This window comes from Triturus cristatus, chromosome 4_1, assembly GCF_964204655.1.
Source record: "Triturus cristatus chromosome 4_1, aTriCri1.1, whole genome shotgun sequence".
Classification (NCBI taxonomy): Eukaryota; Metazoa; Chordata; class Amphibia; order Caudata; family Salamandridae; genus Triturus; species Triturus cristatus.
The window spans coordinates 1,210,835,451-1,210,979,629 of record NC_140585.1 but is presented as its reverse complement, the minus strand read 5'-3'; the positions used below and the strand labels follow the sequence as shown (position 1 = coordinate 1,210,979,629).

At 48.3% G+C, this 144,179-nt stretch overlaps 1 protein-coding gene across 1 annotated transcript; it reads left to right on the top strand.

The window, feature by feature from the left end:
* Positions 1 to 51,145: 51,145 nt before the first annotated feature.
* On the top strand, positions 51,146 to 109,179 carry LOC146856415 (thiol S-methyltransferase TMT1A-like). Its single transcript, XM_085654547.1, has 2 exons — positions 51,146 to 52,261; positions 106,707 to 109,179. The coding sequence occupies exons 1-2, from the start codon at positions 51,659 to 51,661 to the stop codon at positions 106,941 to 106,943; spliced, it is 840 nt and encodes a 279-aa protein (XP_085510673.1). The 5' UTR covers positions 51,146 to 51,658; the 3' UTR covers positions 106,944 to 109,179.
* Positions 109,180 to 144,179: the final 35,000 nt, after the last annotated feature.

The window sequence follows — 144,179 nt, the reverse complement described above, 5'->3', positions numbered from 1 at the left end:
CCCTCGCAGGTCTGTGGTGTGTGGGGCAGGCACACGTGGGTGTGGCTTCGGTGCGCGCTGTGAAGCTGCAACCTGGTCGCCGGTGCGGAACCCGGAAGCCCTGAACATCTGCGGGCTTTACTTGGTGGCCTAGCTGTGTGTGTGATCACTGGGGTAAGTCCTTTCTCCAGGCACTAAAACGCAGGGTGATGTGAGGGTATCTGTTTCCTTTTGAGTGAGCTGCTGAATAAATGATGAACCCCCTCTTCATATGCCTGTTTCTTTTTTTTTTTTTTGTTTCACTGTGTTATCCTTGTGCAGGTGCCTCCCTCAGGGTCTTTCTGGGCGGTTGACCGTCTGAACTGTGGCGGGGGCCTCCGTGAGCGAGGGGCGAGCTTCCCAGCAGCGTGGACACGCAGCCTGCAGCGGGACGTGCTGTGATTAGCGCGGAACTTCACCCGCCGACTCGACCACGTGACCGTGGGAGCGCGGCCGGGCTGTGATGCAGCAAAGTGTCGATGCGAGCGTGTAGGCAGCGCGGCAGCGGGCCTGGCTGGCGCACGCACGCGATCAGGGCAGGCCTCACTTCTGGCGCTGCTCCTCGTGCCGATGCGCCTGCCGAGGATGCACACTCCAACACAGCTCCACTCCGGGCAGGCAAACTCACGTGGGGTGGGCACCCGCCATCGGCACAAACAGCGCCGTGTGCGCGGACCTCGCAGACACTGGGACCACAGCGGCAGGAGCCGGTCGGGAATTGCAGGTACTGGGTACTTCTGCGTGGACACGACGAGGCGTGGGAGAGACCTGCCTCGTCGCCAGTGTCGTGTCCGGGAACAAGGGGACACTTGCGGGCATGACCTAGGCCGCAGACTAGGGCCGCTACAATAAGTGGGACACACACTCGATATATGCTCACTGGGCCAAGACCCCGAGGGGTCTTGAGCCCGTTTATTTAAACCCTCGGGCGAGCCCGCCCTCGGGGTGCGTGTCCAGCGTACGTGAACAGGCCGGGTGGCTCCGTCACTACAGTTGGGGTTGGCACTCCCCTCCATCGCAGCCTTTTTCCTGGCTAAACTTCTCTGAGTTGGAAAGTGTGTGTGGTGTCTCCCATCATCACTTTGTTTTTCTAGATTGTTGCCCTCGGTTTTCTTTCACGCAACTCTGCAAGAAATATGGGGCAGAATTACAAGCCCCTTGCGCCACTTTTAACATAGGAAAAGTGACGCAAAGGTGGCGCAAGGGGCTTGTAAATCTGCCCCCATCTGTCGGTTCGGTGCTTCTATCAGGAGCCCCGAAGAAACACCGCCATCTTGGGCCCTAGTCCGCTCGCCGCCTGGTGAAATTTCAGACAAAACAAATAAATGCTCCAAAAGCTTGATTTTCCGTGACAAATAATGCTATTAAAGAGGTTTGCAGCTTCATATACTTGATATATGAGTACCAATTTCTCGAACTAGAATGTAGACCCAAAGGAACCTTGCAACGCCACTAGCCAGATCAAATAAATTAGATCGTAACATCTGTTTTTTAATAACTCTTCGAAGAGTCAAAAAACGACAGCATTAATAGCTATTTATTTAAAAACGTACTAATAACTTTGGTCTTCGCTGTAGAAAGCAGACCGCAGCTACCAGATGTATATACACCAAAAAAACACATAAATAAACGCATTAGAGAAAAAGCAATTCCGACACGTTCAATGACTGTGGACGCACAGGCATATAGCTGATGAAAGCATTTACCCGTTTTAGCTAACGCGTTACCAAATATTATACTCTAGCGCCCTCTGCTGTAAAATATCAGTAGTGACTCTTACCTGCAGTCTGAGGATTATTTCGCATGATTTCGTTGTGGCGCCTAGAAGCGCGGTCACATACGGAGGCAATGAAATATGAAGGTCTCGACTCGAGTCGCTGTTACAAAAGAATTGTAATACAAGAGGACCTTGCCCTAGTTTTAGATGCAAGCACTTATATTGCGTGATCAAAAAGTCTCACTTGGAGGAGGTTTGCCACAATTTTGTGATCTACAATATTTCTACACCCTGTATAGCAAAAAAGGCGTGTTGACTTTTCCGGGGGCATCTAGGGGTTAGTGGGACCCAAATTGTGACAAATGGGGTATTTTACCACTGGGGTTCCCGTACTATCGTGTCCCCAATTAGTAATCCAAGAACACCCTTTTAGCACTTGACTCTCAAGTTAGCAACAGCAGAGCGGCCCAAGGCTCCCACAGGGTGGTGATGGGGTTGGAATCTCAGGGGTTTGTAATGCACATAGGGGCATATCAACAAGGGCTAGCGATATAATTATTGCCGCTTTAGCGCCCGTTCTGGGGCGAAAAGCGGCAATAATTATATTGCATTATTTACAAGGACACGCTAGCGTGTGTTTCCTTGATTCAGCTCCCGTTTTGTTCACGCCTCGCTTTGCATCTCTAATGAGATGCAAAGTAGGTGTTCCCTGCAAAAACGAATGGGAAATGGTTGCTAACTGTCCTTCTCCGTATTTACAATACGGCCCAGTTCACCCATAGCGATATTAAAAACAGCGCTAACCGCTGTTATCGCCGGTATTGTATGTCTGCTTTTTTTATGACTACCCTATCTTTGTCATGGGAGGTGGATTCAGTGGCTGAATCCACTTCTCCCTATCATCAAGATTCTCCCTAACGCCGCCGGAATATCGCTATTCCCGCATAACTCCGCTTTTGATGGATTATTTTTCGCTCTGGAGAAATGCGTTGTTGATAACGCGTTATCCAGGTGATATATTCCAGCGATAGGCGGCGATAAATATTAAAGCGCTAAACGCGCTTTGCGATATTTATCGCCGTCTGATATGCCCCATAATGCTCTATGAATCATTGTCCATTCAGTGCTTTTACTTTTAAAAAGAAAAATTAGGTTCATGCAAACAAAACTAAAGATCATATATACAATTTCAGTAGAAACATTGTTTAATTTTTTTTTCAATAGTCAAACAAATATATTTTTAACCATATGGCTAAGCAAACTCTTAAGACCATAAACATAACAAGCATTTGCAATGCAATAGGTCTCGCATTCACACGAGTTGTGCTATTGGCATTGTAAATGACAATCCTTTTGTTTATGTTTTGGATTTTAAAACATAAATAAAAGGCATTGTCATTTACAATGCCAGCAGCTTAAACTTGCGTAAATGCGAGACCTATTGCATTGCAAATGACAAACATGAAGTCAATAATGACAAATACTAAGTGCTGACAAGGACACACACAAACACAGTTTTAGTCACCTATAGTCACAGACGCACACACAAACACATGAAGTAATGACAAATACTACCTGCTCACAAGGACAAGCACACACAAACGCAAACACACATGAATTAAATAATGACAAATACTCCGCGCCCACAAGGGCACACACACAAACACACATGAGCCCAACAATTACCAATACTACACGCCCACAAGGGCACACAGAAATACACATGAAGTTAATAATGGCAAATGCTACGCGCCCACAAGGACACACAGAAATACAGACACGCATGAAGTCAATAATGACAAATACTACACGCCCACAAGGGCACACAGAAACACACATGAAGTCAATAAAGACAAATCCTACGCACCGACAAGTACACACAGACACACATGAAGTCAATAATGATAAATCCTACTTGACCACAAGGACACACAAACACAGCCACATAGCCATGGCAATCATAGATGCATACACAAATACAAACCCACACGAAGTAAATAATGACAAATACTACACGCTCACACAGGCACGCACAAACACAAACAAAGTCAATAAAGACAAATACTACGTGCTCACATGTGCACACACAAACACAACCACTTAGTCACCGATAGTCACAGACGCACACAGAAGTACACGTGATGTAAATAATGACAAATGCTGCGGGGTCCACAAGGGAACACAAACACACATGAAGTCAATAAAGAAAAAATCGTGTACACAAGGGAACACACAAACGAAGTCAATAACAACAGGTGCTACATGCTCACAAACCCAGACACATAGGAATAGCCATCGATAATCATAGACAAACACACAAACAGAAACACGCATGCAGTCCATAATGACAAATACTATGGGCCCACAAGGGCACACAGCCACTTGCACACAATAATGACAAATTCAATGCGTTCACATGAACATCAAGGGACAGGAACACACAAACAGATGCAAACACAAATGCACACCCGGTAATAGATAAATGCGCGCTCGAAAGTACATAGACACAGGACGCTGCTCTCACAAATGTTATGTTATGTTAAGTGTTTTATAAAGCGCTCAAATCACCCTGGGGCGTCTCGGCGCTGCGTAGTAGTAGTATTCTGAAGATTAGAAAAACCAGCATAGAGAAAGGATAAGTCAGTTAGAACAAGAACGCTTTCAGCTTTTTCCTAAAAATGCTGTAGCTTGTAATTTTGCGCAAAGCTGGGGGGAGCTCATTCCAATATCTAGGAACGAGATATGATAAGGCTCTACCCCCAGTGCGGGGACACAAATTCGAGGAACCTGAAGGAGATCCACACAAACGGGCACAGAACCTGAACAAACGCTCACTATTGCACTCACATAAATACTCTTACCCCATATGTGCATATCATCATACTAATGGACACACTGCAGAATCACGAACCCCATCGGAAAACAAAGACATACAATAGAAACAAAGAAAAACGTACATATAAACGTCCACACGTGCAAACATACCTACGGCAATGCACGCAACCCACACAATTATACAAGTATAAACGGAAAAAAAGCTGAACTCACAAACCGCAACCACACGCACACATAGTGCTAAAGGAGGGGTGAACAAACATTGGCTCACCCAAAACACATGTACACAGGCATAATCGCACACAAACACGGATATAGAGCCATGCTCAAGCGCAAACATGGATACACAGGTATGCTCACACGCAAACATGATACACAGGCAAGCTCACGCACTAACACGGATCTACACGCATGATCACAAAAGCACAGATACGCTGGCATGCTCACTCACAAACAGGGTCACAGGCATGCTCACGCGTAAACACGGATATGCAGGCATGATCACACACAAACACCGGGCACACAGGCATGATCACACAAACACAGGCATGTTCACGCAAAACACGGGTACACAGGCATGCTGAGGCACAAACATAGGGACACAGGCATGCCCACGTGTAAACACGGGTATGCAGGTATGATCACACACAAACACGGGTACACAGGCATGCTCACGCGTAAACACGGGTAAACAGGCGTGCTAAGGCAGACAGCAGCCCATTTAATGAGACACACAGGCATATTGATTATTGACCAATTTCCTAAGATTGGCCTTGCGTTTGCAAACATTCAAAGTCGCGAGAGTTATCACCACTACATGGAAAACGCCGTGAATATAAGACAAGCGCGAGTACCTTATTTTTATTTTTATTTATTTTAAAAGTTTTACATAGCGCTAGCTTGACCCGTAGGAATCAGAGCGCTTTACATACATACTGTAAAGAAAAACAGACGGAAATTGCATTACATAGTAGGCAGGCAGTAAGGAAGCAAAACCAGGGATAAAAAAAATACAGCATGGAAGATAAGGTGGTTAACACAGTCCGGTCGCCAACTATCCTTGAATGTCAAGAGAGAGGAGTAAACTCGGATATTAAAGTCTAGGTTAGTTGACGTTGGTCAGGAAAGTATTTGTTAAGGAGATGGATTTTCAGGTCCCTTTTGAAACAGGAGAAGGAAGGGTTGCATCTGAGGACTCTAGGGAGAGCATTCCACATCCTGGGAGCGTTGCCAGGGAACGATCGGTATTGTGTGGTTTTCTTTTTTAGTTTCGGAGGAATAAGGAGTGATTTGGAGCTTCTCAGCGATCTGGATTGACCTGCTCTTACCAGTTTGTTGTTCAGGTAGTTAGGGGCCGGAGAGTGAAGGGTTTTGTGTGTGATGCCGGCCAGTTTGTAAATACACCTCCCTTCCATGGGAAGCCAGTTGAGGGAGTTGAGAGCTGGAGTGATGTGATCAAATCTTTTTACTCCAGATACGAGTCGAGCGGCCATGTTCAACACTGCCATTAGAGGGGCTAGGTGAGCTTTTGGAGTCCCTGTTAGGATGGCGTTCCCATAGTCGATTTTAGAGAGAACTAGGGATTGGACTACTGTCTTGAGGTCATCATTGGGCAGAAAAGGTTTTTGAGAGAAAAGAGCACTTTTTGCAGAGTTTTTGATGTGGGCCTCCAAAGATAAGTTCTTGTCAAGGGTGATGCCTAGAGACTTAACTGAGGACAGGACGATGGGGCAGTTTAGGGCGACCAGATTCTTGAGCCACTCTTGGATTGGACGATGGTTGCTTTTTGGAGAGAATAGGATTAGTTCTGTTTTATCTGGATTGAGTTTTAAGGGGTTAGCGTTGAACCAAGTTTGGATCTCGGTTAGAGTGGCATTGAGGTGTTGGATGTCGCCGGGAGACTTGATTTTGAAATAGATTTGGGTGTCATCAGCGTAAAGGTGGTAATTCACTCCAGCTTTTTTCAAGATGATTGTGAGGGGCTCCATGAAAAGATTGAAGAGGGCCGGGGAGAGGATCGAGCCTTGCGGGACCCCAAGTGTGACTTTTGTTGGCTTCGAGAGACAAGAGTTGATTTTAATTTGTTGCGAGCGGTGTTGAAGGAAGGAGGTGAACCATTTTAGTACTGTGCCATTGATGCCGGAGCGCTTCGACGTGGTCTCCAGAAGCGCTGGATGATTTACTGTGTCAAATGCCGCAGATAGGTCAATAAGGATGAGTAGGCAGGCATCACCCTTATCTAAAGCCTTGTGAATATCGTCAGAGACGTTGAGCATAGCTGTTTCCATGCTACAGCCTTTCCTGAATCCTGATTGAAAGGTGTCGAGGAGGTTGAACTCATCAATGTGTTTGTTGAGTTGGTGGAGAACGCATTTCCCCAATGTTTTTGCAATGAATGGGAGGTCGGAGATAGGTCTGAGGTTGTTGAGATCATTAGGGTCGGCCCCTGGTTTTTGAGAATGGGTGTGATTTGTCCAAGTTGAAGGGAGTCTGGGACACAGCCTGAGGTGAGAGAGGCGTTGATGATTTTTGTCCAGAAAGGGGAAATAGTGTGGTTAAGTTCTTTTATGATTGTGGATGGGATGGGGTCCATAGTGTGGGAGGAAGGATTTAGGTTAGAAATTATACTGAAAACCTCATTATCCGACATTAGCTCAAAGTCAGACCAATGCGCATTGTTTTTTAGCTGGAGGCAGACCTGATTGTCCTTGTTAAGAACTCTTTCTGAATGATCAGGGGTGGTTAGAGTGGGGCAGGTTAAGAGGGAAGGAGGGTTAGAGGTTTGGATGAAGGATTGATCAATTTTCGAGACTTTATTAGTGAAGAAGGTGGCAATTTCTTCACAACGCTCATAGGTGGCTTTGATTTCTTGAGAGGGAGTGTAGTTAGTTTGGCTTTTGACAATGTTGAAGAGTTCTCTTGGTGTGTTTTTTGCCAGATCTAGTTGGCTGCGGAAGAAAGACGCGTTTTCACTGAAAATGTGTTTTTTGTATGCTTGCCGAGAAGATCTAAGTTGCGCTAGGTGTAAGGTCGAGGGGTTTAGTCTCCAAGACCTTTCCGTTTGTCTGAGTTGACGCCTTTCCATATTCAGAACCACGTTAAACCAGGGTTTAGATTTGGTTCGCTTAAATTGTTTGAGTTTGAGAGGAGCTACTTGGTCTAGAACCTCTGTCATTTTTGAGTTAAAGTGTGTAGTGAGGTCATCGGCCGTCGATGATGAGGGTTGGAGTTGAAGATGGGCATGAATCTTGGATTCGAGTTCGGATAAAGGGATTGCTTTGATATTTCTGGTCCAGTGTTTAGGTTTGTCATCACGAATAGGTTGGTGGAAGACAAGTGCATCAATCTTGAACAGAATGAGGTGGTGGTCGGACCAGTCAATGGGAGAAATCGCTGTTAGAGAGACCAGATCATTGTTGGTAATGATCGCATCCAGTGTTGCACCTTTGATGTGAGTTGGTTTATTGCAGAATTGTTTGAGGTTATATATTTCAAGTAGGTTGGATAGGTTCTGGGCAGTGGAGTCTTCTGGGTCGTTCCAGTGGATATTGAGGTCACCCAGCAACACGTCTTTAGTGTCTGTCATGGAGAACCGTGATATTAGGTCTGTTAGTTCTTCGGGGAAAAGGGTACGCTCTCCAGGAGGATGGTAGATGGTGTGGAATTTGATGGGTGAGGTGCCCTTGGCACTGAGTTCGACACCCAGGTATTCAAGCGATAGGTATTCTGCAGGTTTAAGTTTGGTAATCTGTATTCCTGCCTTGTGGATGATGGCTAGTCCCCCCCCCCCCCCCCCCGTTTTGATCGGTCTGTCTTGTCTGATGATGGTGTACCCTGGAGGGGTGAGAATGTCAAGAATGGGTGTGGAGTGGACATTGAGCCAGGATTCAGTGAGGAAAGCGATGTCAATTTCTTCAGCGAGTAGAGCTTCAGCAATGTCTGTGGCGTGTTGTACTGCTGATCTGCAGTTGAGGAGCATGCAAGAGAGAGGACGGGGAGCCTCGATGATGGGGGGAGTAAGGTGGATAGAGGAGTATTGAGCAGGAGGTCTAGGCGAGTGGACATTTTTAGGGATTCTGTTAGTGCCTATAATAACAGGGATGGGGAAAGGGGCTGGCTTCTGGCTCAAAGTGAGGTAAGAGTCATTGATCTCATCAGGCTTCGGTATCGAAAAGGGTTGGCGATCCCGGTTGGGTCGAAGTGCCTGACTCGCTGACGGACTGGAGGGACGAGGGGTGCACTGAGGGGCCAAGGGAGCGGTATTGAGTGGGAAGAAATCTACCCGGGGAGAGGGAGCACGGCGGCATGGTCCTGTTGAGAAGAACTAGTTGTAAGTATAGGAAATCAGCAGCAAGGGAGTTAATTTTCAGCTCCATTCTGTTCAGTTGCTGTGCTATTGAGCTGAAAAAGTTTAAGGTTTTATGCAGGGGTCGAGAATGACTTGGGTCTTTGGAGGGAGAGTGAACAGGGGTCGGGGATTGGACAGGGTCAGTGGGGTTAGGAGAGGGGAGAGGTTGGACGCGGAGAGACGGATTAGTAATGCTCCCATTCAAGGGGTTCAAAGGAGGAGTAGAGGGTCTACTGTTCAAGTGAGGAGGGAGAGAAATTCTAGGTAAGAAGTCAGATTTCTGGGGAATGTCAATGAGATTAGCGGTGGAGGTAGGTTGTGTATGTGGGTGTGCGACGGCGGAGGGGGAGCGTGTAGTGATAATAGGGGGGAACGAGTTTAAAGGATTAGTGACGACGTTGGCCATGGGGATGTCGCGGGGGTTGTCAGTGAGGTAATCGGTGGAGACCGGTTGTGTCTGTGGATGTGGGACATCGGCGGGGGAGTGTGCAGTGGTAGTAGGGGGAGAGAGACCACTGGATTGGAGATGACGTTGGACATGGGGGACGTAAGGGTCGGGGGAAAGAGTCTGTGTTGGAGGAAGAGGTAGTTTGTGAGGGAGGGTTCAGATTATCACGGGTCGAGCGGAGAGTGCCTGTGGGGATTTCAGTCACGGGAGGGCAGAGCTTAGAGTCCGGGCTGTCAAGACCTAGATCGGTCTTGTGGTGTTTGTTAATTGTGATTTTGTTGTTCCTAGTGTGCTCAGTAGATGTAATAGTTGTGGGTGTTTGGCGTCGGAGAGTAATGATAGGGGTAGTGTGATTATAGTGAGTGATGGTGGATGTCCATGAGTTGGAGAGAGGTTCTTCAGGGCAGGGAGTTGGGATCAGTTCCACGTTATAAGTAAGGGTGATGGTGGGTTGGGGAGATATGGTTTGACGGCTCAGTTAACAAGGAAAGAAGTGTGGGGAAGTGGCGGTCAAAAGTGGTGAGGTGCGGGTTGGTGGCCTGTATGAGAATGGTTCCAGTTCTGTAGATGGAGATGGTGAGTTCCCCTTTGAAGGTCGGGGAGATGGAAGTGGAGATTTATTCACCATAGGAAATGATTACTGACTTGGCGACTTGAAGGTGAAGAGAGAAGGTGTTTAGCCGGGCGATTAGTGTAGAAAATGAAGTTAGTTTTCGTGTTGCCGTTGGTCGCTGTGTGGTAGTTATCTGGTTTCCGGGTGTTGTTTTAGAATACTATGCTTGAAGTTCTTTTTTGCATTACTAGTCATTTTGTCTGGGTAGTTAATGGACCAGGAGTTTGGTCCGTAGTGCACAAGATTCGAGTTCCGGGTGGGGTAAGGTGGGCGCATGGTTGAACGGTAGAAATTCCGAGATACAATCAGGACTCAGGCCGAAGAAGAAATGCCGAGGCACAGTCCGGAATCAAGCATAAGGCAGGGAGGTAGTTATCATACAATTTTATGCAGTATATACACTAAATTTTAAAGTGCCATATTAACTGCAGTGTAAAACATTTCTAGCTGTGTATCTCCTAAATCACAAGAGGTCAGGGCCCCACCAACCATGTTTTTACAGTATCTACTGTGCCTTCAGGGGGGTGAGGGTGCAGTGCAGGCCTCTCAAGCCTGGCGAGAACCTCAAGCGTACTCCAGGTCCGCACCTGGACCAAGTCTTGTCGGCCACTCCAGCCAGCCGAGCCCTCTCCCATCGGCAGTGCCACCTGGGCCACACTCGAAAACAATGGCCCGGCCTCACCTCGAGCCGCAGTCAAAAGGCGGGTGGGGGGGTGGGCGGGGTACTTCAGAGCACTGTGACGCTTTCGTGTGAAACATTCGCTCAACAAATTGCACATAACACCCTCCAGCATCAACGCTCCGTGTTTTGGAACTGCTTCCGTCTGCTCCTCCAAACCGAAGAGATTTCCTGATACAAGTAAAATGATCAAAAATATATTTCTTCCTTACTGAGCGCGGTGTCCCTGAAGTGGGCACCGCGCTCCGTTTCAAAGTTTGAATTTAAAAAATAAAACAGAAAACGAAATGCCAAAATGTACCTGCCTTTATGAACAATGTGTGGAATGCAGGGAGCTGGGTGGAGGGCGGGACGTACACGGAGCAGGATTGCACAATTGTGGGAGAAAAAACAACAAACCCTGATAAAAATGTCGGAGAACTGATTTACCGTTTCAAACTGATTGTCTAATTTACTTTCCGATCATTCAAATCAGTGTCGGCACAACGCAGGAAGGATTTCCTCATATGATGCCCTTTGAAGCAGTCTTTGGGAAAAGGCCTTCCTGGCCACGATTCCTCTTCCGCGCTCCTGTGCGAACAGATGAAAGATATAACACAAAACCACGCTTGTTGTGGTTCCACCTTGCTGCGTTGCAAAACAGGACGAAACAAGCTATCGCCATTCCGCAAATGATAAAAAATAGTGCTTACCCATTAGTTAAAGGAGAATGTATAACGCCGCTAGTAAAAGACCCAGTCCGGATGGGCCGTCGGAGAAGGAGACAGGGTGGTAACAAAGAAGCCTCATTCTGAATCACGAGCCAGCGTTTAACATAAACGATGACGGCAGCCAATCAAAATGATGGGCGGGGCTTCAACTCCACTTCTGAAATATCCCGATTACAAGAAGCCTCGCAGAACGAGCAGCGCATGTGTGCTGCAACGCAGGTCTGCGAGACCTAAAAAGTGCTACACTGACTGAACATACAAACAGGAAGAAATGCCCCTTTATGTTGAAACTTGTCTGATGCACCCACCTCAAGTCTTGAACGGTGGGCCGCGCAGGTGCCACATTTCTCCTGAGCACCCTCACAGAACTAGTGGTGCACTCAGAGCCGGCCTCTGCTAAGATAGTGCCCTGGGAGGAGGGAAATTTGGCGCCCTTGCTGATGCTAGCGAATTAAATGAGGCAGCAGGGGATCCCTTTTGAGTTCTCTGGGCAGTACCTGGATGAGTAGGGACTGGCTCCTGAAAACAAACATCCCCAGAACTTCCCAGCTTATCTAAATCACCAATAGCCTTGCTGCCTTGTGCTGATGATTGTTCTGGCGGTGTGTGTCAGCAGGGGTGAGATGGTGAAAGGAGGGCAAGAAACAGGGCAATGGGGTGTTAAGAACATCCACGGCAGGGCTTTAAGTGGGATGAAAAAGCTGGGGGGTCTCTCAAAGGGGCGTGGCCAATGTAATTAAGGGCGTGACTTAAAAAACACTTAAGCTAAAAATCTGTGCTTAGCATAGTGTGCCGCCCGGCTAGTATTTTGCTGTTTATGTCATTGCATCCAGATATATGATACAACAAGTAACATCATACCTACAACAAGTCAGGACTATTGGCTTAGTCAATGGTTGATAGTTGCATAAGATAAATAAGCAGCAACTATGGCTTGTATATAATATTGAAAAAGCTTCCACTTAAAGCCCTGGTGACACCACAACAAAGTTGCTGCTCCTGAGTTTCAAAAAGAGAAGGGAAATCCAGAGAGAAAATGACTCTCTTTAAATGATTTCCCTTTCCCTGCAACACTTACCAGGCATGACATCATGCCGTCGCTTCTCCACTAGTGAGAAGTGAGCAGCGTGAGCAGGCGCACATCCATGTACCTGCTGTCACTGCGGTCCAGAAAAACGGACTGCCTGTGCCAGGGAACAAAACAGAGCCCGAAAGAGACCCGTTTTGAGGCCCCCTTTAAAAAACTGCCAGTGCTCAGCACCGGTGAGACCCGGCCCACTTAAGGCCCTGACACGCGGTATGATAATGAAGGCTTAAAAAAACACTTTAAACTGGCAAATCAGACAGAAACAAGCTCGCAGGGACTCAGACAAGGCTGGAGCAAGATGACAGGTGTGCTCCTATTGGCATTACTTTAAAGCACACAGCTCAGTACGGTCCCTGAGAATAATGGAGCCCTGGACCTACACCCAGCTCACCCATGCTAAAGGCCAGCCCTGTGTGCATTATTTGGCAGACTCCTGAGCGCATAGCCGCCTGCTTTCATCACAGGCTTAGTATGGAAACTAGGCCCAGATTTACAAAGAATTTGCATCTGGTTTGCAGCTATACATGTATAATGGGTTTATACTGACCTGTAAAATACTTAGATGTGCGTGGTAAAGGTAAGCATGGTTAAAACATGTGCATGGTAAAAAATATTATAGCTAATTATTAACCATATATATATATATATATACATATATATTCACTGAAAACACTACAGGTTACAGGGATGTTATAGTTAGGCTCAGATTTCATTCGTAGAAAACCATCGAAATTCAGCAGTTATAGTTACCTAAGCTAACTATAACTTACGCCCCCCACAATGCACTGCTTATGATCTCACATATTACATCTCTCATGACATGGTCAGTGACATCACTCATGACATCACTCATGACATCATCCACATAACCACTCAGAACCCCATACAACCTCTCATACGTCCACTCCCACACCCCACAACCACTCATATACCCATTCGCAAACCCATTCATCTCAACAAGAAAGAAACCACTCATGGGGCACCTGCAATATTTATATTTGTAAGTGCTTCCCGTTAAAGTTTAATTTCTTTCAAATCAGCACTAAGGCCAGAATCGAACCTCATGACCCCTGTTTTGCAGAAAGCGTCTAACCAACTGCAGTACTTTTTTTTGGTTAATTAGTAAGGGTTACCTCGTTACATTCTACTGAGGAAAATGGGAAATGGTCAAATGGGCGGAGCTTGTAGATGATTTTGTGCTTTTTAATACTCAGGGTAAATAAAAGGGAGAATCTTGGAATCTGCTCTCACCAGGAGATGACGAAAAATAAATCACTCACCACACCAGATCAGATTGCACTCCAATAGATTAAACCTTTCTTTTGCCTGTTGTAGTCTGCTATTGACTGCTCTTATTGGCTCCTTTCTTTTTTTTATCAGCCTCAGCAACTGTGGCATTACTCAGGATGATCACACAGATTTGCCAGAAAAGGAGTGTTATTCGGTGCCAGTTCTGGTGTTCTTGGCCTGCTAGCCCACTACTTTCTTTCATATTTATGGTACAATATTGTGCATGTATGTAAAAAAAATACAAAGCAAAAAATACAAACCAAAGTATGCTTACCAAGGGCCAGGCCATACAGCATTCTATCTATCTATCTATCTATCTATCTATCTATCTATCTATCTATCTATCTATCTATCTATCTATCTACTCTCTCTCTCTCTCTCTCTCTCTCTCTCTCTCTCTCTCTCTCTCTCTCTCTCTCTCTCTCTCTCTCTCTCTCTCTCTATATATATATATATATATATATATATATATATATATCTATACATAGTCTTAGCCATTAACAAAAATGGAGATGAAGTGGCTTCCAATTTTAATCAGGGAATGCTAGCAATAAGTGACTGGATGTCCACAAATTGCTTGAAGCTTAACTCCGACAAAACGGAGGTGATGGTGTTTGGCAATCTTTCCCCAGCCTGGTCACCTACCTGGTGGCCTGCCGCCCTGGGACCACCCCCTTCCCCAGTGACCAAGGCAAGAAATCTGGGAGTTTTACTGGACACTAAACTCACTTTTATGCACCATGTTAATGCGGTAGTATCATCCTCATTTTACACCATGAGAATGATCAAAAAACTCCTACCCTATCTCCCCATGAGCATGGCCAGAACCCTGGTCAGTGCATTAGTTATATCTCGCATAGACTATTGTAACGCGCTTTTAGTCAATGCTCAGGAAGGAGTTTAAAAAAAGCTACAGTTGGTGCAGAATGCTGCGGCCAGACTGATCACGGCCACCCCCAAGTATACTTCCATCTCTGGCACTATTGAACAGCTTCATTGGTTGCCAGTTAAGAAAAGAACCAAATTCAAAGCACTTTGCATTGCGTATAAGGCAATTCACTCTCAAGGCCCTGCCTTTTTAAAGGATGCACTCTGCCCCTACAATCCTGCCAGATCCCTCCGATCTTCTACTGCCGGTCTTATGCAGGTCCCAAGGACTAAGAAGGTCTCCTGGGGCGACAGGTCCTTTATAGTGACCACTACCAAACTATGGAACAGTCTTCCACGCCACATCAAAACCTGTACTTCCCTTCTATCTTTCCGCAAACAGATAAAGACTTGGCTGTTCAAACAATAACTACTCATGGACAAGTATAGTGGACACTCAGCGCCGAGACACCCTCGGGTATTTGTGCGCTTAACAAATTTCCTAAAATAAATAAAAAATAAATAGATATATCGTATGAAGCCGAAGTGCCCCCAAAATCACTACTGATGGATGGAAGGAAAGTGAATTGTGACAGCTCTTGAGAGTCAGATGTTGAGACTCTCTTGAGCAGGAATACTTACCTGCGTTGTCCGCTTTCCTGGGGACAGGAGGTATTTCAGAGATGGGTATAACTTTTGCCTCGATTGCAGACTCTTTTCTTTACATAGTGGAACAGTGGGGAAATATATATCTATGTATCTATCTATATATATATTCACTGAAAAAACCATAGGTTTCACACATGTTATAGTTAGCTGGACATTTTACTGATAAAAAACCAATGAAATTCCCCCGTTATAGTTAGTGCAGGCAACTATAACTCACGCGACCGCAATCCTCTGCTGATGACATATGTGTCTTTATGAAAAAAAAATATTTGCAATATATGTATAGCTAAAATTTAATGGAAGAAGACATGGGCAAATAAGTGTCTAAATACAGTATTAGCATCAGCAGAGGATTGCGGTCGCGTGAGTTATAGTTGCCTGCACTAACTATAACGGGGGAATTTCATTGGTTTTTTATCAGTAAAATGTCCAGCTAACTATAACATGTGTGAAACCTATGGTTTTTTCAGTGAATTTGCAAGGTTTTTTAAATGCTAATTCCTAACTATAACGTGTGTGAAACCTATGGTTTTTTCAGTGAATTTGTACGGTTTTTTAAATGCTAAGTTACTTTACGCCATTCGTGGCGGTCGCCGCCCACTTAACGCAGTTCGTTCCGTGCGCGCACAGTGAGCACGCGGTGCGCTTCGCGCACCACGCGCCCACTTTACGCAGTTAGTGCCGTGCACGCACGGTGGGCACGCGGTGCGCTACGCGCACCGCGTGCCCACGTTACGCTGGATGGGCCATGTACGCACGATGCGCTTCGTGCACCGTGCGCACATGGAGGACATATTATGCGCTTCGTTGTGAAAGATAATGTTTGATTTTTGGGTTTACACATTAAGCCATGCACAAATGATGTCCTTCGGGCACCATTTGCACACGGGGTGTGGAGAGTGTGGATACTTTTTTTTTTTTTTAGGTTTTTTTACCGTACGCGTACGGTAAGCATAATCGGCGATTTTTCTAAAAAAATTAAAATTGTATTTTTTGCCTTGGGGGATCTTAGGGGACACCTAGATCAAGGCTAGGTGGTTGGGAGCAGTCTAAACAGCCCCTTTACATGTTTTTTGCCTTTGTTTTTACACCCCCCCCTCAGAGTGCGAGATAGAAAATGGCGGCCGCCGCTTCCTGGTTTCGACCGATTCGAATGTTTACTAAGATCTAACAGCCAATCAGAATCGCGCTCGCGCACGGCACCGTACGCGTACGGTAAGTTTACCGTAAGCGCACGGTAAGCGCACCGTAAGCTGCCACAGATATATATATTGATTTAAAGGCTATTTTCTCAGGATCTACTGAACAGATTTACACCAAACCTACAAAAGGCACTTCCTTGACCTGTAGACTACCTCTCTGCCAAATTTCAAGTAACTCTGTTCAGCCGTTCGGTCTGTAGCTGTGTCTAAAGGTCCTATGGAAAAATGCATGGGAAAAACGCGTTTTGGGACCCCCCTTTTTTCTCAGCCCCCGCTTGACGAATCCCCCCGAGACTTTCAGGGTAGGAGCGGAGCATAGCGCCCCACCTATTTTGAAAATTTCGCGAGGATTCGTCGACCGGCGCCAAAGTTATTCCAAATAGAATGTTGCGGATTTCCTATGGAAACGTGGTCCTAACTATAACTATCTACTGGCGACCGCCAGTAGATAATATACACACACATATATATGTATGTATGTATTACCTACTAGTGCTTGCCATTAGGTAGTTATAGTTAGGACCTAGTTTCCACAGACCGAGCATTTTTTGTTTTGCTATTAACTTGGTGCAGTTTGATGAATCTTCCCAAATTTTTCAAAATTAGCTTGCCCCACTCACTTCAGTTGCCATCAGGAAAGTGTCGGGATGATTTGTCAAGTGACGGCCAAGAAAACACGTTTTCCCCATGCAATTTCCCATAGGGATTTTACACACAACTATTTACGGTCCACTGAACGAAATTACACCAAGTTTGGCAGAAAGCTAGATCTTGGTTCAGAAACAGTACTTTTTGGAATTTGGTGTAAATCTGTTCAGTAGTTTTGGAGTCATTAAAGAAAAATGATTTATGTATATCTAGAGACGCGGATCCACCATGGTAGATCCGTGGATCCACGCCAACATCAAAGTGTGATTGGTTGGCAGCAACTTGGAGAACATTTACGGCTGCCATTTTGTGAATCGGGACACGGTTCACACAGGGGGATAAAATCTAAAAAGGATATTAGAGGTCAGGATAGAGGTATGGGATGATGGATGGGTTTGTGAGGGACCCCTCATGGGAAAGAAACTGTTCCAAAACGTTTTATTTTTCATGTGTGAGGATCTGCGGATGCACCCGATGCTCAATGTGGTCCCCATGTGAATCTGTGTTGGATCCAGCCACCACTTAAAAAAACACATATACCCACTCACAGACACACCCTCTCTCACACCCACACACCACTCACACACCCACTCACACATCTATACAAATACTCACACACCCATTCACCCACCCATAAAGTCACTCACGCATCCTCTTACACACCCGTACAGTCAAGGATACATCCACTCACAGACCCAGAAAGGATAAGTTACTTACCTGTAATCCTAGTTCTCTTCCAGGGGTATCCTCATCAAAGTCATAAGCACTGAATATTCCCGTCCATGTGCGGGGACCACGGAAATAATAAAAATTATATATGAAAAACATATATATACAGCTCTATATGTATATACATATGTATATTTTTTCTCATATCAATGCAGCTTCCATCTAGGAGGCTAAACAATGTAATTGCACACATAAAGACTGTATTTGCAAATATATATAAAAACACCAGAGGGCAAGTAGCACTTGAACCCTGTTTTTTAATGAACAAAGTACTCATAAATAACAAACTGCAAACAAAGTAGACATTGTTAGCCTACAGGCTGCATTGTAAAGCAATAGCATAGAAAATGAAAGCATTTTCAACAAAAACTGGCACCGTGCCTTAAAGGCAGCCATGACCCCTAGCTTCCCATCATGCCTCAGGGGTGACAGTTAGGTCAGTTAGGTCAGTTGTTCTTTGCATAGCCCTGAAGGTTCGATGCGTGTGACAGAGCGGTTCCGTCATGCTCGTCGGTCGCGCTGTGCGCATGACGGAACCGCTCCGTCACGGCCCCGCCCGCGCACGGAACCCTCAGCACGGCGCGGTAATCCGCGCCACGCTGAAGGGGTTAACACTTCAAAAAAGAAATCTGATTTGCCTGGGGAGGCGGGTGGGTTGCTTATGACTTTGATGGGGATACCCCTGGAAGAGAACTAGGATTACAGGTAAGTAACTTATCCTTCTCTTCCATGGGATCCCCATCAATAGTCATATGCGCTGAATAGAATGGAGAACGACCTAAATATCGATTGCAAAATATAGAATGGACAGAATATCGACTCCAAAATATAGATAGGTCAGAATATCGAAAATCAAAATATAGATAGGTCAGAATATCGAAACTGGGGTACGAAATATCGATTTCCATAATATAGAATGTGAAAATATAGAATTCCATAATATCGACTTTAAAAATATAGAATTCCATAATATCGACTTTAAAAATATAGAATTCCATAATATCGATTTTTTTTTGTGTTTTATGTATGGTAGTATATGTGTTAAAATTATGTATTATTTTTGTAATGTATGTTTAATTTTTTTAAACTAATGAATGTTATGTAATTTAATTTTTGCGTAATTTAATTCCGTAGCGGGTTGTGGGTTTATAGGGGAATAGGGTGGGAAGTAATTTAATCATGGTAAATTAAATATTAATTATATTTATATGTTTTGATAATTAATCGGTCATTAATTTTTATTAATTGATAATTAATTTATATTAATTGATAATTAATTTATATTAATTGATTAATTGATAATTATGTTAATTTTAATTTTGATTATAAGCAGCGGGTTGTGGGTTTATAGGGGAATTGGGTGGGAAGTAATTTATTTGTAATAAAGTAAATATTATTATTTTTATTTCTGTGTATTGATAATTAATTGATAATTAATTATGAATTGGTAATTCATTTGTCTTAACGGGTAATTCATTTGTATGAATTGCTAATTAATTTTTATTAATTGCTAAATAATTTTTATTAATTGATTACTTGATAATAATGTTAACTGTATTTTTTAGTATTGTGAGTGGGTTGTGGGTTTATAGGGGAATTGGGTGGGAAGTAAATTAATTGTAATAAAGTAAATAATAATTTTTTTAATTTATGTGTATTGATAATTAATTGATAATTAATTATTAATTGTAATGAATTTTTATTAATTGGTAATTCATTTTTTACCAATGGTAATTACTTTTTAATAATTGTATTTCATTTTATTTAACTTTTTATTGGTATTGATAATTAATGTAATCTTATTTTAAAATTAAAGCATTACTTTCCCTACTGTTGCACTCTCAGGAGTGTGAATAGTTTTTTTACCCTCCCTCTATCCAACTCTTTCTCTACTGTTGCAGGCACTGGAGTGGGAATAGTAATTTTTACCCTCCTGCTATCCAACACTTTCCCTACTGTTGCACTCACTGGAGTGAGAATAGTAATTTTTTACTTCCAGCTATTCAATGCTTTCCCTACTGTTGCACTGTGTGGAGTGGGAATAGTAATTTTTACCCTCCCGCTATCCAACGCTTTCCCTACTGTTACAGTCTTTGGAGTGGGAATAGTAATTTTTCCACCTACACTATCCAACACTTTCCCTACTGTTGCACTCTCTGGAGTGGGAATAGTAATTTTTACCCTCCTGCTATCCAATGCTTTTCCTACTATTGCACTCTTTGGAGTGGGAATAGTAATTTTTACCCCTACGCTATCCAACTTTTTCCCTACTGTTGCACTCTCAGGAGTGGGAATAGTATTTTTTACTCTCCCGCTATCCAACTCTTTCCCTACTGTTGCAGTCAGTGGAGTGGGAATAGTAATTTTTACCCTCCCGCTATCCAACACTTTCCCTACTGTTGCACTCACTGGCGTGAGAATAGTAATTTTTACCTTCCCGCTATCCAATGCTTTCCCTACTATTGCACTCTCTGCAGTGGGAATAGTAACTTTTACCCTCCCGCTATCCAACGCTTTTCCTACTGTTGCACTCACTGGAGTGGCAATAATAATTTTTACCCTCCCGCTATCCAACGCTTTTCCTACTGTTGCACTCTCTGGAGTGGGAATAGTAATTTTTACCCTCCTGCTATCCAATGCTTTTCCTACTATTGCACTCTTTGGAGTGGGAATAGTAATTTTTACCCCTACGCTATCCAACTTTTTCCCTACTGTTGCACTCTCAGGAGTGGGAATAGTATTTTTTACTCTCCCGCTATCCAACTCTTTCCCTACTGTTGCAGTCAGTGGAGTGGGAATAGTAATTTTTACCCTCCCGCTATCCAACACTTTCCCTACTGTTGCACTCACTGGCGTGAGAATAGTAATTTTTACCTTCCCGCTATCCAATGCTTTCCCTACTATTGCACTCTCTGCAGTGGGAATAGTAACTTTTACCCTCCCGCTATCCAACGCTTTTCCTACTGTTGCACTCACTGGAGTGGCAATAAAATTTTTTACCCTCCCGCTATCCAACGCTTTTCCTACTGTTGCACTCACTGGAGTGGGAATAGTAATTTTTACCCTCCCGCTATCCAACGCTTTCCCTACTGTTATACTCTTTGGAGTGGGAATAGTAATTTTTCCCCCTACACTATCCAACGCTTTCCCTACTGTTGCACTCTCTGGAGTGGGAATAGTAATTTTTACCCTCCACCTATCCAACGCTTTCCCTACTGTTGCACTCTTTGGAGTGGGAATAGTAATTTTTACCCCTACGCTATCCAATGTTTTCCCTGCTGTTGCACTCTGAGGAGTGGGAATAGTATTTTGTATCCTCCCGCTATCCAACTCTTTCCCTACTGTTGCAGTCACTGGAGTGGGAATAGTAATTTTTACCCTCCCGCTATCCATCACTTTCCCTACTGTTGCACTAATTCGAGTGGGAATAGTAATTTTTACCCTCCCACTATACAAAGCTTTCCCTACTGTTACACTCTATGGAGTGGGAATAGTAATTTTTCCACCTACACTATCCAACGTTTTCCCTACTGTTGCACTGTGTGGAGTGGGAATAGTAATGTTTACCCTCCCGCTAACCAATGCTTGCCTACTGTTGCACTCTATGGAGTGGGAATAGTAATTTTTACCCCTACGCTATCCAACGTTTTCCCTACTGTTGCACTCACTGGAGTGGGAATAGTAATTTTTATCCCTACGCTATCCAACGCTTTCGCTACTGTTGCACTCATTGGAGTGGGAATCGTAATCTTTCTCTTCCCGTTATACAATGCTTTCCGTACTGTTGCACTCTCTGGAGTAGGAATAGTAATTTTTACACTCCCGCTATTCAATGCTTTCCCTACTGTTGCACTCTTTGGGCTGGGAATAGTAATGCTTACCCCTACGCTATCCAACGTTTTCCCTACTGTTGCACTCACTGGAGTGGGAATAGTAATTTTTACCCCTACGCTATCCAACGCTTTCCCTACTGTTGCACTCACTCGAGTGGGAATAGTAATTTTTACCTTCCCGCTATCCAACGCTTTCCCTACTGTTGTACTCTTTGGACTGGGAATAGTAATGTTTACCCCTACGCTATCCAACGTTTTCCCTACTGTTGCACTCACTGGAGTGGGAATAGTAATTTTTACCCCTACGCTATCCAACGCTTTCCCTACTGTTGCACTCACTCGAGTGGGAATAGTAATTTTTACCTTCCCGCTATGCAACGCTTTCCCTACTGTTGAACTCTTTGGAGTGGGAATAGTAATTTTGTCCCCTACGCTATCCAACGTTTTCCCTACTGTTGCAATTACTGGAGTGGGAATAGTAATTTTTACGCTCTCACTATCCAACAAAGGTGCCGATTCCGATCAGACGGAGAAAACGAACCGTCGGACGGAGCGTTTTCTCCGTCCGACTCGTACCCGGGAAAACCACCTTACAAACCCGCAAGTACGATTCGTACAGAAACACCATTTCCGTACGAATCATAAAAAACACAGACCGGCTAAAATATACCCACAATTCCGATCCGGGACACCGCGTACGCGACATTCGCACGGAGTCAGGCAGCGTTTTACGGATCAGCAAGTACGATTCGTACCCACACCACTTCGCAAGGCAATATTTTTACGGGACACAAAAAGTGCCGGAAAAGCTAAGTACGCCACGATGCACAACGAAAAGGGGGCCCGGTACGCACCGTACCCCCATCCCTACACGTCCGCACCGTACCCCCAGCCCCCCCATGTACGCACCGTACCCTAGCACCCATACGTGTACGTGCCGTATCCCACCTCCGTACCACAGCCCCGTACCTGTACGCACCGTACCTCCACCCCCGTATGTACGGTGCGTACACCCCGTATATGTACGGTTCATACCCCCCCGTAGGTATGGAGAGTACCCCCACCCCTGTAGGTATGGAGCGTACCCCCACCCCATAGGTACGGAGCGTACCCCCCCATAGGTATGGAGCGTACCCCCCGTAGGTATGGAGCGTACCCCCACCCCCGTAGGTATGGAGCGTACCCCCACCCCCGTAGGTACGGTGCGGACCCCCAGCGCAACACGCTGTGGGTCCGCACCGTACATACGGTGGTGGGGGTACGCTCCGTACCTATGGGGGGGTACGCTCCGTAGCTACGGGGTGGGGTGGGGGTACGTGCGTACATAGGGGGTGGGCTGGGGGGGTGTTCGGCGCGTATGCGGGCACATGTTTGGACGTCTCCATGGTTGCTATGGGAGTTCGCTCCGTACGGTGTTTTTTCCATACGGTTGTGCATTCGGACGGACGGGACGGATCGTACTTGCGCGCTCAGACTTCAGTTTACCGATTCGTACGTAAAACTGTCCGGGGACGTGTCGGACACTTTTTCCGACCAGAGGACGTGTCGGGGAATTTTCCCAATGCGATTCGTATGGGTTTTTTAACATACGAATCGTACTTGCCAGTTTGTACGGGACTTGTACGATTCGTACGTAAAAATATCCGGATACGATTCGTACGGGGAATATTTTTCACGGATCGGAATCGGCACCAAAATCTCTACTTTTTTTACATTTTTTTATTATGTTTACATTTTAAGCTTTTTTATATTATATTATGTATGTTTTATTTAATTGTTTTTAATATTTAATTAATTTTATATTATTTTTAATACATTTAAAAAATTCGATATTTTGGCTAACTATATTTTAACATGCTATATTTTGGAATCGATATTTTAGTACTTACCTGTTTGTAGATAGGGAGTCGATATTCTGTCATTCTATATTTTGGTGTCAATATTTTGTGCATTCTATATTGTGTCCCTCGATATTTAGTCACTGAACCGTATAGAATAGCAAGCCCATCAACCACCTGCAGGGAAATGAGAGTAAAACATGACCCAACAAATAATAACAGCCCAAATCAGCTGTTGAACAGATTCCTCAAGGAGGCCTGGCCTACTTGAGTGTCTGTTCTGGTGTCTGAATCCAGACAGTAGTGCCTCGTAAATGTATGGACGGACCTCCAAGTTGCCGCCTTACAAATTTCAGACATGGGCACGTTATGAAGAAAAGCAGTAGTAGCCGCTTTTCCTCTGGTAGAGTGTGCCTTGGGAGTAAACCCGAGGGGCTTCTGTGCTAATTGATAAGCAAGTTTGATACATGAAACTATCCATCTGGAGATGGACCGCTTTGAGGCTGCAAAACCAGTTCTGATCGACCCATAGTTAACAAATAGTTGATCAGATTTTCTCATAGATCTGGATCTGTCCTGATAGAATTTTAAAACCCTTTTCAGGTCCAGAGAGTGTAAGGCCCTCTCAGCTGGAGTGGAGGGATTGGGAAAAAAGGTGGGTAGAGATATGGTCTGATTCACATGAAAATCTGACACCACCTTAGGAAGGAAAGAGGGGTGCGTTCTCAACACGACCCTATTAAGATGGAAAACTGTATAAGGCTCTTTGGAGCGGAGAGCCTGTATTTCGCTCACTCTGCGAGCTGACGTGATCGCTACCAAAAAAGCTGCCTTCCAAGAAAGATGTTGCAAGGTTGCTTTGTGTATGGGTTCGAAAGGCGGACCCATCAATTTTGACAGCACCAGGTTTATCTCCCAGGGTGGTGAAGGAGGCCGGACCGGAGGGTAGACCTTCTTTAAACCCTGTAAGAAATCCTTATCAGCCTGTAACTGAAATAAAGAAGGATGAGAAGGTGAGCGTCTATATGTAGTTATCGCCGCTAAGTGCACCTTAATGGAAGAAAACTTCAACCCTGCTTTCGCCAGATAAAGTGAGTAAGGAAGGATGACCTCTTCCTGACCCTTGGTAGGATTACAATTGTTTTGCACACACCACATATAAAACCGCTTCCACTTGCATGCATATGAATGTCTAGTGGACGGTCTTCTTGCTTCCTTCAAAATGGACATACAGTCCTGCGGTAGTCCTAGGTGGCCATACTGGAGGACCTCAGGAGCCATGCTGCCAAGTTTAGTGAGGGAAGGTTGGGGTGATGAATCCTCCCGTTCATCTTGGACAGCAGGTCCGGTCTGCACAGCAGCTTCCTGTGAGGGCATTCTGATAGGTGCAGAAGGTCCAGGTACCACCATTGTCTCAGCCAGTCCGGGGCAATCAGTATCATCCTCGTGCACGAATGAGACAGCTTGGTCACCACCTTCGGGATTAGCGGAAGAGGTGGAAAGGCATACACAAATGCCCCTGACCAGTTGATCAAAAGGGCATTCCCCTTCGACCCTGGTCGGTAAAACCTTGAGGCGAAGTTTTGGCATTTCGCATTTTCGTCGTCCACGAAGAGGTCGATGGTGGGACTACCCCATTCTTGGAAAATGCCTTCAACGACTTCGTCGTTGAGAACCCAGTCTTCTCTGTCCTCGAAGTGACGACTGAGAGCGTCTGCTTTCACGTTCTGTTCTCCCGGCAAGTGGACTGCTGTGACCGAGAGATTCCTTGCTAGGAGCCAATGCCAGAGCGTCGGCGCTTCCAATGACTGAGTGCGTGAACGTGTTCCCCCCTGTTTGTTCAGGTAGTTCATGGTGGTGGTATTGTCCGTCTGTACTAAGATCGAATTTGACTGAATCGAGGGGAGGAAAGCCTTGAAGGCTAGGTGAACAGCCCGCAGCTCTAACATGTTGATGTGGTAAGATTGTTCTTTTGTTGACCATAAGCCCTGAGTCTGGAGAGACCCCATGTGGGCTCCCCAACCCTGTAATGAGGCGTCTGTGATTAGAGAGTGAACAGGAGGAGGTTGGTGAAAAGGAATTCCAACTTGCAAATTCCCCTCCTTCATCCACCACCGGATGGAGGTTTTTGCTGCGTGTCAAAGGCTTATCTTTTCGTCCCAGCGAGCTGCTTGTTGGTCCCACTTGTCCTCCAGATCCTGCTGAAGAGGACGCATACGCAGTCTGGCATTGGGGACCAGGAAGATGCAGGATGCCATCGACCCTAACAGGGAGGCAATCCGACGAACCGGTAACCTGCTGTCGCACAGAACTAGCTTGCATTTCTGTAAGAGGTAACACTGTCTCTCCACCGAAGGAAACACTTTTCCTACCTCAGAGTCTATCAGAGCACCTAAGTAATGAATTCTCTGAGTTGGAAGAGACGTTGATTTGTCGAAATTTACGTGCAGGCCCAGCCGGTGACAAGGCCTGAGACAGTCCAGAAAATGATTCCTCACAGTGCTCGGGGAGGGACCTTTCAACAGCCAATCGTCTAAGTAGGGGTACACGAAGATTCCTCTTCATCACAGTGCGGCTGAGAAAAGACGAGCTACAGAAGGTGCTGAGGACCTGGGTAGCAGCCAGAGAGGTAAGTGGACAATCTGGTGATCTGAGTGAGGAGGCGGAGGAGCCTAATACTAGGGGAGATGAGCTGTTGGGAGGGGGGAAACCTCCCGGCCAGGCAGCAGTGGCCTGTCCCCAGAGGACTGGAGGACAGGCGGGAAGCAAGGAAGTTCGAGTTGGAAAAACTCAGGATGGAAAGTGAGAGGGAAAACAAAAGAATAGCCATGGAGGAAAAGAAAATAATGTTAGACCATGAAGTTAAAATGAAGGAGCTGGATCGAGAGAAACGAACCAGCTCAGATGGTGGCAGCAACTCGTCAAGACAGACAGACCGAATCGTACACATCCCTAAGAATGTGGGCAGAGAGTTCAAGAAGGGGGATGACATACAGAGGTGATTTCAGGGTTACGAGGCAGGGATACACATGAATGGGGTCCCTGAGGAGAATTGGGGAGCAGGATTATGGTCTCTGTTCCCAGAGGAAGCCAGGGATACTTTGACAGCTTTGGGTAAGGAGCCTAACCTCACCTATGCTGACATGAAGGAAGCCCTTCTCTCTAGGTATGGTCTCACTCCTGAGAAGTACAGGGATCAGTTTAGGTCCTGGAAGAAATCTGATGCCAACATGTGGCTGGAATGTGTGGATGGGTTTTGTCGATTGTTGGATGGCTGGGTGAAGGGCAGTAATGTGACAGATTTTAAGGGGCTCTACAATTTGATGGCGTGGGAGCACCTGTCCAGTCTATGTTTTTCAGTTCTGCGCCAGCACCTAGTAGATAGTAAGCTGACTGACCCCAGGAAGCTTGCTATGGAGGCAGACAACAGGGTCCATAAGAAAGCATTTGGGGGAGACTCAGCCAAAGGTGGGCAGGGTCCCCAGCCGAAAAGTGGAGGGGACAAGGGTAAAACACAGGAGTTCTTGAAAGGGCCCCAAAATAACACCCAGGGTAAAGGTTGCCATCCCCCCGGAGATAAGAAGCCAGGGGTCTCGACAGGAAAGCCTGCCGAGACCGGCCCCCGCAAGTGTTTTGCATGCGACCAGGTGGGGCACATGAAGGGAGACCCCAGGTGCCCAAAGGGGACACAGCCACCCACCGGTGGACTGTCCAAAGTATTGGCTAGAGTAGCGCTCGGGGAGGAGGAGGAGTCCCAACAGGAGGGTGGGGACCCCCAGAAATGACCTTCGTCTCACTAGGGGACAGTGAGATGGTCCCAGGAACCCAGGTGCCCACTAACACAAACAAATACAGCACCTGGGTGACCATCAATGGGAAAAGGGTAGAGGCTCTCAGGGATACTGGAGCCAGTGTGACCTCAGTTCGGTGTCACCTGGTCCCTGAGACGCAGGTAGTCACCGGGGCATTCCACCAGGTGATTGCAGTCGACAATTCAGAGCGCCAGTGTCTGGTGGCGCAGGTTCCCTTCGAGTGGGGGGGGGGTTTCAGGTCCTTTAAGGGTAGTTGTGAGCCCTTCCATGCCTGTCGATTGTCTGCTCGGTAACGACCTGGAGCAGTCCTTATGGAAGGATGTTGAGCTCAGGTCCAACTTGGAAATGATGGGGTTGCCAGAGTGGGCCTGGGTGTCCACTTGGTTGATGGTGACCAAAGAGGGTGATCAGAGGGACCCGGAGCCTGAAACTGTGGCCCAGGTCCCTGCCAAGAGAAAGGGCAGGGGGCGCGGGAAACCAGCCCCTGAAGTTCTCACGGCCCGGGAGGAGGCGGACCATGAGGGGGATGCCCCGGTGCCTACAGGGGAACAGGTAGCTGAACTGGGGGACATCTCTGAGCTGACCCATTGGCAGCAAGAAGGGGGTCCCACAAGGGAGGAGTTCTGCCGGGAGCAGAAAGAGTGCCCTTCTCTGTAGGGTCTGCGGCAGCAGGCCGCAGCCCAGGTGACTGGCGATCAGTCCGGATCACATTGGATATATTGGGAGAATGATCTTCTGTACAACTAGCCTAAGGTTGCGGAACCTGGGTCAGCCCGTGTGCTAGTGGTACCCCACCGCTTCCAGACCTTCCTACTGGGTCTGGCTCACGACGTGCCTTTGGCAGGACATTTGGGGCAGGACAAGACCTTTGACCGGCTTGTCACCCACTTCTTCTGGCCTCAAATGTGAAGGCAGTTGGATGTGCATTGTCGGTCTTGCCAAACTTGCCAGGCAAGTGGCAAGAGTGGGAGGAAGGTCACAGCTCCTCTCCAACCGTTCCCCGTGGTGGGGACACCCTTTGAAAGGGTAGGAATGGACATCGTGGGGCCACTGGACCCCAAGGCAGCCATGGGCAACAGGTACATCCTGGTCTCGGTGGACCATGCCACCCAGTAACCGGAGGCAATCCTTCTCAGGACAACGACGGCGCCAGTGGTGTGCTGGGCGTTAATGGGGATCTTTTCCTGCGTGGGGTTCCCCAGAGAGGTGGTTTCCGACAGGGAGACTAATTTCTTATTGAAGCATATGACATCCCTGTGGAAGGAGTGTGGTGTTACATACAAGTTCACCACTCCTTACCACCCCCAAGGCAACGGTCGGGTGGAAAGGTTCAACCAGACCTTGAAAAACATGATCAAGGGTCTCACTGAACCCATGATGCGTAAGTGGGACGTCCTCTTACCGTGCCTTCTCTTTGCGTATAGGGAGGTACCCCAGAAGTCTCTTGGGTTCAGTCCCTTCAAGCTTTTGTACGGTCACACCGTGCGGGGACCTCTAAGCTTGGTGAAGGAAGGCTGGGAGGCCGCTCCCAGGAAGACACCCCAGGATGTGTTCAGCTACATGCTGGCCCCCCGCAACCAAACTGCCCGCTTCAGGAAACTCGCTCAGGTGAACCTCGAGGCCAGCCAGGAAGACATGAAGAAGTGTTATGACCAGAATGCCACTCTGGTCGAATTTCAACCTAGACAGAAAGTGTGGGTCCTGGCCCCTGTGGAACCTTGAGCCTTGCAGGACAAGTTGACGGGGCCCTTTGAGGTGGTGGAGTGCAAAAGTGAGGTCACCTACCTGGTGGATTTGCAGGCTCCTCGGAACCCGTTACGGGTCCTCCACGTGAACTGCCTCAAACTCCACTTTGAGAGGTCCAAAGTGAGCATGCTCTTGGCCACGGACGACGGGGAGGAGGCGGAGAGTGAGCCTCTCCCGGACCTCCTGTCTGCCTGAGAGGGGGATGGGTTGGTGGATGGTGTGATCCTCTCCCCGGCCCTGACCGCTGAGCAACAGAGCGAGTGACACCAGTTGTTGAGGCAGTTTGCCCCACTGTTCTCCTTGACCCCAGGTGTTACTCATTGGTGTACCCACAACATGGATACTGGTGACAGCCCCCCGATGAAACACAATATTTACCGGTTGGCTGACTGGGTCAAGGGCAGCATCAAAGCGGAGGTCTCGAAGATGTTGGCGTTGGGGGTGGTTGAGCCATCCAGCAGCCCCTGGGACAGCCCCGTGGTCTTGGTCCCGAAGGCAAAGGCACCTGGTGCCGCCCCAGAACTGCGGTTCTGTGTGGACTAATCGAGGGAGCCAAAGAGAGATCAGCATTCTCAACCCCGAATGGGCATTACCAGTTCCGAGTGATGCCCTTCGGATTGAAGAATGCCCCTGCTACCTTTCAGAGGTTGGTCAACCAGGTGTTGGCTGGGCTGGGGGAATTCAGCGCTGCATACCTGGACGACATTGAAGTGTTCAGCTCCAGTTGGGACGAAAACCTACAACACCTCAGTGAAGTGTTGAGGGCGCTGCAGACGGCAGGCCTCACGATTAAGGCCAGTAAGTGCCAGATCGGGCAAGGTTCGGTGGTGTACTTGGGACACCAGATAGGGAGCGGGCAAGTGGTCTGGGCACTGAAGAGGCTGAGACCATACCTGTTTGGGACTAACTTCCGAGTTCAGACCGATCACAGGCCCCTCAGGTGGTTAATGCAGATGAGGGGGGAGAATCCAAAACTGTTGAGGTGGTCGATCTCCTTACAGGGAATGGACTTTACGGTGGAACACTGCCCTGGCACGCCAACGCAGATGGCCTGTCCAGGTTCTTCCGCCTTAGTGAGGAGAACTCCCAGGCGAGTGGGTAGTTCCCCCTACTTTCAGCTGGATGGGACGTGTGTTAGACTTGGCATCTTTTGGCGTGTTTCCCCTGAGTTTTTGCTTTCTGCCCTCCCGGTTTTGACTCAAGGAGGTCGACTGCTATGAGGGCCGGGATGACACGTAGGTTTGGGTCCATGTCTGTCCGTCGCGTACAGGTGCTCCTTGTGCGCGTCGTCCTGATTTCCCGGCAGTTTTTGGCTGCCGGAAAATATTCTCCGTGCGGGATGACGTCGGTGCGAATCGTACTTCCTGGTTCGTGGAACGCAGGCTGCATGCATCCCGACGTCACCTCGGCGCTTTTCCGGATGTCATTTGTATGTTTTTGCTGGTGCAACGTTTCTGCATGCTTTTTGCACTGCTGATCAGTGGTACAGTGCTGGTGCTCCTGTGATAAATTATGTTATGGTTGGATGTTTGATCTACTTGTCAGTCCTCAGTAAAGGGCACTGTGGGTGCCGGGGCTTGTGAGTCAACCGCTACTCGTGGGCCTGCAGCACGGATTGTGCCACCCACGTACGTAGCCCGAAAAAGGTATAAGTGAATGAAGATTGGTATGCCTGAACTCAGCGTCTAAAGACGTAGCCTTTAGCGAGGGTCCCCTTTTCATTATGAGTTCATAAAGGCCACTTTTAGAAAGTGGGTATTATTTTGCTTGGTCATCCCGTGTGGCTCAATGGAATGTGGATTGCTTGTCTGGGTTTGGACGACAGATGGCTAGGAAGCAGGCTGGCTCCCGATAATCTAGGTAGGTCAGGAAAGTGCTAAATAAACCTGGGATGCGATGGGGGAAGAGGGAGGAGATTTCCTTGCACCTCAAAGAGCCTGGTCTGCCTCTGACAAAGCCGTCTCCATCTCCTGCCAGGAATTCACACCAGAGAAGGCCGAACTGGCTCTGGCCGGGCACAGACACATCTCTTCCTGTAAGATCAAAGGATTTTTGTGTACAAATACTGGAGCCCAGACCCCTGAACTAGAGAACTCACCTGGATCAAGAGGACTGCCAAGAAGGAGAGCCGGAGAAGCTGCTAAAAGGAACGACTGCTTTGCTGCGTGCTTGGCTGGGCCGACCTGCAGTGGCTGCTTCTGTCTTGGGCAGTGAAAGGCCTGGACTGGACTTTCTGCAACTGCATTGGTGAGACTCTCCAAGGGCTTGTGGTTCAGCTTGCCCCCTGTTCACGGAGTCTCAGGACCATCAAAGACTCCCGGTTCTTCGACCCGCAGCACTGGGGACTGTGTGTTTCGTACTACAACCCGAAGAACATCACCTCGACGACGCCTATGACGACCCTGCCGACCCCGTGTCCTGAAGGCACCGCAGAGGGCACCGCCGCAACGCTACACCACAACCTTGGTCTCACCGACGACACCTGGTGATGCCGCCACCGAGCCACTGCTTGCACCGCAACCTGTGGGCACCGCACTCTGCACCGCCTCGCTACACGACGAAGCCGTGGCCTTCCTGAGGCTGCCACTTCCCGCCGAGATTGACGCCGCTGCTTGCACCATGGTTCGGGGGCACCACTCGTAAGTTACACGACGCACTGCCCGCATCCCACACCGCAGCCTTAGCCCCCCGACGCCGGTGCCATCGACTCCCGCTAGTCAGCCGTTGACAGCGCTTCAGCAACGCCGATGCCGCTGCTTGCACCGTGACCTGCTAGCACCGTGACGAGCACCGCCTCCCATCTCGCACCGCGACCCTGGTCCCACCGACGACGCCATCTGACGCCGCCACCGAGCCACTGCTCGCACCGCGACCTGGGGACACCGCACGCCGCATCGCTGCCCTTTGCACCGCAGCACCCAACGCCTGTTGGCGCCAGCGCTCCTGATCCCATCAGAAAGGAGCTCAACCTGCAACGCGAGTGACTTCAAGGGCCTCATCGCCCTGCATCTCTGAAAGGTACTGTTTGCGGGTCTTCCCGACACCGTAGCTGGCCTGCGACCCCACGGTCAGCCAGAACTGTTTTTGGATTTGTGTGATCACGACGCCGTGGTAGCCCGGACGGAGCTATCCACACAAGGAACTCTTTTTAATCAGCGTATTTTTGAACCGTGAACTTTTAAGTATAGTACTATGGCTTTTTATCGTTTTTGGTCTTGTTTAATTATATAAAACTATTGGATATTTTTCTAAACTGGTGTGGTGTCCTTTTGTAGCGCATACACTGTATTACTGTTGGTTATGTGCAAATGCTTTACACACTGCCTCTAAGATAAGCCTGGCTGCTCGTGCCAAGCTACCAAGGGGGTGAGCAGGGGTTATTTTAGACGTGTAACTCCCTTATCCTGATTAGAGTGGTGGTTTTTGCCTGGCTTTGGCCCACGTCCTAGCCTACCAACAATCCCATTTCTAACATTGGTTGTCAGCGGTGAGGATAGGACTTGCGTTTGCACTTGACTTACAGTGACTGGCGTGCCCGACTACCATATCGCAGATGACTACGTACCACATACTAGCTAATTTTCTTTGTGGACGATTTTTGTGACCTTGCCAGGTGAACTTTCTACTTCATCATGGCAGAATCAATAGCATCATCTTTTGCATCCCCAGAAATTACCTTTGAGGAGGAGAGTTTGTAGCTCTACACTGTGAGAGAATTGAAATCCCTTTGCAAAATCCTCAAAGTCCAAGTCAGAGGCCTCACGAGAAAAGACAAGCTACAGAAGGCGCTGAGGGTCTGGGTAGAGGCCAGAGAGGCAAGTGGTTAATCTGGTGATCTGAGTGGGGAGGCGGAGGAGCCTAATACTAGGGGAGATGAGCTGTTGGGAGGGGGGGAAACCTTCCGGCCAGGCAGCAGCAGCCTGTCCCCAGAGGAGCTGGAGGACAGGCGGGAAGCAAAGAAGTTCGAGTTGGAAAAACTCAAGATGGAAAGTGAGAGGGAAAACAAAAGAATAGCCATGGAGGAAAAGAAAATGATGTTAGACCATGAAGTTAAAATGAAGGAACTGGATCGAGAGAAACGAACCAGCTCAGATGGTGGCAACAAATCGTCAAGACAGACAGACCGAATCGTACACATCCCAAAGAATGTGGGCAGAGAGTTCAAGAAGGGGGATGACATACAGAGGTGGTTTCAGGGTTACGAGGCAGCGATACAGATGAATGGGGTCCCTGAGGAGAACTGGGGAGCATGATTGTGGTCTCTGTTCCCAGAGGAAGCCAGGGATACTTAGACAGCCTTGGGTAAGGGGCCTAACCTCACCTATGCTGACATGAAGGAAGCTCTTCTCTCTAGGTATGGTCTCACTCCTGAGAAGTACAGGGATCAGTTTAGGTCTGGAAGAAATCTGATGCCAACACGTGGCTGGAATGTGTGGATGGGTTTTGTCGATTGTTGGATGGCTGGGTGAAGGGCAGTTATGTGACAGATTTTAAGGGGCTCTACAATTTGATGGCGTGGGAGCACCTGTCCAGTCTATGTTTTTCAGTTCTGCGCCAGCACCTAGTAGATAGTAAGCTGACTGACCCCAGGAAGCTTGCTATGGAGGCAGACCACTGGGTGAGTACCAGGGTCCATAAGAAAGCGTTTGGGGGAGACTCAGCCAAAGGTGGGCAGGGTCCCCAGCCGAAAAGTGGAGGGGTCAAGGGTAAAACACAAGAGTTCTTGAAAGGGCCCCAAAATAACACCCAGGGTAAAGGTTGCCATCCCCCCGGAGATAAGAAGCCAGGGGTCTCGACAGGAAAGCCTGCCGAGACCGGCCCCCGCAAGTGTTTTGCATGTGACCAGGCGGGGCACATGAAGGGAGACCCCAGGTGCCCAAAGATGACACAGCCACCCACCTGTGGACCATCCAAAGTATTGGCTAGCTTAGCACTCGGGGAGGAGGAAGAGTCCCAACAGGAGGGTGGGGACCCCGCAGAAATTACCTTTGTCTCACTAGGGACAGTGAGATAGTCCCAGGAGCCCAGGTGCCCCCTAACACAAAAAAATACAGTACCTGGGTGACCATCAACGTGAAAAGGGTAGAGGCTTTCAGGGATACTGGAGCCAGTGTGACCTCAGTTTGGTGTCACCTGGTCCCTGGGACGCAGGTAGTTCCCGGGGCATTCCACCAGGTGATTGCCGTCGACAATTCAGAGCGCCACTGTCTGGTGGCGTAGGTTCCTTTCGAGTGGGGGGGGGGTCTCACGTCCGTTAAGGGTAGTTGTGAGCCCTTCCATGCCTGTCGATTGTTTGCTCAGTAACGACCTGGAGTAATCCTTATGGAAGGATGTTGAGCTCAGGTCCCACTTGGAAATGCTGGGGTTGCCAGATTGGGCCTGCGTGTCCACTCGGTCGATGGTGGCCAAAGAGGGTGATCAGAGGGACCTGGAGCCTGAAACAGTGGCCCAGGTCCCTGCCAAGAGAAAGGGCAGGGGGCGCAAAAACCAGCCCCTGAAGTTCACACGGCCCGAGAGGAGGTGGACCTCGAGGGGGCGCCCCGGTACCTACAGGGGAACCAGTAGCCGAACTGGGGGACATCTCTGAGCTGACCCATTAGCAGTAAGAAGGGGGTCCCACCAGGGAGGAGTTCTGCCAGGAGCAGAAAGAGTGCCCTTCTCTGGAGGGTCTGCGGCAGCAGGCCGCAGCCCAGGCAACTGGTGATCAGTCCGGATCACATTGGATATATTGGGAGAATGATCTCCTGTACAGCGAGCCTAAGGTCGCTGAACCTGGGTCAGCCTTGTGCTAGTGGTACCCCAGCACTTCCGGACCTTCCTACTGGGTCTGGCTCACGACGTGCCTTTGGCAGGACATTTGGGGCAGGACAAGACCTTTGACCGGCTTGTCACCCACTTCTTCTGGCCTCAAATGTGATGGCAGTTGGATGTGCATTGTCGGTCTTGCCAAACTTGCCAGGCAAGTGGCAAGAGTGGGAGGAAGGTCAAAGCTCCTCTCCAACCGTTCCCCCTGGTGGGGACACCCTTTGAAAGGGTAGGGATGGACATCGTGGGGCTACTGGACCCCAAGACAGCCATGGTCAACAGGAACATCCTGGTCTTGCTGGACCATGCCACCCGGTACCCGGAGGCAATCCCTTTCAGGACAACAACGGCGCCAGTGGTGGGCCGGGCGTTAATGTTTTTTTTTCCCGTGTGGGGTTACCCAGAGAGGTGGTTTCCGACAGGGGAACTAATTTCATATCGAAGTATATGACATCCCTGTGGAAGTAATGTGGTGTTACGTACAAGTCCCACTCCTTACCACCCCCAAGGTAACAGTCTGGTGGAAAGGTTCAACCAGACCTTGAAAGGCATGATCAAGGGTCTCACTGAACCCATGAGGCGTAAGTGGGATGTCCTCTTACCGTACCTTCTCTTTGCGTATAGGTAGGTACCCCAGAAGTCTCTTGGGTTCAGTCCATTCGAGCTTTTGTACAGTCACCCCGTGCGGGGACCTCTAAGCTTGGTGAAGGAAGGCTGGGAGGCCGCTCCCAGGAAGACACTCCATGATGTGTTAAGCTACATGCTGGCCTTCTGCACCCAAACTGCCCGATTCAGGAAACTCGCTCAGGCGAACTTCGAGGCCAGCCAGGAAGACATGAAGAAGTGGTATGACCAGAATGCCACTCTAGTCGAATTTCAACTTGGACAGAAAGTGTGGGACATAGCCCCTGTGGAACCTTGTGCCTTGCAGGACAAGTGGACGGGGCCCTTTGAGGTGGTGGAGCGCAAATGTGAGGTCACCTACCTGGTGGATTTGCAGGCTCCTCTGAACCCGTTATGGGTCCTCCATGTAAACCGCCTCAAACCCCACTTCGAGAGGTCCAAAGTGAGCCTGCTCTTGGCGACGGGGAGGAGGTGGAGGGTGAGCCTCTCCCGGATCTCCTGTCTGCCAGAGAGGAGGATGGGTCGTGGATGGTGTGACCCTCTCCCCGGCCCTGACCGCTGAGCAACAGAGCGAGTGACGCCAGTTGTTGGGGCAGTTTGCCCCACTGTTCTCCTTGACCCCAGGTGTTACTCACTGGTGTGAGATTTACCGGCTGGCTGACCGGGTCAAGGCCAGCATCAAAGTGGAGGTCTCGAAGATGTTGGCGTTGGGGGTGGTTGAGCCGTCCAGCAGCCCCTGGGCCAGCCCCGTGGTCTTGGTCCCGAAGGCAACGGCACCCGGTGCCGCCCCAGAACTGCGTTTCTGTGTGGACTATCGGGGGCTCAATGCTGTCACGCGGACGGATGCACACCCTATCCCCTGAGCTGACAAGCTCATCGACCGGTTGGGAGCCCCCAGATTCCTGAGTACGTTCGATTTGAAGTCAGGGTACTGGCAGTTCGCTCTAACCGAGGGAGCCAAAGAGAGATCAGCATTCTCAACCACGGACGGGCATTACCAGTTCCGGGTTTCCCTTCGGATTGAAGAATACCCCTGCCACCTTTCAGAGGTTGGTCAACTAGGTGTTGGCCGGGCTGGAGGAATTCAGGCCGGGCTGGAGGAATTCAGCGCCGCATACCTGGACGACATTGCGGTGTTCAGCTCCAGTTGGGACGAACACCTACAACACCTCAGGGAAGTGTTGAGGGCGCTGCAGACGGCAGGCGTCACGATTAAGGCCAGTAAGTGCCATATCGGGCAGGGTTCGGTGGTGTACTTGGGACACCATGTAGGGAGCGGCCAGGTGGCGCCCCTACAGCCCAAGATTGACACCATTCTGGCTTGGGAGCCCCCCAAGACCCAAACAGAGGCGAGGGCCTTCTTAGGACTCACCGGATACTACAGGAGGTTTGTTAAGGGGTATGGCACCATCGTGGCCCCTTTAACTGAGCTGACTTCCAAGAATCAGTTTTAAGCAAAATGTGTCTCAAGATTTCTTCATTTTCTTCTTTTTAAAGAAGTTTACTAACAATAAGGTTCAGTGTCCTTTTATGTTTTTTTCAACGAACTAGCCTTTCCAGTCAAGAGGTAGGGGAGATCGGAGAAATCTTACGCTGCTCTTTGCGTGGATATTTCTGCAACGATATGGGTATTTTTCAGCAGTTAAAACGCATGCATGATTCCCTTAAAGTCGACCAGCTGGACACCTTCAAGTCGACACCCTGTCAATGGAAGTTCAATAAATTTGTAGGACCCCACATGCTGTGACGCCTCGTTTTATGAGGGTAACTTAATGCCTGAACTGGACCTGAAGTGTTGCTGTAGTTAATGTTCTTAACTGGGGGATTGCGCGCTTTGCAACTTGAAGGCGCTATGCTGTGCAGTTTCAAGTTGTGCAGTTTCAGGTTATTTGCAGCCCTGGTTCGACTGCACCCCCAAGAAGAAGCAGCTGGCCCCTTTCACTACTGTTTGCAGTCTTTCAGCCCTACCTCCCTCCCGGGAAGGAGGGTTTGTTTGTTGTTTTTTTATTTCCTTGCGGGGGGGGTGTGGTAATATTTAGAATTGTATGATGTAACTGTGATGCATTAGAACTGCATCACAGATAAGATTCCAGGAATAACCAGTATTGGATTGTATTGCTAAAGGTTGCTGCATGTAAATCTACTTCCAAATAAACCTACTTTTGAAAGACCTTTTTGGAGCACTCTGGATTACTACAAATTATGGCGACGAGATGTCCTGCGCAGAGGGCAGAAGAGGCTCAAACTTCACCTCTGGAACGCTGCTAATTTAAAATTAGCGCTATTGAAGAAGAAAAGAAAATTAACGAAAAATGTTGACTTAATTCTTTCATCTAACTGTAAGTAACTTCACGCTGCTGGTTGTTTTTGTCAGTAATGCCATTAACATTACTAGAAGCAATTGCACTAGCTCAGTAATTTTAAACTGTTTCCTGGCGTTTTTACATGGATAGTTAAAATTTCACATGGAAAATTATCAACAATCCAATCGTGAACTACAGCTAGAAATACTTTGCTTTGATTAAATAAACCAAGCGCGTATGAACGTGTGTTTAGCATAAAGAAGAGAAGAGCTACGCTGTTAATTTAAGCTGGTTTGTCACGAGTGTGAAGGAAAAGAAATTACTTGCACAAGCTTGATTACTTCAACGTTTAAATAGAAACATGTTAATATGAGAGAGCGGGAAGCAGTAAGGGTGAAGACACGTCTTTTCAGAAGTAAATAAATCAAACAGAGTTGATGCTCTCGAGCCTTGCGTGTGCATGGGAATTCATAGTTGCTTTGGACATGCTTGATTGCTTCAGCGTTTAAACGAATACAAGTTGATTTAAGGAAGCGCGAGGCAGTGAGCGCGTGAGCGCGAAAGCACGTCTTTTCTAATGTAAACAAAGCAAACTAAGCTGGCGAATTCATAACAACTTGGAGCGCGAGTTAGTAAGCGCGAAGGGAGATCTTTTCAAAGGAAAACAAGTTAATCGAAGCTGATGCGCAAGGCGGTTATGCCGTGAAAATAATCTCGAAGAACACACACATCTATTTTGGAAATAAACACACAGTTGAAGTGTGGGAAACTAAACGAAACATTATTAATATTGCCATTGGAAGCCTGATTTAAGAATGATTGCTCTAATCACAGTATTTTAAAACATCTTAAAACATTATTTACCTTGTCAAAGTGTTAGCAAGTCTTCCACTATTTCAACAGATTTCCAACCTCACTGAGCATATTTGAAAGAAAGGACTTAAGAAATAACTTCAAGCTTCCTGCTTATGAAATAAACAACAGACTACTAATATTACATCTACTGGAAGAATTATATTTAATTATTTTAATTAATTATTTTAATTGATTATTTTAGTCAATTATGGTAATTAATTGCATTAATTATTTTAGATTGTTATTTCAGTCTATTGTGTTAAACTATTATATTAAATTATAATTTTAGCTTGTTACTTGAGTTTTAAATTGCAGGTATGTCTGATGAATCTATGTCTGCACCTCCAAAATGTTTACCTGTTCGGGGAGAACCTTCTATTCCTTGGAAACGTTGGAAGAATATATTTTTCACATATTTATTAGCAATTGGTGGAGACAAATATGGTCCTGTAAGGAGACAAGCTATACTTTTACATCATCTTGGAGTTGAAAGAAGGAGAATATATGATGACTTACCTGAATTATCATTGTGTATGGGGGATGGTCAACCAGTGAATATTTACGAAATGTCATTGCAGATGTTGGAAAGACACTTCACTCCAAAAGTAAATATTGTTTTTGAAAGACATACATTCTTTTGCAGGGTACAAAAGGTAGATGAAGGTATTATGTCATATGTGGCATCCTTACGTGGTTTGGCTGTTACTTGCGAATTTCAAGGTTTGTGTGATTCCTTAATAAGGGATCAAATCGTAAGGTGCATGAACAACAAAAGGGTGAAGGAAAAACTATTATCAAAAGACCCTACTTTAGAACAAGTTATTCAAATTGCTAGGAGCATGGAAAATACTGATCATTGGATCAAAGAAATCGATATGGGCAAGAGTGAATTGGAAATTCAATGATAGTTATTGGAAAAGAAGTTTCTGCGGAAGTCAAGGAAGTAAAAAGAGAAGTATTCAAGAAAGCAACAAATAAAAGTAAGGAAAATGTACCAGTTAAAGTTGGGGAAAGGCGACACATTAATTGTTATAGGTGTGGCTGTCCAGGTCATGTAAGTTCAAGTTTTGCATGCGGTGCAAGAAATGCTACATGTAGAGCCTCCGGGAAAAAAGGTCACCTAGCAAAAGCATGCAGATCAAAGGGAAGCGCTGAAATTACTAGTGTCAAGGAAGTGGAAAACAAGGAAGAAAGTGAAGAATTGTTCCTAACTATAGAAGGGGTGGAATTAGATGCATCTCAAGCAGTGGAAACGGTTGAAAAATGTGATTCAGATTTTGTGATGAATATAGACAGCAATTGTATGAATTTAAAAAGAGAGAGAACTGAAAAGTTGGAGAAACCACATTGAGAGATCACATTGGGAAAAGAGACAATAAGATTGTTGGCCGATTCAGGTAGTCTCTTTACTCTTATTTCTAAGGAAACTTTCCATGAAAAAATGGATGAAAAGATGAAAGATCTTCTACAAGCAGATGTAAGAGCTGTTGGGTACGGTGGATCAAAAATGTATATTTTAGGAATGCAATGGATGAATAGCATCTTCAAGAACAATGGGGTTTATGGAAGAGTTTATGTCACACAAGAGGGATCAAATTTGTTAGGATGGCGACATCAGAGAGATTTGAACATTATACTCAACCCTAATGCTGGGGAACCAGTTATGGCTATTGAACCAAATGTAGAAAATATATCCACCAATGTTGATGTGAAGAATGGGTGGGGAAAGATGTTAATGCAAAAGTATTCTCATGTTTTTTCTGATAATTTAGGCATGTTGAAAGGGTTTGCTCATAGTATTATTTTAAAAAGAAATGCTAAGCCCATTGTGCATAAAGTCAGGACAATGCCACATATGATGAAAGAACCACTTCGTAAGGAATTGGATAAATTACTGGAAGCTAAAGTTATAGAACCAATAGAGTCATCAGAATGGTTATCTCCAATTGTCGTTGCTCCAAATGATGGTAATAAAATTTGTCTATGCATTGATTTGAGAGATCTTAACAGAAATATTTGGGTGGATAGACAACCCTTACCAAATATTGGAGAAATGTTAAGCATGATGGGTGGAGGTTGTGTTTTTAGTGTGCTAGACATGTCCTAAGCCTATCATCAGGAGAATATACATCCAGAGTCGCGTCCTTTAACTTCATTTGTAACACCTTTGGGGGCGTTTCGGTATTGTAGAATGCCTTTTGGATTGGCATCAGCCTCTGCTGTATTCCAGCGAATCATGCAAAACATATTTAAAGGGATGGAGAGAATATTATGACATAATGATTGTGAGGAGGTCATTTGATGAGCATGATAAACTTATGGAAGAAGTTCTACAGAGAATTTCTAAATGTGGATTAACAATTAAAAAAGAAAGGTGTGAAATAAGATTGAGTGAAGTCAACTATTTGGGTCATCAAATATCAGCAGGTGGAATAAGACCGAAAGGTAGTATTGTAAGAGCTGTCAAAGATGCTCCTTGTCCTACTAATAAGGAGCAGCTGAAGTCCTTCTTAGGTCTTGCTGAATATTGTTCGAAATTTGTTCCGAAGTTTGCTGATTTAGTAGAACCAATGAGACTTCTATTAAAGAAAGGAGCTGTGTTTGAATGGAATTCTGAGTGTGAAAATGCATTTAATAATGTGAAAATTTGTCTTTCCAGTGCTCCATCATTGGGGCATTTTGACTCTAAGAAGAAATCCATATTGGTTACGGATGCAAGCAATGTTGGAATTGGAGCAGTTTTGTTGCATGTGTCAGATGGAAATGAAACAATTATTGGATTTGCTTCACGTAGATTACAGGGTGCAGAGAAATCATATTCAACCATAGGAAAGGAAGCTCTGGCATGTTGTTGGGGAATGGCACATTTTAGATACTATTTGTGGGGGTTACCTTTTGTTGTCAAGATGGATCACAAACCTTTAGTCCATATTTTCAAAGGTGGACGTGGATTAGATGGTAGCGTGACTCCTCGAATATCGAGGTGGTTACTATCTATTTTAGATTACAATTTTGTGGTTGAGTATGTGCGTGGCAATAAGAATGTTATTGCCAACTGTCTTTCTAGGATGCCGGTGGAAGATGATTCTTGCGTGGACATTTTGGAGGATTTGGTTGTAAATGTGGATAGTGAATTTGCTATCAATCAAGATGAATGGAAGGAAGCAATGGAAAAGGATGATGAATATAAGAAGTTGAGGGAACTCATTATGAATTGTTGGAATGGTTCTGTTGGAGCGGAAATGCACAAACAGTATTTGTCGGTAAAGGATGAGCTTAGCTTACAAGGAGATAAGATTTTGAGAAGGAATAGGATAGTTCCTCCGGTCTTATTGAGAACAAAGTTGTTGAGAATCGTACATGAAGGACACTTAGGTAGAAGTTTAACTAAGCGGAGATTGAGAGAGTCTTTTTGGTGGCCTGAAATGGACAGGAATGTAGAAGATTTGGTGAGAGATTGTCATGCGTGTAGCAATAGTGATAAAGTAAAAGTTACAAGAGAACCTCCTTTGAGATGTGTAGAATTACCAATGAGACCATGGGAGAAATTGGCATTGGATGTGTTGGGTCCAATTGACAAACTAGGAAGCAGTAATCGTTTCTTGGTTGTGTTGGTGGATTATCATAGCAAGTGGTTTACGTGTAAATCTATGGGAAAGTCACCACTGCTAATGTAATAAAATTTCTCAAAGAAGTCTTCCTGGAAGAAGGGGTACCAAAAACACTGGTGACGGATAATGGAGTTCAATTAGTTTCTTCTGAAATGAGTAGTTTTCTTAGTGGTCTTGGGATCTCTCATGATAAAGTAGCTTTGTTCCGTCCACAAGCCAATGGACTTGTGGAAAGAGTGAACCGGATTGTGATGGAGTGCATTCAACTTTCGTTATCTAATGGTTTATCGTGGAAAGATGAGTTACGAAGAATGATGTGGGGTCATAGGATTACGCCTCACTCAGTGACAGGAATTTCTCCTTTTATTGCTTTGAAAGGGAGAGAGCCAGGTACTAAGGAGTCTCCGATGTGGTTGAAAGAGAAGAATCAGGTTTGGGTTGACAGAGAAAAGATGAAGTCAAGAGCTGTAGAGAGTCAGTGGCGCAATAAGGTAGGTTTTGACAGTAGAAAAGGTGTTAAGGAGTTGGTGTTTGAGGAAGGTGATTGGGTTGTGATAAGAAGATTTGGATTTGTGAAGAAAGGAGAGAGCAAGTTTTCTCAGCCACATAAAGTGATATCTGTCAAGGGTTCTGTAGCTCAACTGGATGATGGCAAGAAGTGAAGTTTTGGAAATTTGTGTAAAGTATCTCATTTATGAAATGTTTAGCTTTATGTGGAGTTTTGGAAATATGTGTAAAGTTTCTCATTTATTAAATGTTTTGCTCTAACAATTTGCCTTCTTCTAATATTGTTAAATAGTTTTATTATCAATTCTTATACTTCATATGTTACATGTTTCTCAAATGTTTTTCTTTTTCTTTCCTTACATTCTATAGGGGGAAAGATATGTGGTAATATTTAGAATTGTATGATGTGACTGTGATGCAGTAGAACTGCATCACAGCTAAGATTCCAGGAATAACCAGTATTGGATTGTATTGCTGAAGGTTGCTGCATGTAAATCTACTTCCAAATAAACCTACTTTTGAAAGACCTTTCATGGAGAAGTCTGGATTACTACAAATTGCACACTTTTAGAGCTCGCTCCGTCCCTCTTTCCTCTTTTTGGCGGGATTTAAAGCTTACCAGACACAGAACACTCCCCACCAGACACAGGTCACTGCTCACCAGGTACGGGACTTGCCTCACCTGACACAGGTCACTGCTCACCAGACAAAGGAGCCCACTCACTAGACAAAGAACATCCCTCACCAGACTCGAGACTCTTCTCACCAGGCACAGGACACCACTCTTTAGACACAGAACACCCCTCAGCAGACTAAAGTCATCCCTCACCAGACGCAGGACTGTGCTTACTAGACACAGGACACCACTCACCAGACAGAGGAGCACACTCACAAGACAAAGAACACCCCTCACCACACACAGGACTGTGCTCATCAGACACAGGACACCCCTCATCAGACACAGGACAACCCTCACCAGACACAGGACTGTGCTCATCAGACACAGGACACCTCTCACCAGACAGAGGGCTGTGCTCATCAGACACAGGACACCCCTCACCAGACACAGGACTGTGCTTATCATACACAAGCAACCCTCACCAGACGCAGGACTGCGCTTACTAGACACAGGACATCACTCACCAGACAGAGGAGCACACTCATAAGACAAAGAACACCCCTCACCACACACAAGACTGTGCTCATCAGACACAGGACACCACTCGCCAGACACAGGACTGTGCTCATCAGACACAGGACACCTCTCACCAGACACAGGACTGTGCTAGTCAGACACAGGACACCCCTCACCAGACACAGGACTGTGCTCTCTACTACTCACTCTCTACTACTCTCTACTACACTCTCTACTAATCACTCTCTACTCTCTACTACTCACTCTCTACTACTCTCTACTATTCACTCTCTACTACTCACTCTCTACTACTCTCTCTCTACTACTCTCTCTCTATTACTCACTCTCTACTACTCACTCTCTACTACTCTCTACTACTCACGCTCTACTTCTCTCACTCTCTACTACTCACTCTCTACTACTCTCTACCCACTCTCTACTACTCTCTACTCTCTACTACTCACTCTACCTCACTCTCTACTACTCTCTCTCTCTACTATTCACTCTCTACTACTCTCTACTACTCACTCTCTACTACTCACTCTACCTCTCACTCTCTACTATTCTCTACTACTCTCTCTACTACTCACTCTCTACTACTCTCTACTCTCTACTCACTCTCAACTACTCTCTACTACTCTCCACTCTCTACTCACTCTCTACTACTCTCTACTCTCTCTACTCACTCTCTACTACTCACTCTCTACTACTCTCTACTCACTCTCTACTACTCTCTACTCTCTACTACTCACTCTACCTCACTCTCTACTACTCTCTACTACTCTCTCTACTACTCACCCTCTACTACTCTCTACTACTCACTCTCTACTACTCACTCTACTACTCTCTACTACTCTCTCTACTACTCACTCTCTACTACTCTCTACTACTCTCTACTCTCTACTCACTCTCAACTACTCTCTACTACTCACTCTCTAATCTCTACTACTCACTCTCTACTACTCACTCTCTACTATTCACTATCTACTCTCTACTCTTCTACCTCTCTACCTCTCTCTACCTCTCTCTCTACTACTCTCTACCTCTCTACCTCTACCTCTCTACCTCTACCTCTACCTCTCTCTACCTCTCTACGCGCACACATATGCACATATATATATATGCATATATATGCATATGCATTTATATGTGTATGTGTGTATATATATATACATACATATATAAACATATATATACATCTGCATAGCTATATAAATACAAATATAAATGCATGCATACATATACATATACATATATGCATATATATGCATGTTATTTACATGAAAGTTTGAAAAACACTAATAAAAGCAAAGCTAAAAAGCCACCTAATTACAAACAGAATTGCTTTAACTTAAACGAGGGCGAGACCTATTGCATTTTCAATGCTTGTTATAAAAGTATGACCTGGCCCTTTTAGGTAACACGCATACGGGACACAGTTACAGTGGCATTACTACTGTATTCTTCTTTTTATTCAATCGAGGATTTTTGGCACAGTCTGTTCTGACAGTCGGCACACTATTGGCACAATTAGCCGTTTTTGATAACTTTGATTATTGACGTTGGGCATCCAGCGGGTGTTCACCCTACACATAGTGACTTGTAGGCACTTCAGCGTTCTAGTTGTTGTCCCGCACACGTGTCCTACACGCATTAGCGTCATCACGTTAACGTGAACACCCTGCCGCGCCGGCTGGACACTTCCTATATGATACCTCCACGGTGAAGGACTCGTTATCTTCGGAGTCCTAAGGAGGGTACAGGCAGGTGTCCTGCGGGCGGCAGACTTTGATGAAGTAAGTTACCTTTGTCTTTCTACGAAGGAACACTTTCTGTAGCAAGGGCGACGCCTCTAACTAATACCTAAACTCTCTCATCTATACAGAGTTTGACTACAAGTCCCGCCCCCCACCAGGACTCATGTAGTGAGGTTATTACTTACTTCACGTAAACTTAAACATACTATTATTTTTATTTTCGCAATCTGACCATGTATATAAAGACCCATGTTTTTCCTGCTGCTTATACACTAAGCCTGCCATCGCCACCAATTCTCAGCATTCCTACCCCTTCTGAGCTACATTGGTGGGAATTTTTTTATTGAAAAATAGATCCCAACCACGAGATTGCCGGTATATTTCCCCGTGCCAACGGCAGGATTCGGCGTCCGTTTACCATAATTGTGGGTTTGCTGTCTCTGAGTTATAAGAGTACATCGCGTAAATAATCACTGAATAGATTGCACTAAAACAGAAACACCACCGGTTACTGTTATTTGTGAGCTAAACTTGCCAATGTAATTACAAAGAGCACTGTAGATGGCATGCACGATAGCCATCTAGTACACATTGTCAACGGGGCATTTTCTATGATTTATGTGTACGCTTTGAATTATTTTGTTCGTTTGTCTCTTTTTTGTCTCAACAGAGATAAAAGCTTTCAGAAATCCTGAAGGCTCCATAAGAACTGTGAGTTTAAACAGTCCTTGACTCCACAGGTTAGGGTGCGCCTTAGCGAGCGCATACAGCCGTGGTAGTCCACATAGGTCCTGACGAATGTTTCGCTTAATGTACCAAGAAGCAGAAACATGTTCACCATTTCTATGCACACTAGGATGTAACTGGTCTATTAAAACCAACTTCTACACATCTGACGCACCCCTTTTAATAGTGCCCAGTTTTCCACTATTAAAATTATTTCTGGATTAAACTGTGACACCTTTTTAACTTCACTCCTTGCACTACTCACAACTTGCACTGACTTCACAAAAAAAACAGCTCCGCTGTAAATCAGGCGTTGTAGCACACCGGAGAGGCATTCGGCCTCTCTGGTGGGAACCCAATGATGAAGCATGTCACCAACTAGGTTGGTGAGTGAGGGTTCTTTTAAAACACAGTGAGTGCACTGCAAACCTCTTGTCAATTGCATCCTTGACAACCACACAGGACTTTGCTTTGCAAGCCCTGCAGCTTCTTCGGAGTCAGTCAGTGCGTAATGCATCCTTGACAGCGCAGTACCTCGCATCACAGCTTCTCGGAACCAAAGCTGCAGAACACATCTTTTACCCGGACCTCACATCACCTCAGCTGTGAGGCACATCCTCGACGTGAGACCTTGCTATGCTCAGCAAACAGGATGTAAGGTACTCTTGTTCAGTGGACCTAACTGGGTTGCTGTAGACAGCCAGCACTCCATCGCATTCGGCGTGAACTTGTGACTTTGTCCCAGTCTGGCACGACCAAATAACCACAGTTGGCCTTTTGTGCTATTTGGCAGTATATTCATTGAAATCTTTACCACTGCATATCTCTGGTTCTACTGATTTGATTTTTTTTATTTTGGTCTTGTTTTTATTTATTAGAATTTGCTCTATTATTCTAATTTGTTATAGGATTCTTCTGGTGTTGTGTTTTCACTTCATTACTGTTTGAAGTGCTTCATAAATACTTTACACACTGCCTCTAAATCAAGCCTGCTTGCTCTGTACCATGCTACTAGAGTTCAGCACAGGTTAATTGGGGGCTCGCTTATGACTTCACTCTGACAAAGCTGGTGGTTGCTGCTTGAGTAGGATTTCATTCTTCTCAAAGAGTAACCCAGTTTTTACAGGCACCATATTGGTAGTAATTTGTAGGTTGGGCTAGGAATACAATATCTGTGAGACTAGGAATTCACGCATGTTGTAAGGTCTGTCACAGGGAAGAGTAGGACCTGGAGAAATGAAGATTGCCAGTAAGTGTCCGGGTCAAGTCTTACAAAGTGTGGCTGGCTATGCTGGGCTGGTATTCCACCACTCACAAGGACTTTTCCTGTGGGTGAAGAGACAGGAGCATGTCTTACAAGACTCGTTAAAGAGGCTAAAGTGCACAAGAAATAGCCTGCAGGTATGAGATTTGCAAGTGTAATAATCTAATTGTTGCTCAGTTCATCAGTCTTGGAAGAAGGAAGGGCTGATTGAACCAGGAGGGAGTTGGTATTAGGATAGGGTGACCAGATTTTGAGAAGCAAAAACCAGGACAGGTCACACTTAAAAGTAGTACTAAAGCTTTTAATCTTCCTTGTTATGTCTGGCCTGTCCCGGTTTTGTGCACAGCAAATATATAGATATCCACACACACACACCCAGTAAATGTATCTGTGTTTGCACATGTATATCACAACATCATGTACGTTATTGGGTATTTGAACCAGTTTTTATCCTATTCAATGCTGTTTTTGCACATCATTAGCTTTTTTGCACATATGCGTTTCTTTGCACATAAGCAATGATTGTTACCATATTAGGCTTGTGCATCTTCATTATCATCTATTTTGAACAAAATATGTTTACTTGATGAAATTTACATTGTGTCCTGTAAAATATAGGTCTACTAAAAAATTAGACGAGCATTATGCATTAGACTTATGTGCTTATTAGCAATGGGATTGAGATCATACTTGCATCAACCATCTATTGTAAAAGCATTGTACACAAGCGTTCTTATATTATGGATTAATATGGTTAAATCTTATAAATCAATGAACTGGTGGTTACCATACTGTGGTTTTAAAAAAAACAATACAGATTAAGTATTGTTTCTATGTTTATGAAAATGACGATTCACGTCACGTACCAGCACCATCACTGTGCCTTTAAATATTACTTCAGCCTCCCCGTTAGTTAAGTGAGCAAGGACGGCAGCACCGTTTGTATACACCATGTTAAATTAAATAAATATTCTGGCAACAGCAGATTGAAGCGTCCGTGTTCCTGTTTGGTGCGACGATGCACTAAATTGACCTAGACGCGTTTCGGCAGCGGACCGCCTTGCTCACTACATCTGGTTCCTCAGATGTCATTGTATATATACACATATTTCAGGATTGACAGGTGTATGCTGGTTGGTTGTCACAGCAACCGTGTGAAGGCAACAAACATAGAAGAGTTTTCTGCATGAGCATGATGATGCAAACAAACGGTGAAGGTGCTGAAAATTAAAACAAATGCTGTGTGTTTGTGTGCTTATTTATGAACAAAAAGAGAGATTGAGGGTAGGAGTGCTCCCAGTCCCCCTATATTATATCCAGAAACAAAACGAGGGAGTTATCCTTAAGTCCACAAGGATGTAGAACAAGTATATGTAGAAAAAGTATGGTGAAGATACAGGAGAGAAAAAGGTTTTCTTCTTTTTAAGAAAAAGGTTTTTCTTTTTAAGAAACCCCTCACCTGCTAGCTATGCAAACCGCCACTGGGCGTGTCAAGAACAGCAATAAAGCGCCCATTATGCTCTGCGTGTGTCAAACATCCAGCCTTTGAGAAAGTGAACATTTCACGAAACGCGTCAGGCAATTGTTTCTATGGGAAGTGTCGATTTTCCTTGTTGCAGCTTCCAGATCAAAGACACGCTTAGTATACCTACCTGTGCGTGGCTGGTCCAAACGAGGGTAACTCTCTTTGCTTGATGTTGACTGCGGCTGACCCAGCCGTGGACTGGCCCCGCCGCACATCATTAGCAGCCCGTCAAAGACGCCATTTGGTTGCTTTCAGGACAGGAGGCTCGTGCTGGAAGTTCGTACCTGACAGCAAGGAACAGCGAGACTTTCCGCAGACCCATTGGGGATTTTATTTTGGATTTTGGCAGCGGAGTGCACCTCACTGCAGGAATACTGGGGCACTACAGGTACCAGCAATCTTTGCGAACTGCCACTGGGCGTGTGTACCTGCTAGCTCTGCAAACCGCCACTGGGCGTGTCAAGAACAGCAATAAAGCGCCCATTATGCTCTGCGTGTGTCAAACATCCAGCCTTTGAGAAAGTGAACATTTCAAGAAACGCGTCAGGCAATTGTTTCTGTGGGAAGTGTCGACTTTCCTTGTTGCAGCTTCCAGATCAAAGGCACGCTTAGTATACCTACCTGTGCGTGGCTGGTCCAAACGAGGGTAACTCTCTTTGCTTGATGTTAACTGCGGCTGACCCAGCCGTGGACTGGCCCCGCCGCACATCATTAGCGGCCCGTCAAAGACGCCATTTGGTTGCTTTCAGGACAGGAGGCTCGTGCTGGAAGTTCGTACCTGACAGCAAGGAACAGCGAGACTTTCCCCAGACCCATTGGGGATTTTATTTTGGATTTTGGCAGTGGAGTGCACCTCACTGCAGGAATACTGGGGCACTACAGGTACCAGCAATCTTTGCGAACTGCCACTGGGCGTGTGTTCCTGCTAGCTCTGCAAACCGCCACTGGGCGTGTCAAGAACAGCAATAAAGCGCCCATTATGCTCTGCGTGTGTCAAACATCCAGCCTTTGAGAAAGTGAACATTTCACGAAACGCATCAGGCAATTGTTTCTGTGGGAAGTGTCGACTTTCCTTGTTGCAGCTTCCAGATCAAAGACACGCTTAGTATACCTACCTGTGCGTGGCTGGTCCAAACGAGGGTAACTCTCTTTGCTTGATTATATATATATATATATATATATATATATATATATATATATATATATATATATATATATATATATATATATCAGGCACACAACACCCATTGGACTCACAGGGCTTCAGCCCCCCTCGTTGTGTGTGGCAGCCTGGGATGAGACAGCTTCCCGGCGCACACACAGCCGCACCTGTTGTTTCACCCCTGCTAAGAGCCCCTGCAGCTCCACTCTGCCTATGGCTTAAAAGATTCAGCCCCTCCCGAAATTTTTCTTAGCTCCCCCGAAATTTGGCTCTAGTTGCGCCTCTGATATATATATATATATATACACATCTGGACCTCCTCCACCCTGTGCTACCCCTGCCCTCTTACCCACCCTGCCTCCCCTCTGCTGGGAGTCTGCAGCTGTCCCCTTCTTGTGATCCCTGGCAGAAGCTGATACATTAGTGTCACTCTTCAGTAAATGGAGCTTTCAATCCTGCTTTACAGAATGACCAGACCTTTGCCCCAAAAACCGGGACTTTTACCTAAAATTAAGTGTCCAGACACTGGGTCAGTCTTCTGAAAACTGGGACTGTCTGGGGAAATCTGGTCACCAGAGGCACACAGCCCCCCCCCCCCCAGTGGGGGGCGAGCTGCAGGGGACCCCCTCAGCACAGTACTCAGAACGGATAGCTCCGGATTAATTCCGGAGGGGGGGGGGGGGCTTCAACTTTCGCTACGCCACTGCTGGTCACCCTATATTAGGACAACCTAATAAATTCAGCGCATTGAATGCTGGGAGGTGAACGTAGCCTTTTATTCTTACGGGGTAGCTAGACCAGCGTTTGGGTGAGAGAGCTGCTGATGCATTCTATCCTTTACACGGTGTAACAAAAGACCCCGCAGCCTCCGCGGTATGGGGGGCGGGCCCCAGGGGGCCCCTCACGCACAGTGCACGGGTGGTGGCTGAGAGCTCTTGACTGGATCCGGAGCGTGGGGGGTCGGAGGAGGAGCTCAATGCACTTTGCAGGCGCCCCCCCCCCTCGAATTTCCTTACGCCACAGATTATCATTGTCATTTTATATACGATGACGATATTGCTGACTCATTCTGCCCTCTTTCCCTGTTGAGATGCAAAAACACTGTAATCAGAACAAGGGGAGTAATGTACTGTACTCGGAATGAAGATCGCTTCTCTCAATTTTCTGACCAGGGAATGCAGTTTTTTCCCCCACACCGGCAATAACCTTGGTGAAGGAAACATTGAAACCGAACAGATAAAGTCTCCAATGCGTTCGTGATACAGGCGGCGGCACTGGATGCGAGCTGGTCATTAATGGGCGCGCCGGTCACACGCCAGTGTCACGAGCCCAGCGCAGCTCAGAAAAGCATCAGTTTGAGAGCGCTGCACTCAGAGGCGACGGCGCCCTCGGCTTCGAACATGGGCCTTCTCATAGCCACCCTCCAGGTGTGCCTCATTCTGCTGACCCTGCCAGTGCACCTCTTGGCTCTGTTGGGAGTATGGCAGCCATTAGCCAATAAGATTTTTCCATACGTGTTGGCCAAATTTAGCCACGTTTACAACCGGAAGATGCATTCCTTCAAGAAGGCTCTTTTCAGCAACATGCTAGACTTTGCCGGCCCCGGGGGGAAGCTCATCCTTCTGGAGATCGGAAGCGGAACGGGAACAAATTTCCAGTTTTTCCCGCCAGGATGCCAAGTCACGTGCACGGATCCGAACCCAGACTTCGAGCGGTTCCTGAGCAAGAGCGTCGCAGAGAATGACCACGTCCAGTTCACGCGCTTCCTCGTGGCGTCCGGAGAAGACATGTCGGCGGTGGCCAGTGGGTCCGTGGATGCTGTGGTCTGCACGCTGGTGCTGTGTTCGGTGCGGAATGTGGAGGGGGTCCTCAAAGAGGTGGTGCGAGTCCTCCGACCGGTGAGTATCCTGGCGTGCTACTTTGAGAAGTACAAGTTTAATATGGCAGCTGACTTTCACCTTTTCTCAGTCAGTATTTCAAAGCACAAATTACAAGGGAAAACTCGGCAGAGCATTAGCAACTACCTATATATTGGACAAATGGCACAGGTTTTCTGACCACACTTCACATTAATTATGTCAAAGCTGAGAATATTACTTCCTTAATCTTTTGAACATCATAATTTTCACGAATTATATGTTAGCCAATAGAAGGTGTGCACTTTCTAATCTCGTAGGACTACGCATTTATAAAGATTAAAATGTACAGGGACTTAATCTGCCAGCCTATGGCGCTACTTACCAACGCAATGAGTCGTTTATAGAAATTCAATTCAATTTTTTTTATCTTTTAACCATTACCCCATTTGTAAACCCTTCCATACTCCACCTGCTACGGAGTCTATGCTTTATAGCATTTATGGACAACTTGGAATCACAGGAAAAATCATAAAAATAATAAACGTAGGAGGCGGGAAATGATCCAGGCCTTCTAGGCATCAGCCAGCACTATGTTTGATCCTGGGCAACACCCACTCTCTTGCTGAAGCAGATCATTATGTTTTTTGTTGGGAATGTCACAAAGCACACTTTTGAATATACTGCCCTTCACGTGCACAATTTGGCTGCTGTAATTTGTATCAGGGTAAACCTAAGTTTTTGTGCACTTGACTGTAGCCTTCTCCACATTTTAGTAAGTCAATGCCAAACATACTTTTAGGATGCTAGTAATACACAATCTCTCTCTCTCAATATATATATATATATATATTATCTACTGGCGGTCGCCAGTAGATAGTTATAGTTAGGATCGTGTTTCCATAGGAAATCTCAAAATTCTATTTTGAATAACTTTGGCGCCGGTTGACGAATCCTCGCGAAATTTTCAAAACAAATGGGGCGCTCCGCTCAGCTCCTACCCTGAAAGTCTCGGGGTGATTCGTCAAGCGAGGGCCGAGAAAAAAGGAGGGTCCCAAAACGCGTCTACCCCATGCATTTTTCCATAGGACCTTTAGTCGAAGGTACAGCCCGAACGGCTGAACAGAATTACTTGAAATTTGGTAGAGAGGTAGTCCTCAGGTCAGGGAAGTGCCTTTTGCAGGTCTGGTGTCAATCTGTTCAGTATTTCCTGAGAAAATAGCATTTGAAAGCATATAAATATCTATACGCGTGCACCGTGCGCGCACGTGCGCGCACGGTGCTGTGCGCGAGCGAAATTCTGATTGGTTGTTAGATGTCGGTAAACATTCGAATCGGTCGAAATCAGGAAGTGTCGGCCGCCATTTTGTCTCTCGAACTGAAAAGGAAAGGGGGAAAAAAGGTGGAAAACAGGAAAAGGGGGCAGGGAAGAGAGTTCCTGACCCCCTAGCCTTTGTCAGGGGGTCACAGAAGGACCCCCAAGGGGCAAAAAAACATGATTTTTTTTTTTTAAATCGCAGGGTGCGCGCAGCGCGCCGTGTGCCCAAAGCGCGAGGCGCACGGTGCAAAACCTTGAAAAAAAAACATTTTATAAATACATAACATAGCATTTAAAAAAACGTACAAATTCACTTAAAAAACCATAGGTTTCACACACTTTATAGTTAGGAATTAGCATTTAAAAAACCTTGCAAATTCACTTAAAAAAACCATAGGTTTCACACAGGTTATAGTTAGGTGGATATTTCACTCGTAAAAAACCAATGAAATTCCCCCGTTATAGTTAGTTCAGATAACTATAACTCGCGCGACCGCCACTCTATCACAAGGATGATGTAATCAGTGATGTCATGAGTGATGCCACTGACCATGTCATGAGTGATGTAATATGTGACGTCATGAGCAGTGGATTGCGGGCGTGCGAGTTATAGTTATCTGAACTAACTATAACGGGGGAATTTCATTGGTTTTTTACGAGTGAAATATCCACCTAACTATAACCTGTGTGAAACCTATGGTTTTTTTAAGTGAATATATATATATATATATATATATATATATATATATATATATATATATAGAGAGAGAGAGAGATAGAGAGAGATTGCGTATTACTAGCATCATAAAAGAAGGTTTGGCATTGACTTACTAAAAAGAAAAAAATGAAATATATATATATATATATATATATACACACACTCACATGCCCCCCCCCCCCACAAATGGTTATTAAAACTTATTGAGATATACACTTCGTTGGATTCATATACTAGCAAATATTAAATGCTTGCTCATGGGCTGGTTTCTTGTTACAGTATTTACTCGCGTATGTTTGCACAATTGAGATTGCGCCACAAAATGACCTTTGGAATTGTGAGATTGCAACAAAATGTTTTCTTTCAAATCACAGGTAGGGGAATAAATGTCCTGTCCAAACCCCTCCCCCTACCGCCGATCTCTCTGCTTCCCTCCGAATCTTTAACCCTCTAGCCCTCAGTTTGGGCACCACCATAATTGCTTCCCTCTGTTCTACAAAATGTTATTTTCACTAACTCCTCAGCGCACCCATTTTCCTCCTCTGTACTCCTGTCCAAGAATCTCCATGCGCTCTTGCCCTAGTTTGTCCATAATTACTGCCACTCCTATGTCCACTATGACTACTCTCTCCTTGCCCTTTCCTCTGCAGTCGAATCGTCGCAGCCCGATGGCATGCGTTTTTGAAGTGTCGTTGAAGCATCTCCATTTGGCGGGTGGCCAAAACAGCTTTCCCTAATGGCTTATATTTGGGGAGCTACCTCAGTGCTTGCTTTGGAAGGTGTAGTGTTCAGAAGTTGGTATTTCCTGACAGCTAGCTTGGAGAAGGGCTAGTACTGTCTCAGTGGCATGGCAAGGGTGGTAACCAGGCCCGGCTTTAGTGCCGGTAGTGGCCTGTGCGATAATAAATTTTGGCGCCCTCATTCCCTTGCTACCACTCGGCAGAAGCGCCCCTCTTCTCTCGCGCGCGCACCAAACTTCCCAGAGTTGCGCTCTTCTTTTTTCCGCCCGAGCATCCAGGCAGAAAGAGCGATTTGTCTGCTTGACTTCTGCCGACGGGGTCTAGCAGCCTTGGGACCCGTCTGCCTCTCCTGCCCCCTCCTCACGAGCACGAGAGCCATGCTACAGGCACCGATGCTGCGCCATCCCTCTGTGGCATCCTCCGTGCGCGCTCCTGCGCCATCCTCATGTGCCTAAGCCCTAATCCTTGTCCACCCGACGGTGACCTCCAGTTCAAAAATAATAGAACGGTCGGGCCAGCATCGGCCATGCCAAAAGTATGGCGGTCGAGCCGGCCCCGTCCGCGACGGTGGGGGGCGTGCCTTTCGCGCACCCTGGTGACGCGGCGGCCTCCCCCCTCTACCCTCATAGGTCCCGGGCTTAGGCGCGACCCGGAAGTGATTTGAATCACTTCCGGGTCGCGCAGATGGGCAAACGTCTGCCAGGGCTATAAAGGGCTGGGGAGCCCAGGAAGCCGCCTCTTGGTTCCTGGCTCCCCAGCTTGCCCCCCCCCCACGCCTCGCAAGGAGGCGTTAACATTTGTTTTGTTTTATTTGCAGGTCAGTTTCTGCGGCGAGGACGGGCACCGGACTTCGGAGCGGAACCTCGGATCGTTGAGAGCCGGAATAGGGGGAAGCCGTCGATTGCGGTGTGACTCCGGGCGGCGTCAGAGGCCGGGAGAAGGAGCCGTCGCTTGCTGCCAGGAGTTCGGCCGAATCAGGGAAGCGTCTTTTCGCACGGAGGTCGAGGGCAGGAGCATCCCGATTCAGGTACCCGGTTGGGGTTGTGTAAGGCCGGTAACGGCGCTCACCCCTCCGGTTTCGGAACAGTGAATTGCACCGTGGTTTTTTGATTAAGCGTTCCGCATCGCGCGCTCGGTATACATGTGCACGGAAAGAGTCGCTCTTGCCTAATGGTTAAGACCTTAGACTCTTACTGAGAAATACTGCATTAATTTGTTTGATAAACGCGCAATTGCTGGGTCAGCGGCCCGGGTTTTTTTTAAGATCCCCTTTTTCTTCCTCGCGCCCTCATCTAGGTAGCGCAAAAGCGGTGCATCATAGTAGAGAGCTTGATGCTGGGGTTGTTGCCAATTACTCCCTAATGTACAGTGTACACGTTCAATGACATATTATTCTTTTTGTATGCCAATTTTGTCAGACTTTCTTTGTGGGCCAAAAAACTATAACAATTGTTTTGTGAACAGATACTGCTCAATGCAGACGTTTGGTTTTATAACTGTTGGCTGTGTTTGAGGGTGTGTGAAATTTCTAGCACATTGGTGCGGGGCATAAGTAGTTGGGGAGTGTGGTTGTGGTACAAATAGACCATTTGATCTTAAACAATCTGCGAGGGCTACCCTCTGTACGCATTTGAGCGACTACAGTAAGCTCAATTTAAGTTAATTTTTGGGTGGTTGGTGGTTTATTGTGATATATTTGCCTTATGGCAGGGAAGGCTAAGAGGGGGGAGCAGGGCTCTCGTATGGAGAGGCTGATGGAAGAGATGATGCGGAAGGTGACAGAGATGGGGCAGGATCTTGCTAACCTCAGGGAGAAGGTGGAAGGACAGGAGGGTGAGAGGCCTAGGCGCCCGCATGTTCCCCCCAAGGCTGCTTTTCCAGCAATCCCCAAAAGGGTGAGAACCAAGAAGCGCGCGACCAAGGGAATACCTTCACCCACTCCCCAGACTCCAGGGGGCAACGATCAGGTGCCACCTACCCCTGTCCCAGTACCAGGCCCAGGAAGCCCGTTGGTACCAGTACCGGCGACAGCACCACCGGTACCTGCACCACCAGTGGCGCCGCTGGCCTCACCTCTGCATCCAGGGCCGCCGGCGATTCCTTTCCTCCAGTCCCAGCGACCCCGGGCACCGTCCCATTACCAGTACCTTTGGGGGGGGCACCACCGGGGGGGGGGGGGTGGTCCCTCAAGATGTAGTGTCACATCTGGCGGCAATTCTGCCTTGGTTGGGGAAGGCAGGCATTTTAGCCCCTGCGGTGGGAGTAAAAGAGTTGGGTACCGATGCGTTAGCAGAAGCAACGCGAATTGTATGTGAGTTCAATGCAGGGCGCAAGGAGCAGATCATTGCTGGGCCTGTCGCTTCGCTACCTATCATTTCGGGGGGGGGGGGGGGACTCTGGAGAACAAAGGGGTGTCAGTCGCCAGTGCGACAACTGGGATTCCACCGGAGGCACCAGGGACAACGGTAACAGGTAAACTGCCTACATTGCCAATGTTGGGTGTGGGCGAGATCAGCTCCGAGCGTGAGTTCTTGGGCAGGCATGTGTCGCAGGAGTTGAAAAACAGAATTTGGGCTGGTGAATATATTAACATGTTTCCGCTACTGATCTGTGAGAGGGAAAGGGAGGAGTCAAGGAAGAACAAACATTACATGCTCCCACGGGAATGGGCTAGTGAAATGCCGAAATTTAGGGTGGAAGAGAACTTACTTAATTGGATTATAGCCTTTTCCATATTTATGGCAGTCACAGCTGAGCGTTTCCCAAACTTACAGGCGCAGATGGCGTGTTACCAGAACAGGATAGTGTTGGCCCATGATTAATTCGCGGGCGGGGGGTGGTTAGTGTATGACAAAAATTTCAGGGTGGCTAAGGCATCTGACCCAACCCTGTCATGGGACCGAATTTACACAGTATCTTGGTTAGATCTATTCGGTGGCGAGGGGCACGGTAACACAAAGAGTCAGTCCCTTCAGCCAGCTCAGCCTTTTCAGCCCTTTCGGTCACAGGATAACACAAGCTACACCACGAGTTCAAGCAATAATAGTGGAAGGAAAGGGACGTGCTGGGACTTCAACAGGCGGACTTGCACCAGACCACAGGGTCAGTGCAGGTTCAAACACGCGTGTTCCATTTGCGCCAATCCATCCCACCCTGAATCCAAATGTCTTAAAAGATCAAAAGATAAGGGCAGGAAGAAACAGGAGTGAGGTGGGGTTCCCGCTCAAAGCGCGCTTCCCCATCGATGTGACGGCACTGACTCCATGGCTCAACAAATACCCATGTCACTTGACAGCAAGAATTCTGTTGGAGGGTTTCTGGGATGGTTTTAGGATACCAGCTCCAAATTATGTGGGGGTATCTGAGTGCCAGAACCAACTCTCTGCCCGGACCAATCCGGGCATAGTCTCCACAAAGATTGCCAAGGAGTTTCGCCTGGGTAGGGTGGCCGGCCCTTTCAAGTCTGTGCCAGTTGAGAACTTTGTGTGCTCCCCTTTGGGCGTAGTCCCCAAGAAGGTAGAAGGGGAATTCAGACTCATACACAACTTGTCCGCTCCCAAGGGTAACTCTCTGAATGATGCTATTAACGATGAGTTCTGCAGTGTTAAATACGCATCATTTGACCAAACAGTGGAGATCCGCAGGGGTTTGGGCCCGGGAGCACTGATGGCAAAATCCGACATAGAATCAGCCGTTCGGTTACTCCCTGTACATCCGGACGATTATCATCTGCTTGGTTTTAAATTTCAAGGTAATTTTTATATGGATATGTGTATGCCTATGGGCTGCTCTGTATCATGCGCATATTTTGAAAAATTCAGTTCATTCTTGGAATGGGTTTTCAGACAGAAGACAGGGCACCAGTGGTTCATGCATTACCTGGATGACTTTCTTATCCTGGGGTCACGGGGCTCCCCGGAATGTAGGTGGGCGCTGCAGGAATGTTGCGCGCTCATGCAGGCTCTGGGGGTTCCTTTGGCCCCGGGGAAGACGGTTGGCCCTGCTTCTACAATAGAGTTCCTGGGCATTGAGCTGGATTCTATTCAGAAGTGTTTTAGGTTACCCATGGACAAGGTCAACAAATTCAGGGCATGTTTACAACTATGCTTGGTCAAGCAGAAGGTCACACTACATCGGTTGCAGCAGACAGTAGGGCAACTCATTTTTGCCCTACGGGTCATTCCAATGGCTAGACCCTTCACCAGATCCATCTCCCAAGCCATGACTGGCCTCAAGGAAAAACATCACCACACAAGGCTGTCAGCTGAGGTTCGGCAGGACATGCGGATTTGGATGGCATTCCTGCAGGATGTCAATGGCAGGGTAGTGTGGCCAGGTCCGCCCATTGCGTCCGCGGAGTTGGGTTTAATGACTGACGCCGCGGGCAGTGAGGGATTTGGCGCCATACTCGGTACCGAGTGGGTGGCTCAACGTTGACCAGCGTGGTGGGTGGAGAGCGGCCTAACAGAGAACATTGACTTCCTGGAGCTATTCCCCATCTGGGTGGCATTGATTGTATGGCTGGAACAATTGTGCAATCAGTCAGTGATTTTCTGGTCAGATAACATGACCGTTGTTGAATGCATCAACCAGCAGGCAGCCCGGTGTAAGATGATTCTCCGCCTCTTGAAAGAGATTGTTCTCACATGTATGAAATTGAATGTACAATTTAGAGCGAAACACGTGCCTGGTGTACTTAATCATGCGGCTGACGCACTTTCTTACTTTAAGATGCAGGTGTTCAGGGCTCACCTCCCAGCAGCGGCAGAGTGTGCCACCCCCTTCCCAGAACGACTTTGGCAGATTGGTGCCCCTGCTTAACAGACCTCGTGGCAACGAGTCTAGCACCCAGGACCAGGAAAGCATACGAAGGGGCGTTCTGGCAATATTGTTCTTTCTTGGGTGAGGGGTGGCACGACACGGGGGCACTCATTTCATACTTAGGTAGGTTAAGGGCCAACGGGCGTTCGGCGGCCGCAGCTAGGAGACAGGTGGCGGCGATTTCCTTCTTCGCTCAGATCAGCGACAGGGGGGACCCCACTAACAGTTTCACAGTAAGGAAGGCTCTGAAAGGATGGCAACGCCTCCAGGGGTCAGCCCCAGACACAAGGCAGCCAATTGGGGTGGAGCTTCTGACGTCAATACTAGCAGCCCTCCCCGCAATTTGCAACACATCAGGGGAAGTCCTGTTATTCACTGTGGCCTTTTCATTAGCCTTTTACGGCGCTTTTCGTATTGGGGAGTTGGTGGCCCAAAACCAACTAGACATACACGGCGGCCTGCAGTTTGAATGCCTTAAAGTCAGGGCCGATACCCTATTAATATCGGTCAGGAATTCCAAGACCGATCAGGAGGCCCGGGGTGACGGGGTGGTTCTCCACCGGGCGCAGGGTAACCCATGCTGTCCTGTATCACACGTTGAGAGCTACTTACAGGTTAGACCACTTAACGTAGGGGGGCCTTTCTTGATCCATGAGGATGGGGTCCCGCTGACACGCTTTCAATTTAAAAGGGTGTTGGAAATGGCAATTCTGAAGGCAGGTCAGAATCCAGAGAGTTTTGGTACCCACTCCTTGAGGATAGGGGCTGCCACTGAAGCAACGGCCAGGGGTCTATCAAACGGCGACGTACAGAGGATAGGGCGATGGGTGTCCAACTGTTACAAACGTTATGTGCGCCTACACATGCTGTGAGTGAGAGAGGCACACAACGCTGATGCATGGTTTTTCCGCTTCCATTACAGTTTCTCAAGCCTGTCACGCAGGGGAGAAACTCAAGACACTGCACCAGCAACAATCGGCAGCGCGGATATCATCACCACGAAGGAAAACGTGTCAGACTGTGTGGATCATAGGCCATTCATATGTAAGGCGTCTGTCTAACCTTTTTTCTACAGGTGATTACAGGGAAAGAGCGCGGCAGTCAGGTTTTGAAATAACCTGCCATGGAAAAGGGGGGCTATGTTTTGATGGGTTCAGGGGTATCATACTGGACCTGTTAAGGAAAAGGGGTCCGCCCCCTAATATAATCATTCTGCACTTGGGGGGGGAATGATTTAGCAAGACTGGGAAGAAGAGGGTTGGTGGAAACGATAGTCACTGAAATAGGCTGGTTAGCTAAGACTTGTCAGGGCTGCACTATTGGGTGGTCTCAGATGATACCCTGGTTTCAATGGAGAGGGGGGGAATCTGTAAAGGCTTTGAATAACTCTGCAAGGAGAATAAATAATAAGCTTGAGAGACTTTTCAGGGCTCCCCACTTACAGACCATCGCCCATGGATGCATTCGGGGTGAGCCGTGCTTCTTAAAAGATGGCGTTCACTTATCCCAGGTAAGCAACGAGGTGTTCCTAGAGAATATGTTGGCATGGTTGAGGGGCCTTAGTCGCAGGGGATGACCTTTCTAGTGAGCACGGGGGGGGGCTAGATTATCGGTCAACTATGCTAGCCTGTGGCGGTAAGGTCATGATTGGTAAGCAGTAAATTTAAGGTCCTTAGAGGGCGGCGCCATTCCCGAATGGTGTCGCCCGAGTGGGAGGGACAAGTGGTCTCTCCTAGAACTCCAGGGGCAGTTGGGTGCGGGGGAGGAGAGAGTCATGCTTTCTCTAGGCTGATTGGCCATCCCGCAAGGGCCCCTTTATGGAGATCAGGTATGGAGCATACGGGGGTAACCGGGGGGGGGGGGGGGGTACCCTCACGGTGAACGGGCCCTCTGCGTCTGCGCACTCCGGCTGGAGGGCGTGGTTAGAATTTGATAAGGATCGGACGCCAGTTAGTGACCTTGCCGTAGGCCCCTTTAGGTACGCAGAAAATAAAGTTTGTAAAGATTGATAAAAATATGTTTAGATATGGACAGGAAACCTTTGTATTAGAGTTATGTTAAGGTTAGCCATTTGATATCTGTACTTGTAATCTGTGTAAAGTATATTTTCTGCTGTGTTTTGTAAAAAGTGAAATTTTAATGTTTATTAATTTCATATAATAAATACGGCCGGGGGGTGTCACGCCCCCTGCCTCCAAAAACTTCTCCCCTGTCACGGGTCTTATATGGGGAGGAGGGGGTGTAGGGAGTACCTGGCAATATAGAACGGCGGGGCCGGCAACGGCCACGCCAAAAGTATGGCGGTCGAGCCGGCTCCCTCCACGACAGTGGGGGGGGCGTGCGTTTCGCGCACCCTGGTGACGCGGCGGCCTCCCCCCCTCTACCCTCATAGGTCCCGGGCTTGGGATAATTAGAGAGGCCGCAGGCTTGGGCCTCTCTCTCTCACCCGACTGGCGGTCCCCCTGTGAATCCGTCGCAGAGCCACCCTGGGTCTCCCCATTATCCAACCGCCTCACCCCATATGGCTGCTTCTTCAGTCACGTGCCCTTTCACTACTTCACAGCCTCCCTTTTAATCCCTCCCTCTTCTCCTTTCTCTGCCCCTTTCTCTCACTCACACATACAGTCACTCCCTTTCTCTTTCTTCCTCTTAATTTGTATCTCCTCCCTCTGCTTATCTCTCTCTCACGGTTCCTCTTGCGCTCGATCCGTCTCTCCTCCTCTTTTGCCCCACCTTCTCATTTTCCATAAACATATAGATACAATTCCTATTGCTCTTAGAGTGGTGCCGTAAAACGCAACTATTTTGACCCCGCTTTAACTCCCCCACTCCCACTCATGCCGTCAAATTATGGCCCCTTTATTACCCAACCCAGGCTGCCTTCTGTTGGAAAAGTGAGACCAAAGGGCAATTGCACAATCACTACAGCCGACAATATAATGAGGTGTTGGGGGAGAGGTCGTACTAGCAAGATGTTGTGAGGAAAGGGTGCTTAGGGTCTCACGCAAAGAATTCATCAGAACAGAGGTCCCCTCGTCTATAGTGACACTCCCCCCCCCCCCCCCCCCACCCACAGCCCCAAAGTTGGCTTCACCTGTTCTGCAGCATGATTTACTGTGAACAGATATGGACACTTAAAATGTACCCTCATTTTAATTTGGAGCTTTCTCACAGTATTTCAGGCACCGGGAACCCAAAGTTGCCGGGCAAATTTGTCAGACCAGCTCCCCGGAGGAGCGGGTGTCGTGCAAGTTGAGCTATTGGCATTATAAATGATAATGGCATTTAAATATGTGTTAAACAAGCATTGAAAATGCAATAGGTCTCGCCTACACTTATAAGGTCCCAAATGCGAGACCTTTTGGCTATGCCAATGCTTGTTAATGCTTGTTTTAAGGGCCTCTGTTCCATTCCTGCCCTGCCAAGGCATCGCACTTCAATCGACTTACGGGGGAGGGAGGGCAAGTGTTGCTCCATTTGTTGGGCCATTCTTACCTCGCCCCCCCTTTCACCCCGTGGGGCCAGCTTGGCCCAGAAGCAGTGTCTTGCATCTGTCCCCTCCCATGCCAGCCCATCACATTCAGGAAATGGAGGGTGGGATTATGCAGGGGCCTCGCTGGGGGAGGGGGGCAGGATTTTCTGGATATGAGGCATTCACACCTCAGCCCCCACTGGAGCAGCAGCAGCTCTGTGTTATTCTTGACCCCCTCCCCTGCAAGGCCATCGCCTCGAAGCTATGGAGGGCTGGGGAGCGGGGTGAAGTAAGATAATCGTTCCTGGCTTCCTGGTGTGTATTTGCATAGATCTCCTGTGAGGCAACCTTTATTAAGCTTTTATTAAACCAGAGAGGAGGAGGTATTACAGACAAACCTGCTGACATAGCAAGAGGGAAACCAGGTTCCAGTCCCAGTGTCCAGTCAACATCCTGTGATTATGGGCAAATCCCATACTCTCCCAACGCCTAAAGTAACAAGCAATAGGTTTTCGTCTATGTGATTAATAGGTTTTTTTAAGTATTAGCTTGGTGAGCATAAATCAAATGCACCCGACAATGATGTTTAGCCTTATCGTAACCCTTTAATAACTTTAAGTATGTCTCTACTTTAATAAATGTTAAACTAACGCCAGATGGAAAATAAAGTCTAATCCTTTGAAATGTAGGTGACAAGCGCTTTTAAACAAGCATTTACAATGCAACGGTCTCGGCATTGTTAAAGTTAGAGCTATTGGCATTGCTCATGACATTATTTTTGTTTATGCGTTTAAAACATTTAAAGAAACGGCATTGTTATTTACAATGTCAATAGCTTAATCACTCTCAAAAGCGAGTTTTTTTTATGCGAGCATTATTTGGGAAGTTTGGCAAATCCCTATTTATGAGGAAAACGCTGCAGCATCGCAAAATGCCAGTGGCCCAGACTAATATGCATGATTAGTATTTGGATTCCATGCCCATTCCATCTTTGTCCTCTCTGCTGAAACTGCTGTCTGAAGTGTCAAATTTTATTAATAGTAAACAAAAATCGCACTACCGTGCCAGGGTCAGACTTGGCGTTGATAATGATTGTTTGAAAAGTGAACTTTGAAAGGATACGAACTTGACCAATTCTGGTTTCAAAATATAAGAGAACACTGTAGAGGCATGCGTCTACCGACTGTTATATATAATTTGGGATATATTTCTTAATCTGTCGAGTCCAGCCACTGCATGATTATATTGTTGTCTCTTTTTGAAACTCAGGAGCAGTAACATTGTCGTGGTGTCACTAGGGCTTCAAGTGGATGCTTTTTCAATATTATATACAAGCCACAGTTACTGCTAATTTATCTTATGCAACTAACAACGATTGACAAAGCCAATAGTCCTAACTTGTTGTAGGTATCATGTTACTTGTTGTATTATTATGCCTGGATGCAATGACAAAAGAGACAGCAAAATACAAGTCGTATAGACCCCGCGCAACACCGCCCCCCACCCCCACCCATTTTTTTGTATCCCACTTAAAGCCCTGGGTAGGATACTCAACAACAGGTCCGAACTGGAACCCCAAAGTAGGCCTGGCAATTATGTCGGACCAGCTGGAGGGTCATGGGGGAGGTTAACTGTGAAGCACTTTTGCTACAGGAAACGCCCGATGCCCGGGCAAGCCAGCCCGGCCCTGCTCAACAACCCCGTTCTCTCCCGCATTTACCTGTGATCAGGCGCGCAACACCCATTGAACTCAAAGGGCTTCAGCCCCCCCCCCCCCCCCCCCCTGTCGTGTGTGGCAGCCCGGGATGAGACCGCTTTCCGGGCAGACACAAAGCCGCGCCTGAGCACTTCACAGGTCTTTAAAAAGACCATTTGCATGTTAATGAGGCCTCGCTGTTGCTTCACCCCTTCTAAGAACCCCCGCAGCTCCACTCTGCCTAGATTCAGCCCCCCCACCCCCGAAATCAGCGCCACTCTGCCTACTGTTTAAAGATTCTCCCCCCCCCCCCGAAATTTTTGCTTACCCCCCCCCCCCCGAACATTAACTAGCAAGTGATTTCGCTGGTCGCTTTTTCACAAGCTCTGAACTTTGGCAGTGATGTTTCCCCTTGATAGAGAAGTTTCAGTTTCTGTATTTGGATTCCATGCCCATTCCTTCTTTGTCCTCTCTGCTGAAACTGCTGTCTGAAGTGTCACATTGTATTAATACTAAACAAAAATCGCACTACCGTGCCAGGGCCAGACTTGGCGTTGATAATGATTGTTTGAAAAGGGAACTTTGAAAGGATACGAACTTGACCAATTCTGGTTTCAAAATATAAGAGAACACTGTAGAGGCATGCGTCTACCGACTGTTATATATAATTTGGGATATATTTCTTAATCTGTCGAGTTGGAGTGGTGAATGTTCCATGCCACATTTTGCCATCAAAATTAATTTCTACGCAAAACTAGAACCGGAAATGAGGCAAGACGCCGAGTTGTAGCACCACAACATAAAAGGAAGTTAAGGAGGTCGAAGTACTGTTTGCCAGAGCGGAGACCATAGTCCAAGAACGGTTCATTGTGGCAGAGAAACCAGAGTTCTATAAAATAAATGTTCGTGAGGGAGGGGGTGGTTTTCGTAAAACGTGCCTGGCGCACGGTAAAACAGCTTGAATTGTGTAACGATGACCCGCGATCCGAGAGAGCGTGCACAAATGTTGATGTGAGAGACTGAAGACATTGAGAGTTAAAATCTGCAAGCGACAATTACTTTTATTTTCTTTGCTACATAAATGATCGAATTTAATGGTTGAGTGGCACACACAAATCTGACGTTTAAAATTGCTGATGAAGTAGAAAGCCTCCCAGCGACCCGTCCAGCCCTGTCAGCGGCCGCATATCTTTCTGCCATGTCCTATATCTCCAGAGCTTGGCCTTATCCGGGTTAATTGTGAGGGCGTCTTACTTGAAAGGGATAGCGGCTCCTGGGCATAATTTCATCCAGTCCCCGGATCCGATTTCCAAGGGATCTTAAGGTATTACAGGGAAATCAGGGGGATGATTACCTGGCCTGCTGCTATGCAATCATACCTTTCAGTACTCATTACCCGCACCCTGAGGAAGAGGATGTCAAGAAGCGGCCCTGCCGCTCTGTGCCGTGCGGCTGGGTGGTTTTCATCACGAGGCCGTGATTTAGGGGGACACCAGGCCTCCCCTCGGCGCCTTCCCATGTAGGGAATGGATCACCGCCCGCTCCAGCTGTGTTCTCCCCAGGAGTACCTCCACCCATCCCCACCTGTGTTTCGGCCCCTCCACCCGGACTCATTCTTGATCTTATTCCTCCGAGATGTGCTTCTCACAAGAGAGCACTTACTGGTGCGTTACTAGTGCACGCCCCTATGTGCTTCCCACAAGAGAGTGATGGACGCCCCGCTGTGCGCATTACTAGTGCTCTCCGCGATGTGCTTCACGCCCCTCTGCGTGCATTACTACTGGGCTCCCTTATATGCTTGTGAGAGAAGTCCCGCCTGCCTGCCCCAGATGTGCAGCTCAGTGGCGTGTCCAGCCGCGACACTACTGAACTGGGTGGATGTAGGTCCACCCCTTAGCAGATGTGCTACTTGCGTCATAGTCTCAGCTGTGCCGCGTCCCGGGGAGCCCCTGGCCGAGTTCCCTCTGGCGTGCATCCCTCCCTCCCGTCTGTGCCGCGCGTTGTGTGGTGGGGTCCGCCCACTTCTCGTCGGGGTGCCCCGCTTGCCTCCGGAGGTCTCTCCAATGCCCGCCAGCTGTGCTTTCCTCGAGGGCCTATCCACACACAGACCACTCTTTTTTGTTTTTTGTCAGCCTCTTTCCTTTCGGACTAGGATTTTATGTTCGGTCTCTCTTTCTGGCTCTGACAGCCTTTTTAGAAGCATTACGCAAGGACGTACACCCCGCTTTTTAGGTTTTTTACTTATCGTGAACGTGCAATGAACGGATAACTGCGGCAGGCGTTAACGTCTAAAACGAGGCTCTAAACCAGTACGTAACATGCTTCTAAATATACCACTTTCTTATCTCTGGGGGGGAACGTATTGCTCCTTGAAGTGTTTCTAAGCGCTGCAATCAGTGGGGAATGCCCTCTGTCCCACTTCACGGTACTGTCCCCGGAGTTGCACTTTTGCTCGAGTTTGGGGCCTCATGGCCGGTTGTCTCCCAGCACCCACTGGGGAGCGACTGCCCCGGAAGGGATCGTGTCTGGGACGGCGCTGGTGTCTCCGGCATCCCGTGTCCAATTTCAGTGTTGGGTTTCTCTTCACTGCTCAGTGCACATCTGCACCCCGGGCTCTCCCGCAAGCTCTGTAAAGCGATGAGGGAGTTTCCTGCCGAGCAGGACTGACATAACTGAAAGAACAGTCAGCTCGCGAGGCTGTGGTGTTCAGAAGCTCTGCAAGATGCCACACACGACGTTTACCAGATGCATTATGTGGATAGGGCCATCAGAAGCTATGCTGTGGTAGGGATCTCAATTTAGAATAGGTCTCCACTACCCTCACTACCAACTTTCCTTCTGCTCTCTAGACCACTCTGCCCAGGTCCCACTCCGAAGCGGCCCTAGCAGTGCGCCTTTCTCCGAGGCAGAGCAAAATGCCTCGGCGAAAGGCAGCGTCGTTTTCGGATTCGGGGGCGTGTTTTGCTGTTGTCTCCTCAAAAAACACGCCCCCCGATCCGAAAAGGACGGGGCCTAATCTGAATGACTGACCTCTTCTCCAATGGCTGGCCACCATTCAAGAGGCCAGCCAATGGAGAACAGGGGAGAAGAGGGGCGGGTTCAAGCCCCTCTTCTCCAAGTCATTAAATCTCCGACTTCCGGTTCTGCCTTTCGGCAGACCGGACGTCCTCGACCTAATAAATCTCCGACTTCCGGTTCTGCCTTTCGGCAGACCGGACGTCCTCGACCTAAAAAGAAGCGTTGAAAGCGGCAATCCCTGTCGTGGGGTTAATATGTAAATGTCCTGGGAACATTAGTTACGGGTCAGAGAACATCAGCAGAGGCGTGCAGCCTTATTGGAAGCAAAGTAAAGAAAGTGAAATGCAAGCATTGTTGCTAGTGTTACTTTGTGGAAGGTTGTTTCCTAGGAAGATATCCTAGCATACGTTTTAAAAGTTACCACAGTCTTCACACTGATGGCCTGTAAACGGTGAAAACGACTCTCCATTAACAAATGTTAAACTGACGTCAGTGCGAAAATACTGTCTAATACTTTCAATTGAAGTGTTGAAAGCTGTAATTCAAGTTGTGTGCGGTGTGGGGGTGGGGGGTGTTATATCATTGCTACCTGAAGGCAGGACGCACAAGGAACTCTGCCACAGGTGCTTTTAAATGGTAAGTTATTGTCAAACACAGCGCCCCCCCTCAGAGGTCAGCGCCCAGTGTGGCTGGACCAGTCACACTGCCCTAAAGCCAGCCCCTTGTTGTAACGGCCGAATACAAGGAAAGAAATTGGACCCAGCGCTCCTAGTTTTATTTCGTAAAAACAGCTACTAATTGGGGGTAAAGAGGGCCCCTCCCGCCCCTGGGCTCCGGTGCTACTGCGCCTATTGCACAATTGACAGTAGGCCCAGGCCTAGAAATGGAAAAATAGGAGTGCGGGTACCCTTTGCCAGAGTACCAATTTGCTTCTGAGAAGTGCCAGTATTCTCCAATTAGAAGTATTTCACCTCTGCTAAGAAGAGGAAGTACTCTCAAATGAAAGAAGTGCTGGTACTCAGTACCTACGCCCCTGGACCTTTAGTACCTGGACTAAGTGCTCACTCTGAAGCCCGCATAAAGGTCCCACCACCTACTCTTCTATCTGTTTATTGATAGCGGTTAACACTAGCACTACACGTAAAGCCACTACAATGTTCAATGCATCGTTGACGTCAGAAGGTTACCCGCTGAAAGAAGAAATGCGAGCAATAGCTACAAACGTGTTGACGTCATCACTTTATAGACTTGTTTTGTTTACTAGTGTTTTATTGAGAGCTGTATGCAGGCCAAGCATAGTACAAGCGGTGAGAGGAAAGGACATACAAAGCATAAGGAAATGCGGTACTGACACCACACAGGATTTCCGTTTATTTTCAGTGGCAGTAAGTGCCTTGCGTGTTCTTCTTTCATAGCCTAAAAAGGCTCAGTGGAGGGGTATGCTGATAGGTCCTTGCAGACTCAGGTGTGATCTTGGGACACCTTTCGAGCCATATCCTTGGTATACGTTGCCCCTTACTCCCTCTACTGTTTCAGGTTGAAAGCTGTTGGTGGGATTTTTGAGTTCAGGGCTGAATTTTGCATTGCCAGTGGTCTGCGGTGCCAATTCGGCTTCTGTATGTATTTGGACCTATTGGTCCCTGCATAGCACACCGAAGGCGACTCTGCTGCACTGGGTGCCCTTGTAAGGACTATTAAACGGGTGAAATCCTTTTCGACTATTGTGCTCCTGGGTCTAGCCTCGATGGTTGGTTTGGAAAAGCAGGAGTTGTTTTGTTGGTGTGGGCTCTCTATAAATTCTGTTGAGGTGATCCACGTGAGCCACACCAGGGAGTGTCAAATTCAGGAGAAGAAACATTTCGCTGGACAAGTCGATTTTGTGAGGTCTCCTGCCTACTCACGTTGTGGGATGAGTGGTAGTGAGGATCTGGATTTTGGCAGTGCATACAAGTGTTAGGCCAGGGGCTAAAGGGGGTGAGGGGGAGCGCTACACAATGAGGAAGGCTATTGAAGTGGCAAATGGTCTGGGAAAACTTTAACCAACAGCAGCATTCTGTTTTGGACCCTTTTAGATACCAACATATTTTTCTAATCTTTTTCTGTACAATGGTTCAGGTATCAGGGTTTTGTGTAAGATATTTTTCTAAGTGTAGCATAATCCATGTATCAGCAGTTTACATTTCTTACAGGCACATAACATTGCTCGATAATGTTGACCACTGGTCACATAAACATACTGAATAACCAACAACCCAGCTGCACTGATCTTTGGGATCTACAGTGCCAAGGGGTATGTGTGGTGCTGAGGAACCTCTTCTACACAGAACAGATGTGCACTTCACCTGAGGTGCAACATGACCCTGATAAACCTCAGTAGGCAGACTCAAAAACTCGTTAGTGAAGTGCCCGGATGTAGCTAAGGGGCAGGGTGCTCCTTGGGAGAATCCTCATGCTATCAAGGACTGCCCCCCCCAATGATATATCTGCTCTCTTTTATTGACATTAAGAGCACTTTACTAACGTAATTTTATATCCCTGTTTAGTAAACAAACCCCTTGGCATGCAACCAGGTTGCTTGTCCGGTTGCATACTATGGCGCATCTAATGAGTAAAAGATTATATTTTATAATATGCAACATGAAACGAGAGAAGTAAATACTTCTATTCTTTTTACTTCTATACTGATGACTTGATATTTAGCAAGTACTGTTTTGCATGCCAAGCAGAGGCATCTTTCGTACCATATTTGTCATGTTTTTACCTGACATAATAAAAGCTTTATTCCCTGATAATTTTAAATTAATTTAGAATCTTTTCTTCATGCTCGATTTTGATATTAACTGTCTCCATTTCATTGATTTAACAAACATTTAGCTGGATAGCAATTCTTCTACTAACTAGGGGCACCATCCATAATTTCCGTGTGTGAGAAGTTGGCCTGATGTATGATGTCACTAGTTCTAGTGTACACCTTATATCAGTCTTATGGTGATTGGTTGTAAAGTCAACCTTATAGACCAGCTATCCTAGTGGTAGCATGGACAAGAGCAGTCTTAGGCTAAACTCTGAATGGCATGTGAAGCCAGCTGTGATACCATATATAATCCCTTGAATACCAAATGAAAGGACACCACAACAGATATATATATAAAATAAAGTGTATTTATTCTAGTCAAACCCTCGGCACTCTTTATGAGATTAGAGGTAAGTACAACACAGTCTTATTCAAGCATACATTAAGTCACACAGGTAAGTAATACAGTTAGGCCCTAGGGGCCACGCAAACCATATACTAAAGAAGTGGTATAAGGACCACTGTCACGGAAATAGGATAGGCCTAGGCCTAGGGAATCGCTGGGGCTACACTACACTAGCAACAGTTAGGAAGTGGGAGGCCCACGGGATTCAGGTGCAGAGTAGAAACACTCACGCGTAATGCGTAAAAGTCGATAGAATTACTAGCAGTTAGAAATTAACAGTTTAAGGACACTTCTGAAGCAGCTAGAGAGTCGAGACTCGGAAACTAGACCCTAGGATAGTCACTACCCTTGTGAGCACCGAAGTACCCAAGTTACCTAGCCCACAGGCTGCGGGTGCATAGGTGTGAACTTGCGTCAGGTTTCGTCGTGGACTTCTATGGATGCCTGAAGGAAAGTTGCTGACAGGCAGTCAGTGAAGAGTGTCCGGTGGATCCCAAGGCTGGGATCAAGAAGAGAGGATACCTGCAAGCAGAAGGGACAGAGTCAAGGTCACTAGCCAGTGACCACGTGGAACCAGGAAGGAACCAGGCGATGTCGTGAAGATTGCAGGTGAAGGGTGAAGCTTGTCGCTGCAGCCACGGGTACCAGGAGACGTCGAGGACGACCAGGAGGCGAGCTGTCCCACGAAGGCTCTTGCTGTCGGCGGCGTCAAAGTCGAACTAGGACTCACCAAGCCTTGGCAAGCGGAACCCACGAAGAACGGAGGACTTGCTTCTGGTGCAGACCAGGAAGGTCTGGGGTGCTTCTCTTTTGCAAAGAAGCGGGAGCCAGTCTGGAGGAGCCAAACCAGCAGTGAAGATTTCAAGGTGTGTCGTCACAAAGGCCGCTAGCCAACGGGCAAGCAACCGGACAGACGCGGCAAGCAGGAAAATGCAGAAGGGCCCCACGCAGGACTCGTGGAGTGTGGGGGGCTGATCTTCGGTGCAGATGGTGCTTGGGGTTGGGGCTTCTCAATCCCCGGTGCACAACTTCGAGGGTACCTCAGAAGCTGCGCTGGAAGATACTCGCCACTTTTCCCAGGTAGCCGGTCCCACGTCTCTCGTAGCCTCCACGGATCTCAGCTCGGCTGTGGATGTGGATCAGGGTCGGAGAAGTCTGGAAGTCAAGGCTCTGGTCGGGCTCTGCAGTCGGTCCCTCGTAGAACTTCAGCAAAGCAAAGGGTAAGTCTCTTGATGGTGCCTGTTTGCACAGGGTAGCCACTCCTTGGCCACAAGGGAGATTCTTCAGTCTTCTTCTTTCGTCGAATGTCGAAGGTCCAGAGTTTCTGTTCAAGTTGCAGGTTCAGGATAATCTAATCTCCTGGGGCCCAGCTACCACTCTTATACTAATCTGGGGGGCTGGGTTGCCTGCTAGGTCACGCCTTATGGGTGGAACCTGGGAGGGGGGTGGTTACACCCCCTTCCCTTTGTCCAGTTTCGCGCCAGGACTGGGGCTGGAGTGCCCCAGCACCGGTTTGAACTGGACTATGCATGGGACACCTTGTGTGCCCCAGGCATGTCTCATTCCTTTCAGCCCTCCCTGCCCCAATACACTAAAGTCTGTCTGGGGAGGTGCTAGCACCTCCCCAAGCAGGAAACCTATTGTCCAAGCCTCCCTTGCCGGGATCACTCCCAGCAGCAGGAGGTCGGACTTGTGTCTGTGGCAGCAGCATCCATTTTGTGATGCTGAGGCTTTGGTTAGAGTTAAACAGCAAGGTAGGATTTTAACATGTCTCTCCCTCTAGAAGGGGGGGAATAATATCCTCATCACCAGAAATGGTATGGGGGTATTATTCCAAAGTGTTAGACACCTTACACGACATGTTTTGATAAAGCCAAACCATAGTTACCATAACCGTTTAAGATTATAAGGCACTTTAAGAGTATATGGTAGGCTATATCATAGAACAGCTATAAGGACATGGTTCCGAAAGCTGCAGACAGGCTCAGCTCATGCTAGAGCACCATCTCACATGTTACCAAGCACTCTGCCTCCAGGATTGTTAAGGCCTGCCATAGGAGTGGCTGATAGGTACACATGTGTCTATTTTAAGGGTAGATATAGGTATACTATATCTAAGCAAGGGGTGATTACACGACCTTGCCCCACCTGAGTGATCAGCCAGTTGTGTCTGATTGGAAGGCCAGACCAGGGGTGGCATAATACATGCTGCAGCCCCTGGGAAGCCTAGGGTACTCCTATGCCCTGGCTACCTAGGGTACACTGTACAGGGTCCAATAAGGTGATCCTTACCAATTGGGAATGTACCTAGGGTACATGGAGTCCATTTTAAAGAGAGAGCAGACAGCCTGAGACCCTGAATGGCAGGATCTCAGGCCAACTAAGTCGAAAAACCAGCTAGACACTAGGCGAAAAGTTGGGGGTAACCATAGTCAGATATCCACCTTCCTACACCGTGTAGCAGTCAATTCCTTGACAGTCTGGATAAATTGGGTACATTTTACTTGTGAGATAAGGTATACTATTAATAAAGCCATGCATTTCTTACATTATGAATGCTGAGCACCCAACTGTTCAATGAATCCCAAAATATTTTAATCCTATACAGCAGCGTTTCCCAAACTGGGTTCCAAATCAATTTCTGGTGGGTCGTGATAGTCGTGGTCTATATGCAAGTAATATTTAAAATGATTAGACCTTTTTGCGCACCAGTGCAAAGGTGGTGAACAATGTCCCTAAGTCCAGTTTTATTTTGGTGTTTTTAATAACAAAGTAGGCATTTCAGTACAATGATGCAAGATCTGAGACAGCTATGCAGGCCACAGGAGTCATCAGCTAAAGATGTTCACAGAAGACACAACCAACAAATCTTTATAAACGGCGCCTGTCATCCACTCCTTGTACATCACCTGCTCATTTGCTATCTGCCCTCCCTCCCTACCTTTCCGTGTTGCCCAACTGCAGAAGGATAGATGGTCCTTCACATCTAGCCGGATGAGAAATCACCTGAGGTAGGTTGTCCTTGTGAATATCAGTGGACCATCTAGAATCCTCCAGCAAGGGATTAGGGGTGGGGGGGGGGGGGGGGGGGGTTGGCAGGCCTGACTGGGTGGGCCGCTATGTAGGTGCTGAACTAGTGGTCTCCACTTCGCTTCGAAGGCCTGTGTCATCCCTGGATATTGCTGGTCAGGCGTTCCATCGCAAGAATATCCCACAGTCTCTGATGCCACTGTATGAGTGGAGGGCATTCTGATTTTCCCCAGCAGTGTGCTATGGTTAGTTTGGCGGCACCCTTGCGTTGGAGGCAGACATGCCATTCATCTTTAGGGAGTTGTGTTCAGTTGATCCACGGAGCATCACTTCTGGCACGGGTGGTATCGAGAAGGTTAGGACTATGTGGAGTGACTTAGATACGCTCTCCAAGAATTGCTTATGTATAGGACATTTCCACCATATATGAAGCGCTTCCCCTAGAGCCCCACACCCCCTCCAGCCTCTAGGGGAGGCACTGTGGTACATATGGTGTAGTGCCATCCCAGCCAGTATATGCCCCTGTGGATTTTCTCCCACCTCTTCTGTGTCACCGGGATTCCCAGTTTGTGTTCCTATTCTCTACTGTGTCGCCATGATGAAGGGGCATTGTGCACCAAAAGAAGCTTGTAAAATGTCAAAATGGTGCCCCATGTGCTGATTAACTTACGGAACTGTTGTTCGAATGGGGTTGAAGCTCTGGTGGCTCCCGTCTGGATATGTGGTAGCATGACCTAATATCTTATTTGGGCATAAAGTAGTTGTTCAGTCTCGGGAATGCCGAATAAGGCCATACATTACTGAAATGTCTTTGGCTTGGGGGGTATCATACATGTCCTCAATCATTTTGCAACCGGCCTCTCTTCATCTATTAAAAGCATTACCCTAGGTGGCGTGTGTGAACGCTGGATTATAGTGAATAGGGATGTATGGGGAGTGGTAAGCTACTAAACCTGGTGTGTACGTATGTATCCCACATCTTTAATGTAGTGACTACCGTTGTGTTAAGGTAGGCATTTTAGGGTCTGTGTCATTTCACTAGCCACACTACGTCCCATTGGGACCTTCGTACTATGGCATGGCCCATTTCTCACCAGTTTTTCCCCCAAGATATTCGTGGTTCAGTCCACTACTATCTACATTTAGGCAGCTGCATAATAATGTTAGATGTTCAGGATTCTTGAGGCCCCACATCATTCTCAATTAGGGCATAAGTTTAAGCGGAAACCGCAGTGCTCCACCCCGCCAAATGATAGTCATTAAATTTAATTGAACATGTTTGAGATAAGAGGGATCGAGCCATATTGGGAGGGTCTGGAAAGCATATAGGAGGCATGGCAGCATGTTTATATTAATCACATTGATGCACCCGACCATGTGAGTGTCGTATTTACCCAGGTCTGGAGATCTTTAGTAAAGGCTGTGATCAGAGTTGGGTAGTTATCAGCAAATAGGTCCTCTGTAGTGCATGTAAGGAGGAGTTCCAGATATTCAATAGAGGATTAACCTTAATGGAATTGGAAGCGGGTCATCAGAGTTTCTGTCTCTTCTGTTGTGAGAGTTAGATTGAGTAGTTTAGTTTTATCGTAATTCATCTTATAGCCTGATAACTACCTTGAAGGCTTCTAGGAGGTTTACTACGGCTTGGGTCGAGGTGTCTGTGGTGCCCAGTGTCATAAGCACGTTATCGATGTAAAGGGATATTTTCAATTCTCACAGGCCAAATTTGGTTCCGCTTACCGCATCTGACTGTCAAATTAGGTATACCTATGGTTCTATAAATAGGGCAAAGAGGAGCAGTGACAAAGGGCATCCTGTCTGGTGCGTTTGGTTAGCTGAGATGGCCACAATAGATATCCATTTAGAGTAACTCTAGTCGCCGAGTTGGCGTAGTTAGAGAATATCACCCAGACCCATTTTCTGACTATGCTGCATGAATGTGCAGTCCACTCTGTCCAAAGCCTTCTCTGTGTCCAGCGATAAAAGTATAGCTGGTATATGTTTGAGAGAGGCCTTCCCTATCAGGTGGTTACCTGTTTATATATTGTCGTGTGCCTGGCGTCCCCGGATGAAGCCTTTCTGATTGGGTTGTATCTGAGTACGGAGTACCTCATTCAGGCAAGTTTGTCAAGATCTTTGTGTAAAGTTTGACTTCAATATTCAATAGCACTATCGGCCGATACGAGGCACAATGCTTAGTGTCTTTATTAGGTTTCGAGATGACTGTCACCACTGCCTCTCCCCTTGTTTGGGTCATGGACTCTGCTGTGGCACAGTGGTTAAATAGGGCTGTAAGTTTTAGAGTCTACTTAGAAGAGTATAATTTATAGAATTGAGCCGCAAGGCAATGGTACCTGAAGGATAGGACCTTCAAGTGAGTCCCTTTGGGCATTTGTAAGGGTAGGTAGCTGTATCCTGTTGAAAAAGACCTCTTTGTCTACTATGGAGGGGGGTTCATCTATAGAAGTTTTCATAGAAAGTCTGGGCTTTGTTAATTTTACTCTCATCCTCTACTATCCGAGTCCTAGAGGCCGACACTATCTCCTGTATATTTTATTATTCCCTTTTGCCTCTCAAAAGTCAGGCTAGGTGGGGGCCCACTTTATCCCCTGTTATGTATGCTCCGTTCCTAAGTTAGAGTAAGGGAAAGTTCAGCCTTGTTTGTAAAATGAATGCACAATATCCCTTTGCTTACTGTTAATCCTCAAGTGATCTGACGGGAGTGCCACTGTAGCCGTTTCTGTTCCAGCTCTTGGATTTCTTCCGCAAGTTTCTGTACTTCTAGTCTACGAAGCCACTTACGAAGTTATGATCCATGGCTATCGCTATAAAATACCCCCTAATAACTGCATTAAATGCATCTCACACTCCAGAGATGGAAATCTCCCCTCTCTCCTTCTGTACAAAGTATTCTTCAATCTGAGGGGCTATTTCATGTTTAATGACTGTATCTCTGAGTAGGGAGGGATTGTGCTTCCAGTTCTCAGGGTAGTCGCCTAAATCCCGTCTCAAGTTGGGCTGTAATCAGTGCATGGTCGGATATTGAGATATGGACAAAACTTTCAATCTAAGAGAAAAATACAAAACAACAAATAATTCAAAATCATAAATGACAGACCGCTTAGAGCGACATTGGGCCATTCCTACAGGCCAGTAAGTACGGAACAGTTGAATCACAATGGGAGGTAAGTGCCAGCTAGTCTTGTGAGGGGGGATGGGGAGTTACAACTTCAGCTTCTTCTCTCGCCCACAGTTACTAACCTCATTTGATCATGTACATCCTAGTGTCCTGCCTCTGCATACGGGCCACCCACTTCGATTCCCTCATGGGATCCATATGGCACCGCCGTCTTATGGTTCTGTGTTCCTTTGCCACACCATAGTCGTTCGGAGTCGCTAGGAGGCCACGGCCCGCTGCGTGTCATGGCAGCAAGGCCCTACCACTGCCCCTCACGATGTTGGTCGGATCACAACCAACAGGCCATCGTTGAGGTCCGACCAACATCTGGTGCTGCGGTTCGACCCCCGCATTATGATGCTGGCAGGAGTGAAGTTAAGTTACTGGAAGGGTATTGAGGTGGGGAGAAGCTTTTTTGAGTATTCTACTTTCAGCGTGTAGTCACGCTGTTTAGAGGGAAAACATCAATGATGGGGGTAGTTCTAGAACGAGGCATGCTTCTGATTAAACTTCTTGAATATATTATGACTTGAATATATGATCTAATGTCGTTGTTTCTTCATTTTGTAGTGTACCTCTGACGAAGGGCAATAATAAATGCCCAAAATGCATTGGGAATAATATCTACCACTGAGGACTATTTGTATATATTCTTGCTACAAAAAAAGGCCTGGATTGGCATATCTGCAGTATTAGATATTAAATATATAGCATCTCTTATGTGACATGATGAAATGTAAAGATACAGCATAAAAACTTTTGAACACAAGGAATAAAATTTATTGAAAATGGACAAATTGGTTGAAAATCTATCACGATTTTGGTATCTAGCTGTGCATCCGGCACAGGAGTGTCATGTCGCTCCTGCTTTTGATGATGAGGGGTGAAACCACGAAACCAGTCCTAGGATGCTTGTTTCCGACCAGGGATGACCTGGCTTGGCAGTTCGGGCTGGACTGTTCCCATGAGGCACAGAGTCAAGACTGATTTGCATATGGCCAGGTCTAAACTTGGGTGGCATGGTGAGCAAAAGAATGATAGATTTAACCCAAATCTCTTTACTGGGGGTGAATGTTTTGATTTGTTCTGCATTCCGTCCATCAATTGTGTGTCCTTTGCTTTCTCGCCCTAAGTGCGCCGGGTATGCCCAGATGTGGGTCTCGGGCTCACTGTGCCACTGGATTCAAGCTATCCTGGCTGATGAGGGGTGAAACCCCGAAACTGGTCCTAGGATGCTTGTTTCCGGTCAAGGGAGGATCTGGCTTGGCAGTTCGGGCTGGACTGTTCCCATGATGCACAGGGTCAAGACTGATTTTTATATGGCCAGGTCTAAACTGAGGTGGCATGGTGAGAAAAAGAATGATGGATTTAACCCACATCTCTTGACTGGGGGTGAATGTTTTGATTTGTTCTGCATTCCGTCCATCAATTGTGTGTCTTTTGACTAGGAGAAGGCGTCAAAAGGGAAGAGACTCAAACCCCCCACCATCATTTCTAATAATCACACTGTGGATACTTTTACACCTTAGTAAGGCCTGCATGACCAGAATAGCATGTTTAGCAATCATGCTTTTTGCATTTTTAAAACGGTAACAAAACGTATCTGCAATGTTTAGATACATCTAGACACATTTAAACATTGCCAGTTTAATAAAACAATTGTGAAAGATTTGGGGGGGCGTTGACGTTTTTATTTGCACTGGGGGTGCGCAGCATTAAAAAGTTTGAAGACCACAGCTCTAGAGGCTCTGTAGACGGCGACGCTGGATATGCCACGATTTGCGATTCCTCTGGATGTAACACTGCTGCTTCCAGTGGTGCCACAATGTAATCTCTTCCTTACACTCGGCATTCACCGTCGATTTGAAAGAGTGTTTCAACTGAAATGCACTAACTGAGAGAACATTCAATCGCTGTTACCATCACTTCACTGAGCGCAAATTCAGTTTGTGTGCTCGTTTCTAGAGATACATTTCTCCAGTAGTGTTTTTTAGTTCCCGGAATTTCCTTTTTTTATTTTTTACAATTTCTGTGCAGCTTAGCACACTTAGTGATGCACACTTTTCACAGAAGTACATGACATTGTCAAGTGTCTGTTTTCTTCTTCGGCCTCGTCTACCACAACGGCTATAGTTGTCTAGTGACACTCAAAAGGGGGCCGTGATACAGAGCAAGGCACCTTGTGTTTCTGCAGGTCTAAGCACTGATTGACATATTAATCGGGCATGTCTTGAATTATTTATGCGTCTGGGTGTGATCACCTAAAACCGGTCTTTCATTGTGTTTAAATGAATGTGTTTTTATAACACAAACACCTGCCTTGTCTGCGACGATCCTGACGAACGATAATCTCTTTTTTCTTGCGTGTGAATTGTAATGTGCTTTCTCCTCCACTCCACTTTTTGTAATGTGCTTTCTCCTCCACTCCGTGTAGCCTGAAAAGGAACTTTTCACTTCTGCCCCGCGTGTGAATTGTAATGTGCTTTCTCCTCCACTCCGTGTAGCCTGAAAAGGAACTTTTCACTTCTGCCCCGCGTGTGAATTGTAATGTGCTTTCTCCTCCACTCCGTGTAGCCTGAAAAGGAACTTTTCACTTCTGCCCCGCGTATGAATTGTAATGTGCTTTCTCCTCCACTCCACTTTTTGTAATGTGCTTTCTCCTCCACTCCGTGTAGCCTGAAAAGGAACTTTTCACTTCTGCCCCGCGTGTGAATTGTAATGTGCTTTCTCCTCCACTCCGTGTAGCCTGAAAAGGAACGTTTCACTTCTGCCCCGCGTGTGAATTGTAATGTGCTTTCTCCTCCACTCCGTGTAGCCTGAAAAGGAACTTTTCCCTTCTGCCCCGCGTGTGAATTGTAATGTGCTTTCTCCTCCACTCCACTTTTTGTAATGTGCTTTCTCCTCCACTCCGTGTAGCCTGAAAAGGAACTTTTCACTTCTGCCCCGCGTGTGAATTGTAATGTGCTTTCTCCTCCACTCCGTGTAGCCTGAAAAGGAACTTTTCACTTCTGCCCCGCGTGTGAATTGTAATGTGCTTTCTCCTCCACTCCGTGTAGCCTGAAAAGGAACTTTTCACTTCTGCCCCGCGTGTGAATTGTAATGTGCTTTCTCCTCCACTCCGTGTAGCCTGAAAAGGAACTTTTCACTTCTGCCCCGCGTGTGATTGTAACGTGCTTTCTCCTCCACTCCGTGTAGCCTGAAAAGGAACTTTTCACTTCTGCCCCGCGTGTGAATTGTAATGTGCTTTCTCCTCCACTCCGTGTAGCCTGAAAAGGAACTTTTCACTTCTGCCCCGCGTGTGATTGTAATGTGCTTTCTCCTCCACTCCGTGTAGCCTGAAAAGGAACTTTTCACTTCTGCCCCGCGTGTGATTGTAATGTGCTTTCTCCTCCACTCCGTGTAGCCTGAAAAGGAACTTTTCACTTCCGCCCCGCGTGTGATTGTAATGTGCTTTCTCCTCCACTCCGTGTAGCCTGAAAAGGAACTTTTCACTGCTGCCCCGCGTGTGAATTGTAATGTGCTTTCTCCTCCACTCCACTTTTTGTAATGTGCTTTCTCCTCCACTCCGTGTAGCCTGAAAAGGAACTTTTCACTTCTGCCCCGCGTGTGAATTGTAATGTGCTTTCTCCTCCACTCCGTGTAGCCTGAAAAGGAACTTTTCACTTCTGCCCTGCGTGTGAATTGTAATGTGCTTTCTCCTCTACTCCGTGTAGCCTGAAAAGGAACTTTTCACTTCTGCCCCGCGTGTGATTGTAATGTGCTTTCTCCTCCACTCCACTTTTTGTAATGTGCTTTCTCCTCCACTCCGTGTAGCCTGAAAAGGAACTTTTCACTTCTGCCCGCTTCACTTTTCCTCGCATGGGTTCAGCAGGGGCGTAACAGAGGCCCCTGTGGCGCAGCCCCTCCAATCCCTTCAGGGGGCCTCCATTCAGCCCAGGGTCAATGAATATCTGTGAGATATGGGACACCCAGGGGCCCCTCCTCACATTTTGCGGGGGGGCATCATTTCACGGTACATCACAGGGTTTCACCACTAACAAAGGGGTGCTTCAAATGAAAGCACTGTGTTCAGCTAAATGTTGCAGCCTGCCCATCTTGGTCATCATCAGCTCCCCGGGGAATGCTTGAGTTTTAATGCACAATTATTGAGGAGGGGGACACGTTGGAGGGCTGGGAGGCTTCCTGTCCTATAGGGTGAGATACTGGCGACCTTCTGGCTGCTGCAGGTAGTATATGGCTCAGAAACAAGGCAGCACAAGGATTCAGTGCCGGGAGGCAAGTATGGAGGATAGTCTAGTTGATGAGGGATGTATGATGAAGCATGCTTGCTGTGTATATTCTATTCACTCTGATAATAATTATTGCTCGATTATCCGTGATTATGATGGAAATCCTAATACATTTATTATAGATTAGCACATAATCAATACAAATTATTATAACATTGTTAGGAGTGTGAATACTTATGCATGGGTTCCAGGCCATGCCTACTCATCTATGGGAAACAGCCTTCACAACATGGGCTGAGCACGGGCTGAGCCATGCCTCCCGTTTCCCCTCAAGCCAAACGACACTTGCCTAAACAATGCATATTCCTTAACCATGCATATGCGTGGTTAAGGCTGTGTGCGCTTTAGATGCTGGAGTGGGCAGGCAGGAAGAGAAAGGATCGGGATAGGACGCAATCAGGGAAGTGGGGCTGGGCCTGGGTTTTGGGGTTTTTTCAGGATGAGGGTGTGGTACTTTGCAATTTGGGACCGCGTAGGAGACAGGGCCCTACCCCTGTCTATTCCGGTATTAGCGAACCGCGAATGGTCAATGCGGTATGTACAAGTGCTTTGTGTAACGTTTTAGCTATAAATGCACTTCATATACGATATTATACATTGACTTCGTGGGTTCCATCTTAGAGTGGTGGCCATCTTATGGTTGCCCTCACATAGGCTACACATTACAAGCAAGTACGGGCCTTTAGAACACATGTACTTTTTGTTTGACTTCTCCGTGACCTGTGCAGCTTGGCTCCGCTGCCCCAGGTCAGTCCGGTCTCACGAGCTCCCCGTCCTACGGCCACCTGTGATTAGCATCAGGGTTTGACACACCATAAAGCCTTTTCATCCTACACGAGCCTCCGGCTAATCTCTTTCACACCTGACTCTTCCTGCTTTATGACTTGTTTTCCAAACAGGAGATGCCCGTGTTTATTGGGGCCTATTGATATCTGATGTGGGATCTGAGCCTTGCTGGGTAAATAATTGTGGGCTGGCTTAGCTGGAATGTGGGATGGTCATCATGACTCTGCCTTTTCGTTTGTAATGTATACATATGAATGACCATGCCATAAAACAAGGAATGTGTGCCTGAAGCATGATATTTTGTATTTAAGGAGAAGCTCGTTTCTGTAACTTTAAGCAGTCTCCTGAGAACATACACGCTGTTGTACTTCTAGGATACCTGTAATTGGTCTGCAGCCAATAAACTGATCTTTGACTTCACCCAGAAGACTCTGTGTTTCTGTAGGTCTGAAACAGGAAGAACCCGAAGTCTTAGGGTGTGTTCCCCTGCACCGCTGGGCTTAAAATTCCCAGTACTTCAGTTGGCGCCCAACTCGGGACGATTTCAGCGGTACCGGTCCAAGCCAGAGGTTCGTGAGGAGCTTCGTGTGGAAATTCTGGAGGAAGGCCGCCACTTCATCGACCCCTGCATGTCGACGTGGTCCGAAAGTCTTTTCTGCGAGGTTCTCCGCGTCCCGACGGCTACGAAGGACTGCTGCCCTGATTAATCGCCCTGTTTTGGACCCTTGACGATTTTGGTAGAGCGAAACAATCGAGAGAGTCTTCTGGTGAGGCCATCGATCATCGATATTCAGTTAAGTATAAGTGGAGCGTCTCCCAGTTTGTTTGGTATCCTTCGGGATTTTTGGTATCCTTCGGGATCATTTCGATTTGGAGCTTGCAAGTGCCAAAGCCAGAGGACTCGTGTATTCACGAGACTATCGTAATCGATAATCCTTTGAAGTTTTGAAACTAGACTAGTGAGCGAAGATGCCTGGTTCTAGTGTATTTGGTAATTGGTTTTGTTTGAGTTGTAGAAGGGATTTCCAGTTAGAGGATTCATGTCCGGTTCCTCCAATTGGAACTCCAACCTATGAGCTTTATGTAAACATGGCGTGGGCCCCATTGCATATAATGAAGTATGGATCCGATACACCAGAAAGGACGATGTTTTAAAATGGCCCCAAAATGGTAGTTTCGATACAGATATCTTAGATAATTTGGAAGTTAAATTGTTTAAAAAGAAAGCCCGGCCGGCGATGTTTGATTCTTTCCGCCTATGGCGAAAGGAAGCCAAACAGAAGGAAATTAAGCTAGCGAAAAAGAATAAGAGAGAAAGAGGTATGTCAATGATGCAAGCAGCTGTGCAATTTAAAGATAATGAGGAGGAACAAATGAATGAACAGTTGCATAGACAGCACAAACTAGGGATCGATAAATGTTACCCTGTTTTGTCACCCCTTGTGCAAGATGAGACAGAAGAGAAAGATTCCCTAATGTCCCATTTGTTAAGTTCGCCACCCCGTATGCGCAAAATGCCACAGCGCCTCCACAGCTTGTAAATGTGCAGCCTCCAGTAATATGCCGCAAGCCTTCCCACAGCCGCCAGCTCCTTCTCAGCTGGCTCCTATCCCTGCAGTGCAGCCCTCTCAAGGGCCGCCAGTTGTGTTACCTATTGCCCCCGCGCTTCCTGCGACTCTGCCTAGTATGTTAGCTGCCTCCCCTGGCGCTCCTTCCTGCACTACCCCTGTACCTGTATCTGAATCCATTTTTCTTCCCTCTGTCTATCCCCCCGTTTTCGCCTCAACTTCTCCTTCAGCACGACAACGACTAGCTAATATAGTTACTAGTTTAATGTCGCCTCTCTTTGGGTCATCCAGTGTGACCCCTGGTTTACAGCGTAAGCAATTGCGTAGTCAGCTGCCTGGTCCTGACGAGAAAGAAGTGTTAGATCATCTGGCGCGTAGGTGGATTGGTTTCCCTTCACTCTATGATGTGGAATCAGTTGTTAACGTTTTTCACCAATGGGATGCCCCAAAACAGAGGTATGTCTTTGATAAAATGTGTGAATTCCTCTGTGAGGAATTGGAGGATAATGGTTCAAACCCAAACCCACAGGAATTGTGTCGAGTGCGATTTGATTTTGAAACTGGTACAATTGTGGGTCCCAATGTAGATAAAGCAGTTGCGACTTTACTGTCCTTCAGGAATGGTGATTGTCAACAATCATTGTTCGAACAGGAATTCCCTGTGGGGAAAAAGGGAAAAGCGCGACAATACCCTATGAGAGAAGTCCCTCCGGTATGGAAGGAAGCCGTTGCGGCTGATGCCGCTAGAAATATTGTTGCTACTCCAGCTCATTTTCAGCGTGTTTGGGTGCATGTCCCTTGGAAGCGTTCTGAGGTGTTAGCGCTTAAGCAGACATTGCCTGACCCCCGTAAAAACCCTACAGGATATTACAAGGAGTTATCACAAACTGCAGAATCGCGTGTAATGAATCTGGCTGACATAGATATGTTGTTTGGGAATGTGGTTCCACAGCCTTTATGGGGATCCATCCGTAACACGGATCATGCTGCAGAATTGGGTAACACATGGGCTAATATCATTGCTGCGGATGCTGGCCAAGTTGGTGGTGCGAAGCCTGACCCTTTGGTAGCAGAACTCCCTGGTAGAATTATTACATACATGAAAACCATAATACCCGCGATGCGCGTAAATTGGGATAAACTATCCGCATGTAAGCAGAAGAAAGATGAGACAGTGTCCGATTTCTTCACCAGGTTTGAAGAAACGTTTATCGACCACAGTGGTCAAGACATGAGCACTGAAGGTGGCCAACGGTTATTTGTTGATAAATTTGTGCAGAATTTACTTCCCGAGTTGTGTAAGAAATTAAAAGATTCTGAAAGTTCCTGGGCTGTTTCCTCTTCAGCGCAAATACTGGCTACTGCACAGTATTATGAAAATAGAGATAAAGACGAGAAGGATAGACCAGATAAGAAAACGAAAGAACTGAAAACAAAGGTCCTCTTGCAGCAGGCTTATCCGCCACGTGGAGGACAGAATAATTATAGGCAAACCCAAGGTATCTATCAGCAGCCCCAACAGTTTCAGAATAATCAGCAAATGGATGGGTATTATCAACCACGAATCCCTGTAGGTCCCAACCAATGTTCATATTGCAAAGAGGAAGGTCATTTTAAATATAGTTGCCCTAAATTAATGCAGCGTAACAGTAATGCGTATGGCGCAAGAGGTAGAGGTGGTCAGCAAGCTCCTAGAGGCAGAGGGCGTGGAAATGTTCCCCAGAACGCGCGTCCTCTTCCGCCTCAAAATACCATAAATAGCTTTGATCAGCAAGCCAACGCGACTGGTAATACAGCTCAGTACTACAATAATGATTATTATGCAGAAGACGACAATGTGGAAGGTAATGATTACTAGGACAGCCGTAGACAGAGAGAGGGAGTTGTTTCAGTGCCAGTGGATCAGAGCGGACCTTATGTTAAAGTAACTACAGCAAATGTAACGGAGCCCTTTCTGCTGGATACTGGTGCCGCAAAGAGTTCAATCATGCATTCAAAACTCCCTGGCGCGCCTTTTTCTGGCGAAATGAATGTTTCAGTAGGTTTTTCTGGCGCCCCAGTTAGGAACCCGATTTCTAGTCCTATGTCACTTTCTGTTGGACCTTGTGAGCTAAAAGCACCCCTCATCCTAACGACAGGTTGTGGTGAAAATCTGCTAGGATTAGATTTGCTAAAAAGATTGCATGCGACGCTATATTGTTCTCCCTCAGGAGTACAACTTACATTAGGTAAGAAAGTGATTTCCCCAATGTATTTGTCTAAGAATGCAATGCCACCTGAATTATCATCCCTCCCGGATGTCCTTTGGGCTACTGGTCCCAATGATGTGGGTCTCTTGGAAATACCGCCATATGTGGTCACTTTAAAAGCCAATGTCAGATTGCCACGTATTCCCCAGTACAAAATCTCCAATGAAGGTCAGAAAGCGTTGTTAGCAATTGTCAGTGACTTGATTAAAAAGGGCGTACTTGAAGAGACAAGAGGCAACGTTTGCAACAGTCCTGTTTTGCCTGTCTTAAAACGAACGGACCCTTCACAGCCGCCTGTTTACAGATTTGTGATTGATCTTAGAGAGGTTAATAAGATTGTTGTGCCACAGTTTCCAGTTGTCCCTGATATAACTGCCTTGTTAACCATGATTCCAGCCTCCGCTGCATGGTTCTCAGTGATCAATCTGAAGAATGCTTTCTTTAGCATCCCAATTGCAGAAGAGAGCAGAGACATTTTTGTCTTTAGTTTAGGAGGTCGCAGCTTCCGCTTTAAACGCGCTCCACAGGGCTACTGTGAAAGTCCATCAATATACTGTCAAGCTTTAAAAGCACAGCTGGATGCACTGGTTTTACCCAGTGGCGCTACCCTTATTCAGTATGTTGACGATTTACTAATAGCCGCGGATACTGAAAAGATTTGCAAAGAAGCTACATTGTCATTATTGCGTCATTTGTCTGCCTTTCATCACAAAGTGTCTCTCTCAAAAATGCAATATTGTCGACAAGAAGTGACCTATTTAGGTCATCTCTTATCGAAGGAGGGAAGGAAACTGACCCCAGAGAGAATTCAAGCCATTGCACAATTAAGTGTGCCAAGAACACAGAGAGAAGTGCGTGCTTTCTTGGGCATTACTTCATTCTGTAGGCATTGGATTCCCAATTTTTCCTTGCTGGCAAAACCTTTGTTAGCATTGACATGCAAAGACACACCGAATCCTATTCCATGGTCTGAAGAGTGTCAGAAAAGTTTTTTGGAATTGCGAAATGCATTAGGTTCAGCTCCTGTGTTGGGTACCCCTGACTACAGCAAGCCTTTTACATTGTATGTTCATGAAAAAGATGGTTGCGCATTATCAGTGTTAACACAGCCTTTTGGCGACAGACCGCGTCCATGCGCATATTTTTCGTCGACCTTGGACCCGGTAGCGAGGGCATTGCCAAGTTGTTTGAGAGCTACAGCCGCCGCAGCTATGTCTATTCGACAGTCTGCTGGACTAGTGATGGATAATACATTGATTGTTATGGATCCACATGCTGTGGACACATTGTTAAACAGGACCAAGACACAACACTTAACTAGTGCGCGTTTGTATGGATATGAACTGACACTGTTGGCAAATCATATACACATAAAGAGATGCAACACGTTGAATCCAGCTACATTGTTACCAATCCCAGCAGACCTAGATGAGATTGAGCAACATGATTGTCTGTTCAGAACAGAAGAAGAGACGAAAGGGAGAGTAGATCTTAAAGATACTCCCCTGACTGAGTGTGATGGTACCTTATGGGTGGATGGTTCGTGTTTCAAGCTTCCAAATGGTGATACGACTGCTGCATATGCTATCACGACTTTGCACACGATTGTGGAAACTGCACGTGTGCCACATAATTCGGCCCAAGCAGCAGAATTAATTGCCCTTACAAGAGCATGCGTGTTGTCTGAAGGAATGAAAGTGAACATATATACGGATAGCCAGTACGCCTTCGGCGTGGCTCATAGTTTTGGGCGATTGTGGAAAGAACGTGGGTTCCTGACTTCGCATGGAGCTAAGATTCAGAATGGCAAGTTGGTGAATGATCTCCTTGAGTCGCTGACCCTACCGTTGCAAGTTGCGATTATGAAATGCAGTGCGCACAAGAAAATCACTGATGATGTTGGTCGTGGTAATGCGTTTGCTGATGAAATCGCGAAAGAAACAGCAAAAGATGTGAAATCTCGAATGTATGTTGCAGGCCCTGCCAGATGGGTTGGTGATGTTGGAATGTGTGAAAACACAATAGAGAGTGTGAAGTCTCTTCAAGCTGAAGCCACAGAGAAAGAGTTGAGCAAGTGGAGAGAAAGTACGGGTAAATTGGATGAGAATGGTTGTTGGATTGATGTGTCAGAACATCGGCGATGGTTGTTACCTGATGCATATGTGCTTCCAGTGGTTACTATGGCACATGGAATGGCACATATCAGTATGAAAGGAATCTGTAAATTGTTGGCTCCAGTATGGCAGAATGCTGGAATTCCCAAGTGTGCAGAGAACGTGGTCAAGAATTGTATGGTATGTTTGAAATACAACCCTGGTAGGGGAACCCCAACTCCAGCTGGTCATTTTGCGCCTCCATCATATCCATTTGAAGTTTTGCAGCTAGATTTTATCCACATGGAAAGGTGCAACAACCTGAAATATGTATTGGTTGTTGTCTGCGCTTTTTCAAAATGGCTAGAAGCATATCCCCTAAAGGACAATACTGCTTTATCCACAGCCAAAGCCCTTGTGAAGGAATTTTTTCCTAGGTTTGGAATGCCAAGAATGGTGTGGAGCGATAATGGGAGTGAGTTTGTGGGTCAAGTGATGAAGAATGTGTGTGAGGGATTAGGGATTAAGCAAAAGTTCCACGCTGCAAATCACCCCCAATCAGCTGGATTAGTAGAGCGCTACAATGGCGCTCTAAAACTCAAGCTGGCCAAAATCCAGGCGAGCTCCGGTCTTAAATGGCCTGACGCTCTGCCTCTAGCACTCCTATCCACCAGAATGACTGTGCATTCACGAGTGGGACTCAGTCCATACGAGGTGGTTTTTGGCCGCCCGGCCAATGTATGGGATGTGCCAAGACCGACGAAATTCAGCGAAATCGAACATCCAGTACTGCTTGATTATTTGTCTGAATTGACGGCTAAATTGCGTGTTTTACACCAACAGATGCATGATACTCTCCCCCAGGCCTCTGAGGCTACAGGACACCCTATCGACCCTGGCACGTGGGTGCTCATCGAGAATTTCCAGCGAAAGAGCAACGATGAGCCACGTTGGATTGGCCCTCACCTCGTACTTCTGTCTACAAGATCAGCTGTTCGAGTAAAGGGGAAAAAGAATTGGATCCACGGCGCCCACATCAAGAGGATACCTTTGCCTCTGCCGTATGACCAGTGGGTCCAGGAGGGTATCGCTGACTCTGAAACAGACACTGTACCTCGTTTTGTGCCGTTCAGTGATGCACGCGTAAGAGGCACAGCTTCAGCACAAGAAAGTGACGATATTTTGCAAGAAACTGTGCCACCGTCAATTCGATTGGACACCACAGAGCCTGAACTCTTGTTTCAAGATCAGACAGTACCTGGCCGTTTCCACTATAATCTGAGACCAAGGCCTATGGACAAATAAATATTCTTTTCCTCACCTCTTTGTTTTTTGATACCATAGCTCTCCCATCTGAAGGACTTTCTTGATTTTTGTTTTTCGAACCACCATCCGGGTTCAGCCGCAGGGTCGCGGTGCCAAGACTTTGGGGTACAGGCCGAAGACGTTAGGTCAACGGTTCTGGTTGGTCTAGGGCCTTCCCTGGACTGACAGGCGTACCCCTTAGCAGAAGATACTCACCCGCCGCGAGCGGCACGATTAGAGGATGGAGTTTTTCAAGATGGAGAGACCCGCTGAGGAAATGAACTTGAAAACGAGAATGTGTAAAATAATGAAGAGCAACCGTTTTATATTATTATGTCTGTTTATACTATGTAGTATGATTGTGTTTACTGTAGGATTTGTATTCTTCTCCTCTCAAGAGCCCATTGCACCCACTGTACAGCCTATACCTCCCCCTACTGCCTCCTTGCACTCCTTTCACCCTCTGCCTGAACACGAACAAGCTAGACGATCAGAGTTTGTAAACAACTCGTTTATTCAGCTCCTGCACCAGCACCAACTAGTCATGAATACAACCAATTGCTGGGTGTGTGGTTTAATGCCACATACCATTAATAAAGGTATTCCTTATCTGGTGCTGCCGTTTAGTTACAATGGATCGTCGTGGGCATTCCAGACCATGTTCCTTTTTGCACTAGATGTCTACTCCCCGCGACAACCGCGTTCCATCAGACCTAGCACCAATAATAAAGCCTTAATGAAAGGAGTTGCCGATATGAGCAGAGATATCGACGCATACTCATCTATTCCCAAAGATGAATTGAGAGCTTACGTAGGGTGGAACGCAACGGGGTATAGTATTAGTCTGGGTGAAAGACAGCGAAAAATTTCATCTCCAATCTGTGTCGTACCCCACATAGGTCGGTTCTGTTTACAAGGTAATGGTCAGAATCCAAGAGCTCAACTGGGGAAAAGTGACTGTACTGAAACGTACACTTTCCCATCACAGTTTTCCCCTGTGTTTTTGGCTGCCAAGGGTACATATTTTGTCTGCAACGACCGAGCATATACATGGTTGCCCCCTGACTTCTCGGGCACATGTTATATTGCGAATCTGCTACCGCCAACATTTACTGCTGCCTCTGACTATCACAAGACCAGAGTTGTGAGAGGCATGATTAGTAAGGAGGATACTGCCGGTCAGGAAGCAGGAGACTTCTTTTTGGGTTTCCTGCCGTTTTGGGGACCTATGGTCAATAGTAGGAACCTGAGACAACTGACTCGTATGGTTGAATCCACTGTTAATGTTACGGCTGGTGCCCTTGGTAATTTGACAGCTGAGCTCCAAGCGGATCGCCTCATGACTTTGCAGAACCGCATGGTTCTAGACGTTATACTTGCAGACCGCGGTGGGGTATGTAAGGTTATCCAATCTAGTTGTTGCGTTTTCATACCAGATAACGCTCCAACGGTTTATCAAGCCATCTCCAAACTGCATAAAATATTTGAATCCATCCACGTGGATAGGTTCTGGGAACTGATATCTGCCTGGGGTTGGAAGATTCTGATGGTCATTGGAATGATCTTAGCCATTCTTTTCCTGTTCTGTCTGTGCATACAGTGTGCTCCTGCGATATGTGGCCTCTGTGCTACATTATGTGTAAGGAAACCTGTATCGAGGGACGAGCTAAGTAATAGGATGATGCTACAGCAACATCTCCATGACTTGGTGAATATTGACCTAGACTCGGATTGATATGAGTATAGTTATTGCCTATGTAAGGGCAAAAGGAGGGTCTGTGGTACTTTGCAATTTGGGACCGCGTAGGAGACAGGGCCCTACCCTTGTCTATTCCGGTATTAGCGAACCGCGAATGGTCAATGCGGTATGTACAAGTGCTTTGTGTAACGTTTTAGCTATAAATGCACTTCATATACGATAATATACATTGACTTCGTGGGTTCCGTCTTAGAGTGGTGGCCATCTTATGGTTGCCCTCACATAGGCTACACATTACAAGCAAGTACGGGCCTTTAGAACACATGTACTTTTTGTCTGACTTCTCCGTGACCTGTGCAGCTTGGCTCCGCTGCCCCAGGTCAGTCCGGTCTCATGAGCTCCCCGTCCTACGGCCACCTGTGATTAGCATCAGGGTTTGACACACCATAAAGCCTTTTCATCCTACACGAGCCTCCGGCTAATCTCTTTCACACCTGACTCTTCCTGCTTTATGACTTGTTTTCCAAACAGGAGATGCCCGTGTTTATTGGGGCCTATTGATATCTGATGTGGGATCTGAGCCTTGCTGGGTAAATAATTGTGGGCTGGCTTAACTGGAATGTGGGATGGTCATCATGACTCTGCCTTTTCGTTTGTAATGTATACATATGAATGACCATGCCATAAAACAAGGAATGTGTGCCTGAAGCATGATATTTTGTATTTAAGGAGAAGCTCGTTTCTGTAACTTTAAGCAGTCTCCTGAGAACATACACGCTGTTGTACTTCTAGGATACCTGTAATTGGTCTGCAGCCAATAAACTGATCTTTGACTTCACCCAGAAGACTCTGTGTTTCTGTAGGTCTGAAACAGGAAGAACCCGAAGTCTTAGGGTGTGTTCCCCTGCACCGCTGGGCTTAAAATTCCCAGTACTTCAAGGGATAGTTTCTAGAACTCGGGGGTCAGGTTGTTTATAGGGCAGGGGGCTGGGTTTTACGGCTCAGGGCAGGATGAGGTTGGGCATAGTTTTCAGGAGTAGGGGTCAGGCTTTAGGGCTCAAGGTGGGTGCAGGGGTCTGGGTAGTTTTTAGGTCTTGCCTGAGCCAGCGCTTTAGCGCTGCTCTGGCGAGAGTTTTAGTAAGCGGGATTTGGAAGTGCAGACTAGTGGCTTTTTAGGCCTCCCAACTACAGTGCATGTGCGCCGGGCCCGCGCACCATTTGTCAGCCTGCGTGATCACTTTCGCGGCCGCTTTGATGTTCTCAGTGAGCCGCGTGGCCACTGAGAACATCAAAACGGCCACAAAAGTGCACACCATTTGTCAGCCTGCGTGCCTCTCTCCGCCTACCCACCTCCCTTATCCCACTTCCTGCTTGTTTTATTAGCAGCCCATACATTTGTTTTGTGAATGTTCCTGTGCCAGTATTTTTCCTCACATTGTACACTATTTGTCCTTTAGCTATTCTCCCAACACACGCATTTCATTTTGTATTTGGATTTTTAGATGCCCTTTTACCTTATCTTTTGAGCATGCCGCTGCACGTATTTCAAGCATGCTTTTGGGCAACATTTATGTTTGGATTTTTAGATGGCTTGTGTACCCTGTCTTCTGATTGATGCACAGAACAGTTCACAAATCTCAGCGCCAGCGGTTTGATTCCAGACCCTGCAATTATGTGCTTTAACTTTATGCATTTTTCCTATGTATGTGTAAATGTGTCGACTGGAGGCAACATGTGAAGTGGAAAAAATGCCCTCCCCTTTTTAAAATGCGATATAGTAAAAAGTTGCATCTTCCTGATTAGTGAAGGGGCGGATGTTCGCAACCATTCATCTGAATATACTGTATCTCGTCTGAACGGGTCATATGTAATAAACATACACTGAGCATGTGCACGGAAGTCGTGTCTATGTGAGTTTACTCATCTGTCATCTATTACCCCACACTAAGCATGCGCAAGTGAGCAGTATCCTTTGAATGTGCATGATCAGAGGGTTACAGTAATATCCTGTTGATGCATCACTCACCAGTGTGTTTTTGAGTTCAGTAGTTGCAGGGGTATTCATCAGTACAGTCACATTCCTCCTGCAGCTTTTTTATTACGAATACTTTTAAAGAGGGCCTGTGAGCTTGCTTAGGATAGTCACAGGCAGGGGGAGTGTGTCACCATGAATAATAAATAAGCATTGGCATAGCCAATAGGTCTCGCTTTTGGGACCTTATAAGTATTTAGTTATGCAACTGTTGCATGGCTAAACACTTATAAGGTCCCAAAAGCGAGATCTATTGGCTATGCCAATGCTCGTTATATAAGAGTATTTACATTACATATATATCTTTCTCAGTTTTGTGGGTTAAAGTTTCAGAGTTATTTTGTGAAATACTGAAATTGTCACCGTTTTCATTTCATCAGACATTAATTCTTCTCCGGTTTTAATATTCTGACTTCATCGGAAGGTTCATAATTTTAAAAGCGCAGTTCTGGAGCGAAGGATGCGGCATGTGAGTTATTAAGAGCTTTCCTCGTGGGTTGATTTGTAACCTAATCAGACGGGAGCTTGCATCGTGATCTATGCTCGCTGAAGACATCTTTAATGACATCTGTCTCTCGCGCACCCGGAGGAAGAAACCACAGCCCATCTTCCAGTGGCACCGAGGGCTGCCTCCTGCCCCGCTCTCGCCCCTCAGAGAGCTGAGATGGGTGGAGGGCTCCTGCGTCCCTGGGGGCACGTGTCGCCATATGGTCCGTCTGGCTGCCCGGCGCACATCTGCTGCTGTCCCGGAGAGGAGGAAGTGAGGGGTGGAACGGGATCTGACATCTAGACAAGTGCACTTTGACTCTGCTAAGTGCATGGACATCACAGGCCCCCAGGGGGGGAGAATCCATGCAAAAAGCGCCGTGAAGTCAAAGGACTGGACCTGAGAGGCTTTCTGTCGCTGTATGACTTGAATCATTATTATTTTTATCTTTTTGTAGTTTTATATAGCGCGAACTCGACTCAAAGGTATTGGATAGCTTTACATAAGCACCAGTTACCTTACACAATGAGACATGCTTCTGTGCGCGGCAGCATTCTTGCCTGTATGCAGGGGGTCGGGTCCTGCCCGTGCTCATCACCCACAGGTCTAACAAGTGCTCACCAGGCAGCCACGGCAGCACAACGAAAGAACGCACGCAAAGTGAAAGTAATCATTTCGCGGTCGCTTTGATGTTCTCAGTGGCCGCGTGGCTCACTGAGAACATCAAAGCGGCCGCAAAATGATCACGCAGGCTGCCAAATGGTGCACGCGCCCGGCGCACATGCACTGTAGTTGGTGGCCTGAAGGCACCGGTTTGCACTTCCAGATCCCCCTTTTACAAAAGCTCTCGCGAGAGCAGCGCTAAAGCGCTGGCTCAGGCGAGACCTAAAAAGTAAGGTCCCTGACCCAGACACATCAAACTCGACTGGGGCTGGAAAGGTGAGTTGAAGTGAAAGCTGCAGCTTGAGCGGCTCGCCTCCTGCCCTCTCCTGCACGGGCTTTACAAGCTGTCAGTGATGCTTATCACAAACCCAGCTTGTTTTAAGTGCACTCTCCCAGCCCTCCTCCAGGGCCTACATGCTGCTTTAAAACTACCATCCACTTGTTGTTGGTGCGTCCTCACACTGCGTCCGCCCCCTTTGTCTGTTGTTGCTCTTTTGTGTTCAACAACCAATCAATCAATCATAGGCATTTATAAAGCGCACTACTCACCCGGAGGGTCTCAAGGCGCTAGGGGGGGGGGGGGGGGGGTCCGCTACTGCTCGAACAGCCAGGTCTTGAGCTTCTTCCTGAAGGAGAGGTGGTCTTGGGTCAGGCGTAGGTCGGTGGGGAGGGCGTTCCAAGTCTTGGCGGCCAGGTGGGAGAAGGATCTTCCTCCTGTTGTCGCTCTGTGGATGCGGGGGACGGCTGCGAGGGCGTGACTGGTCGAGCGGAGGTGGCGTTTGGGAGCGTAGAAGTTGAGGCGGCTGTTGAGGTAGGTTGGGCCTTGGTTGTGTAGGGCTTTGTATGCGTGGGTGAGGAGCCGGAAGGTGATTCTTTTGTTGATCGGGAGCCAGTGCAGGTCTCTCAGGTGTCTGGAGATGTGAGTTCGTCTGGGGACGTCGAGGATGAGTCTCGCCGAGGCGTTCTGGATCCGCTGGAGTCTCTTCTGGAGCTTGGCGGTGGTACCGGCGTAGAGGGCGTTGCCGTAGTCCAGTCGACTGGTGACGAGGGCCTGGGTGACCGTTTTCCTGGTCTCGGTGGGGATCCACCGGAAGATCTTACGTAGCATGCGCAGGATGTTGAAACAGGACGAGGAGACGGCGTTGACTTGTCTGGTCATGGAGAGGGAGGAGTCCAGGATGAAGCCCAGGTTGCGTGCGTGGTCTGTCGGTTTGGGTGCGTTGCCCAGGGCGGGGGGCCACCAGGAGTCGTCCCAGGCGGAGGGTGAGGAGCCCAGGATGAGGACTTCCGTCTTGTCTGTGTTCAGTTTCAGGCGGCTGGTCGTCATCCACTCGGCCACGTTTTTCATCCCTTCGTGCAGGTTGGCTCTGGCGGTGGCGGGGTCGTTGGTCAGGGAGAGGATCAGCTGGGTGTCATCGGCGTAGGAGATGATGTTCAGGTTGTGTTGGCGTGCGATGGCCGCAGGGGGGCTCATGTAGACATTGAAGAGGGTGGGGCTGAGCGAGGAGCCCTGAGGGACGCCGCAGATGATTTCCGTGGCTTCTGATCTGACGGGGGCAGGCGGACTCTCTGTGTCCTTCCGGTGAGGAAGGAGATGATCCATTCCAGTGCCTTCTCCTCGATCCCGACGTTGCTGAGGCGCTGCACTAGGGTGCGGTGGCAGACAGTGTCGAAGGCCGCGGAGAGGTCCAGGAGGATGAGGGCCGCTGTTTCTCCGTTGTCCAGCAGGATTCGGATGTCGTCGGTGGCGGCGATGAGGGCGGTCTCGGTGCTGTGGTTGGCCCGGAAGCCTGACTGGGAAGGGTCGAGGGAACCAGTCATCTCGAGGAAGGCTGCCAGTTGCTTGTTGATGGTCTTCTCGATGACTTTGGCTGGAAACGGGAGGAGCGAGATGGGGCGGTAGTTCTTGAGTTCGGTGGGGTCTGCCGTTGGTTTCTTTAGTAGAGCGCTGAGTTCGGCGTGCTTCCAGCTCTCAGGGAAGGTGGCAGTGTCGAGGGAGGTGTTGATGATGTCCCGCAGGTGGGGTGCGATGACAGCGTCGGCCTTGTTGAAGATGTGGTGAGGGCAGGGGTCGGTTGAGGATCCGGAGTGGATGGAGTTCATCGTGCTGATGGTGTCTTCGAGGTTGATCGGTGTCCAGGCGTTGAGGGTGGTGGTGGGGGGCGTTGGTTTGGTCGTGGGGAGCGTTGGTTGTGTTCTGAAGCTGTTGTGTATGTCAGCGATCTTGTTGTGGAAGTAGGAGGCGAGGGAGTTGCAGAGGTCTTGCGATGGGGTGATGTCGTTGGTTCCGGCGTTGGGGTTGGAGAGCTCTCTGACGATGTTGAAGAGTTCCTTGCTGTTGTGTGCGTTGTTGTCCAGCCGGTCCTTGAATGCTGTTTTCTTGGTGGCGTGGATCAGTTGATGGTGCATTCGGGTGGCGAGCTTGAGGGTAGTCATGTTGTCCGGCGTTGGGTCTCTTCTCCAGGCTTTCTCGAGGGCTCGGCAGTTCTTCTTGGAGCTCTTGAGTTCGTCGGTGAACCACGGGACCTTCTTGCTTCCGGGTCTGCTGGGTGGGGTCCTCAGAGGCGCGAGCTTGTCCGTGCAGGTGGAGATCCATTTCGTGAGGTTGTCGGCGGCTTGGCTGGGGTTCGGTGAGCTGGCGGGAGGGTGCTGGCTCAGGGATGCGGTGAGTTGTTCGGCTGTGATCTTGTTCCAGCTTCTTCGTGCAGCCTGTTGCTGGTGGTGGTGGACCGTGGGTCTTTTGAAGGTGAAGTGGATGCAGCTGTGGTCCGTCCAGTGGAGTCCTGTGGCGTGGCTGAAGGAGATGTCTTTGCTGGATGAGAAGACGGCGTCGAGTGTGTGTCCGGCGAAGTGGGTGGGGGTGGTCACCAGCTGCTTGAGTCCGAGGGTGGCGAGGTTGTCAAGCAGGGTGGTGGTGTTGCGGTCGTTGTTGTTCTCCAGGTGGAAGTTGATGTCCCCGAGGAGGATGTAGTCGGCAGAGGGGAGGGCGTGCGGGCTGATGAAGTCGGCGATGTCTTCGCTGAATTGAGTGCGTGGTCCCGGGGGTCGGTAGATCAGGGTGCCTCTGAGGGTGGTCTTGGGGTCGGTGTGGATCTGGAAGTGCAGGTGTTCGGCGGTTGTCAGGGTGTTGTCGGCGTTGGTCGAGATACGGATGGTGTCCCTGTGGATGATGGCGATGCCTCCTCCAGTCTGGTTGTCGCGGTCTCTCCGGATGATCTTGTAGCCCTCTGGGATGGCGATGGCGATGTCGGGCGCTGAGGAGTCGTTCATCCAGGTTTCCGTGAGGAAGGCAACGTCAGGAGCTGTGATGTCGAGGAGGTTCCATAGTTGAACGGCGTGTCTGTGGACGGAGTGGGTGTTGAGCAGGATGCACTTGAGGTGGTTGCTGCTGGTGTTCGGCTTGGCGGGTGCTGGTGTGGTGCGGGTCCGGATGCAGGTGAACTTGCAGGTGCGGCAGCTGAAGGGTCCGTGGGTGCGTCTCGGAGTGGCTCGGTAGCACCCGGGGGTTCGGCCGGTGTTGAGTGCGTTGAGGGTGGCGGCATCGTAAGTCCGGCGGGTGGGGTGGCCTCTGCGGGGGCCAGGGGTTCTGGCGCTGGGTGCGGTCCAGGCGCGGACGGGCGCAGACGGGCTTACCTTTGGCGCACCTTCGGCGCTCATTCGGTGCTCCCGCTGCGCGCGTCCGCTGCGCGGTCGCTCTGGGGGCGTCATAAGAGGGGAGCCGGGAGGGAGGGTCTGCGGGGAGGCGGGGAGCGCGGGATCCAATCGGCGGGCGGGGGGGCGGGGTCTCGTGGGAAGCGGCGGGAACCTGGGGGCTCGGTGGCGGCTGGGGCGGCGCTCGGCGGCCCTGTGGTGGCTCAGGCGGCAGGCGGCAGCAGGAGGCCCAGCAGGTAAGGAGCAGGCGGGAGGAGTGGGGGCGACCAGGCCGAGGGCACAGTGGTCACACCTGGGGCAGAGGAGAGGGTCCCCTTAAGAGGGGAGCCGGGAGGGAGGGTCTGCGGGGAGCGCGGGATCCAATCGGCGGGCGGGAGGGCGGGGTCTCGTGGGAAGCGGCGGGAACCTGGGGGCTCGGTGGCGGCGCTCGGCGGCCCTGTGGTGGCTCAGGCGGCAGGCGGCAGCAGGAGGCCCAGCAGGTAAGGAGCAGGCGGGAGGAGTGGGGGCGACCAGGCCGAGGGCTCCCTTCCCTCCCTCCCCCACTGTCCATTCTGCTTCCTCCCTCCTCCTCCTCCGTGACCCTGGATGGCACCTAATACAATTTCATTGAGCTCAGGGAGAAATGTTTAATTATTTTCAGCAGGCCTCCGCATGAGATTAATCGTGCGTGCTTCTCTTTCAGTTAAGTTCAGAAGTGTATTACATTTTCTGGAGAATATTTGAAATAAACAACTGATAGGAAATGTTTTGAGTGTCCCAACCCGAACATTGCAAATGCACCCATTTAACAACGAAAAGGACAGGCTTTACAGCGCGTCAATGCGGCATTCGTATGGAAAATTTACGCACTGGGGGGCTTATTTACAAGCCCTTTGCGCCACTTTAGCGTCACTTTTCCCATGTTAAAAATGACGCAAAAGTGGCGCAAGGGGCTTGTAAATAAGCCCCTGGGCGCTTAGTCTAAAAGCTGGACAGCAGTGGTCTCCATTAAAGATGCTAGCTACATTGGTATTTCTCCCCCATGCCAAAGCTCTCTGGCAGTGTGATATGTTCTTTCAAAAAGTGACGTACTAGAGTTTGTTGGTGCCGTTTAAAATCAAGGATGCAACTAACATGTGAAATGTCTGCCGGAATGCTTGATGCACAGATAGTGCTGGTTTTCCCTGGCTCTCGCTCTTTGAAAATTAGCTTTATATATTGCAGCACTCTATTTCTCAGAATGTGTACTCTCAAGAAGGCATTTTTCTATCACACAAGTTACCTACCTTGAAGACTTTGCAAAATTCAAACTCATGAGCTGAACATTCACAGATGTCAGCAGAGAGTGTTTAACTTGTGGACTCCTTCTGACGTTATTTGTTAAACACCACTCTTACCTATTTCACTATAAACAAGCATTGGCATAGCCAATAGGTCTCGCCATGGAACCTTATAAGTATTTAGTTGTGCAGTACAATATCCTAGGTGCAACAACATCAACTGTTGCATGTCTAAACACTTATAAGGTCCCAGAGGCGAGACCTATTGTCTATGCCAATGCTTGTTAGGGTGGGAGGGCAGTTTTTAGAGCTCAGGGCTGGGCAGGGGAAAGGGACAGTTTTCAGGACTGGGGGCAGTTTTAAGCCTCAGGGCAGGGGGGCTGGGCCGGGCCGGGGTAGTTTTTAGGTGTAGGAATCAGTTTTTAGGGCTCAAGTCAGGGGGACTTGGGTAGGTTTTGGGGCATGTGGTCAATTTTTAGGGCTTTGGGCGAGGTGGGGGAAAAGGGACAGTTTTCAGGGCGAGGGTGTGATCTTTGCCACACATGTTCCTTTACTAATCACGTCTTTAGCACAAAATTGCGTGGTTAAGGCATGCATGGGAAAGACGCAGGCGTAGTTGAGACCGCGTGGTTCAGGCATGCGTTGATGAGTCATACGTTGTACTATCATACAACCCTCATCTATGCCCTGCAAGCGATTTTCTAGCAGGTATTCTGTATTTTAATATCCCTAAGCATATGTGAGTAAAGCCAGTAAGAGCAGGGAAGCCCCTCTCTGTAGTATCTTTCTCCAAAGGTGCCAAGGCTACAGATATTCTTCTGGGGCCTCAGCATATCTATCCTGATGTGACGTCTAAAAAGGGGATTCACATGTCTCCGGCTCGCACTTGGGTCCTTGCCTCAAGCAGACCGGCCTTCTTCAGTGCTTTTGATATAGGTGTAAAACCCAGCCAAGCAATAATACAGCCTTGTAATCAGTGGCGGCTGGTGACATTTGAAAGTGGTGAGGCCGTAGTGCATTATGGCGAGCTAGCCTGAACAACTTAAGGGGGGGTTGGGGGATTCTTACCCACCCCCGAGAACATTTTGAAATAGATAGTGGACAAATGGTGCATTTTCAAGCAAACTTGAGGAGGCAGGAAGGTTAATAAAGCAATATGATTGAAATATTTATCATTTAAGAAATTGCCAATTTTCATGAGTTATAGAGGACAATCTTTGCGTATTTTACCAGCAAAGTGTTATAAAAAATGCGCGCCAGACACGAATCAGACAGAATAGAGGATGCGAGAACAGCCCAGAACCCGGGATTTTGACTTTTGCTGCGTTCCACTCACCCCTTGCTCAATGAGGGAGACACCATTTGTCAAAGAAAGTCACATTTGCACCCTTCCCACTGGTTACCTGGAAGGCTTCATATACATAGCACTCTGGTCAACAGCCTCGGGTAATTAATACTCACTACCCACTACCGAAAGACCACTCACGGCTGCCAGTAGGGCAAGACATACATGAACTATACCAGCAGACTTACTCCTGAAAGCCCTATCAATGACCAGTATTGTAAACCCATCACAGTCAATATTAAAAAATACAGACAGGTCCATTTTAATATTATTATTACTCCAGTAGACAACATTTGGTCTATGAGAGGGGGTGGGGGGTATCACAAATTCAAAACACCAGACTGACCCTGTTCAATAATCTACATTATTCTACCGACATATTCATCATATCTCACGTGTGCGTGTCATCAAGTGATGTTTCATGTCATTTCACTGCCACATGAATGCGATACCTAGACTGGGCAGCCTTACTTTCACAGATGCAGCATCTTGTGTGGTGTATCCGCTGTACTGTCAGATCATGTCTACCCCTGGTCAAGTACCTGTGTGCTCTGTACTGTAAGAGTATGTCTACCAGTCCAGTACCTACCCCCTGGACAGCGAAGCACCTCTGGAAACTGAAGAGTGACACAAACTGCTGCTTGTACATATCGGCAGGATTGCCAACTTAGATAAATGACCCCCTTTTTGGTGCTGAACAAGCAATTCGATCATCAAGCAAGGTATTATTTACTTGAGTGACTAAGCTTTGTGGAAGAATAAATACGCAGACATGGATTGCAAACAGGGCTGAATACCTGAGCACGCGCGTTTATCGGTCTATGAATTTCTACATTCCATTAAGAAAACTGGCCCCAACATAGTTCAGCGAGAAGTGACTCAAAACTTGGCCTCCGAGTGTCAGGGCGGCAATCTATCATACACTAACTACCATTAATGAGGGCATGAATATTGACCTGAGGGTGCACAATGAAGGATTAATACCTTCTGTTCCTAGCAGGTGTGTTTCCACCTATAAATCAAAACTCGGATTAGTGATACGAAATATTTATGTCAAATAAGCCCCAGCACTCACGCAACTGAGCAGCAATAGAAGATGGTACGTGGCTAGCTTCAGAATACAGCAGTTTCAGTTGTAGGGGTGCAGGCATAATGAAGAGGTCTGTGCGGAGACATGACAGCTTTCAAAACGGCGGGCCACATACAAATGACACACCTGTATTTACTATACAGGGACATATCGATAGATGTTTCATTTAGTAATTCACAAAGCCTTAAATCAATAAAATCAGACCCCTGAGAACAGTGTATTTGAAAATGTTTTCTTGAATTCTATTTATGTATAGCATAACAGTGAGATATTCGCTGTGGTTGCAGATTGGTTGGCTAGTGTGAAGCATAGTTCATTCTGAAACAGTGTGCTATCTTGATAGTTCAGTGGGACTAGGTTGCCAGAATATCGGACCTCTGAATGGGTGAGATCCAGGCAGTTTAAAGCAGCGGTTTCAAATGTTGAGGTAAGATTGGTTGCTGAGTAGAAGAGTCCAGCTGTTACTGTAGCTGAGTGAAAAGTGATTTCCACTCATGAGGTGCGCAATTGTCACTAAAATAACTGAATATACAAATTGGCAGGTATGTAGTTACATTACACAGGGATACATTCAAAGTGTATATGAGGCAGGAGAGGGTAAGTGATTTGCCCAGAATCACAGAATGTGTAACAGTCCGACGCTGAAACCTGAACCTTGTTTACAAGCTCTAAAGTTGGCAGCTCGGCGCCTTACACCAAAATTACATTGCAAACAGAAGGAGGGAACAAAACCCCCTCACTCAGTAACTTCCCAGGCTCCAGACCTACCTCCCCGAAAACTCATCTGCAGCAGATCACACGGCGCGCGCACTCTACACAGCAGGGGTGAAAATAACTTGCCTGAGTCTGGCATCCAGTGTTTATGGGGCTGCTTTCCCCTCCCCCCCGCCCCGCTATTACCCGTAATGTCAGAAGTACCTTATCCAGTGGTGGTGTCAGCTGGGGGCAGCCCCAGAACACCCTCCACTCACCCCCACCAACCGGATGGTCATAAATAGGAAAACGGAGTGATAAGGGGCAGAGAGGGGGCTGAGCCTACAAAAAAACCTTCCCTTTATGAAAAAACACAATTATTAAGGCAGATCTTTTAACATGCTGCCCAAGACTCTCTCACATGCACTTATTGACAGGAGTGAGGTGAGCCCTGTTCATCATTTCTAAAACGGGGATATGTCCGGCTGCTGCAGGGTGGGGGTGGGGGGGAGAACAAGAGAAGCTGAAAAACAGACACAAAACGCTTTAGATTGGCGGCAATACTCCCGGGGGGGGCTGTGCGTTGGCACCAATGCGGGCAGGGGGGGTGTTTGCGGGGGTGGGGGGGCTATGGGTTTAAAATTAAAAGTAAAATAAAAACAAAACTTCTTACTTGACTGGGTCGTACCGCGGCGCCGCCGCCTCTGCTCTTGGCCCAGGGTCCCTCCGGCATTCTCAACAGGAACAGGCATGATGCAGCTCCCTCCCGCAGCGTTGTGATTGGTGAGGAGTCCCGGGCACCAGTAGGGATGCCATTTTCTCTATGTAGGCTGCATGTAGCCTACATAGAAAAAATGTACAGTGAGCATGACTGCTTTGGTCGGCCCCAGGGCCGACCAAACAGTCCGGGCACACAGAATGGTGGAAGCCACTCCTCCCTGACCCGCCCACCTGCCCGCCCACAACCAGGCTTAACTCCCGCCCGCCCCCAACCGGGCTGCTACCAATGCCGTCTGCTTTCTCGCAGCGCGAGAAGCAGAAAATAAAATGGTATTTTAAATACCATTTTATTTTCTGCTTCTCGCATTGCATTCTACCTGCAACAAAAGTTCTGAATTCTGCAGGACTAGCTCCTCGGAACTCAGACTACTTTTCCCATTTGCAAGAGGCCTTGTACACATAGATTGCACAGATATCACTATTTGCGAGTCTCATAAATTGTGCCCCAAAACGCCGATTCCATAAAATGGCAAACTCAGTAGAAGGTATTCTCCAGCCACTATGTGAGTGCCTTCTTTTATGTAAACGAAATATCGCAACAGCTAAGCCGCCATCTTGGAGATTACAGTACAGGAATAAAAGTGTAAGGTTAGTCAAACATTTCACTATTCTAAACGGAAATCTGTTGAAAGATTTATGGCTCAATCTGAATGGCCTGCTTGGGTGCAAATTACGTTTTGCTTCCGAATCAGGATTCTGACTGGTGCACACACAGCAGGTTTTTGCTTGCGCAATTATTGTCAAGTAAAGTCGGCAAAAAGTGTGTGGGAAAACTGTGGAAAACTTGAGTTTGCACAGCGCAGAATAGGTGAAAACGTGCTATTAGGTTTTAGCACTTTCCACACCTTTGTTATATTGAAGAAACTGTACAATATGGAACCAGGAATTAAGTGCACTTTGTTTTTGGATGCTAAAGACTATGCTGTTAACCCTCTGTGAAAAATCCATCCACACGTGGGTTTATTTAGTTTAGAATAGTTTCATTCATCAAGAAAAAGAAGCACAATTGTAACTTGATTTTTTACAATTTAAAAATCTTCAGACTGGAGGGTGTTTTCTTTCTTTCCTTTGGCACTGCCGTGTGAACTTAGTTCCAAATTAACTTGCTCGATTCTCCTGGGGCGAAGGACTCCATCTTATTTTTCATAAGCAACTAGTTTGTTTTGGATGAACTTTGTAGCACGTGCTGCAGCAACAAAGACAGGTAAGACACCCTGGAGTGAAACATAAGAGGCAGGAGGGTGAAAAACACGTGTTACCATTAATCGTATCTGTATTTACGTTTTTGCGAAGTTGCCTGCTCGAGTCTGCTCTTTATTATTTTATTATTTCTCATTTTCACTCTGTCTTGAACGTGGGAATGATGGGATCTGTCCCTGCCATGTGCAGCAATGGGGCCAGTGCAATCAAGGCTGTTTAGTACAAGACAACTATAACTGTGTAACTTCACAATCCTGAACATCTGCCCACTTCTCCTGCTGCACTACTGATAGCTACAGTCCGGAGACAGGCTTATTTTATGAGGCACCAACCACCATAACTGACGAACAGCCCGTCTTGTGAAAATATATTTGGTTCTGTCCAACTAAAACAAACCTATATGATCACCTGACATCCAAAGAATGCAAAGTCCACTCTGCATGCAAGGACACAGGGAGGGAAAAGAAAGCAGAACAAACTCCTGATTCATATGGAAATGTGTCAATGCATCTGGAAAGAATAGAGAATGGTGTCAGGAAGCATAGCTGGAGGTGTGGCTTGCCATTTAAGACGCTGGGAGCATGGGGGAGCGATACTCCAAACCTGCCCGTGCTAACGGTTCTTGGTGAGCAATGGCACTGTCTCGAAAGAGGCTCAGAATGAGCAGAATACACACTATACGGCAGCCTCCTAATGATGACCTATATGTCCCAACAGGCTGTGAACTTCCATGTAGTTTGGAGATGTGGTGGCAGTCCTGGATTCAGTTGTGTAGCTAGGCCTTAGGTTGCCTGTGGTGGCTCCTGCATTTGGCGCCCGCGGCAGCCAAATCTAAGAGTGTGTGTGTGGGGGGGGGGGGTGCTGGTGATTCGCGTCGGCCACTGGTAAAAGGAGGAGTTTGGGCCACTGCCACCAAAACTCATCCCACCTGGGATCTTTTTATAAGACCTTTTCATTTTCTTCAGAAAAGAGGAGGAGAGTGGGATTGGTGAGGAATCTGGAGATAATTAAAGTCTGTGTTGCAATGGAAGCAGCAGTGGTGGCAGGAGAAGAGTCCTACTATTGATCAAGGGGAGGAGTGGTTGAAGTTGTTGTTGTGTTGTCCGGTTTTAAGGGCTAGGAGTTCGATCCTGGTGTTTCGTGAATGGGTGGGGGATCAGGGGTCCGAGTGCCAGGTGCAGTCCAGGCACCTTGGGCGCACCAGCAGCACACCCACTAAGGGCGTCTGCTGCATGGTCAGACTGCGGCCTCCATTAAGTAGGTTTTCTGGGAGGCAGGTGGGACGTTGGGCAGAGTCAAAGGGATGGAGAGAGTGGGCAAATAAGCTGGCATTGAAAAAGAGGTTAGCCTTGAAGGAAAATGCGGTAAGGTTTAGAGTGGAAAAGCATGTTTTAAGGAGAAAATCGTTAAGGAGCCTGCAATGTGAAAAAGAGTTAGGTGGAGCAAGAATGGTTAAAGAAAGCCAGCAAAGTAAAAACCGGTTAAAAGAAGAGAAAGAGTTTAGGGAAACTGCAAAGTAAAAGAGAGTTAGAGAGTTAGAAGAAGAAAGGATGGTTAAAGGGAGCCTGCAAGGTAAAACGAGTTTAGAAGGAGAGCGAGGAGCATAAAAAACGGATGGGAATCTTCAGGGAGGTCCTGGCAGGGCGAGCAGCAGGGAAGAGCTGGCCCCGGGGACCTAGGAACACACAAAGCAGACACCAGAAATGTTATTCTTTAAGCTAGATAACTAGGTGCAAATGAATTAATGAATCACAATTGAATTGCAACGATATTGGGTGTTCTGTACTCCTTTGCTTTATCTCTCCTTTTACACAGTTTTATCATAGAAGCCACCATGTCCAGGTGGAAGGGGATTTGCCGATTTACAGATCACTGTTGCAATGTATAATTGTTTCAGTGTTGTGTACCACAATTCAGGTATCCATACGCCTCTATAAAATAATATAAATTTATAAACAGGTAAATGCAATACCTAGTGGCTCCTCATTACAGCCATTATGCTGTTACCGGTTAATTGACAGGTACTTTGAGGATGGAAATAAAAATCAGCAAAGAGAAAAAATAAATACTGCAAAAACATTTTCTGATGCACAGCTTTTCCTTCTAGGGTGGAGTATTCTATTTTCTGGAACATGTGACGGCGGACAAGTCTACGTGGAGCTTCTTCTTCCAACATGTCTACAACACTACTTGGAAGACTGTGTTCTGTGGATGTCATCTCGTCAGAGAGACTTGGAAAGACATCGAGAAGGCTAATTTCTCTCAAGTGAATCTACAGCACATATGGGCGCCGATGGACTGGAACCCTGCGCGAGCTCACATAATGGGATATGCAGTGAAATAGTTAGTGGTACCCTACTGAAGTAATGAAAAATGCACAAGAGTTGTATTGTTTTTCTGTTCTAATTACGTGATACAGAGTTTTCTGAGATAGGGGATATCATTTGCTAATCAGGCTGTAAGGAGGTACCTCACATGGTAAGTATGGACTATGTGTCACCTTTCTGCTCAGCTTGAAAACAGGGTCGGACAGGATCAGAAAAGAGGCACCGGTGTTGTGTAGCACAAAATAAAAGGGCCTCAGTTAGAGAGCAAAAACATGGCCCGTTTTGCAAACTGGGTAAATTTTGAACTTGCAAAGACATCCTCTATAGGAGTTTTGCAAAATATCCAAGAGTGTATGCATTTAAACTTGCTGAAGGCAACGTTTGTGGTAGTATCAAGAAAATCAGCAGTTAAAAATCGACCTAGTAGACCATAAAACAGGCTCACAAACAGCCATAGAATTGGCGCACACACTGACCTGTCAGAACAGCCCTTCGGGCACTGCCCGATTGTCTTAGCGGTCAGTCCGACCCTGCTTGAAAGACTGGTTGTAACCAACCTCACGGCAAGATCTTTGAGAACTACATAAGTACTGTAGAAGAAACACGTATCTTTCTAGCTCTCTGCCAGAATGTATCACTGTTGCCTCTCTCAAGCAAAACGAGAAGCGTTTTTGATATGCTTTATAAAAAAACAAGGTTCATACACTTGATGCGGAAATACATGTGAGGAAATCGCATGAAACATAACTAAAAAGATGAACGAATATAAGACTCCTTACCACCTTATCAGGGACTGTACCTGCTATGGTACTCATTGTTTAACATGGGGCAGTGTCTTTGTAGCTTAATTAAATCAAGTCAAATAAAACACAATTAATGTTATGCTGCCATTCCCACAAAAACAGCTGCTTGCTCATTTTTCTTTGTTTATTTTCGTTTGCTTACTTGAGAAAAGTCATGTCTCGTTTAATATGGCAAAACCCCCAAATCATTTTAACTGGGGCAATCTTGGTGCAGGTGGCTAATACCTTCTGTGCCTCGGGAGTCGCTTTACACCATGTCAGACTTTCACCTCTGAACCACACCAAGCGCTGGCCCAGTTTCGTATGTACTGGGTTAGCCATGATGGGGCTCTCAAACGATCATGCACTTAATGAACAGAGATGGAGATGTGTAAAATGCATTGTGGGATATCCACGAGATGAAGGAGTGTCCCGCCAAAGATACACAATCACATTGCTGTTTTTGCAAGACCTGATAGGGATAAATAGATGCGTGACACATGAAGGGAACCTGTTCGATATGATTTGCAAAGAAATACGAGTCAAAAGAATCCCCCAAAAATCAATATCTGGGTCGCTGTAGTTAAAAGGAAATGAGTTATCTTGTGTAGTAGGGGGCCTTTCCGTATGACTGGCATCTCTCCAAAGTGGCAGACAGATTTTGCAAATACTATTGACAGGTTCATCCGCTTCATGGCCTTTTTGGAGGGCTAGACAAACTATGGAGTGTCAGTTTGAGATCTCGGCAGACTTTACTGGGATTTAACTGTATCAAGTATGTTTAAGTCAAACTTCTAGTCCTTCAGCAACTACTCAAAACAATAGTTTATCCAAACTGGATCACTACTTGTCCCATTGTTATTTCCCTTCAGGTCTCTGCTTGGCATATGTCACCTTTGTACCTCAAACCCTTTCTCTGTTTGAATTGAGCCTTTTCTAACATGTTCTCTATCCCTGGAACCCAATGGCCAATAAGACAAACATTGGCAAATTCCAACAGGTCTGGCTTTAAAGTAATATTTTTTTCTAATGTGAAGCATTACAAATAAACAGCATCGGAATGAATATGTATTTGAGTTGAAGAAAAAAACTGTAGAATATTATTAGTGTAGGTTATACGGTTAGGTGACAGTTGCGCTGTTCAGCCAGACCTGTAAATACACGCAGGTTAATGAGTGCCCTCCATCTATCGGTGCTGCTGCCAGAGAAAGACAAACAACATGAAGAACAAGTTACTTACCTTCGGTAACGATGTATCTGTAAAAAACATTAGTTAGTTAGATTCCTCACCTTAGAATATCCCCAGGCGTCATGCTGGATCCGGAAAGATTTTTCGTCAGCAATACCCCTTGTGCGTCGCTAGGCGTCGTCTGCAGCTCCGCGTCCGTCGTCGGCGTCGTGCGCCGGAATGACGTTTTCGGAGTACTTAGACGCCGCCCTCGCGCGCTGACGTCAGTTCTTGTACATAGCTTTCGGCGCCAGGAATGCAGAGCCATGCAAGAGACCGACACTGGTGCCAAAAAATCTAGGGCCCTGAAAAGGATAGCCTTAACCCTAGATGTCAGTTCGCAGAACGGGGAGGATGGGCGGGTCGGTGAGGAATCTAATTAACTAATGTTTCTTACAGATACATCGTTACCGAAGGTAAGTAACTTGTTCATCTGAAAGAAACACGTTAGTTAGATTCCTCACCTTAGAATAGATACCCCAGCAATACCAACCCCGGTAGTGGGTCTGCGAACCAAGATCACACCAGAAAGTCCTGGAGAACAGAACGGCCAAAGAAGCCGTCTCTCCGGACTTGGCTGTCCAGGCAATAGTGCTTGGCAAACGTGTGCAGTGAAGCCCACGTCGCCGCCTGACAGATGTCCCGCAAGGGAACTCCCCGGCCCAGGGCAGTAGTAGCTGCTGTGGCCCGGGTGGAATGGGCTCTCAATCCAACAGGGGGGTCCTTTTTTGCCAAGGAGTAACACATTTTAATACACAACATAACCCAACGCGAGATGGTCCATTTGTGTACCGCTTTCCCCTTCTTAGCTCCTACGTATCCAACAAAAAGTTGGTCGTCCACCCGGAACTGTTTGGTGCGGTCCAAATAAAAGGACAGCGCCCTTTTTGGGTCCAGACGGTGGAGCCTCTCCTCCTCTTTTGAGGGATGCGGAGGCGGAAAGAAGGTGGGCAACGTGACAGATTGCCCGAGATGAAATGGGGTCACCACTTTCGGTAGAAAAGAAGGACGAGGCCGGAGGACAACCTTGTCCGGATGAACAGAAATAAAGGGAGGCTTAGATGACAGAGCCTGGAGCTCACTCACCCGTCTAGCCGAGGTGATAGCTACCAGGAAAGCAGTTTTCAGGGTCAGAAGACGAATGGGACAACTCTGAAGAGGCTAAAAAGGAGCGCACATCAGAAAGGTCAGAACAAGATTCAAGTCCCACTGAGGCATTACGAAGGGGACAGGAGGGAACATGTGAGTAATGCCTTTCAGAAAACGTGAAACAACAGGGGACTTGAAAAGAGAAGGCTGATCAGGAAGCCGTAAGAAGGCAGAGATGGCAGCAAGATAACCTTTCAAGGTGCCCAGAGCAGAGCCCTGCTGGGCCAAAGAAAGAAGAAAGAGTAGAACCTCAGAAAGAGGGGCGGAAAGGGGATCCACAGCCTTTGCTGTGCACCATGCCACAAATTTGTTCCACCGGCAGGCGTATACCGTCTTTGTGGAGGGACGCCTGGCTGCCAGAATGACATCACAGACTTCAGGAGGCAAGTCAAATGGCATCAACTGCCGCGGCTCAATCTCCACACATGGAGGTGGAGGCTGGACAGGTTCAGGTGGAGGACCGTCCCCTGCTGCTGCGACAGAAGGTCCTCCTGAAGAGGCAGTCGTATCAGAGGATCGATTGACATACTGAGTAGCTCGGGATACCAGAACCTTCGTGCCCATTCCGGAGCCACTAAGATAACTTGGGCCCGGTCGCGCCTGATCTTCTTCAGCACTCTGGGCAGAAGTGGTATAGGCGGAAAGGCGTACAACAGACTGCAACTCCACTCGTGACGAAAAGCGTCTCCGAGCGAGTGCGGCCTTGGAAATTCCAACGCGCAGAACTGCTGACATTGCGCGTTGTAGGAGAGTAGGGTCTGCTTTCTATGTTCACCCACACTTTTTGCTTTTGCTTCACTGGTTTTCGACTTAGATGTGGCTGTGGGCCTGCTAATCAGACCCACAGCCCAGCTGTTCTCTCTCTAAATTCATACTATGTACTTTAGGTACATAACCCAATTGGTAAGGATCACCTTATAGGTCCCTGTACAGTGTACCTTAGGTACCCAGGGCCTAGGTGTACCCTCGGCCTACCAGGGGCTGCAGCATGTATTATGCCACCCCTGACTGGCCTTCCATTATGACACAACTGGCTGATCACTCAGCTGGGGCAAGGTCGTGTAAACACCCCTTGCTTAGGCGTAGTATTCCTATACCTACCTTATATATAGACACATGTGTACTTATCAGTCACTCCTATGGCAGGCCTTAACAATCCTGAAGGCAGAGTGCTTGGTAACATGTGAGATGGTGCTCTAGCATGAGCTGAGCCTGTCTGCAGCTTTCGGAACCATGTCCTTATAGCTGTTTTATGATATCGCCTACCATATACTCTTAAAGTGCCTTATAATCCTCGCGGTTATGGTAACTATGGTTTGGCTTTATCGAAACATGTCGTGTAAGGTGTCTAACACTGTGGAATACTACCCCCACACCATTTCTGGCGATGAGGATAGTATTCCTCCCTTCTAGAGGGAGAAGACATGTTAAAATCATACTACCCGGTTAAAGTTAACCAGAGCCCCAGCATCAAAAAATGGATGCTGCTGCCACAGACACAAGTCTGACCTCCTGCTGCTGGGAGTCCTTCCAGCGAGGTAGGCTTGGACAATAGGTTTCCTGCCTTAGGAGGTGCTAGCACCACCCTAGACAGGACTTAGTGTATTGGGGCAGGGAGGGGTGAATGAAACGAGACACTGCCTGGGGCACACAAGGTGTTCCATGCATAGTCCAGTTCAAACCGGTGCTGGGACACTCCAGCCCCAGTCCTGGCGCGACACTGGACAAAGGGAAAGGGGTGTAACCACCCCCCTCCCTGGTCCCACCCATAGGAGGGACCTAGCAGGTAAACCAGCCCCCCAGATTAGTATAAGAGTGGGAGCTGGGTCCTTAGGACTTTAGATTATCCTGAACCTGCATCTTGAACAGAAACTCTGGACCTTCGACATTCGACTACGGAAGAAGACTGAAGAATCTCCCTTGTGGCCAAGGAATGACCACCCTGGGCAACCAGGCACCATCCAGCGACCGCTGCTTGCTTTGCGACTGATCCTACGAGGGACGACTGCAGAGACTGACCAGCGCCGTGACTTCCAGACACCTCTGAACCAGATCCACATCTACAGCAAAGCTGAGACCCGTGGAGGCGACGAGGGACGTGGGACCGGCGACTTGGGAAAAGTGGCTAGTAACTGACTAGCGCGACTTCTGAGGCTTCCTCGAGGCTGTGCTTGGGGAATTGAGAAGCCCCAATCCCGAGCACCATCTGCAAAGAAGATCAGCTCCCCACACTTCAAGTGTTCTGCGTGGGGCCCTTCTGCACCTGAGTTGCTCGACGTGTTGTCCGGTTGCAGTGACCCCTGTGACGACGAACCTTCAACTTTGCCTTGCAGGTCCGGCTCCTCCAGACTGGCACCAGCTCCCCTGTGAAAGGGAAGCACCCCAGACCTTCCTGGTCTGCGACAGAAGCAAGTCCTCCATCCTGCGTGGGTTACGCTTGTCAAGGCTTGTTGGGTCCTAACTCGACATCGACGCCACCGACAGCAAGAGCCTTCGTGGGACAGCTCACCTCCTGGTTCTGGTCATCCTCGACGCCTCCTGGTACCCGTGGCTGCTGTGACAAGCTTCACCCCTTCACCTGCATCTTCACGACATCGCCTGGTTCCTTCCTGGTTCCTTCCCGGCTCCTGGCTGGTGACCTAGACTCTGTCCCCTCTGCTTGCAGGTATCCTTCTTCTTGATTCCAGCCTTGGAATCCACCGGACACTCTTCACTGACTGCCTGTCAGCATCTTTCTTCAGGCATCCATAGGAGTCGACGACGAAACCCGACGCAAGTTCACACCTATTCACCCGCAGCCCGTGGGCTAGGTAACTTGAGTACTCCGGTGCTCACAAGGGTATTGACTATCCTAGTGTCTAGTTTCCAAGTCTCTAACTCCTAGTTCCTTCCGAAGTGTCCTAAAACTCTTAATTTCTAATTACTACTATTCTATCGACTTTTACGCATTACGCGTGAGTGTTTCCACTCTGCACCTGAATCCCGTGGGCCTCCCACTTTCTAACCATTGGTAGTATAGTGTAGGCCCAGCGATTCCCTAGGCCTAGGCCTAACCTGTGTTCGTGACAGTGGTTCTTATACCACTTACTTAGTATATGGTTTGCGTGGCCTCTAGGGCCTAACTGTATTACTTACCTGTGTGACTTATGTATGCTTAAATAAGACTGTGTTGTACTTACCTCGAATCTCATAAAGAGTGCTGAGGGTAATGTGACTAGAATAAATACATTCTATTTTTATAATATATCTGTTGTGGTGTCCTTTCATTTGGTATTCAAGGGATTGCAAATGGTATAACAGCTGGCTTCACATGCCATACAGAGTTTAGCCTAAGACTGCTCTTGTCCATGCTACCACTAGGATAGCTGGTCTATAAGGTTGACTTTACAACCAATCACCATAAGGGTTGTTTGGACTGATACAAGGTGTACACTAGAACTAGTGACATCATATATCAGGCCAACTTCTCACACGCGTTCTCTTCGGTGGCGAATAGATCTAAACAAGGCTCTCCCCACTGCAGAAAGAGACCTTGCGCCACGTCCGAGTTCAGACGCCATTCGTGATCCATCATGCACCGGCGGCTGAGTTCGTCTGCTCTGGCGTTCAGAGAGCCCGCCAGATGTTGAACCACCAGGGTGATGCCCTGGTGTTCCAGCCAGGTCCAGAGGCGCAGAGCCTCCTGACAAAGGGTCCACGACCCCACCCCGCCCTGTTTGTTGCAATACCACATGGCGGTGGTGTTGTCCGTGAACACCTGCACGACACTTCCCCGGACAGAGGGAAGGAAGGCTTTCAGAGCAAGCCGGATCACTCTCAGCTCCAAAAGGTTGATATGGAGTTGAGACTCCGCCGGAGACCAGAGTCCTCTGATCTCCGCCTCTCCCATGTGGCCCCCCCATCCCAGGAGGGACGCGTCCGTCACTACTACGTGCTCCGGTTGGGGTAGGGAGAGGCATCTGCCGCTGACCCAATCGCGGTCCGTGAGCCACCACTGCAACTGTTTCGCAGTGCCCTCCGAGATCAAGACATGGTCGGACAGGTTGCCTCGATGCTGGGCCCACTGAAACTTCAGGTCCCACTGCAGAGCTCGCATTCGCCACCTTGCGTAATGCACCAACAGGATGCAGGAGGCCATCAGCCCCAGAAGCCGCAGCACCAACCTGACCTAAACCCAGGATAGAGGCCGAAAGATGGGAATCAGAGCCTGAATATCCCGGACTCGCTGTTCCGGAGGATAAGCCCGGAACTGCTCCGAATCGAGAACCGCTCCGATGAAGAGGAGCTTCTGGAAGGGACTCAGGTGTGACTTCGTCACGTTGATGGAGAACCCCAGCAAATGCAGGAGGTCGGCCGTAGTCTGGAGGTGGGAGACGACTTGCTGGGGTGAGCCCGGCTTCAACAGCCAGTCGTCGAGATAGGGGAAGACTGGAACCCCCGATCTGCGCAGATGAGCTGCAACCACCGCCATCACTTTCGTGAACACCCGAGGGGCACTGGTGAGGCCGAAGGGGAGCACGGTGAACTGAAAAGTGCTCCTGACCCACCGTGAACCGCAGGTAACGCCGGTTGGCCGGCAGGACGGCGATGTGAAAATAGGCATCCTGCAAGTCCAACGCTACCATCCAGTCTCCAGGGTTGAGGGCAGCCAGAACCTGAGCTAAAGTTAGCATCTTGAACCGTTCCTTCCGGAGGAAGGTGTTGACGCTCCTGAGGTCCAAGATAGGGCGTAGGCCCCCTTTGCCCTTCTTGGGAACCAGAAAGTAGTGGGAATAGCAACCACGGCCTACTTCTGGACCAGGAACGCGCTCGACTGCCTCTTTGGCCAAGAGGGCCGTAACTTCCTCCCGCAGAAGATTCAAGTGATCCTCCGATATACGGTGGCACTGCGGTGGCATGGCTGGAGGGGTCGTCTCGAAGGGAAGGGAGTAGCCCCTTCGGACGATTTGCAGCACCCACCTGTCCGAAGTGATGGAGCGCCAGTGGAGCAGGTGATGGCGAACTCTGCCGCCCACTGGCGTGGAATGAGCCTGAAAGCTCGGACTAGGAAGGCTTTGAGGCGGATGCTGCCGGGGTGGATGTGGACTGACCGGCACATTGTCCTCTAGAACCGCCACGGTGGAACCCACGTCCGCGACCGCGTGCAGGTTGGTTCTGCGGCTGGTGGCTAGGCGGACGTGAGGAGACGCCCCTTCCTTGGCCATGAAAGGGGCGAAAGGCGGAAGTGTGCAGCCATGGGGCCGAGAGACCCAAGGACGTGGCCGTAGCCCAGGAGTCCTTAAAACGAGCCAGCGCACTATCCGCCTTCTCACCAAAAAGGCGAGCGCCATCAAAGGGCATATCCATGAGGGTACTCTGGACATCCCCCGAAAAAGACGTGGACCTCAGCCAGGCGTGGCGCCGGAGCGCCACCGTGGTGGAAATCGCCCTACCCAGCGAATCCGTGGTATCAAGTCCACACCGAATGGCATGTCGCGCTGCATCTCGCCCGTCAGCAAGTGCCTGGGAGAGACGTGTCCGGGCCTCCACCGGACACAGTGGCAGCACGTCCTCCACCGTATCCCACAGAGAGTGGGAGAAACGGTCCAAGAGGCAAGCGGTCTTCAAAGACCGCAGGCCCAAACTCAGGGAAAAGAACAGTTTCTTGCCGAACTGTTCCAGCCTCTTGTGACACATCTAGGTAGATGCGCCACTTTGTAAATATGGTGCAACAATGCTAATTTTTAACACCACTGGTGCGTCACAAAAAGTGACGCACCGGCGGCGCAAAAGTGACACAAGAGGTCATAAATAAGTCCCTTGATGCTTTGCTCTTCAGCAAGATGGATAACAGAAAAGCTTGAAGAGCGCTCTATTGGTCATCCGACTCTCCAGGTATGTCACTCAACATGTAGGTTGAATTTTATCAACATCTACATACAATTGCCAAAAGAAACCTCTCTAAACAACATGAGTAGGCGAGCGAGAAGCAGAGATCTGCAATAAAAAAGAGACCAACCTGAGAATAAGAGGAGTGAGTCCGACTGAGTGTGGCCAGGACATGCGAGACCAACTGCATGTTGTGCATGTCAGATAGCGGCACGCAGTGGGGGGTTGGCTGCCTGCAGGAGGTTGGGCGCCTGGCCTTCAGCTGTGAGCATCGCCGGGTTTGCTTACGCATGGTAATAAAATATTACTTTACGTTAAAATAAAACCTAGAAATTCACTTTAAAAAGAGTGACAATATAGTTAGGTGAAAATTTCTGTGACAACGTAATGTTTTAAAACTAAAAAAAACACTGAAATTTACCAGTTATAGTTATTGCTAGTAAAGATAACTCTTGCCACAAGGTAACTATAACGCGTGCCCTCACCATGCACAGCTAATTACACCAAATATTTCACATTACTCATGACATGTTCTATAACATCATTTCATCATCTGAAATTATGTCATTGATGACAAGACTATGCGTGGTGGGGGCATAAGTTATAGTTACTTTAGGGCACAAGTATACATATACACACACACATATATGTGGTGGAAATCCATATTCTAAAAAACTGACAATCTTTACTTCCCCATTCAAAGTACGTAAAGCATACAAAGGAACACATAAATAGTGGCAGGAGGAGAAATACAGAATAATGGCAGATCTAAATTACAGGGTCAGATTAGATCACAGCTTTCGAGTACTCCAAAGAGGCAGTTTTGATGAAAATATAACGTACTATGCACCCCAACGGCTCATTTGAGATGGTCCTACAGGAACAGGTGGGGCACATCATTAGTTGTGGGTGTCCCTGAGAAAAAACATTGTATCACAGGGAATATTCCATTAAGGTTATGATGGTTGGTATCTGACACCTCACAAATCATGTAGAATGTTCCCAAGTACCAGTGAAAGGTGGTGCCATGGATGTGGGGAAAGGGGAGGCCTGGTCCATGTGGGAATCTTCACTTTTTTGGAATGAAGAGAATGTGGGTTTCCCAATCTCTACGGATCTCAATCAATCAATCAATCAAAGCATTTATATAGCGCACTACTCACCCAGAGGGTCTCAAGGCGCTGGGGGAGGGGGGTCCGCTACTGCTCGAACAGCCAGGTCTTGAGTTGCTTCCTGAAGGTGAGGTGGTCCTGGGTCAGGCGGAGGTGGGTCGGGAGGGAGTTCCATGTCTTGGCGGCGAGGTAGGAGAAGGACCGTCCCCCTGTGGTGGCTCTTCGGATGCGGGGGACGGCGGCGAGGGCGTGGCCGGTCGATCGAAGCTGGCGTTTGGGAGCGTAGAAGTTGAGGCGGCTGTTGAGGTATCCTGGGCCTTGGTTGTGTAGGGCTTTGTGTGCGTGGGTGAGGAGTCGGAAGGTGATTCTCTTGTTGACCGGGAGCCAGTGCAGGTCTCTCAGGTGTCCGGAGATGTGGCTGCGACGGGGGATGTCCAGGATGAGTCGTGCTGAGGCGTTCTGGATTCGCTGGAGTCTCTTCTGGAGTTTGGCGGTGGTTCCGGCGTAGAGGGAGTTGCCGTAGTCCAGACGGCTGGTGACGAGGGCCTGGGTGACCGTCTTCCTGGTCTCGGTGGGGATCCACCGGAAGATCTTATGTAGCATGCGCAGGATGTTGAAGCACGACGAGGAGACGGCGTTGACTTGTCTGGTCATGGAGAGGGAGGAGTCCAGGATGAAGCCCAGGTTGCGTGCGTGGTCTGTTGGTTTGGGTGCGCTGCCTAGGGCGGGGGGCCACCAGGAGTCGTCCCAGGCGGAGGGTGAGGATCCCAGGATGAGGACTTCCGTCTTGTCCGAGTTCAGTTTCAGGCGGCTGTTCTTCATCCATTCGGCTACCTCTTTCATCCCTTGGTGAAGGTTGGCTCTGGCGGTGGCGGGGTCGTTGGTGAGGGAGAGAATCAGCTGGGTGTCGTCGGCGTAGGAGATGATGTTGAGGTTGTGCTGGCGTGCGATGTCTGCGAGGGGGCTCATGTAGACGTTGAAGAGGGTTGGACTGAGCGAGGAGCCTTGAGGAACGCCGCAGATGACTTTGGTGGCTTCAGATCTGAACGGGGGGTGGCGGACTCTCTGTGTTCTTCCGGCGAGGAAGGAGATGATCCACTCCAGTGCCTTCTCCTGGATTCCGACGTTGCTGAGTCGCTGCACTAGTGTACGGTGGCAGACAGTGTCGAAGGCCGCGAAGAGGTCTAGGAGGATGAGGGCTGCTGTTTCTCCGTTGTCAAGCAGTGCTCGGATGTCATCGGTGGCTGCGATCAGGGCGGTCCCGGTGCTGTGGTTGGCCCGGAAGCCAGACTGCGAGAGGTCGAGGGAACCGTTCGTCTCGAGGAAGGCGGCCAGCTGCTTGTTGACGGTCTTCTCGATGACTTTTGCAGGAAACGGGAGCAGCGAGATGGGGCGGTAGTTCTTGAGGTCGGTGGGGTCGGCGGATGGCTTCTTTAGTAGAGCGCTGAGTTCGGCGTGCTTCCAGCTCTCCGGGAAGGTAGCGGTGTCGAAGGAGGTGTTGATGATGTCCCGCAGGTGGGGTGCGATGACAGCGTCGGCCTTGTTGAAGACGTGGTGAGGGCAGGGGTCGGTAGGAGATCTGGAGTGGATGAAGTTCATCGTGCGGACGGTGTCTTCGGTGCTGATCGGGGTCCAGGCGCGGAGGGTGGTGGTGGGGGGCGGTGGTTCGGTCGTGGCGTGCGTCGGTTGAGTGCTGAAGCTGTTGTGTATGTCCGCGATCTTGTTGTGGAAGTAGGAGGCGAGGGAGTTGCAGAGGTCTTGCGAAGGGGTGATGTCGTTGTTTCCGGCGTTGGGGCTGGAGAGCTCTTTAACGATGTTGAAGAGTTCCTTGCTGTTGTGTGCGTTGTTGTCCAGTCGTTCCTTGAATGCGGTTTTCTTGGTGGCGTGGATGAGTTGGTGGTGTTTTCGGGCGGCGAGCTTGAGGGCAGTCATGTTGTCCGGTGTTGGGTCTCTGCGCCATGTCCTCTCGAGGGCTCGGCAGTTCTTCTTGGAGCTCTTGAGTTCGTCGGTGAACCATGGGGCTTTCTTGCTACTGGGTCTGCTAGGCGGGGTCTTCAGAGGGGGAGGTCGTCTGCGCAGTTGCTGATCCACTTCGCGAGGTTGGTGGCCGCCTGGCTTGGGTTCGTTGCGCTGGTGGGAGGGTTCATGCTCAGGGAGGTCGCGAGCTGGTCGGCTGTGATCTTGTTCCAGCTTCTGCGTGCAACCTGTTGCTGGTGGTGGTGGATCGTGGTCCTTCTGAAGCTGAAGTGGACGCAGCTGTGGTCCGTCCAGTGGAGACCGGTGGCGTGGCTGAAGGCGATGTCCTTGCTGGATGAGAAGACGGGGTCGAGTGTGTGTCCGGCGTAGTGGGTGGGGGTGGTGACCAGCTGCTTGAGTCCCAGGTTTGCGAGGTTGTCCAGCAGGGTGGTGGTGTTGCGGTCGTTGTTGTTCTCCAGGTGGAAGTTGAGGTCCCCGAGGAGGATGTAGTCAGCGGAGAGGAGGTCGTGCGGGCTGATGAAGTCGGCGATGTCTTCGCTGAATTGTGTGCGTGGTCCCGGGGGTCTGTAGATGAGGGTGCCTCTGAGGGTGGTCTTGGGGTTGATGTGGACCTGGAAGTGCAGGTGCTCGGCGGGTGCGAGGGTGTCGTTGGTGTTGGTCGTGATGCGGATGGTGTTCCTGTGGATGATGGCGATGCCTCCTCCGGTCTGGTTGATGCGGTCCCTTCGGATGATCTTGTAGCCGTCTGGGATGGCGATGGCGATGTCGGGCGCGAAAGAGGCGTTCATCCAGGTTTCCGTGAGGAAGGCGACGTCTGGTGAGGTTGTGTCGAGCAGGTTCCAGAGCTCGATGGCGTGTCTGTGGACGGAGCGGGTGTTGAGCAGGATGCATTTCAGCTGGCTGCTGCTGTTGCTCGTCTTGGTCTTGGTTGGTGCTGGAGTAGTGCTGGTCCAGATGCAGGTGAACTTGCAGGCGTTGCAGCAGAAGGGTCCGTGGGTGCGTCTCGGGGTGGCTCGGTAGCATCCTGGGATTCGGCCGGCGTTGAGTGCGTTGGGGGTGGCGGCGTCGTACGTCCGGCGGGTGGGCTGGGGTTTGCGGGGGCCAGGGGTCCTGGCGCTGTGCGCGGGCCAGGCGCGGTCGGGCGCAGACGGGCTTACCTTTGGTGCCCGCGAGTAAAGGTTCAGGGAAAAGGGCCAGAAGTTGAAAATTTATAGGAAATAAGGACTGGTCACTGACTATTGATCTTGTTAAAGGTAGTAATGGCCAATGATTGGAAACAGATGGTGGTACCAACAATTGGCATGAAAATGTTAGGAGCTCATGGTCATGGCTAGAATGTTTAGGGCGGCATTTGACCAATGGCAACAATGACTTCCTGCCATTTTGTTACTGGTTCTAAACAGTAGTTATCAAATCCTGAGGCAAGTTACATGCTCTCCGAGACTAAGGGCACTACACCTGGTAATTAATCTTGAGTGCAGTATGATGCTTGTGAAACGTACCTAATAATTCAGAATACCTTACTCTTACGAAGGCCGGAATTTAGAAAACAAGAAGGTTGGAAAAGCAGCAGTTGGAGAGGGATAAAAGTTACGATTTTCACCTATAATACGGTTTCTCTAACAATAGTCAGTATGTCCCCACTCTGCCACGATCCAACAGATGCTGTTTTCCAGAGATTTTGTTTATCAAATGTCACAGATCGAACTTTATATGATTTATACATGATGATTAAAAATCACAAAAACCAGGACAACGCCTTGCTATAAATTCTAAGACTGCAAGACAGACATGTTCTGATTTACAGAAATAACGCAAACATGCATTGGCAAAGCCATATGTCTTGCTTGTTGGACCTATTGGCTTTGCAAATTCTTTTTACTGATGATGTGCAGCATCGGGTCTACACCCTAGTCTACCACATCATGTGAGACAAGATGATGTTGGAGCATTGTGGCACCTGCAAAGCAAGTGTGGCCTTAAACACTGCTCCAGGCAGAAAAGGAGACCTCTGTGAGTACTGCCTGCAGAACAAATGGAAGAGAGAGAGATTCAAGAGACGATTGAAGTAGGAATCTTTCACTTTTATATTTTTAAGAAGACGTAGGAACCATTCACTAGTCTTTGTATAGAAGACCTTGAAGGGACTTTTAAAGCAACACCACCAAAGAACATTTGCGTAGGACACATTGTTATGACCCACTAACTTGCTAGGATGTTATTATAGTAACTTCACACTCCTGAGGAGAATTGACTCTGGAGCTTCAGAGGAATGTGATATTTGAGGGTTTGAAGTCAAGACCCTCACAAGGTACAACGTTTTGGAATAAAGCATAAAAGATTTAGGACCTGATAATGCTATTGAAAAGTAGAGACTAACCGCTGAGTTCAATAGTGTCATTCTTACTACTTACTAATAACTGAGGGGCATATTAGCAAGAACCTCGTTAAAATTATCGCCGTAACGGCGGTATTGGGCTTGCTAATATGCGTTATAGAATTCCAATAGAAGCCCAGGTTAGATGCTCAGCACATCTAACCTGGGCTTCTATTGGAATTCTATAACGCATATTAGCAAGCCCATTATCGCCGTTTTAGCGGCAGTTTCCTGCCGCTAAAAAGGCGGTAATTTTAACGAGGTTCTTGCTAATATGCCCCCAACTTGCTTATGGAATGATGATAGCGAACAGGGGGGTTATGTATGTGTATTAACTATCTTTGGCTTTTTAGGGTCTCAGCTCTGTGAATCTTCTCATATCCAAATCGATTCCCGCGACAGCCAGGGAGCTAATACCTTCTGTTCATCTGTTTGATCAGTCATATCTGGAGACAGGTAGGAAATAATTCCTCATTTAATGATTGAGTTGCATGATCTACCATCTGGCAAGCCGAACAAAGAAGTCACAAGTCTCCGACTCTCGTGCACAATCCACCCCCTGGTGACCCATCTCTACTCACTTCACCTCCAATATTGCTATGCATTGCCATTTGATACTTCTGTGGTTACTGCATGAAGGTAAGAGCGTCAAATAATTTCATTTTGCTCCCACGTAAGTATTTTGGACTTGACTGCAGCATCAGCAACAAAAAAGCAGTTACTGTCATTCCAGTGGCACATGCAAGAGAAATAATGTATGATGGCGCATGTGTTATGAGGCTGATGCTGTTTACTTTTCTTTTTTTCATTTACTGATTCAAAATGGTGGATGCCATTTGAAACAATAAATAAGGTGAATGAAATGCTTTTACGTGCGAAAATGTTTTTGCACTGTGGAGCAGGTTGGCAGCAAATGGCAGCACCCCCCCCCCTCCCCCCCCAAAAAAAAATCACAAGCAAAAAAAGTTATGGGTCTTTGCGTGGTGTGGGGGCAATGGAGGAGCTGATGCTGGGAAGCAACAAGGTGGGGGAGAATAAAATAAATACAAAACAGGGTTCAGGGGAAGCAATTTAAAGTAGAACACAATGGAGAAAGGAGTATGGAGGGAGAAGCAGACAAGAGACATAGTAGCAGATGAAGGAGAGATGTATAGGAAGAGCAGAGAGGAAGGGGAGAAGGACATGAGATAGAGCAGCAGAGAAGGTAGAGAGCATAAGGTATTGCAAGTGGGAGGGCAGTAGGTTGTTTGAGAGAAGGGCAGCAATACACCAAAGAGGGAACTAGAAAAAACATGAACTTTCATGGAGTGATAAAATACAAAGAGATAGTAGTTGCCTAAATGTGAGCTGTAGATGGATACAAGCCAACAAAGCAAAACAAATGCTAAAGAAAAGTGCAAAATGACACATAAAAACATGAAAATATGATTAGAAACAAGGTTGAGCCTACAATCTCATGCTATGTTATGCAGATTTGTAGAGTGCGCTATCACCCATGAAGGGTATCCTGGCCCTGAGCTGGCATGAGTCTAAGCACATCTAGGGCCTTGTGGGACTATCCGAAAAGTCAGGTATTCTGCTTCTTGAGAAATTCGGTAAGTGAGGAGGAGGCTCCCTTTGTGTAATGCCAGGTGGTTCCATGCTTAGGAGAGGGCTTGACTGCTAGATGCACAAGTTACTTACCTTTGGTAACAATATATCTGTAAGAAACATTAGTAGTGATAGATTCCTTACCTTAGAATTACCCCCAGGCGTCAGACTGGATCCGGAAAGCTTTTTATTAGCAGTACCCCAGCGCTTCGGAAGGTGGCGTCGTGCTGCTCCGCGTCCGTCATTGGCGTCGTGGTTGCCGAGATGACATCGCGGCAGCTACTTAGATGCACGCTGACGTCAGTTCTGTACACGACTTTCCGCGCCAGGAACGCAGAGCCATGCAAGATACTGACCACTGTTGCCTTGAAACTAGGGACCTGAAAGGTATGACATTAACCCTAGAAATCAGTTCATAGAACGGGGAGGATGGGTGGGCCGGTAAGGAATCTATTACTACTAATGTTTCTTACAGATATATCGTTACCGAAGGTAAGTAACTTATGCATCTGAAAGAAACACGTAGTGAAAGATTCCTTACCTTAGAATACATACCCAGCAATACCAACCCCGGTGGTGGGTCTGCAAACCAAGATCACACCAGAAAGTCCTAGAGAACAGAACGGCCAAAGAAGCCGTCTCTCCGGACTTGGCAGACCAGGCAGTAATGCTTGGTAAACGTGTGCAGCGAGGCCCACGTAGCTGCCTGACAGATGTCATGCAAAGGAACTCCCCGTTCCAAAGCAGTAGTGTCTGCCGTGGCACTGGTAGAATGGGCGCGCAGTCCCACTGGAGGCTCCTTTTTAGGCAAAGAATAACAAGCCTTGATGTACAGAACAACCCACCGAGAGATGGTCTGCTTGTGCACGGCCCGACCTTTCTTGGCGCACACTTAGCCAACAAAGAGCTGGTCATTCACCCGGAACTGTTGTGTGCACTTCAGGTAAAATGAGAGCGCCCATTTTGCGTCCAGACGGTGGAGCCTCTCTTCCTCTTTTGAGGGATGCGGAGGCAGAAAGAAGGTAGGCAAAGTGATGGTCTGCCCGATATGAAAGGCAGTGACAACCTTTGGCAGAAAAGCTGGACGAGTCCTTAGAACCACTTTGTCCGGATGGTCAGAGAGAAAAGGAGGTTTGGAAGAAAGAGCCTGGAGCTCACTCATTCTTCTGGCACAGGTGATGGCCACCAGGAAAGCTGTCTTTAAAGTGAGAAGACGAAGAGGACAGATGTGAAGGGGCTCAAAGGGAGCACACATCGGATATGTCAGAACCAGGTTCAAGTCCCACTTAGGCACTATGAAAGGAACAGGAGGGAAAAGATGAGTAATGCCTTTTAAGAATCTATTTACAGGGGATTTGAAGAACAAGTTACTTAGCTTCGGTAACGATATATCTGTAAGAAACATTAGTTAGTTAGATTCCACACCTTAGAATATCCCCAGGCGTCAGACTGGATCCGGAAAGATTTTTCGTCAGCAATATCCTTGCACGTCGCTAGGCGTCGTCTGCGGCTCCGCGTCCGTTGTCGGCGTCGTGATCGCCAGGATGACGTCGTCGGAGTACTTAGACGCCGCCCTCATGCGCAGACGTCAGTTCTTCTACATAGCTTTCCGTGCCAGGAACGCAGAGCCATGCAAGAGACCGACACTGGTGCCAAAAAATTCTAGTGCCCTGAAAGGGATGACCTCAACCCTAGATATCGGTTCGCAGAACGGGGAGGATGGGTGGGGCGGTGAGGAATCTAACTAACTAATGTTTCTTACGGATATATCGTTACCGAAGGTAAGTAACTTGTTCATCTGAAAGAAACACGTTAGTTAGATTCCTCACCTTAGAATAGATACCCCAGCAATACCAACCCCAGTGGTGGGCCTGGGAACCAAGATCACACCAGAAAGTCCTGGAGAACAGAACGGCCAAAGAAGCCATATCTCCGGGCTTGGCTGTCCAGGCAATAGTGTTTGGCAAACATGTGCAGCAAATCCCACGTTGCTGCCTGACAGATGTCCTGCAAGGGGACTCCCCGGCCCAGGGCAGTGGTCGCCGCTGTGGCCCGAGTGGAATGGGCCTTCAACCCTGCAGGAGGTTCCTTTTTAGCCAAGGAGTAACAGGCCTTGATACACAAAACGACCCACCGAGATATGGTTCGTTTGTGCACCGCCCGCCCCTTCTTAGCGCCCACGTAGCCAACAAAGAGTTGGTCGTCCACCCGGAACTGTTTGGTGCGGTCCAGATAGAAAGACAGTGCCCGCTTTGGGTCCAGACGGTGGAGCCTCTCTTCCTCTTTCTAGGGATGCGGAGGCGGAAAGAAGGTGGGCAGAGTAACAGACTGTCTGATGTGAAAGGCAGTTACTACCTTCGGAAGAAAGGAAGGGAAAATCCTGAGAACAACTTTGTCCGGATGGACAGAAAGGAAAGGAGGCGTAGAAGAGAGAGAGCCTGGAGCTCACTCACCCGTCTAGCAGAGGTGATGGCAACCAGAAAAGCAGTCTTAAGAGTGAGGAGACAAAGGGGACAATTATGAAGTGGCTCAAAGGGAGCGCACATCAGAAAGGTCAAAACAAGGTTTAAATCCCACTGAGGCATTATGAAAGGGACAGGAGGAAACAGGTGAGTAATGCCCTTTAAGAATTGAGAAACAACAGGGGATTTGAAAAGCGAAGGTTGATCAGGAAGCCGTAAGAAATCAGAAATAGCTGAAAGATGTCCTTTACGGGTGCCCAGAGCAGAGCCCTGCTGGGCCAAGGAAAGAAGAAGGAGGAGAACCTCGGAAAGGGGGGCGGAAAGGGGATCCACAGCCTTTGCTGTGCACCATGCCACAAATGTATTCCACCTGCAGGCATATACCGATTTCGTGGAGGGACGCCTGGCTGCCAGAATAACATTGCAGACTTCAGGAGGCAAGTCAAATGGCATCAACTTCCCCCGCTCAATCTCCACGCATGGAGGTGGAGGCTGGACAGGTTCGGGTGGAGGACCGTCCCCTGCTGCTGCGACAGAAGGTCCTTCTGAAGAGGCAGTCTGATCGGGGGATTGATCGACAGACTGAGTAGCTCGGGATACCAATATCTTCGTGCCCAATATGGAGCCACCAGGATGACTTGGGCCCGGTCGCGCCTGATCTTCTTCAGCACTCTGGGCAGAAGTGGTATAGGCGGAAAGGCGTACAACAGACCGCAGCTCCACTCGCGACGAAAGGCGTCCCCGAGCGAGTGCCGCCTTGGAAACTCCAACGCGCAGAACTGCTGACATTGCACGTTCTCTTCGGTGGCGAATAGATCTAACCAAGGCTCTCCCCACAGCCGAAAGAGGCCTTGCGCCACGTCCGAATTTAGACGCCATTCGTGATCCATCATGCACCGGCGGCTGAGTTCGTCTGGTCTGGCGTTCAGAGAGCCTGACAGATGTTGAACCACCAGGGTGATACCCTGATGTTCCAGCCATGTCCAGAGGCGCAGAGCCTCCTGACAAAGGGCCACGACCTCACCCCGCCCTGTTTGTTGCAATACCACATGGTGGTGGTGTTGTCCGTGAACACCTGCACTACACTTTCCCGGACAGAGGGAAGGAATGCCTTCAGTGCAAGCCGGATCGCCCGCAGCTCCAGAAGGTTGATATGGAGCCGGGACTCCGCCAGAGACCAGAGGCCTCTGATCTCCGCCTCTCCCATGTGGCCCCCCCCAACCACGGAGGGAAGCATCCGTCACCACTACGTGCTCCGGCTGGGGTAGGGAGAGGGGTCTGCCACTGACCCAATCGCGGTCCGTGAAGCCCCACTGCAACTGTCTCGCAGTGCCCTCCGAGATCAGGACGTGGTCGGACAGGTTGCCCCGATGCTGGGCCCACTGAAACTTCAGGTCCCACTGCAGAGCCCGCATTCGCCATCTGGCGTGATGCACCAACAGGATGCAGGAGGCCATCAGACCCAGAAGCCGCAGCACCAACCTGCCTGAAACCCGGGATAGAGGCCGAAAGATGGGAATCAGAGCCTGAATATCCCGGACCCGCTGTTCCGGAGGATAGGCCCGGAACTGCGCCGAGTCCAGAACCGCTCCGATAAAGAGGAGCTTTTGGGAGGGACCCAGATGCGACTTCGGTACATTGTTGGAGAACCCCAGAAAATGCAGGAGGTCGGCTGTATTCTGGAGGTGGGAGACGACTGTCTGGGGCGAGCCCGCCTTCAACAACCAGTCGTCGAGATAGGGGAAGACTGGAACCCCCAATCTGCGCAGATGAGCTGCAACCCCCGCCATCACTTTCGTGAACACCTGAGGGGCACTGGTGAGTCCGAAGGGGAGCACGGTAAACTGAAAATGCTCTTGGCCCACCGTGAACCGCAGGTAACGCCGGTGGGCCGGCAGGACGGGGATGTGGAAATAAGCGTCCTGCAAGTCCAACGCTACCATCCAGTCTCCAGGGTCTAGGGCAGCCAGACCCTGAGCTAAGGTGAGCATCTTGAACCTCTCCTTCCGGAGGAAGGCGTTGATGCTCCTGCGGTTCAAGATAGGGCGTAGGCCCCCTTTGCCCTTCTTGGGAACCAGAAAGTAGTGGGAATAACAACCACGACCTACTTCTGGACCAGGAACGCGCTCGATGGCCCCCTTGGCCAAGAGGGCCGTAACTTCCTCCTGCAGAAGTTTCAAGTGATCCCCCGACATGCGGTGGTACTGCGGTGGCATGGCTGGAGGGGTCACCTGGAAGGGGAGGGAGTAGCCCCTTCGGACGATTTGCAGCACCCACCTGTCCGACGTGATGGAACGCCAGTGGAGCAGGTGATGGCGAACTCTGCCTCTCACTTGCGTGGAATGGGCCTGAAAGCACGGACTAGGAGGGCTTTGAGGCGGATGCTGTTGGGGTAGATGTGGACGGACCGGCACGTTGTCCCCCTGTACCGCCTCGGCGGAATCCACATCCGCGACCTCGTGGAGGTGGGTTCTGCAGCCTGTGGCTAGGTGGACGTGAGGGGGCGCCCCTTCCTTTGCCACGAAAGGGGCGAAAAGCGGAAGCTGGCAGGCACGGGGCCGAGAGACCCAAGGACTTGGCCGTAGCCCTGGAGTCCTTAAAGCGCTCCAGCGCACTATCCGCTTTGTCGCCAAAAAGGCGACTGCCATCGAAGGGCATGTCCATGAGGGTGCTCTGGACATCCCCAGAAAAACTCGTGGACCGCAACCAGGCGTGGCGGCGAAGTGCCACCGTGGTCGACATTGCCCGACCTAGTGAGTCCGTAGTGTCCAGTCCACATCGCATTGCATACCGTGCTGCATCCCGCCCCTCCGCAAGAGCCTGGGCGAGCCGTGTCCGGGCCTCCTCCGGGCACTGGGGGAGCACGTCCGTGGGAGTAACGGTCCAAGAGACAAGCGGTGTTAATAGAACGCAATCCCAAACTAAGGGAGGAGAACAGCTTTTTACCAAACTGTTCTAGTCTCTTGGATTCCCGATCCGGGGGAGCCGACGGGAAGGAGGTCTGGGAAGTAGAGGCCTGGATAACCAGGCTCTCGGGTGTGGGGTGCATGGACAGAAAACTGGGGTCGCCCGGTGCAGGGTGGTGGCGCCGGGCCACGTTGCGGTCCACAGGAGGTACTGTGGAGGGCTTGGACCAGGTGCCCTTGAGAACGTCAACCAGTGCTTCATTAAACTGCAGCAGAGGCTCCGAGGAGCTTGCTGACGGTTGGAGCACTTTAGTGAGGAGGTTAGTCCTCACGGCCACAGCAGGTAGCTCCAGCCCAAGGGCTTCGGCCACCTTGCGCAGCACCACAGAAAATGCAGCACCTTCCTCCAAAGCCAAGGTCGGAGGAGAGATGGAGCCAGTGTCAGGGGAGGTATCCAGATCACTGGCATCCCCAGCTCGTCTGCCCAGTCCTGAGATAACTGACGCTGCCGGTCCAGAGGGTCCTCAGACCCCTCCCAGTAGTCACCGTCATCCGATTCCTGGTAGACAGGAGGAATGATCGGAGCCGGGCGGAAGATGAAATTGCCACCCATCGGCACCGGGGGCGCTGCTCCGACGCCGGGCCCGGACCGGGACTAAACTGGGGAATGGCGTCGTCCGAAGGCGGCGCCGGGGGTGGCACTGGAGTTGGCGCCTGTCAGAGGGGTCGTGAGATCGACCGGCGCCGACTGGGATCCAGGCCTGGATCCCACGGGGGCCTGAGTCGACGACGACGGCGCCGGGGCCGGAGCCGCCGGCTCGCTAGGCCTCCCAGTCGAGCCTGTGGGGCCCGAAGGCGCGCCGGCAGGCGTCGACAGCAGAGCCAGGTTCCTCATGGCCTCGAGGAAGGTACTGATCTCCGCCGGAGTCGCGCCAGTCCCAGGGACCGGCGGATATGGGGACGGACGCGACTCCTGCGGCTCCGACGGAGCCGCGTGGGTGGTACTACCGTGAACCGCAGGTAACGCCGGTGGGCCGGCAGGACGGGAATGTGAAAATAAGCGTCCTGCAAGTCCAACGCTACCATCCAGTCTCCTGGATCCAGGGCAGCCAGAACCTGAGCTAGGGTAAGCATCTTGAACCTCTCCTTCCGGAGGAAGGCGTTGACGCTCCTGAGGTCCAAGATAGGGCGTAGGCTCCCTTTGCCCTTCTTGGTCACCAGAAAGTAGTGGGAATAGCAACCACGACCTACTTCTGGACCAGGAACGCGCTCGACGGCCCCCTTGGCCAAGAGGGTTGCAACTTCCTACCGTAGAAGATTCAAGTGATCCCCCGACATGCGGTGGCACTGCGGAGGCATGGCTGGAGGAGTCGTCTGAAAGGGGAGGGAGTAGCCCCTTTGGACAATTTGCAGCACCCACTTGTCCGATGTGATGTTGCGCCAGTGGGGGAGATGATGGCGAATTCTGGCACCCGCTGGCATTTGATGGGCCTGAAAGGTCAGACTAGGAAAGCTTTGCAGTGGACGCTGCGGGAGTGGAGGTTGACTGCCCCGCCCACTGTTCCCCAGAACCATCTCGACGGTTCCCACGTCCGTAGCCGCGCTGAGGATGTTGCTGCTCTGGAACGAACGTGTTGGGGCACCCCTTCAGTGGCCACGAAAGGAGTGAAAAGCGGAAGTCGGAGGAGGGCGAGTGGCCGACAGGCCCAAGGACTTGGGCGTAGACCGTGAGTCCTTAAAGCGCTCCAACGCACTATCCGCTTTATTGCCAAAAAGGCGAATGCCATCAAAGGGCATGTCCATCAAAGTGTTCTGGACATCCCCTGAGAAGCCAGTTGTCCTTAGCCAGGCATGGCGCCGAAGCGCCACCGTCATGGAAACCGCCCTGCCCAGCGAGTCGGCAATAACAAGCCCACAACCAATAGTGACCGTAGCTGCGTCTCTCCCTGCTGCTATAGCTTGGAAGAGTACTGTCCGTGCCTCCTCCGGATAGTTGGGCAGCACCTGTGCAACCGTATCCCAGCACAGAGTGGGAATAACGGCTCCAGAGGCATGCGGTGTTCACCGACCGCAGCCCTTGGCTAGCAGATGAAAACAGCTTCTTGCCAAGCTGCTCCAGCTTCTTGGACTCCCTATCCGGGGGTGCGGAAGGGAACGCGCTCTGGGAAGCAGAGGCTTGGACCATCAAGCTCTCGGGAGTGGGGTGTTGGGAGAGAAAGAGGGGGTCGCCCGGAGCCGGGCAATGGCGTCGGGACACGTTCCTGTCCACAGGAGCCTTTGTGTTGGGCCTGGACCAAGTGCCCAAAAGAACGCCAGAAAGTGCATCATTAAAAGGCAGCAAGGGCTCCGAAGAGGTTGCCACTGGCTGAAGCACTTCTGTCAGGAGGTTAATCCTGACGGCCACTGTAGGGAGCTCGAGGTGGAGGGCCTCGGCTGCCCTACGCAACAACACTGCGTAACTGGCTACCTCCTCTGTAGCCACAATAGGAGGAGACAGCATGCCAAGGTCAGGTGAGGTGTCAAGACCACTGGCATCCCCCAAATCCTCTGCCCAGTCCGGATCATAATCACACTGTTGTGTGAGAGGGTCCTCAGACCCCTCCCAGTTCTCCCCTTCCTTCGAAGTCTGTGAAACAGGCTGAAAATAAGGAGGACGGACATAGGGGTAGAAAGGCCCCACCGGCGTCGAGCGACGCCGATCCGGCGCCATGTCCGGTTCAGGGCTGAAACTGGGGTCGACGTCGGTGGTGGCACCGGACGACATCGGAGGTGGTGCCGGAGGGGTCGACACCAGTGGAGGTGTAATGAGGTCAACCGGTGTCACCAGGGATCCGAGCCTGGATCCAGGGGGGTCCTGCGGGGCCAACGGCGGCGCCGGGGACGGAGCCGCCGGCGATAGAAGGGCAGGAGCCCCAGTAAAGGCCCGAAGGGCCTGTAGGCGTATCGGCGGGGCCAGGTGGCCCAAAGAGTCGGGCCATGGCAGCAAGAAAGTCTTGCACCTGAGCAGGCGTCGCTGACGGACCCGGAAAGGGCAGGTAGGCCGGTGGCGACGTTGCAGGCTCCGCCGGAGCCACGGGGGTGGCACCATCCGCACCCTCAGCCACGTTGCGCGACGGGCGAAGGGAAGTCGAAAAGCGGCGACGATTCTTCGATTTCTTTTTGGAATGCTTCGACTTACCTGACCCCGAGTGCGAAGACTTCGATCCAGAGGAACGATGGTGACGGCTCCGTGACCGGTCCCTTGACCTCCCACGGGACCTTGAGCGGCGCGGAGCTGACTGCCAGACTTCCAGCAACTTTCGGGACCACTCCCGCAAAGTCTTCGGTGCCATGGCCCGGCAAGCGGGGCACGACTTGAAGTCGTGGTGGCACCCCAGGCAGTGGAGACACACACGGTGTGGGTCTGTCACCGACATCATGCAGTGACAGTCTCCACAGTTCTTAAAGCCTGGCATCCCTACGACACCAGGAGTCGATTGACTCGAAAAAGGGGTGAGACAAACAGCCCTAGAAAAAAAAATCAGTCAAAAAGTGACTTGGGATACTTGCTCTTCCCGGATCTGCGCTTGCTGGCACGGAAAGACAAAAGAACTGACACCAGCGCGCGAGGGCGGCATCTAAGTAGCTGCCGCGACGTCATCTCGGCGACCACGACGCCAACGACGGACGCGGAGCCGCATGACGCTACCGTCCGACATGCAGGGGTACTTCTGACGAAAAAAACGTTCTGAATCCAGTCTGACGCCTGGGGGTAATTATAAGGTAAGGAATCTATCAGTACGTGTTTCTTTCAGATCTGGTATTCCATATGCATGGGATTTGTGCAAGTAGAAGGGTTGAAAAGCGGAGGTGTCTGGAAGATTTGTGAAAGCCGATGTGATTGTTGAGGTATGCTGGGCCAGTGCTATGTAGTGCCTTGAAACTGTGGGTGAGGAGCTTGAATTGTATTCGCTTACGAATAGTGAGCCAGCCTAGATCCTTCAGATGTGCTGTGATGTGAGTGCAGCATTGGAGTTTGAGAGTAATTTTGGCTCCCAGGTTCTGAACGGGCTGCAGACTTCTGGTGAGTTTTTTGTTGATCCTGGCTTAGAGGGTGTTCCTGTAATCCAGCTTTCTTGTGATAGGGTGTGCGTGATGGTTTTGCAAGTGCTGATTGGGAGCCATTTGAAAATCTTCCTCAGCATCTTCAGGATATGGAAGCATGAAGCGGTGACTGCATTGAGTTGGACAGCTTGCTGTTGTTAGTGATCTCAAGGTTCTTAGCATGGTTGTTTGGGGTGGATATCAGTCCTAACTCTATTGGCCACCAGGTGGAGTCCCACGGTAATAGGCTTTTTCCGAAGATCACCATGTTGGTCTTCTGTATGTTCAGCTTTGGACATTTGGTCTACATCCAGTGGGCAATTTCAGCTATGCAGGCAATGAACCTGATATGGGTACTGGGTGTCTTGTCCATGAGGAAGAGAATTAGTTGCGTGCAGTCAGCTTACAAAAGGACGCTAATAATCTGAGAGTGGATGATGCTGTCTAGAGGAATCATGTATACGTTGAAGAGGGTCTGGCTTAGGGAGCATTCTTGCGGAACTCCTCAGATGAGGCCATGGGTGTCTAAGGTGTAAGGTACCAAGCTGATTAACAGGGTCCTTCCAGTCAAGAAGGAGCAGGTCCATTAGAAGCATGTATGTGGATTCCAATGTCATGTAGGCGTTGGATGAGAAAGGGGTGGGAGACCGTGCCAAATGCTGCGGAGAGTTCCAGGAGAATGTGGGGTTCCATGTCACTCTATCAAGAGTCATGCAAGTGTCATTTGTTGCAGTAATGAGGGCAGTTTCTGTGGTTGGGTCTGAAACCAGACTGAGCGGTGTTATTGGGTTAGTGGTCATTGATGTTTTCCTGTGGTGTCTGTTGATTTTTTTTCTATGACCTTGACCAGGAATGGTAGCAGGGAGCTCGGTCTGTAGTTGTCAAACGTTGAAGGGTCCTCAGAGTGTTTCTTCAGCAATGGGAGGACAGTTGCATGTTTCCAAGCATCTAGGAAGGTCGCAGAAGAGGTAGAGGCATTCAGAATGGGTGTCAGCATGGCGCTGATGGGTTGCAGTCCTCTGGATTAGGCGTAAGTGGAAGGACTTCATGCTGATGGCGGTACTGATCTAGGGTGATGACAGGCCATGTGGTTAGCATTGCTTCTTTGGATAAGATCGGGAGGCGTTTGTCAAGGTCTGCCAGGTCCAGTTGCTGGCTGAAGTTGCTCTAAATTTCAGAGATTTTTTGGTTGAAGAATTGAGAGAAATTGTTACAGAGGTACAGTAAGGGAGTGATCAAGTTGGAGGCGGCCAATGGTGAGGTTAAATCTTTCACAATGGCGAAGATTTCTTAGCTTCTGTTGGTGCTGTCATCGACAAGGTCCTCTAGAGCGACACTTTTGATGGTCCGTATCATTTTGTGGTAGCGACTCAGGGCTGGTTTGAACATGCTTCTGCCTGCATTGTCCTGGCTCATTCTTCATTTGTGCTCCAGTTGTTTGCAGTGACGTCTCATCAGTCTGACATCCTTTGTGTGCCAACTGACCATGGGTCTGAATCTTGTTGTATTGTTGTGTTTGAGTGGGAGCGCTGAGTCAGAGTAGGAGGTGATCCAATTGCTGAAATTCTTAAGGAGTTGGGGACGCTGTTGCTGTGTTCAGGTCAGTTGGTGCTGGGAGCGGTCCTCCAGTCCTTGTCAGTGATGTTGTCCCGGTTTCAGCAGGCTGGTCTGGTGGTGGTGCGTGTGCTTTGGACCAGGACAGTGGTGCCGAACTTCACAAGCCTTGCATGTCAACAGGGTGTGCAGTGCGTTTCTTCTCCATAAGAAACTCTAGACTGCAAGTTGCTCTGCCTTCCATGCTCTCTTAGTGTAGCAAAGAATTAGGCATTAGGGTGTTAGGTTTCAGACGACATTTTAAAACATGTGGCAAATATTACTTTTATTCTCATTATTTAGAAACATGCCTTCTTGGTGTTTTTATAATATTCTGAGTAGTTTTAGACGTACTGAGAAACAGATTATTCATAAAATAATAAATACTGTTTACTTTAAAGTGTTCATTCTTCTTAGTACAGTGTGTGTGTGTGTGTGTGTGTGATACTGTGAATAACAAAATAAGGTTTGTTGCTGTTACCACAGAGCCCCTGATCCCTTTATGAGATTGTTAGTAACACAAAAGTAATGCCTCTATCTCAATTACACATTGAATAGTCTTTTGCGGGGTTACAAAAGTCTGTCTTTTATATTCATTGCTGGTGCATTGAACCAAGTTCATTCGTGTTACCTGTGAGTGGGAAAGAACACCTTGTAGAGTTATGCCAAAGTCGTAACTTATGCAACAGCTGCCGCCCAATGTGGGGCCCGTATCTTACCATTACGCCTCAAGTCGTTTTTTTACTATTCACACACATCTCAACAACAATTCATTATGGAGGCGCCCTTAGTAAACATGGCTACCTCCTTGGGGATAAGGGAGCACCTATTTCTATAGGTTCGTCAAGCTTGACTCATAAAAGGTTATTCCCCATTTTGTGGGTTTTCTAATTCTTTGATTCCATTTTTCAATTGAATCCATCCATCATGGCAGCACCTATTGTGATAGGGGTCAACTGCAGGGAAGCAGTCACTCAGCATCTCGAATTGTTGACGATGATGGGGAGCAATTAATTTTGTACTAGCTGCACATCCAGTTTATGTCTTTGAAACTTTTTACTCAAGGGTAGAGTTTGAATCTATTGATGCTGTCTCAGGGCAATTTCAAGACTATACAGTCGTGGATCCACCAGCACAGTACAGGGCTTACCAAGATTTGGAAATCCCTTTAAACTTACCAAGAACCCCAAAATTGGTTTTGTGCTCACTTGCCACATACGTACAGAAATGTCTGTTTGGGGCCTCTAAGCAATGACAGGGATACATGGCCAGTTTTGGTTGGCTACATTTCCATTCCTCACCCTAACAACCTAACACAATGAGGTGGTAGGTGTGTTGAATTACAAAGTCGCCTTATACAGAAGACTTGTAAAGTTTGGACAATGTTCTTTGTACTCCAGACCTGTTGCATCAGCAGGACCAGCCACTCCTACACAGATACAAACTATTGGTCCACAGACTATTAACACTATCACGAGGAAAGCGCCCAAGAAGCATGATGAAATGCCTTTCTGGAATGCTCCTAAGATCAATCAAAAGCAGTGTATCCATACACTAACCCCAAGATAAACACAAAATATTGACTATGTGCCTCCCTCTTTGGATCGTGTCTCCTGTAGAGGAGTGAAACACCTGGGGAGGCATCTTGCATGCATTTACACAGGTACGCATAGTACTCTTTCATCAGTAGTTCTCCCTGATGTACTTAGACAGGTATAAAACTAGCACGGAGCTGCACCAGTTCTAGACTTTGGAATGAAGATAATGGGGAAGTTCTCTACAGTGTCATCTATCACCCTCAGCAAAATTAAGGGAGAGGATTCAGGTCTGGCTATACATCAGAAACTGGAAGCAGTTCCAGTTCAAGATCATAAACGGGAACTAACAAAAATAATCAAAAAAATGTATACCTCTGTAGGTAGAGATACCTTGAGTACTTGACTCGTTAAGCCACATTTAAAACCTAAAAATGACACTGAGGGTTCCAGTAAAGAACAATCTGCAGTGAAAGGAAATGAAAAACAGAAGGAAAAAGATAAAAGACAGGCTGGATTCTATGTCAGGACTGGAGGCTAGGATTATGCCTTCTTACTTCACTTTATTCCCAATAGCAGCATCAAGGATTAACAAAACTACGTTTCCCATGAACCATAGGGAAAGGTAGCAGGAAAAACAACACGTAGCAACAGCCAATACCAACCGGGAATCAGTGTCCAATCAGGGGCTTCCCAGCTCAACATAGTCCTTTGCTAGTGTCCCCTCTTCCTCTTTCTGCGCTGCTACGCAGCCAGATAAGTGCCCTTCAGTTCTTTTACTCCTTGGTGCTCTGTTTGCATTAATTTTTAAATGCCGTTTCACGTTTTATGTAACGTTGATTTTCATTGTATGTTTTCATGACTGCGCGTTCAGCTGGTCACGCTTTGTTCCTCTCAGGATTTGAGCTTTGTTATTGAGCGCATATTGCCTTGATTTATTTCGGCTTTTATCACTGCGTGTTGTTTCCTCATTATTGTGCTTTCTTTCCGTGTTTGCTGCCGCTGGAATGGTTCCCGTTCCTACGCGGCGCTGTGCCGGTCCTCCCGCCACTAGGGGGCTCAGGAGGCTGTGCGGGGAGCGCCGCACGGTTTGCACTCTTTCGCGAGTTCAAACATCGCACACGCATTTCCCACCGGAGCCTCTGGTCTAGGGAGACGCCTTCAGGTTGGTAGCAGCGAGTGGCCCTCTAACTTCTGCCGACCGCTGGGATTCCTTTAACGCTCTGCTCCTGGTCTGTGTCATAATAGGGGGCAGAGTCCGTATTTGCCTTTGTGCTTCATAACGCCTCGTACGAGGTCACGTATTGGCCGTTAGGCTTTAAGGGGACTAACCCAGACCAGCGTTTCACCCATTAGCAGGTGCTTGGCATTTTTTGGAGATTTCTAACTGGCACTGAAGTCCCCTGGGGCTAGAACCCCGTGAAACTGTGGTTTAACCGCCCCTAAGTGCAGGCTGCCACCCAGCCCCATATATATATTAGGCCTTGCTATTGGCCTGGTTATTGGCCTGGTGGAGTACCACCCTAACGACCTACTGTTCCTCTAATCCTCTGGTTGTCTCTGTATGGAGTCATATTACTATGACGATTTCCAAGAGGAGGAAGACCCTCTTGCTGATATGCCTTGGGGTGATGCTTTTTACGAAGCGGTAGACACATATATATATCGGGCTATTACTACCTTGGAGGACCGCCTTTTTACCAGATTGCCCAGGCATTTGACAAACACGCGGCTCAACAGGCTTCGGCCCCACAGGTCCCGGTCCCTTCAGACCCAGGAAATGTTTGTTCCGCTCTCCTAAGCGCCCTGAGATTCTGGGGTGGATTTGGATGCCTTTGCGCAGCTAAAACAAGCTTTCCTTGATAGCCAACCTGCCCTTCTAGCAGGGTCCACCCCTCCTCCTCCGCTGGCCCTTCCGTCTACTGACCAAGGCACGGTGGGAGGTCCTGATCTTGATCAGAGCCCTACCAGACCCTGGCTCCCGTCACGCCCTTCCCAAACCTCCCAGGGCACGTCCGACATGCTTGATCCTAACGAAATAGTCCATCCCCGCTCTTCGGAGTGGACTCCGGCCGATAAGGTTGCCACGTACGTGTCCAGTCATATACGTAGGCCCCTGGAAAAGGAGGCCTGTAACTGCCTGCGAGCAGAGTGCCCCCGCCCTTCTCTGGATGGCAAGGTTGCCCTGACCCCTGACATTGACCCCCGCATGGCCACCTTCCTACAGAAGTTTATCAGGGATCCCAAAAAAGGGATCGACAGGTCTTGGAGGGCATGCCAGGACAAGCTCCTAGATGCCCTCGACTCCATACCCAAGATCCTAGATATGGGCGAGGAGGCCAAGGAGTCGGGCTCCATCATCTCACCGGAGTCAATTCAATTCAATTCAATAATTCTTTATCCGGTTGTTAAAAACACCATAAAAGGATGTATATACACAATGCTTTCTTCTTAAAAAATAGTTAAATCAACATCATAAGAACTCTGGTAAAAAGAGGAATGCATATTCACAAGAGAGGTACATAAATTCATAGCAATCACAATTTACACCTGTCCTCTAGTTGCTCTTAATCTCAGTGCGATTTTAATAAAGTTCAATATACAGCACAGAGTCAGTGGATCAGCTGCCCTTTGTAAGAAAAGTAGCGCAGGTTTAGTTTGAGTCAATTTGGCCTTTTTAATGATATCAATTATAAATCTCCGCCTCGGCATTAAATAAAAAGAGCAAAAAAATACAAAATGAAGGGTGTCCTGAGGAGACATATTGTCTCAGCCGCAGGCACCCTTCTGCTCAATCGAAACAGTGTAACCTAATGGGTCAGCTAATGAATGTGGTAAAAGATTGAGCCTAAAACGAGATATTAAAAATCTGTCCTGTGCGTTATGCATGAGGTAGAGATAAGGTTCCATTCCCTCAGTAGTCTTCACGGAGCTATGCGCTTTCACTGTTCCCTTAGTTCCTTCTTCTGTCATTCTGCTGGTGTTTCTTTGGGCCAGGAACAATCTTTTTAGATTGGGTTTGTCCTGAGCTCTGATTACTGATTGGTTAACAAAAAAGTCTATATAGCCCAGGTTCTCCAGATTGATCTTAACATTCTTAAGCCAAGGTGTGTTCATGCATCTTTCTCTTCCTAAACAGTCTCTTGGTATTTGCCTGCTTATCGCAGCTTCTGGATTTGTCCAGATATTAAGCCACGATGAGATGGGTCTATACTTAACCATGTCTTCAATATATGGCCTCCCCAGCTCTCTATGGGCAATTACAGCTGGAATACTCTGGGGGATTTTTAGTACTGACCATACAATTTTATTTTCCTCCCGCTGCAATTGTTCTATATTTACAAATCCCCAGACTTCAGCACCATACATGACTTTGGAACAACAAATGGAGCTGTACAGGTTCATTGCTTGTTCTGGAGAACATCGCCCTAGCCTCCGCCCGTAACTAGTTATTGCACCGTTTGATGATAATAATTTCCCACATCGCTCCTCTACCAAGGGGGTGGGCGTCGAGTTTGGCGGCCATCTTGGGTCGGGCTGGGTGAGTGAGGACATCGTCAGCGCTATAAAAGGCGCCAGGTGTTGGGAACGAGTAACTCTGACACTGTACGCACCTTTCCCTCCTGAGGCGGAAGCCGGGAGGTCTCCTGTCTTTTCTTGCTCGCAAATCGCATTTTAACAGTTTACCTTTGATATTTTTTGTTTCTCGTGAATTTTATACCCTGATTGCATTTGGTGTGCTGTAACTCCTCAGTGCTTAGCAGCGCCTAGAATCCACCCCTACCCCCTCCCTCCAGCTCCAGTCCCGCTCTCGGCTGAGTATCGACGCCGAGAGCGCTGGGCGTCGAGTTTGGCGGCCATCTTGGGTCGGGCTGGGTGAGTGAGGACATCGTCAGCGCTATAAAAGGCGCCAGGTGTTGGGAACGAGTAACTCTGACACTGTACGCACCTTTCCCTCCTGAGGCGGAAGCCGGGAGGTCTCCTGTCTTTTCTTGCTCGCAAATCGCATTTTAACAGTTTACCTTTGATATTTTTTGTTTCTCGTGAATTTTATACCCTGATTGCATTTGGTGTGCTGTAACTCCTCAGCGCTTAGCAGCGCCTAGAATCCACCCCTACCCCCTCCCTCCAGCTCCAGTCCCGCTCTCGGCTGAGTATCGACGCCGAGAGCGCTGGGCGTCGAGTTTGGCGGCCATCTTGGGTCGGGCTGGGTGAGTGAGGACATCGTCAGCGCTATAAAAACGGACAAGGATGGCTCCGCGCAGCGGACGCGATCAGCGGACGCGCCGGATCTGCGCCAGAGTCGTGCCAGAGTCTTGCCCGTCTGCGCCCGTCCGCGCACGACCGGGCGCAGGGCTCAGGGACTCTGGCACACGCTTCTGCTATACCTCAGCGGACCTCCTAGGACTGAACTCTGACAGGTATATCTTATCCCCGAGTATATGTGCTACACTCAAGGAACATAACATCCTGCACATCTCTAGCTGTAAGTACCAAAGCAACTTAACCCCTTTGAAGCTAGCTACCCTTAACACCAGGTCACTGCAGAAACATCATTTAGAGATCTTCACCCTGCTACAGGATGAGACCATTGATATCCTGACACTCACCGAAACATGGTTGAGTGACGCCTCTCCCCCGGATATCATCGCCGCCCTTCCCAGTGGGTATGATATGGTCTGGCACAATCGGCCAGAGGGGACTCGAGGTGGCGGGGTAGCAACGATCTTTAAAAAGCAATTTATGGTAACAAAGATCCTAGCTGAGACTACAAATACTGTCGACCTACTGGGGATAAAAATTACCATGAACAACTCCTGTCTCATTATTTTAACAGTATACTGCCCGCCCCAAAGTACTCCTGTGTTCAATGATCTCTTCCATCCAATTATATCAGATCTATGCACACGTTATAAAAACATCCTGGTAACTGGCGATTTCAATGTCCATTGGGATAAAAGTAATCAAGATCCGTCAGCCCAGAAACTACAGACCATCATGACCACCTTCGGACTGACACAACTTGTGGAAGTTCCAACCCACATAAAAGGCCATATTTTAGATCTTATTTGGTCTTCGACACCAAAAGCGGTCATTACAAGTATCTCACCTTGTCTCTGGTCAGACCACCATCTTATCTCATATGACTTATCGCAAGACATCTGCCAGGTCAAACTACCGTTAAAAACTAAAAAAGTGCGCCAATGGAAAAAGGTGAATGTTGAGACCCTAGCCAAAACCATGCCCAAGTACATACAGAACTCTATATTCCCTGCTGATAGTACTGATCTAGACTCAAAGTACAATACGATAATAACCATCCTTAGGCAATCTATTGATGAGTTAGCTCCTGAAAAGGCACAAAAAATAAAAGGTGTAGAGAAAGGAGCCCCCTGGTTTACTGAAGGTCTACGCGAACAAAAGAGAAAGCTTCGCTACCTTGAAAGATGCTGGAGGAAATCTAAAAAGGATACCGATAGGGAATCACATCGAACGTTGTTCCAAGCATATAAAAAGCTTATCACATCAGCCAAGAAGGAGTATTACGAGACGCGTATCAATAACGCCACAAACATCCAGAGAGAGACTTTCCAAATCTTGAAAGAGTTAAGTAAGAAAGAGGAAAAGACAGATATCACGATCGATTGCGATACCTTTCAAGGATACTTCCTGGGAAAGGTAGCGACTATCCTGTCTGATATCAAGAAGAACAACCCAGCCCCTTACATCGAACAATTGCACCTCTCAGACTCTCTAACTCCAACTTTCACCAGCTTTCCCCACATTGACTCTAGCACTCTGAGAAAACTCGTAGCGTCTACCAAATCTGGTTCCCCCGCTGACCCCTGTCCGCCTGACACCTTTCGGATGGCAATACCGTTTCTAGAAGACCAGATCCTAGACCTTTTAAACATCTCATTAGCCACTGGATCTTTACCATCTGCCTTCAAAGAGGCATGTGTCAGACCTTTGATAAAAAAGCCTGGAGCTGATCCAACTAGCCTGAAGAACTATAGGCCAATCTCCCAGCTGCCATTCCTGTCAAAGGTACTGGAACAGCATGTACTTAAGTCCCTGTCAGCCCTTCTGGAATCTCACCATCTTCTCCAGGAGCGGCAAGCTGGTTTTCGTGCCCACCACAGCACAGAACTAGTAATGCTGTCGGTACTGGATGAGCTAAGATGCATGGCTGACAGTAAAAAGCCAAGCGCGCTGATATTATTAGATCTTTCAGCGGCGTTTGATACTGTCAGCCATGCACTGCTCTTGGACAGATTGGCTGGGTTTGGGATGGGAGGGCAGGCTCTTAAATGGCTCACAGCCTTCTTAACAAGAAGGACGCAGAAGATCCAGTTGGCAGACCAGGTGTAAGAGGTGGGCATGTTAGTCTGTGGGGTCCCGCAGGGGTCAGCGCTCTCGCCGCTCCTTTTCAACCTCTACTTACAACCTCTGATAGAGTCACTGGCAAACATGAAGTGTAAAGTTTTTAACTATGCCGACGACACTCAGCTATTGCTGAGTATCGATAACACATCATCGGCACAATCAGTGGCTCAAGACATCCTACGATTCACAGTGAATTGGATGTCATCCAATTTGCTGAAAATCAATCCGGATAAAACGGAAGTCCTTGTCATTTCTACTTCTGTTTCCCCTTGGAGCGACTTGTTCTGGCCACAAGAACTAGGACCTACTCCAAAACCATGCCCCAATGTCAAGAGTCTTGGGATGAAAATCGATCAGGAACTCTCAATGGCCAACCAAGTATCCGCTGTAGTTAGCTGCTGTACCAATCTGATCAGGCAACTACGTAAACTCGCCCCCCTGCTCTCGAGGAATATGCTGCAAACCATTGTTTCAGCCACAATAGTGTCTAGAATAGACTATGGAAATGCGCTGTACCTCGGCCTTCCAAAGAACTCCATCAACCGTCTTCAGGTCATTCTAAACGACGCAGCACGCCTGATCTTTGGAGTGCCGAGGAGGACCCATGCTTCCCCCCTGCTCCACCGACTACATTGGCTGCCCATGGTGCAGAGAGTGGAGTTTAAAAGTATGTGTATCTGCCACAAAGCAATCCACGGACAGGCGCCAGCTTATATAAAAGAAAGGCTGGAACTCCACGAACCTAAACGCGCCTTGCGATCGTCCGGATCTTTTTTACTGTCTAGACCACGCTTTAAGTTAACAACTAAAGGAGGCAGATCCTTTTCAGTGCAGGCTCCTATCATTTGGAATAAGCTACCGGAGGTGCTTCGTAAAGAGCCCAACCTTCTCCACTTTCGGAAGTCCTTGAAGACCTTACTCTTCAAAGACGCTTTCCCGCTTCAATAGTCGGTTGCTAGACCTGATACCCATAGATCCTCATTCCATCTTTGTTCTGTACTTGGTCAGTAGCGCTTTGAGACCTGTCGGTGAGTTGGCGCGATACAAAACCCAGTTACAATTACAATTACAATTACAATTTTAACGTCTCGTCAAACAGCAGGCCCAGATAGGAGAAGGTCTGCACCTTTTCCAGAATGTGACTCCCAATTCTGTGCGTGAACTTTGACCGAGTTTTATTGCCTACCGTCATTACAAATGATTTGCCAAGCTTGATGGAGAGATCTAAAGTTCCCATAAACTTCACAAAACCATTGATTAAAATCTGTAAACTTTTCGGGGAGCGGGCTAACACAACCGCATCATCTGCGTAGAGCAGGACTGGGATATGGCGTGTACCAACTTTTGGGCAATCAGCGTTTAGGTTAATCAGGGTCTGCTCTAGATTGTTAATATATAGTGAGAATAAGAAGGGCGCAAGAATGCAGCCCTGTCTCACCCCACTAGTACATACGAAGGGCTCAGTAAGGCCCCCTTCCATGGCATAACGTACCCTGGCTGTGGTGTCCCTATGTAATTCCCTAAGTATGGTGATCAGGCCCTGGTCAATACCAAGCTGACTCATCATTAGCCAGAGTTTGTCCCTATTTACATGATCAAAAGCAGCCGCCAAGTCCATAAACCCTAGATGGATGGTTTCGTTACTTGTTTTAGTGTACTTGGCGGCTAACATGTAGAGATTCAAACATTGGTCACTAGTTGACCTCCCTGATCGAAAGCCATATTGAATGTCCGATATGATGTTTTTTTCCTCGGTCCATTCAGTTAATCTGTTAAGGATTACCCTTCCCAAAATCTTAACAGAAACATCAATCAGCGAGATGGGCCGATAGCACTGGGGGTTATCCCTATTACCCTTCTTGAAAATAGTGACAATAATGGCAGTTGACCAAGATCGGGGCAAACCAAACGTAATGGCTGCGTTTATCACCCTAGTCATAATCGGGGCCCAAAACTCCACATTACTAATGAACAGGTCAGGTGGGGGCCCGTCTGGGCCGGGTGCCTTGTTTTTGGTTAGCCCCTCAATGCCCTCGATAATTTCTGCTAAGGTGAACGCAACCAACTGCTCCTGCGGGGCAGCACCACCTTCCTGGGCAGCGGTCTCCTTTCCATGATTATACAGGCTCTTGAAATGGGAGACCCACTGCTCCGGTAGAATGTTTGCACCAACCTCCGGGGCGCTGCTATCATGAAAACAGGGT

Excerpts from the sequence above, each read along its gene's own strand:
- LOC146856415 (XM_085654547.1), top strand. The coding sequence starts at position 51,659 with ATGGGCGCGCCGGTCACACGCCAGTGTCACGAGCCCAGCGCAGCTCAG. Across the intron at positions 52,262-106,706 it reads TGGTGCGAGTCCTCCGACCG|GGTGGAGTATTCTATTTTCT; the intron begins GTGAGTATCCTG and ends TTTTCCTTCTAG.